Here is a 123,017-nt window from a genome sequence, read left to right on the forward strand (position 1 = left end):
ATGTCATTCCTGCATAATTAGCAGCATTCAGAGGCTGGCTGTCGGCTTTATGACTTAACAGTCAAATTAATGTTTTCTCTTTTGCTCGTATGTTATTGAGCGGTCATCCAAATGGAAAGTGGCATATTAACAAGAAATGCGTCTTAAAGCTTTAAAGGAGAATGGTCGCACATAGCAAAATAATGGAGTTAATTGGGCACAATTAGAGTGAAGTAAACAGATTTGCAGAACCATGATCCGACAGCCACGTTGGTGCTCCATGGTATCTGGACTAGGGCAGTGCAAAATTCCTTAGCTGGCAGTTGAATACCGGCATCCTGAGTAAAGGTACTGTCACACTAGACGATATCGCTAGCGATCCGTGACGTTGCAGCGTCCTCGCTAGCGATATCGTCCAGTGTGACAGGCAGCAGCGATCAGGCCCCTGCTGGGAGATCGCTGGTCGGGGAAGAAAGTCCAGAACTTTATTTCATCGCTGGACTCCCCGTAGACATCGCTGAATCGGCGTGTGTGACACCGATTCAGCGATGTCTTCACTGGTAACCAGGGTAAACATCGAGTAACTAAGCGCAGGGCCGCGCTTAGTAACCCGATGTTTACCCTGGTTACCAGCGTAAAAAAACAAACAGTACATACTTACATTCAGCTGTCTGTCCCTTGCCGTCTGGTTCCTGCACTGACTGCTGGCCGTAAAGTGAAAGCAGAGCACAGCCACAGCGGTGAGTCACCGCTGTGTGACTCACCGCTGTGCTGTGCTTTCACTTTCACTTTACGGCCAGCAGTCAGTGCAGGAACCAGACGGCAAGGGACAGACAGCTGAATGTAAGTATGTACTGTTTGTTTTTTTACGCTGGTAACCAGGGTAAACATCGGGTTACTAAGCGCGGCCCTGCGCTTAGTTACCCGATGTTTACCCTGGTTACCGGGGACCTCGGGATCGTTGGTCGCTGGAGAGCGGTCTGTGTGACAGCTCTCCAGCGACCAAACAGCGACGCTGCAGCGATCCGGATCGTTGTCGGTATCGCTGCAGCGTCGCTAAGTGTGACAGTACCTTAACTCTTGCTTTACGGAGGTCTAGTATTCACAAGAGGCACTCAGGTGTCACGCTGTGACTGTCTTCAGCAAGGAAGGGGGGCCTCAAACTGTCCCTGTAACTGAGACCCTAACTATTCCTGTCCCGGGGTACTCTTGAAGGTAGAGAGGCCTGAGTCTCTGACATTACTATGCTCCTGTTAAACCCTGATCTGTCCCCTCACCCAACCCATGAGACCAGGGACAGAAATAAAAGGTAAACAAGACACAGACAAAACAGGGATAACAGCAAGCAACAAACATGCAAACACTCATCAAAGGTAAAGAGGCATATAGGGAAGGATAGGAATGTACCAACTAAATGGGAATAGGACAATGAGGAAAGTATACACCCAAAAACAGCATGCAACAATCTCCAGCAGCAACAACAATCTACAACTCAGCGCAGCAACTCCAAAGAGCTAGGCAAGACAGAGAAGATGTGGCCAGATTTTATAGTGAGAGGTAATGACCAAATCAGAAGCAGCTGAATCTGGAGCTGCAAGTTTCTGACCGGCATAAAAGGAGTCACTAATCTCTTCAGCACCAAACGAAACAAAATCCATTTAATATGGGACACAAACGGAAGTGGAAGCTCTGCGATTCACAATACATAGTGATCTTCTAACCCCAGATCTCCCAGGAGGACGAGACACACCGTGACATCAGGATGCCAGCATCTGAGGGCCAACCAAAGAGGTTGACACTGCCCTTGTCCAGCTACCATGGAGCACCAACGTGGATGTTGTACCAAGGTCCTGCTAACTTGTTTACTCAGCTCTATGCCTCATTTGACATCCATAAGTTACTTGACATCTGTAAGTATATGCACGCCAGATGAGCACATGAGCTGATATGACGGGCTCCGGAGCTGAACCCGCTCCATGCAAGACGAGTACCGACACAGCTGCCTGTGCTAAAATGATAACACACTGCATCAATTCTATTTGCTTTTAAGTGATTTCAGGTTCAAGTCCCCTAGCGGGGCTTATATAAAACTCTAAATCACCCCTTTTTTCTATTCCTCAGGAAAATATAAACCATATAAAAAAACAGATTTGGTATTGCCACATTGATAAAAATCTGATCTTATTTAATATCATCTTATGTATCCTGCACGGTGAATTCTGAATTAAAAAAAAATCTGAATCCCTCCCCAAAGTATGAAATTAAAAGCAATAAAAAATGTATGCACCATAGCTTTTCCTACAAAACAAGCCCATACACAGCTTCACTGCAGAAAAAAAAATTTAAAGGGTTATTCTCAAAATAGCATGTCATCCCCTATTTGTTTGATTGCTAAGGAGCAGACTCCTGCAACAACCACTGTTCTCAAGAACAGGGCTCTGAAATCGGGGAACCAGGCTCTCCAGTCTTGAATGGAGATGCGGTGCACAACCTCTGCTCTATTCATTATCCATGGGACTGCCGGAGAATGCAGAGTACAACAGTCCGCTATTTCTGGCATGTTCGCAACACTGTTCCGTTGGTGGTATAGCGCAAGAGGCTGTGTGAGTGTGTGAGTGAGTATGAATGTGAGAGTGAGTGTGAGAGAGTGTGAATGTGAGTGTATAAGTGTGAGTGTGTGTGTGTCTGTGTGAATGTGAGTGTGTGAGTGTGAATGCGAGTGTAAGTGTGAATTCGAGTGTGTGTGAGGTTGAATGTGTCAGTGTGTGAGTGTGCGAGTATTTGAGTGTGTGTATGTGATGTGTACGGCGTATAGAGTGTGTGTTTCGACGGTATTCCGCTGGTGGTACCGCGCAATAGGTTGGTACCTGCAGCAGTTTCCATATTGAGACACCCATCACTTGGGTGTCCCAATATGGCGGTAGGTGAACTTTCTCCACTTGGAATTCTGGGATACGGTGACATCTGGACAGAACAGGAAATGAAAACATTACAATGCAATTATATAAATATCTAATATATAAAGCTGAATGTGTGTGTGTGTGTGTATGTATGTCCGGGATTGGCATCTGCACCGTCGCAGCTACAGCCACAAAATTTTGCACAATCACACGTCTGGACCCCGAGAGTGTCATAGGCTATGTTGTGAGGCGAAATTTTAACCCTGCGCATTCCAATTCACCAAACAATTTTGCCCCTATCTACATAATGGGGAAAAAAGTGAAAGGAAAAGTGTTGGAGGCGTCGCAGCTACAGCCACAAAATTTTGCACAGTCACACGTCTGGACCCCGAGAGCGTCATAGGCTATGTTGTGAGGTGAAATTTTAACCCTGCACTTTCCAATTCACCAAACAATTTTGCCCCTATCTACATAATGGGAAAAAATGAAAGGAAAAGTGTAGGAGGCAAATTGACAGCTGCCAGATGTGAACAAGGGGGACTTAAAGAATGAGAGCGATGGCGCCAAAGAGTATATACCGTACAGTTGCTAAGGTGGGGCCCCGACATGGGATACTCACCACACACGGGGATATGAACACACACACAAAATGCGCCACACACTACCACGTGCTTGAACACATAGACCACCCTCAGCACACATTTCACCACACATACACCAACCTCGCCACATAAAAGTTGAAACACAAATGTCGCCACTCAAAACTCGCCACGCGCAGAACTCGCCACATGCAAAAACTAGGCTCTTGCAAAACTCGCCACAAGTGCAAAACTCACCTCATGGAAAACTCGCGACACGCAAAACTTGCACACGCAGAAAAATTGCCACATGCACAAAAGTTGCAACACATGCAAAAGTTGCCTCACACAAAACTTGCACATACTCAAAAGGCACCACACATAAAACTCGCCACGCGCAAAACTCGCCATGCGCAAAACTTGCTGCACACAACTTGCTACACTAACCTGTCACATGCAACTCAACACACAAAAAGTTGCTACACGCATGTTGCCACACAAAACTCATCTCACAAAAGTCGCTACATGCATGTCGCCACACGCAACTCAACACACACAACTTGACAAACGAAACTCACCCTAAAACACACACAAGTCTGGTATTAGCCTTCAAAAATAAAAATCTGATTAATAAGCAGACAAACTACAACAAATGTACCATATAGGAAAGACGGCAGCTGTCAGTCACATGACCTGTCTATGTGTATGTGTGAGTTAATATATACTGCCGGGGGGAGGGCTTCCTGTTGGCTGGGGATTTATCAGGCTGCCAATTTAGCTTACAAATACTGAGGTAAAAATACTGAGCAAATAACGTGTGAACGAGGTCTAATACAGGAGGAGATGACACACAGGTATATACTATATACAGGGGAGATGACACACAGATATATACTATATACAGGAGAGATGACACACAGGTATATACTATATAGAGGAGGAGATGACATACAGGTACATATATATACAGGAGGAGATGACATACAGGTATATACTATATACAGGAGGAGATGACACACAGGTATATACTATATACAGGAGCAGATGACCTACAGGTATATACTATATACAGGAGGAGATGACATACAGGTATATGCTATATATAGAAGATGACATGCAGGTATATACTATATACAGGAGGAGATGACACACAGATATATACTATATACAGGGGAGATGACACACAGGTATATACAGGAGGAGATGACATACAGGTATATACTATATATAGAAGGAGATGACATTCAGGTATATACTATATATAGGGGAGATGACACACAGCAGGTATATACTATATACAGGGGAGATGACATACAGGTATATACTATATACAGAAGATGACATACAGATGTATACTATATATAAGGGAGATGACAAACATGTATATACTAAGGTGATGAGGTGAAAAAGAGAGGTGTGAGGTGAAAATGAAAAGGTGTGAGTGCAAAATGAGAGGAGGAAAAATAGTGATCAGAAAATGACAGATGTGAGGTTGAAATGACAAGTGTTAGGGGGGAATGAGAGGAGTGAGGGAGAAAATGAGAGATGTGTGGGGGAAAATGAAAGATGTGATTGGGAAAATGAGAGGCGTGATGGGAAAATAAGAGAAGTGAGGTGCTATAACTAACCACAGATATTTACTATGCCCAGGCAACGCCGGGCTCTTCAGCTAGTATATATATATATATATATATATATATATATATATCGACCAAACCGCTGCCTGACCATCTCTACCCTCACCTACTGTATTCTCACCCATCCCTTGTAGATTGTGAGCCTTCGCGGGCAGGGTCCTCATTCCTCCTGTACCAGTTATGACTTGTATTGTTTAAGATTATTGTACTTGTTTTTATGTATACCCCTCCTCACATGTAAAGCGCCATGGAATAAATGGCGCTATAACAATAAATAATAATAATATATATATATTTTTTTTAAAAAGACTGACAACAGGTTCTCTCCAATAACATGGACACATTCTTCTACGCTTCTGGTAGAAGAGCTTTGAGGCTCATGCACCTCATGTACACGATAGAGACGTTAGAGCCTTTACAGCAGCATTCAGAAGCCATACGCCTCATACTAAGGAGCTGTATGGCCTCTATCCACCACCATAAAGACTTTGTGCACACACTGAGTACCAGTGTAAATGCAACTGATAGAGTCATGTCCTCTTTCTGTTCTCCATGCTTAGCGTGGCACACACAGACACACAATGCAAAGACTGAGTAAATATTTCCTCTTTTTATCTGGTTCAGGTATGATTTTCATATTGCCCACACATTTTACCTGCCATAGGTGAGTTTGGACGAGCATCACATGCTTGGAACAAAGATGTTTACCTACAATTTTGGAAAGGTGCGAAGAATTTTGTCGAGACCATTTTTTTGGAGTTTTGTGTGAAACGATGTCCAATATACACAAAGGAAATAAACATGTGTATAACCTAAAAATGTAATTACAATAATTTTCTAGGAGAAATGCTTCCTTTTGTGGAACAATTTCAAGGGTCTCATCACTTTGGGCCATGAATATGTTTCAGCTTTTCTACTCCTGCTTTTAGTGCCTAATTTCTTAATGACCATTTCCTTGGCTGAGCTATTTGATTTACAGTATGTTACTATATGGTCTCTTTTCCACTTGAGAGAAAAAAAACGGTCCGAAATCTGGACCGAAAAAAAGGGATGAAAAGTATGCGTTTGTCATGCGAGTTCAATGCGATTTTTTAATTGTACCATCCGTTTTACATCCGTATGACATCCGTATGCAATCCGTTTTTTTTCTCTGCAACTATTTTTATACAGTCATTTACAGGACTATTTACAGTGTTCTATGGCACAGAATGGTAAGGTATCCGTAAAAGACGGATGGAATACGGATGGTCCGTATTCCATGCATTTTTTTGCTCGCACCCATTGACTTGCATTATCGACATGCTACGATTTTTTTCTCAGTCCGATTTCAGCTGAGAAACAAAATTGCAAATGGAATGTCACCTATTGAATAACATTGGTCCGAATGCAATCCGATTTTTTATCGGTTTGCACTCGTCCGTTTTTCTCGCAAGCGGAAAAGAGGCCTTAGGATGTGAGACAAGATCAGATTAATATAAACCTGACTGTAGTACAGCATGTTTACTGACTCCGATATCTCATTATTATGTATGTGCACGGAGTATAAAAGCCTGTAAGAGTGGGCCTTTCTGGTCAGACATGTGGCTACCCTCCAGCAGGCGTACACTGTCCCTTTCACAGCTGTAGGTCATGATACAGCAATCGAGCCTCTGTGTGAAAGGGCCGGGCCTGGCGCAGACCTGCTATCTGCAGCATCGCACCACACAGTAAGTTTTCTTCAGCACACAGACTCCTAACATCTTAAACACAGCAGTGTTGTCCTTGTCTTTGAGGAAAATAATAAAAATGCATTAGTTAGGCATTGTGTTACAGCCATCAGGTCTTGCGGAATACATGAAATAGGTATCTGCATTGTTACATGGATATTGCTCATCTGACCTAGCAATAAAAGGTATGGGGGGCGTTAGGAAATGGTAAACTGGTTAATTGCCCAAGACTGTTTTCTCCAGGGGGCACACAACAAGTTAAAAAAATGTATACCTTTCTCTTTGGACTGGTGCCGTCCCTTTGTTCTGGACCCTATGTACCCTGCTGTCACCGATAAGGGGACTACTACAGGTCTACATCAGTCAGTGGCTACTGATCAGCTGCAGCCTTCACTAATCCGTCAAAGTGGAAGAATCACCAAAGCAAAACATTAATCCGGCAGGTAGTCAAAGAAAATCTAGAATATAGAATACGCCGTATGAAAGGGCATAAAGTCCAAGGAACAAATCCCTGTAATTAAAGAAAAAAAACTCTGAGTGTATAACAATGGTCAACGGGACCATACAGGAGGCAGGTACAAAAGGTGGCAATCCCAGGATAGACAGGGACTATGACAAGACAAAGCACACAGACAAGAGAAAAACACAAAAGGGACTGTGGGAGGTAAGTGCCGACTAAAAGGAGACAAGCAAGATCTGCAAAACCAAGCAAAGCATGTGTAGACATATCTGAATGTAGACAATGCAATATATATATAAATATATATAACGTACATGTACCCTATATACACTCAACAACGAAACAGCAATGCCAAGAAGAAAAAGTCATGGAATTATGGAAATCATAGGTTCTATAGATATGTTACTGATGTGCAAATTATGAAAATTAAACAATGGAAATGGAATTTTCAAAACAACTTCATTTATTCAGTGTCGAATATGCCACACAGAAATCCCCGCACTTATAGCCTCAGCTGCTATCAATGAGGTTATTAATGGTTATCTGAGGAATGTTCTGCCGCGCTCACCATCTCATAAAATTAATCCTTTATTTCAGACAAAACTGGTTGCAGGAGGGTGTGGGTAACACTGTGAACAAATCCGCTGCTGGCAGCTCCTTTACAATTGTCAACCAACGATGTAGCAGGCTGCCACAAGAGGTGGTGAGTACTCCATCAATGGAAGTCTTCAAACTCAGGCTGGACAGACATCTGTCTGAGATGGTTTAGTGAATCCTGCATTGAGTAGGAGGTTGGACCCTCTACTCAATGCCGGAGGTCCCTTCCAACTCTAACATTCTATGATTCTATTTCCCAGATGTTCTTGATGGGAGACAAGTCCGGAGACGCTGCAGGCCATGGTAGCACACTTAAACCCCGCAGGCTGCTAACAGTAGCACCAGCAATATGTGGCCGGGAGTAGTCGTGTTGAAAAATGTCTCCTGTGAGACTTTGGAGAGATGGTAGTACTACTGGCGCCACAAATAAATCAATGTATCGTCAGGCTGCTAGGGTACCTGGAATGAGGAATATGGGGGTCCGGCTACAATAGATTATGCCACTCAGCACCATTCGCTCACGAAGGCCTCTTCATAGCATTACCAACGTAGACTCCAGGTGGAAAATGGAGGCTGGAAATGAGCACTGAAGACTGGAATGAAGATCTATCCTCTTCAGTGATGAGATTCGCTTTTGTCCTTGTCGCAATGATAGTCGGAGATTGGTCTGGAAACAACATGGACAACGCCATGAAAAGACCTTTACAAGGAAACGTCACAGTGGTCCTACTCCCGGGATTATGGGGTGCGGTTGCAAAATGTACAGTAGCCGGATCCCTCTAGTCTCCAGTCCAGGCACACTAACAGCTCGGCGTTACATTAATTTGTTGGTGGAACCAATGCTATAGACATTTCTCCAAAGTGATTATCTATGTAATGTAGTGCTACTGTATATGAAAACATCCTATGGCGGCACGTGTTCATGAGGTCTTCAGGAGGAATAGCTTTGTACTATGGCATTAAATGCAAAACACATATATTTTCTGTTCATATTAGATCCAAGATAAGCAAATATAAATCTTGTATGGAGACGAGCAATAATGGGGGAAAGGCATATTTTATATCATAAACTCGATGCAAACTATGCTTTAGAAATGCTCCTTGTAAACACAAGAAGAAATGCTTTTAAAGAGACTGATATACGGTATATTCAGGTGAAAGTGAAATCTGTAGATATATAATGTGAGTAGTCATGGAAGTGTGTAATATTTATGAGATTATTGTTATACAGGATGTGACTAATGCTGAGTGATTATCAGAAGGGTTGTTCCTGTGGCAGGAGCGAAATCAAAATTAGGAAACGTACAACATGGAGAAAGTTTAAGGTCATTGTAAGGACTGGCGGAACGCACCGAGTTAATTTAGATGTTATAATTGGTGTGTTCGCAGCCCGGGGTCCACCGTGCAGAAGAGAACCTGCTGCTAGAAAATGACGGCTCTATATGGCGGTATAAGTGAAGTCAGTTTCTTCACTGAGTCGCACTGAAAAGAACACGCTGTGCCCTGTTAGCCAAGGGAGCTACCGAAGTCGAGAAATGAGGAATGAACTGACGGTATTAATTAATGAACCCCATAAAACGCTGCACTGCTTTGAGAGAATGAGGTTCCTGCCAGTCCATCACAGCCTGTAGTTTGGCAGGATCCATAGCCAATCCCTGGGCGGAGATGATATAACCAAGGAAAGGCAAGGACTCCTGCTCAAACACACATTTCTCCAACTTGGCATAAAGAGAATTTGCCCGTAAGAGGTCGAAGACCTTGCGAACCTCTCTCCGGTGGGAGTCAATATCTGGAGAGTAGATGAGAATATCATCCAGATAGACTACGACCGAGGTGGAGAGCATATCCCGGAAGATGTCATTCACAAAGTCTTGGAAAATGGCTGGGGCATTACAGAGCCTGAAGGGCATCACCAGATATTCATAATGCCCATCCCTGGTATTAAAAGCCATCTTCCATTCGTCCCCCTCACGGATGCGAATCAGGTTATAAGCACCCCGCAGATCTAATTTGGTAAATACCCTTTCTCCCCATAGCCTATCGAAGAGCTCAGATATCAGGGGCTTATTCTTAACGGTGATGGCGTTAAGACCCCTGTAATCTATGCATGGACGTAGTTCTCCATTCTTCTTCTGCACAAAGAAGAACCCTGCCCCTGCAGGTGACACTGACTTCCTAATGAACCCTCTTGCCAAATTCTCCTGGATGTATTGGGACATAGCCTACGTCTCCGGGAGAGAGGGGATAGATAGACGCGTCCCCGAGGAGGTTCAGCTCCAGGCATCAGGTCAATAGGACAGTCATATGGGCGGTGAGGCGGAAGGGTCTCCGCAGCCTTCTTGGAGAACACGTCTGCATAGGACCAATAGCACTTGGGAAGGGAAGTAAGATCTGCGGGTATCTCTGTAGTGGAAACCTGAACAGACTCCCTCACACATCTGCCCTTACAAGATTCACTCCAACCCAATATCTTCCCTGTGGTCCACTCAATATGTGGGGAGTGGAAACGGAGCCAAGGTATTCCTAGCAGAATCTCGTCTATTCCCTCGGGAATGACAAGAAGGGAGATAATCTCCTGATGGGAAGGGGACATAGATAATGAGAAAGGGATGGTCTGATGTGTGATTTGTGAGGGCAGTGTCGACCCATTCACCACTCGAACAGTCACCGGTTAGGCGAGCATCACCAAGGGTATTGAGTGGCGCTGTGCGAAGGCAGAGGACATGAAATTCCACTCTGCTCCAGTGTCCACACAAAGCTCAACTGTTAGAGTGGACGAGCCTAAAGAGATTGTCCCTTTAAAGGACAACTTGGAGGAAAATGCCGCTGTGTTTAGTGAACCTCCTCCAATGGTTACTAGACGCGATCGTTTCCCGACCGCTGAGGACATTTATTGGCATAATGTCCTAACTGTTGCCAAATATTACAAACCATGGGTACTCGAGTGGCCCAGGACTTAAGCCCCGCTCGAGAAACCTCCATGGCCTCATGGGCGTCGGATGCCTGAACAGGAGATTCCAGAGGGCTGGCGAAGGTAGGAGCCAACAGGAACCTCTGCCTACACTGGGTCCGCTCTAACCTCTGCTCGTAAAAACAGAGGTCGATGTGGGTAGAGATTGTAATGAGCTCCTCCAGTGTGGCAGGAATCTCCCTGGTGGCCAACGCATCCTTCACATGGTCTGCCAGTCCTTTCCAGAACACCGGAATAAGGACTTTATCCGGCCACTCCAACTCTGATGCCAGAGTCCGGAATTGGACGGCAAACTGGCTGACAATGGACGAACCCTGTGTAATTGCCAACAGTTGGAGCGCCATATCGTGGGTGACACGAGGTCCTAAAAAGACCTGTTTCAAAGTGTCCAGGAAGCGAGGAGCACTCTGCACCACACGATCATCATGCTCCCACAGCGGCGTTGCCCACTCCAACGCCCTGCCCAACAAAAGGGATATGATAAATCCCACCTTAGCCCGTTCCGTAGGAAAACGTGCAGCCAGAAGCTCTACATGTATGGTGCACTGGCTCACGAATCCCTGACATAGCTTGCTGTCACCAGCAAACTTGTCTGGTAGCAGGAGATGGGATAAAGTCGGAGCAGGGGTGGCAGAGGACAAACTGGCTGCAGCTACACTAGCAGCCTGAACAGTGACTGCGGTAACATCCAAAGCTGAGGTTGTGCGCTCAAGAGCCGCCAACCTACCCTCCAGCTGCTGGATGTACCGCTGTAGACGCTGATCGTCCACCATTTTCTAGCCAGACCCTGGCGCTAGTATTATGTAAGGACTGACGGAACGCACCGAGTTAATACAGATGTTATAATTGGTGCATTCGCAGCCCGGGGTCCACCGTGCAGGAGAGAACCTGCTGCTAGAAGATGACGGCACTATATGAACTGAGTCGCACTGAAAAGAACACGCTGTGCCCTGTTAGCGTCACAGAGGAACACAGCTTACTGCTGAGCTAATGGCAGTCAGTGGTCACACACACAGAGAAACACACAAACACTCCTCTCCGGTGAAACTGGAATTCTAGTGGCTATTAGCCAGCCCTGAATACATACATACAAACTCCTCAACAGAGGTGTCGGTATTCTAGGGGCTTATTTCAGCCAAACCCTATCCACATACAGGCGCGACCACAAATAGCAAGCTCATAACATGAAGTGATACTAGCGCATGGCCCTGCGGCCATGCAAACCTTTTATAGCTGCAGCAGCTTCAGGACCTTCCTAGAGGACCAATGGAAGCTTCTACAATACCAGAGCAACTTGAGGACCTTCCTAGAGCACCAATGGGAGCTGCTGCAGTACCTGAGCATGTGACCCCTGACCTCCAATGAGAGGTCTTACCCCAGGCATGCTCAGAAGGGAAAAAGCAGGACTTCGTCCCAGAGGCTTCTGCTCGCCGCTGACCAGTACTGGCTACAATGGCTGAGCCTGGGAAAGCAGCAGAAACCATCCGCACAGTATCAGGCTGAGCCAGACGCTGGGACTGATGTCTCTGCTGAGCAGGCTCCACTGTGGCTGGAGAAGCATGGGAGACCGCAGCGGAGATGGTTTGAGATTCCCCCTGTGCAGAGTCGGGAACTCGACCCCTAAAGGTACCTTCACACATAACGATATCGTTGCTTTTTGTGACGTAGCAACGATATCGTTAATGAAATCGTTATGTGTGACAGCGACCAACGATCAGGCCCCTGCTGGGAGAGCGTTGGTCGCTGAATAAAGTCCAGAACTTTATTTCGTCGCTGGACTCCTGCTGACATCGCTGGATCGGCGTGTGTGACACCGATCCAGCGATGTCTTCACTGGTAACCAGGGTAAACATCGGGTAACTAAGCGCAGGGCCGCGCTTAGTAACCCGATGTTTACCCTGGTTACCATCCTAAAAGTAAAAAAAAACAAACACTACATACTTACCTACCGCCGTCTGTCCTCCAGCGCTGTGCTCTGCTCTCCTCCTGTACTGGCTGTGAGCGTCGGTCAGCCGGAAAGCAGAGCGGTGACGTCACCGCTCTGCTTTCCGGCCGCTGTGCTCACAGCCAGTACAGGAGGAGTGCAGAGCACAGCGCTGGAGGACAGACGGCTGTAGGTAAGTATGTAGCGTTTGTTTTTTTTTACTTTTAGGATGGTAACCAGGGTAAACATCGGGTTACTAAGCGCGGCCCTGCCTGTTTACCCTGGTTACCGGCATCGTTGGTCGCTGGGGAGCGGTCTGTGTGACAGCTCTCCAGCGACCAAACAGCGACGCTGCAGCGATCCGGATCGTTGTCGGTATCGCTGCAGCGTCGCTTAATGTGAAGGTACCTTAACAGTCATGACTTTGCTCTGCTGTGATAGAGATTTCTGAAATGTTTGATTTTCTTTTCTTTTTTTTTATCACTCATTATTATATTATTGTTTTTTTTATCAAAAGGAATCCAACCTGGTTCACATTTCTGATTAAAGGTAAGTTTGGTGCCTCGTTTGTAAATTTCCATAGCGATATTGTTTCCATCAAAACACTCTCATTGGAGCCTGGGTACAACATAAGGTAATGGGGTCCGATCAACACTATGGGGTTTGTGCGATTTCTTTAAAGGGAATCTGTCAGCAGGACTTCACCTCCCAAACTGTTTACATGTAGTTCTTTCAAAGATAAGTCCAGTGGCCAGTCCGTTTCTCTGTTCCTGAGAAATCAGTGTTTGAATGGATATGAAAACAGATCTGAAGCCTCTGTCACTCCAGCTCTATTCTCCGCCTAGCGCTGCCACCTCCTGCTCCTTTTCCTGAGGACACACAGTATAGAGACTGTCAGTCAAGCAGGAGGTGGTGCTGGGCAGGGAATAGAGCTGGAGTGACAGAGGCTTCATGTCTACAAATCGGTCTCATTTGTCTTTCAATTCAATCACTGATTTCTCAGTAACAGAGGAACGGACTGGTAATGAAAAGGTATTGCTGGACTTGTCTATGAAAGAGCTACATGAGCTATTTCAGCTGATATGGGGGCAATTCCCGATTAGTTTCAACAAATGAAAGGTAAAAAAGATGCCATAAACATCGGATAATCGCATAGGGGAACAATTATTTGTGGCTACAAAATGGTTTGTAGTTAGCAATGCTTATATAGGGTTTTACTTTTAGGGATCAGAACCAATTACGTACACCACTGAGAAGTATATATAGCTTTTACTTACTGTATATGGATTTATTTTGGGATAAAAATCATTTTTGCTATTAAGTTTTATTTAAAACAAATTCCGGTATTCGCATACTACAGGCTCGGTGTTGCATTTTCTATTGCCGCCTGCATAAGGACATTGCTGAGACTCTAGTGAGTTCGTTATACAAATATCTTATCTTCCTTCTTCTAAACGCTTCTTAGTTCATTTATGGCGACACAAACTTTCAGCTCAGCTCAACTTTACGGGTATAAATCAGCTGAGAGGAGTTCAATGGACTAAAGATAAGAGTTATAAACTCTCCCATCAAAGAGTTCCTTGCACAGTCTAGTGCTGTAGAATTAGTTAACTGAGAGTCCATCAGTGAACTTGTTCAAGAGTTTGTAACTCTGATCTTCCTTCTTCTGAGCTCCCCTCAAACGATTTATAACCACGCTCAACTTCAGGTGGTTATAAACTCTCAGAATGAGATCACTGAAGGATTCTCAGTTAATTCATTCTGGAGCCAGCAATACACAGTGCAACAAAGAGGCTAGGAATGGCAAAAGGTACCAAATGTTTAATGAAACCCAATTGCAAAAATACATGCATTTAATTTTTTTTTAAAAATGCCCCGAAAGGTGTCCATATTCTGAAAAGACAGTATTTAAGGACAGATGTCAGCACACCCAGTACCAGTAATCAGTGAATAATGAAATAATGGTTCTTAGATACATTTTTCTGCCTTTTTTTTTTCCCGAAGATATATTAACATACTTCTGATGGAGATATTAGAGCCTTATAATCCTGATGGTTCCCCATTAATTAATACTGACTAAGAAATGGAGATCTTAGCTTTCTACACTTGTATGAATTCCTCGTAGATGCCATTGGATGGAGAGGTGTGATGGTGTACCTGGTGTTAGAGAATCAGCACGTCATACTCCTCCGAGACGCATCCGTTAGTTCCTTAGCACTAGATCGGACTTCTGTTAACCCCTGACACGAATTATAATGCAGCTAATGATACAGCGGAGTAAATCATCTAATAATCGAGCAGCCAAGTCGCTGTATTAATTTATCACGGGATCCAGATGCTCCTAACCTTGGAATATCACAGAACAGTGAGAAGGACACTGAATATGAAGTTGATGTATCTCGCTCTAGGTAAATACACTATACAGACAAAACCATTGGGACATCTACACATTACACCTGCAGGAGCTTCCATGTCCCCCCATGCTGAATCCGAGTTTGCAGTTACAACAGGTTCCACTTTTCTGGGAAGGCTTTTTCGAGATTGTAGGAATTTTTTCCCATTAATGCAAAAAAAAATTGTGAGGTCAGATACAAATGTTGGAGGAGTTGCCAGGCTCACAATATCTCTTCTAGTTCATTACAAAGGTGTTGGATGGGGTTGAGATTGGCGCTCTGTGCAAGTCAAGTTCACCACAACAAACTCTCCCAAACTTGCATTGTGCTTGGTGATGTAAGGCTTGTGTGCTTGGTGATGTAAGGCTTGTACACAGCTGCTTGGCCACTTCGTGACTAAGTGACTGTGGCTCCTAAACACTTCCGCTTTTCAATAATGCCACTCACAGGTGATGGTGGAATTTTTTGGGTGTAATCAATGTAATGAACTGGCTTGTTGCACTATTGGCTCCCATTAAAGGACCACGCTGGAACCAGTGAGCTCTACAGCTCTTCCACAAATGTTAGTAAAGGCAAACGGCGGTTGCTGTATATTATAGACCTGTAGAGCTAGGACTGAATGAAAAACCTGAATTCAGTTATTAAGAGGTGTACCCCAATACTTTGTCCATATAGTGTATATCTTGACGCTCCTGGTACCTAGTGCAAAATCTGTAATAGAGAACTCCGTATAGCGAGTCCCATTTTTAATATTGGTCCCTTACTTGGCAGGGGAACCTTTGGGTGCCCATAGTCATCTGGGACTGAGCGTGACCACTTTTTCCACATCACCCTATAGCTATATCCTTACTATTATCAGATTCTAGATATTAAGCGAAAAACACAAGTGGGAACCAAGACTAATGAATGAGAGCGCAGTGTATAGAGCTAGTACTCGCCCTGATATAGAGCTGGATCTTCTCTCTACTCCTAAATCTCATCACCCAATACCAGCATTTTCAATAACAACCCTCGTTGTCGCTCTTCGGATTGGTCACAATGCCGTTATGTTTGCATCCTATGCCCCCCTGAGGTTTCCATACGAGTAAACTAGGAAAACTCACATGATTTCTTCCTGTAGTTTTGTTTTCAAAACTTGCATATTCTCAAAAGAAAGTTTCGTTCACTTTTATTTTGTTGTCCGCAATGACGTATTTTCTATAAAGCTGTTGGAAAAGATGAATGGTAACCTAAGTGACATAGCATTCCTAGGGTGGCGGACAATTATCTTTCTGGACTATCCCAAATGGCAGGCGTTATAAGGGTTAACTGTCAAATCAGATATTTACTGCCCCTTTTTGTAAAACTCGAAAGTGAACACATAATGGCTCCAAAACTTACTCACTTTTCTTCACAGTCCTGTATTTCCCCACAAGATTAACTTGTCACCCACATTAAAGGCTTATTTCCAAAATATGAAGTTACACTATATCCACAGGATAGGGGGATCCTTTACTGATCACTGAGAGGTAAAACAACAAGACCCCCAGTGACCCTGGGATCCAGGATCTGCAGAGCTGCATATTGAAAAGAGCAGACAAAGTGGCCAATTCATGAGAGCCCAACATCCAGCGACAAGGCGTACCCCTTTGTTGGGACCCTAACCTTTCTTGAGTCCAAACCTACGCTGATATTAACATCTGCACAAACACTGTGCACAGAGTGTGTCATGGTATGAGTTTCCATAGCTGAGCAGATGCATGCAGCCTTACATCACCAAGCACAATGCCAAGCATTGGGCAGAGTGGTATGAAGCTACCACCAACAGACTCTGGAGCAGTGCGAATGTGATCTGTGTTATGACAATTCTATCTGGAAGTGTTATGGACGAGTATAGGTTTGGTGAATGTTAGAAGAGCATTATCTGCATAACTGCATTGTGCTAATGAAGACAAATCTTAATGCTTCAGAATAGCAATATATTTTGGAAATTTGTAGCGTCCAACTTTGTGGGAACTGTTTGGGGAAAGGCCAAAATTCCCACAGACACCTCGAAAATCTTGTAAAAAGTCGTCCCAGATAACTGGAAGCTGTAATGGCTGCAAAAAGGTAACCATCATCATATCAGTGCCTATGGATTTAGAATGGGATGTCATAAAAACTGCAGGTGCAATGGGTAAGTGCGCCAACACTTTGTCAATATTGTGTGTTTAAAGATGTGACAAATTTATCCAGCTTCCCGCAGCATCGTGATCAATTTTTTTGAATATAATGGCAATTTTTTCCACTAGCAAAACTATATTCAGAAATGTTGCACACACTAAAATGGGAATAAAACTGTATCATAGTAAAGTGGTCATGATTGTGTCAGGAGAATATGATTTTACTGCAAATGGGGCAAAGTTTAAGAGGGTTCAGTGCGCACTGAAAGGCTAACAAAGAAAATAAAATTGGCCTAAGGGTTTATTCAGACGTCCGATTTTCACAAACGAAGGCTATTCGTGTTTTCACATATTTTTCGTTTTGCAAAAAATTGTGAAGACGTGTCTGATTTTGATCTGAGGGTTGCATTAAAATCGGCAAATTCAAGGCTACAGCTCCGTGACAAAAACTGTATCGCAGTTGGATGACAGCCGAGTATGATCCGATTTTCACGGATAGTCAGAATGGAGAGGGTGAAGAAATGTTTTTTTCTCCACGTATGAGAAAAACGGATGACAATCGGATCACACCCCAAGTGTTAGCGCAACGCTGGCGTCCTTGCACGTGTCTTCTTTCTTCCCCCTGCAAAGACGCTGGCGTGTTTACTTACCCGTCCGAGCTCCGTTGGCGCTTCCTCCCAAGAACATGCACAGCACTCTAGTCTCCTTAGAGTGCATGTGATCCTGGCCTCCTAAAAGGCCAGCGCGCTGCTAAAGATGTCCCCAACTAATCATTGGGAGACATCTGATATAGTGCCCATAGGTGAGTGAATGCCCAGTGCAGAGTGCCCATAGGTGAGTGAATGCCCAGTGCAGAATGCCCATAGGTGAGTGAATGCCCAGTGCAGAGTGCCCATAGGTGAGTGAATGCCCAGTGCAGAGTGCCCATAGGTGAGTGAATGCCCAGTGCAGAATGCCCATAGGTGAGTGAATGCCCAGTGCAGAGTGCACAGAGGTGAGTGAATTCCCAGTGCAGAGTGCCCAAAGATGAGTGAATGCCCAGTGCAGAGTGCCCATAGATGAGTGAATGCCCAGTGCAGAGTGCCCATAGATGAGTGAATGCCCAGTGCAGAGTGCCCATAGATGAGTGAATGCCCAGTGCAGAGTGCCCATAGATGAGTGAATGCCCAGTGCAGAATGCCCATAGGTGAGTGAATGCCCAGTGCTGAGTGCCCATAGGTGAGTGAATGCCCAGTGCAGAATGCCCATAGGTGAGTGAATGCCCAGTGCAGAGTGCCCATAGGTGAGTGAATGCCCAGTGCAGAGTGCCCATAGTTGAGTGAATGCCCAGTGCAGAGTGCCCATAGGTGAGTGAATGCCCAGTGCAGAGTGCCCATAGGTGAGTGAATGCCCAGTGCAGAGTGCCCATAGGTGAGTGAATGCCCAGTGCTGAGTGCCCATAGGTGAGTGAATGCCCAGTGCAGAGTGCCCATAGGTGAGTGAATGCTCAATGCAGAGTGCCCATAGGTGAGTGAATGCTCAATGCAGAGTGCCCATAGGTGAGTGAATGCCCAGTGCAGAGTGCCCATAGGTGAGTGAATGCCCAATGCAGAGTGCCCATAGGTGAGTGAATGCCCAGTGCAGAGTGCCCATAGATGAGTGAATGCCCAGTGCAGAGTGCCCATAGGTGAGTGAATGGCCAGTGCAGAGTGCCCATACGTGAGTGAATGGCCAGTGCAGAGTGCCCATAGGTGAGTGAATGCCCAGTGCAGAGTGCCCATACGTGAGTGAATGGCCAGTGCAGAGTGCCCATAGGTGAGTGAATGCCCAGTGCAGAATGCCCATGGGTGAGTGAATGCACAGTGCAGAGTGCCCATAGTTGAGTGAATGCCCAGTGAAGTGCCCATAGATGAGTGAATGCTCAGTGCAGAGTGCCCATAGATGAGTGAATGCCCAGTGCAGAATGCCCATAGGTGAGTGAATGCCCAGTGCAGAGTGCACAGAGGTGAGTGAATTCCCAGTGCAGAGTGCCCATAGATGAGTGAATGCCCAATGCAGAGTGCCCATAGATGAGTGAATGCCCAGTGCAGAGTGCCCAAAGATGAGTGAATGCCCAGTGCAGAGTGCCCATAGATGAGTGAATGCCCAGTGCAGAGTGCCCATAGATGAGTGAATGCCCAATGCAGAGTGCCCATAGATGAGTGAATGCCCAGTGCAGAGTGCCCATAGATGAGTGAATTCCCAGTGCAGAGTGCCCATAGATGAGTGAATGCCCAGTGCAGAGTGCCCATAGATGAGTGAATGCCCAGTGCAGAGTCCCCATAGATGAGTGAATGCCCAGTGCAGAGTGCCCATAGATGAGTGAATGCCCAATGCAGAGTGCCCATAGATGAGTGAATGCCCAGTGCAGAGTGCCCATAGATGAGTGAATGCCCATAGATGAGTGAATGCCCAGTGCAGCAGAGTGCCCATAGATGAGTGAATGCCCAGTGCAGAGTGCCCATAGTTGAGTGAATGCCCAGTGCAGAGTGCCCATAGGTGAGTGAATGCCCAGTGGAGAGTGCCCATAGGTGAGTGAATGCCCAATGCAGAGTGCTCATAGTGGAGATTGCCCATAGATGAGTGAATGCCCAGTGCAGAGTGCCCATAGATGAGTGAATGCCCAGTGCAGAGTGCCCATAGGTGAGTGAATGCCCAGTGCAGAGTGCCCATAGGTGAGTGAATGCCCAGTGCAGAGTGCCCATAGGTGAGTGAATGCTCAATGCAGAGTGCCCATAGGTGAGTGAATGCTCAATGCAGAGTGCCCATAGGTGAGTGAATGCCCAGTGCAGAGTGCCCATAGGTGAGTGAATGCCCAATGCAGAGTGCCCATAGGTGAGTGAATGCCCAGTGCAGAGTGCCCATAGATGAGTGAATGCCCAGTGCAGAGTGCCCATAGGTGAGTGAATGGCCAGTGCAGAGTGCCCATACGTGAGTGAATGGCCAGTGCAGAGTGCCCATAGGTGAGTGAATGCCCAGTGCAGAGTGCCCATACGTGAGTGAATGGCCAGTGCAGAGTGCCCATAGGTGAGTGAATGCCCAGTGCAGAATGCCCATGGGTGAGTGAATGCACAGTGCAGAGTGCCCATAGTTGAGTGAATGCCCAGTGAAGTGCCCATAGATGAGTGAATGCTCAGTGCAGAGTGCCCATAGATGAGTGAATGCCCAGTGCAGAATGCCCATAGGTGAGTGAATGCCCAGTGCAGAGTGCACAGAGGTGAGTGAATTCCCAGTGCAGAGTGCCCATAGATGAGTGAATGCCCAATGCAGAGTGCCCATAGATGAGTGAATGCCCAGTGCAGAGTGCCCAAAGATGAGTGAATGCCCAGTGCAGAGTGCCCATAGATGAGTGAATGCCCAGTGCAGAGTGCCCATAGATGAGTGAATGCCCAATGCAGAGTGCCCATAGATGAGTGAATGCCCAGTGCAGAGTGCCCATAGATGAGTGAATTCCCAGTGCAGAGTGCCCATAGATGAGTGAATGCCCAGTGCAGAGTGCCCATAGATGAGTGAATGCCCAGTGCAGTCCCCATAGATGAGTGAATGCCCAGTGCAGAGTGCCCATAGATGAGTGAATGCCCAATGCAGAGTGCCCATAGATGAGTGAATGCCCAGTGCAGAGTGCCCATAGATGAGTGAATGCCCATAGATGAGTGAATGCCCAGTGCAGCAGAGTGCCCATAGATGAGTGAATGCCCAGTGCAGAGTGCCCATAGTTGAGTGAATGCCCAGTGCAGAGTGCCCATAGGTGAGTGAATGCCCAGTGGAGAGTGCCCATAGGTGAGTGAATGCCCAATGCAGAGTGCTCATAGTGGAGATTGCCCATAGATGAGTGAATGCCCAGTGCAGAGTGCCCATAGGTGAGTGAATGCCCAGTGCAGAGTGCCCATAGGTGAGTGAATGCCCAATGCAGAGTGCCCATAGGTGAGTGAATGCCCAGTGCAGAGTGCCCATAGATGAGTGAATGCCCAGTGCAGAGTGCCCATAGGTGAGTGAATGGCCAGTGCAGAGTACCCATACGTGAGTGAATGGCCAGTGCAGAGTGCCCATAGGTGAGTGAATGCCCAGTGCAGAATGCCCATAGGTCAGTGAATGCCGAGTGCAGAATGCCCATGGGTGAGTGAATGCACAGTGCAGAGTGCCCATAGTTGAGTGAATGCCCAGTGAAGTGCCCATAGATGAGTGAATGCTCAGTGCAGAGTGCCCATAGATGAGTGAATGCCCAGTGCAGAATGCCCATAGGTGAGTGAATGCCCAGTGCAGAGTGCACAGAGGTGAGTGAATTCCCAGTGCAGAGTGCCCAAAGATGAGTGAATGCCCAGTGCAGAGTGCCCATAGATGAGTGAATGCCCAGTGCAGAGTGCCCATAGATGAGTGAATGCCCAGTGCAGAGTGCCCATAGATGAGTGAATGCCCAGTGCAGAGTGCCCATAGATGAGTGAATGCCCAGTGCAGAGTGCCCATAGATGAGTGAATGCCCAGTGCAGAGTGCCCATAGATGAGTGAATGCCCAGTGCAGAGTGCCCATAGATGAGTGAATGCCCAGTGCAGAGTGCCCATAGATGAGTGAATGCCCAATGCAGAGTGCCCATAGATGAGTGAATGCCCAGTGCAGAGTGCCCATAGATGATTGAATGCCCATAGATGAGTGAATGCCCAGTGCAGAGTGCCCATAGTTGAGTGAATGCCCAGTGCAGAGTGCCCATAGGTGAGTGAATGCCCAGTGGAAAGTGCCCATAGGTGAGTGAATGCCCAATGCAGAGTGCTCATAGTGGAGATTGCCCATAGATGAGTGAATGCCCAGTACAGAGTGCCCATAGGTGAGTGAATGCCCAGTGCAGAGTGCCCATAGGTGAGTGAATGCCCAATGCAGAGTGCCCATAGGTGAGTGAATGCCCAGTGGAGAGTGCCCATAGGTGAGTGAATGCCCAATGCAGAGTGCTCATAGTGGAGATTGCCCATAGATGAGTGAATGCCCAGTGCAGAGTGCCCATAGGTGAGTGAATGCCCAGTGCAGAGTGCCCATAGGTGAGTGAATGCCCAATGCAGAGTGCCCATAGGTGAGTGAATGCCCAGTGCAGAGTGCCCATAGATGAGTGAATGCCCAGTGCAGAGTGCCCATAGGTGAGTGAATGCCCAGTGCAGAGTGCCCATACGTGAGTGAATGCCCAGTGCAGAATGCCCATAGGTCAGTGAATGCCCAGTGCAGAGTGCCCATAGATGAGTGAATGCCCAGTGCAGAATGCCCATAGGTGAGTGAATGCCCAGTGCAGAGTGCACAGAGGTGAGTGAATTCCCAGTGCAGAGTGCCCAAAGATGAGTGAATGCCCAGTGCAGAGTGCCCATACGTGAGTTAATGGCCAGTGCAGAGTGCCCATAGGTGAGTGAATGCCCAGTGCAGAATGCCCATAGGTCAGTGAATGCCCAGTGCAGAATGCCCATGGGTGAGTGAATGCACAGTGCAGAGTGCCCATAGTTGAGTGAATGCCCAGTGAAGTGCCCATAGATGAGTGAATGCCCAGTGCAGAATGCCCATAGGTGAGTGAATGCCCAGTGCAGAGTGCACAGAGGTGAGTGAATTCCCAGTGCAGAGTCCCCATAGATGAGTGAATGCCCAGTGCAGAATGCCCATAGGTGAGTGAATGCCCAGTGCAGAGTGCACAGAGGTGAGTGAATTCCCAGTGCAGAGTCCCCATAGATGAGTGAATGCCCAGTGCAGAGTGCCCATAGATGAGTGAATGCCCAATGCAGAGTGCCCATAGATGAGTGAATGCCCAGTGCAGAGTGCCCATAGATGAGTGAATGCCCATAGATGAGTGAATGCCCAGTGCAGCAGAGTGCCCATAGATGAGTGAATGCCCAGTGCAGAGTGCCCATAGTTGAGTGAATGCCCAGTGCAGAGTGCCCATAGGTGAGTGAATGCCCAGTGGAGAGTGCCCATAGGTGAGTGAATGCCCAATGCAGAGTGCTCATAGTGGAGATTGCCCATAGGTGAGTAAATGCCCAGTGCAGAGTGCCCATAGATGAGTGAATGCCCAGTGCAGAGTGCCCATAGGTGAGTGAATGGCCAGTGCAGAGTGCCCATACGTGAGTGAATGGCCAGTGCAGAGTGCCCATAGGTGAGTGAATGCCCAGTGCAGAATGCCCATGGGTGAGTGAATGCACAGTGCAGAGTGCCCATAGTTGAGTGAATGCCCAGTGAAGTGCCCATAGATGAGTGAATGCTCAGTGCAGAGTGCCCATAGATGAGTGAATGCCCAGTGCAGAATGCCCATAGGTGAATGAATACCCAGTGCAGAGTGCACAGAGGTGAGTGAATTCCCAGTGCAGAGTGCCCAAAGATGAGTGAATGCCCAGTGCAGAGTGCCCATAGATGAGTGAATGCCCAGTGCAGAGTGCCCATAGATGAGTGAATGCCCAGTGCAGAGTGCCCATAGATGAGTGAATGCCCAGTGCAGAGTGCCCATAGATGAGTGAATGCCTAGTGCAGAGTGCCCATAGATGAGTGAATGCCCAGTGCAGAGTGCCCATAAATGAGTGAATGCCCAGTGCAGAGTGCCCATAGATGAGTGAATGCCCAATGCAGAGTGCCCATAGATGAGTGAATGCCCAGTGCAGAGTGCCCATAGATGAGTGAATGCCCATAGATGAGTGAATGCCCAGTGCAGCAGAGTGCCCATAGATGAGTGAATGCCCAGTGCAGAGTGCCCATAGTTGAGTGAATGCCCAGTGCAGAGTGCCCATAGGTGAGTGAATGCCCAGTGGAGAGTGCCCATAGGTGAGTGAATGCCCAATGCAGAGTGCTCATAGTGGAGATTGCCCATAGATGAGTGAATGCCCAGTGCAGAGTGCCCATAGGTGAGTGAATGCCCAGTGCAGAGTGCCCATAGGTGAGTGAATGCCCAATGCAGAGTGCCCATAGGTGAGTGAATGCCCAGTGCAGAGTGCCCATAGATGAGTGAATGCCCAGTGCAGAGTGCCCATAGGTGAGTGAATGGCCAGTGCAGAGTGCCCATACGTGAGTGAATGGCCAGTGCAGAGTGCCCATAGGTGAGTGAATGCCCAGTGCAGAGTGCCCATACGTGAGTGAATGCCCAGTGCAGAATGCCCATAGGTCAGTGAATGCCCAGTGCAGAATGCCCATGGGTGAGTGAATGCACAGTGCAGAGTGCCCATAGTTGAGTGAATGCCCAGTGAAGTGCCCATAGATGAGTGAATGCTCAGTGCAGAGTGCCCATAGATGAGTGAATGCCCAGTGCAGAATGCCCATAGGTGAGTGAATGCCCAGTGCAGAGTGCACAGAGGTGAGTGAATTCCCAGTGCAGAGTGCCCATAGATGAGTGAATGCCCAATGCAGAGTGCCCATAGATGAGTGAATGCCCAGTGCAGAGTGCCCATAGTTGAGTGAATGCCCAGTGCAGAGTGCCCAAAGATGAGTGAATGCCCAGTGCAGAGTGCCCATAGATGAGTGAATGCCCAGTGCAGAGTGCCCATAGATGAGTGAATGCCCAGTGCAGAGTGCCCATAGATGAGTGAATGCCCAATGCAGAGTGCCCATAGATGAGTGAATGCCCAGTGCAGAGTGCCCATAGATGAGTGAATGCCCATAGATGAGTGAATGCCCAGTGCAGCAGAGTGCCCATAGATGAGTGAATGCCCAGTGCAGAGTGCCCATAGTTGAGTGAATGCCCAGTGCAGAGTGCCCATAGGTGAGTGAATGCCCAGTGGAGAGTGCCCATAGGTGAGTGAATGCCCAATGCAGAGTGCTCATAGTGGAGATTGCCCATAGATGAGTGAATGCCCAGTGCAGAGTGCCCATAGGTGAGTGAATGCCCAGTGCAGAGTGCCCATAGGTGAGTGAATGCCCAATGCAGAGTGCCCATAGGTGAGTGAATGCCCAGTGCAGAGTGCCCATAGATGAGTGAATGCCCAGTGCAGAGTGCCCATAAGTGAGTGAATGGCCAGTGCAGAGTGCCCATAGGTGAGTGAATGCCCAGTGCAGAATGCCCATAGGTCAGTGAATGCCCAGTGCAGAATGCCCATGGGTGAGTGAATGCACAGTGCAGAGTGCCCATAGTTGAGTGAATGCCCAGTGAAGTGCCCATAGATGAGTGAATGCTCAGTGCAGAGTGCCCATAGATGAGTGAATGCCCAGTGCAGAGTGCACAGAGGTGAGTGAATTCCCAGTGCAGAGTGCCCATAGATGAGTGAATGCCCAATGCAGAGTGCCCATAGATGAGTGAATGCCCAGTGCAGAGTGCCCATAGTTGAGTGAATGCCCAGTGCAGAGTGCCCAAAGATGAGTGAATGCCCAGTGCAGAGTGTCCATAGATGAGTGAATGCCCAGTGCAGAGTGCCCATAGATGAGTGAATGCCCAGTGCAGAGTGCCCATAGATGAGTGAATGCCCAGTGCAGAGTGCCCATAGATGAGTGAATGCCCAGTGCAGAGTGCCCATAGATGAGTGAATGCCCAGTGCAGAGTGCCCATAGATGAGTGAATGCCCAATGCAGAGTGCCCATAGGTGAGTGAATGCCCAGTGCAGAGTGCCCATAGATGAGTGAATGCCCAGTGCAGAATGCCCATAGATGAGTGAATGCCCAATGCAGAGTGCCCATAGATGAGTGAATGCCCAGTGCAGAGTGCCCATAGATGAGTGAATGCCCAGTGCAGAGTGCCCATAGTTGAGTGAATGCCCAGTGCAGAGTGCCCATAGGTGAGTGAATGCCCAGTGGAGAGTGCCCATAGGTGAGTGAATGCCCAGTGGAGAGTGCCCATAGGTGAGTGAATGCCCAGTGCAGAGTGCACATAGTGGAGATTGCCCATAGGTGAGTGAATGCCCAGTGGAGAGTGCCCATAGGTGAGTGAATGCCCAGTGGAGAGTGCCCATAGGTGAGTGAATGCCCAGTGCAGAGTGCCCATAGATGAGTGAATGCCCAGTGCAGAATGCCCATAGATGAGTGAATGCCCAATGCAGAGTGCCCATAGATGAGTGAATGCCCAGTGCAGAGTGCCCATAGATGAGTGAATGCCCAGTGCAGAGTGCCCATAGTTGAGTGAATGCCCAGTGCAGAGTGCCCATAGGTGAGTGAATGCCCAGTGGAGAGTGCCCATAGGTGAGTGAATGCCCAGTGGAGAGTGCCCATAGGTGAGTGAATGCCCAGTGCAGAGTGCACATAGTGGAGATTGCCCATAGGTGAGTGAATGCCCAGTGCAGAGTGCCCATAGGTGAGTGAATGCCCAGTGGAGAGTGCCCATAGGTGAGTGAATGCCCAGTGCAGAGTGCACATAGTGGAGATTGCCCATAGGTGAGTGAATGCCCAGTGGAGAGTGCCCATAGGTGAGTGAATGCCCAATGCAGAGTGCACATAGTGGAGATTGCCCATAGGTGAGTGAATGCCCAGGGCAGAGTGCCCATAGGTGAGTGAATGCCCAATGCAGAGTGCCCATAGATGAGTGAATGCCCAGTGCAGAATGCCCATAGATGAGTGAATGCCCAATGCAGAGTGCCCATAGATGAGTGAATGCCCAGTGCAGAGTGCCCATAGATGAGTGAATGCCCAGTGCAGAATGCCCATAGGTGAGTGAATGCCCAGTGCTGAGTGCCCATAGGTGAGTGAATGCCCAGTGCAGAATGCCCATAGGTGAGTGAATGCCCAGTGCAGAGTGCCCATAGGTGAGTGAATGCCCAGTGCAGAGTGCCCATAGTTGAGTGAATGCCCAGTGCAGAGTGCCCATAGGTGAGTGAATGCCCAGTGCAGAGTGCCCATAGGTGAGTGAATGCCCAGTGCAGAGTGCCCATAGGTGAGTGAATGCCCAGTGCTGAGTGCCCATAGGTGAGTGAATGCCCAGTGCAGAGTGCCCATAGGTGAGTGAATGCTCAATGCAGAGTGCCCATAGGTGAGTGAATGCTCAATGCAGAGTGCCCATAGGTGAGTGAATGCCCAGTGCAGAGTGCCCATAGGTGAGTGAATGCCCAATGCAGAGTGCCCATAGGTGAGTGAATGCCCAGTGCAGAGTGCCCATAGATGAGTGAATGCCCAGTGCAGAGTGCCCATAGGTGAGTGAATGGCCAGTGCAGAGTGCCCATACGTGAGTGAATGGCCAGTGCAGAGTGCCCATAGGTGAGTGAATGCCCAGTGCAGAGTGCCCATACGTGAGTGAATGGCCAGTGCAGAGTGCCCATAGGTGAGTGAATGCCCAGTGCAGAATGCCCATGGGTGAGTGAATGCACAGTGCAGAGTGCCCATAGTTGAGTGAATGCCCAGTGAAGTGCCCATAGATGAGTGAATGCTCAGTGCAGAGTGCCCATAGATGAGTGAATGCCCAGTGCAGAATGCCCATAGGTGAGTGAATGCCCAGTGCAGAGTGCACAGAGGTGAGTGAATTCCCAGTGCAGAGTGCCCATAGATGAGTGAATGCCCAATGCAGAGTGCCCATAGATGAGTGAATGCCCAGTGCAGAGTGCCCAAAGATGAGTGAATGCCCAGTGCAGAGTGCCCATAGATGAGTGAATGCCCAGTGCAGAGTGCCCATAGATGAGTGAATGCCCAATGCAGAGTGCCCATAGATGAGTGAATGCCCAGTGCAGAGTGCCCATAGATGAGTGAATTCCCAGTGCAGAGTGCCCATAGATGAGTGAATGCCCAGTGCAGAGTGCCCATAGATGAGTGAATGCCCAGTGCAGAGTCCCCATAGATGAGTGAATGCCCAGTGCAGAGTGCCCATAGATGAGTGAATGCCCAATGCAGAGTGCCCATAGATGAGTGAATGCCCAGTGCAGAGTGCCCATAGATGAGTGAATGCCCATAGATGAGTGAATGCCCAGTGCAGCAGAGTGCCCATAGATGAGTGAATGCCCAGTGCAGAGTGCCCATAGTTGAGTGAATGCCCAGTGCAGAGTGCCCATAGGTGAGTGAATGCCCAGTGGAGAGTGCCCATAGGTGAGTGAATGCCCAATGCAGAGTGCTCATAGTGGAGATTGCCCATAGATGAGTGAATGCCCAGTGCAGAGTGCCCATAGATGAGTGAATGCCCAGTGCAGAGTGCCCATAGGTGAGTGAATGCCCAGTGCAGAGTGCCCATAGGTGAGTGAATGCCCAGTGCAGAGTGCCCATAGGTGAGTGAATGCTCAATGCAGAGTGCCCATAGGTGAGTGAATGCTCAATGCAGAGTGCCCATAGGTGAGTGAATGCCCAGTGCAGAGTGCCCATAGGTGAGTGAATGCCCAATGCAGAGTGCCCATAGGTGAGTGAATGCCCAGTGCAGAGTGCCCATAGATGAGTGAATGCCCAGTGCAGAGTGCCCATAGGTGAGTGAATGGCCAGTGCAGAGTGCCCATACGTGAGTGAATGGCCAGTGCAGAGTGCCCATAGGTGAGTGAATGCCCAGTGCAGAGTGCCCATACGTGAGTGAATGGCCAGTGCAGAGTGCCCATAGGTGAGTGAATGCCCAGTGCAGAATGCCCATGGGTGAGTGAATGCACAGTGCAGAGTGCCCATAGTTGAGTGAATGCCCAGTGAAGTGCCCATAGATGAGTGAATGCTCAGTGCAGAGTGCCCATAGATGAGTGAATGCCCAGTGCAGAATGCCCATAGGTGAGTGAATGCCCAGTGCAGAGTGCACAGAGGTGAGTGAATTCCCAGTGCAGAGTGCCCATAGATGAGTGAATGCCCAATGCAGAGTGCCCATAGATGAGTGAATGCCCAGTGCAGAGTGCCCAAAGATGAGTGAATGCCCAGTGCAGAGTGCCCATAGATGAGTGAATGCCCAGTGCAGAGTGCCCATAGATGAGTGAATGCCCAATGCAGAGTGCCCATAGATGAGTGAATGCCCAGTGCAGAGTGCCCATAGATGAGTGAATTCCCAGTGCAGAGTGCCCATAGATGAGTGAATGCCCAGTGCAGAGTGCCCATAGATGAGTGAATGCCCAGTGCAGTCCCCATAGATGAGTGAATGCCCAGTGCAGAGTGCCCATAGATGAGTGAATGCCCAATGCAGAGTGCCCATAGATGAGTGAATGCCCAGTGCAGAGTGCCCATAGATGAGTGAATGCCCATAGATGAGTGAATGCCCAGTGCAGCAGAGTGCCCATAGATGAGTGAATGCCCAGTGCAGAGTGCCCATAGTTGAGTGAATGCCCAGTGCAGAGTGCCCATAGGTGAGTGAATGCCCAGTGGAGAGTGCCCATAGGTGAGTGAATGCCCAATGCAGAGTGCTCATAGTGGAGATTGCCCATAGATGAGTGAATGCCCAGTGCAGAGTGCCCATAGGTGAGTGAATGCCCAGTGCAGAGTGCCCATAGGTGAGTGAATGCCCAATGCAGAGTGCCCATAGGTGAGTGAATGCCCAGTGCAGAGTGCCCATAGATGAGTGAATGCCCAGTGCAGAGTGCCCATAGGTGAGTGAATGGCCAGTGCAGAGTACCCATACGTGAGTGAATGGCCAGTGCAGAGTGCCCATAGGTGAGTGAATGCCCAGTGCAGAATGCCCATAGGTCAGTGAATGCCGAGTGCAGAATGCCCATGGGTGAGTGAATGCACAGTGCAGAGTGCCCATAGTTGAGTGAATGCCCAGTGAAGTGCCCATAGATGAGTGAATGCTCAGTGCAGAGTGCCCATAGATGAGTGAATGCCCAGTGCAGAATGCCCATAGGTGAGTGAATGCCCAGTGCAGAGTGCACAGAGGTGAGTGAATTCCCAGTGCAGAGTGCCCAAAGATGAGTGAATGCCCAGTGCAGAGTGCCCATAGATGAGTGAATGCCCAGTGCAGAGTGCCCATAGATGAGTGAATGCCCAGTGCAGAGTGCCCATAGATGAGTGAATGCCCAGTGCAGAGTGCCCATAGATGAGTGAATGCCCAGTGCAGAGTGCCCATAGATGAGTGAATGCCCAGTGCAGAGTGCCCATAGATGAGTGAATGCCCAGTGCAGAGTGCCCATAGATGAGTGAATGCCCAGTGCAGAGTGCCCATAGATGAGTGAATGCCCAATGCAGAGTGCCCATAGATGAGTGAATGCCCAGTGCAGAGTGCCCATAGATGATTGAATGCCCATAGATGAGTGAATGCCCAGTGCAGAGTGCCCATAGTTGAGTGAATGCCCAGTGCAGAGTGCCCATAGGTGAGTGAATGCCCAGTGGAAAGTGCCCATAGGTGAGTGAATGCCCAATGCAGAGTGCTCATAGTGGAGATTGCCCATAGATGAGTGAATGCCCAGTACAGAGTGCCCATAGGTGAGTGAATGCCCAGTGCAGAGTGCCCATAGGTGAGTGAATGCCCAATGCAGAGTGCCCATAGGTGAGTGAATGCCCAGTGGAGAGTGCCCATAGGTGAGTGAATGCCCAATGCAGAGTGCTCATAGTGGAGATTGCCCATAGATGAGTGAATGCCCAGTGCAGAGTGCCCATAGGTGAGTGAATGCCCAGTGCAGAGTGCCCATAGGTGAGTGAATGCCCAATGCAGAGTGCCCATAGGTGAGTGAATGCCCAGTGCAGAGTGCCCATAGATGAGTGAATGCCCAGTGCAGAGTGCCCATAGGTGAGTGAATGCCCAGTGCAGAGTGCCCATACGTGAGTGAATGCCCAGTGCAGAATGCCCATAGGTCAGTGAATGCCCAGTGCAGAGTGCCCATAGATGAGTGAATGCCCAGTGCAGAATGCCCATAGGTGAGTGAATGCCCAGTGCAGAGTGCACAGAGGTGAGTGAATTCCCAGTGCAGAGTGCCCAAAGATGAGTGAATGCCCAGTGCAGAGTGCCCATACGTGAGTTAATGGCCAGTGCAGAGTGCCCATAGGTGAGTGAATGCCCAGTGCAGAATGCCCATAGGTCAGTGAATGCCCAGTGCAGAATGCCCATGGGTGAGTGAATGCACAGTGCAGAGTGCCCATAGTTGAGTGAATGCCCAGTGAAGTGCCCATAGATGAGTGAATGCCCAGTGCAGAATGCCCATAGGTGAGTGAATGCCCAGTGCAGAGTGCACAGAGGTGAGTGAATTCCCAGTGCAGAGTCCCCATAGATGAGTGAATGCCCAGTGCAGAATGCCCATAGGTGAGTGAATGCCCAGTGCAGAGTGCACAGAGGTGAGTGAATTCCCAGTGCAGAGTCCCCATAGATGAGTGAATGCCCAGTGCAGAGTGCCCATAGATGAGTGAATGCCCAATGCAGAGTGCCCATAGATGAGTGAATGCCCAGTGCAGAGTGCCCATAGATGAGTGAATGCCCATAGATGAGTGAATGCCCAGTGCAGCAGAGTGCCCATAGATGAGTGAATGCCCAGTGCAGAGTGCCCATAGTTGAGTGAATGCCCAGTGCAGAGTGCCCATAGGTGAGTGAATGCCCAGTGGAGAGTGCCCATAGGTGAGTGAATGCCCAATGCAGAGTGCTCATAGTGGAGATTGCCCATAGGTGAGTAAATGCCCAGTGCAGAGTGCCCATAGATGAGTGAATGCCCAGTGCAGAGTGCCCATAGGTGAGTGAATGGCCAGTGCAGAGTGCCCATACGTGAGTGAATGGCCAGTGCAGAGTGCCCATAGGTGAGTGAATGCCCAGTGCAGAATGCCCATGGGTGAGTGAATGCACAGTGCAGAGTGCCCATAGTTGAGTGAATGCCCAGTGAAGTGCCCATAGATGAGTGAATGCTCAGTGCAGAGTGCCCATAGATGAGTGAATGCCCAGTGCAGAATGCCCATAGGTGAATGAATACCCAGTGCAGAGTGCACAGAGGTGAGTGAATTCCCAGTGCAGAGTGCCCAAAGATGAGTGAATGCCCAGTGCAGAGTGCCCATAGATGAGTGAATGCCCAGTGCAGAGTGCCCATAGATGAGTGAATGCCCAGTGCAGAGTGCCCATAGATGAGTGAATGCCCAGTGCAGAGTGCCCATAGATGAGTGAATGCCTAGTGCAGAGTGCCCATAGATGAGTGAATGCCCAGTGCAGAGTGCCCATAAATGAGTGAATGCCCAGTGCAGAGTGCCCATAGATGAGTGAATGCCCAATGCAGAGTGCCCATAGATGAGTGAATGCCCAGTGCAGAGTGCCCATAGATGAGTGAATGCCCATAGATGAGTGAATGCCCAGTGCAGCAGAGTGCCCATAGATGAGTGAATGCCCAGTGCAGAGTGCCCATAGTTGAGTGAATGCCCAGTGCAGAGTGCCCATAGGTGAGTGAATGCCCAGTGGAGAGTGCCCATAGGTGAGTGAATGCCCAATGCAGAGTGCTCATAGTGGAGATTGCCCATAGATGAGTGAATGCCCAGTGCAGAGTGCCCATAGGTGAGTGAATGCCCAGTGCAGAGTGCCCATAGGTGAGTGAATGCCCAATGCAGAGTGCCCATAGGTGAGTGAATGCCCAGTGCAGAGTGCCCATAGATGAGTGAATGCCCAGTGCAGAGTGCCCATAGGTGAGTGAATGGCCAGTGCAGAGTGCCCATACGTGAGTGAATGGCCAGTGCAGAGTGCCCATAGGTGAGTGAATGCCCAGTGCAGAGTGCCCATACGTGAGTGAATGCCCAGTGCAGAATGCCCATAGGTCAGTGAATGCCCAGTGCAGAATGCCCATGGGTGAGTGAATGCACAGTGCAGAGTGCCCATAGTTGAGTGAATGCCCAGTGAAGTGCCCATAGATGAGTGAATGCTCAGTGCAGAGTGCCCATAGATGAGTGAATGCCCAGTGCAGAATGCCCATAGGTGAGTGAATGCCCAGTGCAGAGTGCACAGAGGTGAGTGAATTCCCAGTGCAGAGTGCCCATAGATGAGTGAATGCCCAATGCAGAGTGCCCATAGATGAGTGAATGCCCAGTGCAGAGTGCCCATAGTTGAGTGAATGCCCAGTGCAGAGTGCCCAAAGATGAGTGAATGCCCAGTGCAGAGTGCCCATAGATGAGTGAATGCCCAGTGCAGAGTGCCCATAGATGAGTGAATGCCCAGTGCAGAGTGCCCATAGATGAGTGAATGCCCAATGCAGAGTGCCCATAGATGAGTGAATGCCCAGTGCAGAGTGCCCATAGATGAGTGAATGCCCATAGATGAGTGAATGCCCAGTGCAGCAGAGTGCCCATAGATGAGTGAATGCCCAGTGCAGAGTGCCCATAGTTGAGTGAATGCCCAGTGCAGAGTGCCCATAGGTGAGTGAATGCCCAGTGGAGAGTGCCCATAGGTGAGTGAATGCCCAATGCAGAGTGCTCATAGTGGAGATTGCCCATAGATGAGTGAATGCCCAGTGCAGAGTGCCCATAGGTGAGTGAATGCCCAGTGCAGAGTGCCCATAGGTGAGTGAATGCCCAATGCAGAGTGCCCATAGGTGAGTGAATGCCCAGTGCAGAGTGCCCATAGATGAGTGAATGCCCAGTGCAGAGTGCCCATAAGTGAGTGAATGGCCAGTGCAGAGTGCCCATAGGTGAGTGAATGCCCAGTGCAGAATGCCCATAGGTCAGTGAATGCCCAGTGCAGAATGCCCATGGGTGAGTGAATGCACAGTGCAGAGTGCCCATAGTTGAGTGAATGCCCAGTGAAGTGCCCATAGATGAGTGAATGCTCAGTGCAGAGTGCCCATAGATGAGTGAATGCCCAGTGCAGAGTGCACAGAGGTGAGTGAATTCCCAGTGCAGAGTGCCCATAGATGAGTGAATGCCCAATGCAGAGTGCCCATAGATGAGTGAATGCCCAGTGCAGAGTGCCCATAGTTGAGTGAATGCCCAGTGCAGAGTGCCCAAAGATGAGTGAATGCCCAGTGCAGAGTGTCCATAGATGAGTGAATGCCCAGTGCAGAGTGCCCATAGATGAGTGAATGCCCAGTGCAGAGTGCCCATAGATGAGTGAATGCCCAGTGCAGAGTGCCCATAGATGAGTGAATGCCCAGTGCAGAGTGCCCATAGATGAGTGAATGCCCAGTGCAGAGTGCCCATAGATGAGTGAATGCCCAATGCAGAGTGCCCATAGGTGAGTGAATGCCCAGTGCAGAGTGCCCATAGATGAGTGAATGCCCAGTGCAGAATGCCCATAGATGAGTGAATGCCCAATGCAGAGTGCCCATAGATGAGTGAATGCCCAGTGCAGAGTGCCCATAGATGAGTGAATGCCCAGTGCAGAGTGCCCATAGTTGAGTGAATGCCCAGTGCAGAGTGCCCATAGGTGAGTGAATGCCCAGTGGAGAGTGCCCATAGGTGAGTGAATGCCCAGTGGAGAGTGCCCATAGGTGAGTGAATGCCCAGTGCAGAGTGCACATAGTGGAGATTGCCCATAGGTGAGTGAATGCCCAGTGGAGAGTGCCCATAGGTGAGTGAATGCCCAGTGGAGAGTGCCCATAGGTGAGTGAATGCCCAGTGCAGAGTGCCCATAGATGAGTGAATGCCCAGTGCAGAATGCCCATAGATGAGTGAATGCCCAATGCAGAGTGCCCATAGATGAGTGAATGCCCAGTGCAGAGTGCCCATAGATGAGTGAATGCCCAGTGCAGAGTGCCCATAGTTGAGTGAATGCCCAGTGCAGAGTGCCCATAGGTGAGTGAATGCCCAGTGGAGAGTGCCCATAGGTGAGTGAATGCCCAGTGGAGAGTGCCCATAGGTGAGTGAATGCCCAGTGCAGAGTGCACATAGTGGAGATTGCCCATAGGTGAGTGAATGCCCAGTGCAGAGTGCCCATAGGTGAGTGAATGCCCAGTGGAGAGTGCCCATAGGTGAGTGAATGCCCAGTGCAGAGTGCACATAGTGGAGATTGCCCATAGGTGAGTGAATGCCCAGTGGAGAGTGCCCATAGGTGAGTGAATGCCCAATGCAGAGTGCACATAGTGGAGATTGCCCATAGGTGAGTGAATGCCCAGGGCAGAGTGCCCATAGGTGAGTGAATGCCCAATGCAGAGTGCCCATAGATGAGTGAATGCCCAGTGCAGAATGCCCATAGATGAGTGAATGCCCAATGCAGAGTGCCCATAGATGAGTGAATGCCCAGTGCAGAGTGCCCATAGATGAGTGAATGCCCAGTGCAGAGTGCCCATAGTTGAGTGAATGCCCAAGTGCAGAGTGCCCATAGGTGAGTGAATGCCCAGTGGAGAGTGTCCATAGGTGAGTGAATGCCCAGTGGAGAGTGCCCATAGGTGAGTGAATGCCCAGTGGAGAGTGCCCATAGGTGAGTGAATGCCCAATGCAGAGTGCCCATAGTGGAGAGTGCCCATAGGTGAGTGAATGCCCAATGCAGAGTGCCCATAGTGGAGAGTGCCCATAGGTGAGTGAATGCCCAATGCAGAGTGCCCATAGTGGAGAGTGCCCATAGGTGAGAGAATGCCCAATGCAGAGTGCCCATAGGTGAGTGAATGCCCAGTGCAGAGTGCCCATAGGTGAGTGAATGCCCAGTGCAGAGTGCCCATAGATGAGTGAATGCCCAATGCAGAGTGCCCATAGTGGAGATTGCCCATAGGTGAGTGAATGCCCAGTGCAGAGTGCCCATAGGTGAGTGAATGCCCAGTGCAGAGTGCCCATAGGTGAGTGAATGCCCAGTGCAGAGTGCCCATAGATGAGTGAATGCCCAATGCAGAGTGCCCATAGTGGAGATTGCCCATAGGTGAGTGAATGCCCAGTGCAGAGTGCCCATAGGTGAGTGAATGCCCAGTGCAGAGTGCCCATAGGTGAGTGAATGCCCAGTGCAGAGTGCCCATAGATGAGTGAATGCCCAATGCAGAGTGCCCATAGTGGAGATTGCCCATAGGTGAGTGAATGCCCAGTGCAGAGTGCCCATAGATGAGTGAATGCCCAGTGCAGAGTGCCCATAGATGAGTGAATGCCCAATGCAGAGTGCCCATAGTGGAGATTGCCCATAGGTGAGTGAATGCCCAGTGCAGAGTGCCCATAGGTGAGTGAATGCCCAGTGCAGAGTGCCCATAGGTGAGTGAATGCCCAATGCAGAGTGCCCATAGTGGAGATTGCCCATAGATGAGTGAATGCCCAGTGCAGAGTGCCCATAGGTGAGTGAATGCCCAGTGGAGAGTGCCCATAGGTGAGTGAATGCCCAGTGCAGAGTGCCCATAGATGAGTCAATGCCCAATGCAGAGTGCCCATAGTGGAGATTGCCCATAGATGAGTGAATGCCCAGTGCAGAGTGCCCATAGGTGAGTGAATGCCCAATGCAGAGTGCACATAGTGGAGATTGCCCATAGGTGAGTGAATGCCCAGTGCAGAGTGCCCATAGGTGAGTGAATGCCCAGTGCAGAGTGCCCATAGGTGAGTGAATGCCCAGTGCAGAGTGCCCATAGGTGAGTGAATGCCCAGTGCAGAGTGCCCACCTGGAGCACATAGGCTGCCTGCCACATCTGGCGGTGCGGTGCATTGTGTCTGGCCCTCCCTGCCCGGCACACTATCAGGCAGGGCTCCCAGTGAATGCACCTGCTGTAAAGCCCGGAAACTGGGGCGAGTGTGTGAGAAGTGGGCAGGGCAGAGCCTGCAGGAGAAGAAGAGCCCTCACCCGGGCGGCAGACAGGACGGGCGGGGTCTGCTCCTATAAGAGCCCATCTCTCCGGAGAACAACGGCAGCATTGAGCCGCAGAGTGGACGGGGAAAGGGCGCAGGGAGGGGGCAGGAATAGAAAGTCGCAGGGTGAGACATAGCAGAGGATGCTGGGCACACACATGGCGGCACACAGGAGGATGGCATGGCTGTGCCTGCTCTGCCCCGGGCTTCTGCTGCCCACTGTCATCAAAGCTTTCAACCTGGACACTGACAACGCCATCCTGAAGCAGGGCGAGCAGGGCAGTCTGTTCGGCTTCTCCCTGGCCATGCACCGGCAGCTGCACCCGGAGGACAAGAGGCTGTAAGTGCGACATTGTAGCAGATGGCATCGGCCGACAGGATCGGGCACCCTTTGTCTACTTTATCTGTAACGCCAGGGATGGAGGTCTCTCCTGGATGATGATATCCTGATCGCTGGTTCTGCCCCAATAGCCGCAGGAATCAGTATCATCTCCATATGGTGGTTGTTGAATTCAGTCTATTATTTTCTGTTGTCAGCCATTTCAGGCCAACGAGAGAATGATTGTAAGGGTATTCTATAAGATTGCTGAATTGAAGCCCCCCACGATCACTGAGTTCTGAGAACATGTCTGATATTGTTGGTGCTTTTAGCCCCCGTTCACACCTGTTGGATTTGTCACAGATTTCAATGTGTATTTTGCCCCCATGTTAATCCGCACCTCATTCATGTGAATGGGGTTTCCGCAAAATCGTTCACAAGATGCGGAAAACTTTAGAAAAGTTTTTTTGTTCTTCTTCCCATGGAGATAATTAGCGGAGTGACAGAGGGGCTAATCCTCATTGGGGTCTGCGGCAGAAATGGGAAGAAATATGTAATGCTGAGGAGGTGTGAACGGAGACTTATTAATGAGGGTCTTATAATGTGCGGGTACGATTGCCCACCAGACCAAGAGCCACTGTGGCCACTAACCAGGGTCCTAACCGAGCATATGGAAGCCTAGAGTGACACCCCTGAATCTTGGCCGGATCTTCTGTAATATCGCACCTTGTATGATCAGAGGGTCTGCACAGTCTATACAGTGACCCCCGGCAGATATGAGGACCTCCATGGCCTCACTGTATTGAAGGTATTGGTGTTCAAAAACCAATTAGTCATTTGTCGCCTTCGTCTTGGAACATCTGCCTAGGTAGGGTAGTGGACTTTGTAACTGCGGAGTAAATGATTAAACCGGTGAATAATATATGGAACGTTGCCCTTCATGAGTTCTTCACTTCCCTCTTCTTCATGTTCTTCCAAGGAAGACTGGAAAAATGTGGTAGAAGCAAAGTGTACAGAACTAAATGACTGCACAGTATGCGATGAATGGGGGCTGTCAGCAGGACCATAGGGGCTAAATTGTTCCCCTACTAGGTATTTCTGAGGACGACCAGTCTCATCATCTTGTTGCGTGATGCACAATATTCATTTTTCAAAAAATGTCGTCGTCCATTTCTTCTATGACTTTATTTCTAGTTCTATTTGTGGGTTGCTCACCTTTCCGGCTCCCTCGGGAGGTGTCACCCAGCTTTCTCCCACTTCCATACAGTAACCTTCCTACTTATGTAGCAATGCAGGAATGTATCACTAGACATTCATCAGTCAGCCAGAGAGAACTGTAACAGCAATTATATTGATTATCAATCAGTTTCCCAAGAAGCGCTTTAAACAGTGATGATATAAATATGATATTATATTCCGTGGGGGAAGGGTGGGGATTAAAAACTTTAAAAACTTTTTTAAACTTTTAGGAAATAGAGAAAGAAACTGGTCTGAAACTGCTAAATTCAACAATATCAGCTGACTAATGAGTAAGGAGACATTTCAGTTCCCCAATGGTACATTTTGGGGGGCAGAAGGTTCAAACATTGAATTTCAATATGTTCGGTACTTTGTTTCTAACAGACACAAACTCCTGAGGTTTCTGGCAGCACCTTATTCCTCTCTCCCCATTAAATGTATGCTTATGGGGAAGTCGTGAGAAATAACGAAGGAGCAAGTACTCGGCCAACAGGCATTTCAGTTGTATAATGGCTTTCTTAAGCCACTGTTTTTTATACTTAATGATACATATCTATTAATAAACGTAATGCTTTTTTTCATAACCTGATGTTGCGTTTTTCAAATATGGATGGAAAATTCACCTTCACAAAAAAGCCCAAAGTACCTGGTGTGAATCAAGTGCAATGGTGATTTTGTATTTAACTTAAAAAAAAAGGGAACAGCTTTATAAGAAAGGGTGACAGTGACAAGGTGAGTCACTAAAATTACCATCCAACCCTGATCCTGCACCATCTTGCTGCCCGAGTCTGAAATCTGTAGGAAAAGTGGTGGGAACACGACCTATATTTACAATTTTTAATATTAGTAGGACAAGTACTGTAGATTATCTTCCCAGTCACAGTAATTATAATCTCATATGAAGGGTTAATTGCTCCCCTACCCCCACTTTGTGCTTTGTTCCCCGTGGGAATTCTTCTGAGTCTCTCTCCCCCATCCACTAGTGTTTGCATTGTCCAATGTGCTTGCATTGGCTTTTCACACCCCAGTGACTCCTCTCTGTGTGCTGACTGTCAGCTCTCTAATAAAACATCATTGGAAGATTAGCATGGAAATCTGAGGACTGACCAGAAACCACAGAACATATTACTTTGTCTGCTGTGGCTTCAATAAACATGGCACGGGCTTTATTTTATTAGTAGTATTTTGGTAAATATTTATTTTCAACAGTAATATGTTTAACATTGGACATAATAAGTCATCGGTGAGGATCTGACCCCCACTGTCTGCAGTAATGTGAGGCTGTGGTGCTTGATGGTACACTGCGGACCCTTCATTCCCTCGGTAGGTGTATGGTGTTTAAATGTCCACCGATCGCACACTAATGGACCCCACAATGTTGTAAAGTCTAGAACAGTTGAATACCCTTACTGTTGTATTAGGGTACCGTCACACTATACGATTTACCAACGATCACGACCAACGTTACGACCTGGCCGTGATCGTTGGTAAGTCGTTGTGTGGTCGCTGGATGGGTACTTCCACCCAAATCATGCATCGGAATTGCACTATGTAGACTTAATAGCAATGATAATTTCCTATATAGACGCCGATCATGAGCCTCTTGGCTGCTTCTCTAATTAGTGCTCTTCTTGCTGGGATATCAGTTTAGGGTGAACGGACACGTCTTGGTAGGTTTGCAGTTGAGAGATACTCCTTCCCTTTTTTTTTTTCGAACGATGGCTTGAACTGTGCTCCGTGAGATGTCGACAACTTGGGCTAGTTTTTTTTTTTATAACCTAAACCTGCTTTACTCTTTTTCACAACCTTATTCCTGACCTGTCTGGTGTGCTCCTTATAGTGCCGTTTGATCCCTAATGTTCTCTAACAAATCTCTGAGGCCTTCATAGACCAGCGGTAGCTATACTGAGAATAATTACACCCAGGTGGACTCAGTTTACTATGTGACTATTATGAGACTTCTGGAGGAAATTCTTTACTCAGGATTTTATTTAATAATTTGTTTATTGTCAGATTTGAACCCAGGATCCCTCTCCTGCGAAGATAAGGCCCTGGTCACACCATGTTTAGCCCTATATTTTCTGTTTATGCCATGCTATATCCCAGTGTATATCCCAAATGGTTATGGTATAGCCTTCTTTGTGGTAGTAGACTAAACTGTTTTATACAAAGATGTTCAAGTAAAATACGTATGTAGATTTTTTTTCTATTAACGATGAATCCCACTATATACTTATACACTAGGATCAATTACATCCTTCTTTTGGAAGTATACGTCAGATTATCCTATTGAAATATAGCTCAAACAATTTTACCGTAACTGCAGCCCCAAGCACAATGACACTTCTGTACATGTAATCGTACCTGGTGCTGCAGCTCTTTGTTCTTAATACTGCAGATAAGTGGGAGCTCCAGGGGTTGGACCTCCACCGATTAGACATTAATGGCTTACAAATAGATTTCTTGGAAAACCACTTTACAAACTAGTCCCAGGGTGACTGTGTTTATTTACGTACACATCTGTATAATAGGGGTTGTTCCTAGTATAGAAGTTATCACCTATCAGTGAGTTAGGGGAAAACTTTTTGATTACTGGTGGTCCGATTGATAGAACTTCAATCAGTGTCGAGAACGGGTCTCTGTAGGGCCCTGTATGAATGAAGCGAAGGTTGTGCACGTGCGCCTTCGTTCCATTCATTGTCCATAGGACTGCCGGAGATAGCGGAGCTCTGTACTTTCCTTTCTCTGGAAGTTCCATAAACAATGAATTGGGCGGAGTTCCATCGGATTTGCCAGGCAGTATTGCTTAGCGTGCAGCACTGTCCTTTCACTTAAAGCACCACTCTGGTGTTTTTTTTATTTAATCACTGGAGTGGTGCCACTAATGTAAGGTCCCTGACCCTAATATTATACTCAGCAGTCTTCAGCTCTTCCCAGTGCCACTCTGGTGCCGACCCGCCATCTTGTAGCTGCATGTTCTGACTGATCAGAGGTATCCAGGTACGGACTGGGGCTGAAATTTAGTCCTGGCATTTGAAATCACACAGGCCCATGTTGTTCCCGTCCCCAAGCCCCAGATGAAATATATTATTAATATTACTCTGGATGGAGGAAAGGAAGATTTTCTACAACACCAATATTTCTAATGATACCCATGGCCTGCTGGGGAAAGTGACGGAGTCAGCGAATTTGTTCTCCATCACAACTCTTAACAGTATGGGTGTCTTGAGAACACAGATTCTGTTAACAATGTAGCAGACAAGGCAGCCCATGACCACAAAGGCCCTTCTGGCATTTGCCAGAATTGCCAGATGGCCAGTCCGGCCCTGGAGGTATCGGTCATAAGTTCTCAATGAAAGTCTATGAGAGCCTACTTCTGGCTTTCATAGACTTACATACTGTAGAGAAGTGTTTGTTGCTCACCCAGCAAACGCTGTAACGATCCGGCAGGTCACAATCTGCAGTAGACAACTGGAGTGGCGCTGGGAGCAGAAGAAGACGGCGGCTGGTAAATATAAGACATGGGGCAGTGACCTTAGATTAGAGGCACCACTCCAGCGCTAAAATAAAGAAAAAAAAATACTGGAGTGGTGCTTTACAGAGATGAACCCCAACAGACCCCATTATTAATCGGTGGGTCCGTGGTATCATGTCACAGGTCCAGCACTACGGTGTAGTTTCCCGCTGTAACATAAACCATGACCATAGTGTGGAGACAGTGTAGGGCATATAGATAGATCAATCTCTACATGTGTATCCACAAAACTTTACGAACACTAAGGGATCATATGCCTACATAGCAATCTGTGTTTTCATATTGTGTGTGGGGCATTTGCAGAGCATTGAGACTCGCTGGCGTGCTCGCTGCACAGTGCGGCGTCACTCTTACCGACGTGTGCATACAACTGGCTGCATGGGCTGGTAGAGAATTCCAGGACAACAAAAGGTCAGCGCTGTGAATGCTTCGGCCTAGTGTTCGGGCTGGCAGCCTTTTGTTATTCAACAGGCTTAAGTTGGAGGAGAAAATGCAAACTGTTAGACTGAAAAGTTTACTACTCCCCCCACCCCCATGAAAACACATAATAGACATGATTTTCTTATATAAGGGTTTATGTCGTTAGGAGCTGTGCCGGCGTCTGGCTTTCAATTAGAAGATCATTTGGAAACTATATCCGAAACAATATGCACAAAAAAAGCAAGATGCCCTGTTACTAGCTCTGAGAAACTGACCGTATACACTGTGACTCCATGGGCCGGATTGCGAGGATGAGAGCGAGGAGTTGTCAAGAAATACCCAGTCTCCTGTAATGAGAGGGTCCAACATGTTGGAAAATTCATAAAAAATTGTTCAATCCATCCAATTTTTGCAGGCGAGGGTAGGGTCTCCATTACACTGACTGCACAGCAGGGCAGAAAGTAAGGTTTAGCCTTACTGAAAACTGCAGTATATGCAGGAAAGTTTTTCCATTTTGCGATACATTTTACTGTTCATTCATTTTATTGTGAGATTATTAGAGAACTTCAGAAATATGATAATAATAAGAATATGATTTTTGGGGTTCCCTAATTCTGGAATACCGGAAATATCTGCTGACACACGAGGGAAGTTTAGTGATAGGAATAAATATTATAAGTATAGGAAAACTTGATGTCTGGTTCCTTTTAAAGGGGCGGCAAAATGGGAGGTTACTTAGGGCCTCTATTTCCATTGGATCCTCCAAGGATCAACTTGAGAATGGAGCAGAGAAACATTCCCATGCACTTGCACCTAATGGTGGTCACAAAATTGAAGTGGATGGTGCTGGCGTTATATTACAGCTGCTGTATAATGGAGAGCGGAGGAGGAGATGCTTTGTTTGTTACCCAAGACCCCTTTCTTTCTATAAAGGCATCGCTAAAGCCAAATTAAGAGACACGTCACTGATTAATCTAAGTGTTCATTCTTATTCCATCATACGGCTACCATAGATATATACAGCTACCATAGATATATACAGCTACTATAGATATATACGTTGTATCTACAGTATGTTAGGAACCCAAAGTTATTTTAACAAGTATTGATTGAGTCCTGCAGGAAAAATGCTGTGATGAATCTTTCCCCAGGCAGTGACAGGAGCCGCTCCCTGCTCAGAATTAACCTGTCGTAAATTTTCATGAATTTCAATCTCGCATTCCATCTGACACAGCTGAGTGACTTCTATGGGCTCTGGAGCTCTGACGGTGGGGAAATATTTCTGCATCCTGCAGAGTTTAGTGATTTATTAGTTACCAAGGCAAAACAGCCTTTATGGCTCTTGATTTATGCTGTATTGATCCAATATATCCGTTACGATTGGGTCATTGTATAGAGTGCAGTGTTAGGTGTAACCGGAAGACAGATACTTTGGCTCATCGTCTATGAAGAAAGTCCAAGCTGTCTATGCCTGATGAAGAGACCTGAGTAGTCTCGAAAGCTTGCAATTTGTTACCATCTTTTTAGTCAGGGCTGTGGAGTCGGTGGTTTTGCTTCACAGCCCTGCCGCAGGACCTTGGAGTCGGAGTTGTGGAGTTGGAGCCAATTTTGGTGAAGTCGGAATCATGGAAATTGAGGAGTCTGAATTGGAGGTTTGGCTTACCGAATCCATAGCCTTGGCAGGGCTGTGGAGTCGGAGCCCATTTTGGTGGCGTCGGAGTCGGGTTCATGGAAATTGAGGAGTCAGAGTTGGAGGTTTGGCTTACTGACTCCACAGGCCTGGCAGGACTGTGGAGTTGGGAGTCGGAGCCCATTTTGGTGGAGTCGGGTTGATGGAAATTGAGGAGTCAGAATTGGAGGTTTCACTTACCAACTCCTCAGCCCTGTTTTCAGTTAGCCATTAAAAGGTATCAACCACTGAGGACTCTCAATTCTAAATATTTTTCTTTCTACTAGCTACTGTAACACGGTACAAAGATATTTATCTTTCCTGTATCAAGGTTCTGCCCATAATAAACTTACAGTATATTATTTAAGCAAACCACATTTTTGAAATGTACTAGATAAGAACATGTGATGTCTGAATAAGGCCGGTTTCACATCCCGTTTGTACCACCCGTCACTAGATCCGTCTGAAGCCCTGAAAAATTAATATTGCATTTATGAGCATATATTGTGGGTGGTAACGGGCTATTGCAGAATAATGGAAAGTGACTGTTTTCGTGGCTGTCACACTGAATCTGGTAGGAAGTTTCATAACTTTGTTATCTTGTTTTGTGCCATTACGTCACTTTCATCAGACTGTTTTGATCGTAAATGGCAAGTTTTCTACCAAATCACTGGCACATTGAGGCTGATAAGGCTTGTCTTGTCTATGGTTAAAAAAACACAATAGCACCAATGAAGCTAATCTAGTCTGTACATGCCTGACACATTCCACTGAAGGTGATGTGCAGAAAAGTTTGCTCAGTTGTATGTGTGTATATATACATACATATATATAGATAGATATATAGATAGATAGATAGGTAGATATAGAGAGAGAGAAAAAAATGGAAACCCACGGGAGGAAACATTATATAGAAACAGAATATATCTTTGGTCAAGTGATATTAAACTCTCTCTTTACATCTGCGTTTTTCATGACAGTAAAAAGTGATGGCAGTGCCAGGTCCACCATATGAGGGACACCATTTCCAGCTGATGCTCTCTATTGACTATGGTGTCCTCCATTCCACCAGAGAAAATAATGCAGCATGCTGTTGTTGCGCCAGGTTGTCCTCTATTTACATGATCTTATTCTCCAACACCACATTTACACAGTGATTATTGCTACAATGTAAACGAACAGTATGGGATTGTGGCAATTGTCAATATCTGGTCTGAAAAGAATTGTTCTCAGAGAAGATGGCAATAGGTGTGTAAAGACCCCCCTTACACACAGGGGCGGACTGGGCCGGGTGGCAGGAATGCATATGCCCCCTGGGCCGGTGCCTGAGCAGCTGGACAGGACCGCTGGAGGACCGGCAGCGATTTTAATACATATCGCATTCCGCCAGCTGGCCCTTTAAATCTTGTAAGTCAGGTCCTGTGTGTGTGCATGCATTGCCGGCGCTGAGAAGCGCGAGCACGGCCGCGTTTCTAGTTCCTGCGCGTGCTCGTCTGCTGCCTGTGCCAGCGCCGATAACTCATATGACAAAGGTGGGAGTACGAGTGGTCGCTTATTGACCGTAATAGAGGCAATTGGGACCACATGGGTCACGGTTTCTTAGCTGATGAGGTGAAAAGTGCAGAAAATCTCCCAACATGGCTGATCGGTGTTTTAAACATTAATAGTCGTCCAGTCGTTTTGTATGGTATTAGGCTGCCCATTTTACCCGACTTTTCTTTGATGTGTATGGTTTCCTTAAAGAGATTCTCTGGTGAAAAACGTTATCAGTGATTTTTTTGCTTAAGAGGAATGTGACAACTAGCATACATTAGATGGAATGAGAAATACTCAGTCTACATAAAAAGGTGAAACAAGATGTGCAAAGTGGTGGTTAGCAGTTTTGGAGCGGGGTGCCAAGGGCCCACCAGTAACCAACTCCAGGGCCCCACTTTTCTGCTACATGTAAATGTGACATTATCCTCAATCACAAATCTATATAACAATGAACTGGGTAGATTGATAAATGAATAAGATGCCGCCTCTGTCTGTATATAGTGATTGAATTGTGTTGTGCTACGTACCGCTCATATTAGAGGGTGGTGGACCACTCTTGCATAGAGGCCCACCAGAGGATTCCCCTGTTATCCTGCCAGCCAGTCCAAGCCTGGTGGTTAGTGTGTCCATACAGTCAGTGTATTTTGTCTAAAAGTAGTAAATGAACGGGGATGAAATTGCCAGCAGTGGGGGATCCTGCGGGATCACTCCTTGCAAAGATTAAAGGTAGTGTTTACCAGATACTCCATTTGCCATGGGCTATGTCTGCTGTATGACAGTCACATAACAGATGGATGTCCCCGCCGTACAAAGATCGTTGATTTGAGACTTCTTTTCTTGAACTTGTAGTGTGAGATCACCTGAGCAGGCCGTATTATGCAGGTGTCAGCGAGGCGTCCCTGGCTTATAGGATAAGCAATAGCTATCAGATGACATAATGACTTGGATCTTTTTCAGCTTCAGACATGAGAACTCTTGACCTGCCTCATCAGGCACGTTCATGTCATATTTATTGGCACCTCAAGGTTTGCTGATAACAATGTTGTATTTACTCAAATAAATGTTAATGTCAGAAGGAGATTTCCTTCTTCTCATTTGTGCCATATATGTCTCCAATAAGGGAATCTCGCCACTTTCTGTAACTCCATAGAATTCAAGTGGAACTTTCAACTCTCCTGGTATGTCTTTTGTAGTAAATACATTCTCCCCCCAAAAATAACAATTATTTTTTTGTAACTCTTGTGTTCTTCCATTCCTTTTTTTTTCTACTAGAAATTCATGAATGAATTGACAACTGGACGTTGCTTTTCCACTTGTGAAAGAGAAGTATCTCTGCACAGTCAGCACTGATTGGATAGTGTGAGGAGCCATTTTATCTGGAACCGCACAATGTAGGTGTAGAAATCGCTGGAACGCGGGATGCAATGATGAGCAGGAGGTAGAACAAGAGTTAAGGGGTTTATGACCGGGGGTACTCCACGCAGGGAGAGTATTAGTGATAAAGGGGAGTGAAAGCGAAATGCATAAACAAGGGTAACGAAACAGTTGCCTAAACAAGAGGCAAACTTATCAGTCTGAAGTTTTCGGGGCGATAAAGGCTTGTACTCCCACGGCGCCGTAGAAAGCGCGTGAAGTCCCTGGCTTGGTCCTGAAGGAAACCGAGGCACTGTGTCCTGAAGGAAGCGGTGTGTCTGGGTTCTCTGCAGCGAGGTCCTGCGAGGACGGAACAACGTATGGGCCGTGACACGGTCTCTGGTTCCGCCGGAGTGCTGTAAAGTTCAGTCGCGGATGCGGGATGTATGCCAGACAACTCCGGCTGATCGTCCAGTTCAGCAGCGGGCCGAACACCCACATTAGACTGAGGAATGGCACGCGCGGTCAATTCAGTGTTACAGCTGGGTGAAGGCACGCAGTCAATTCTCTCACGATCAGCAGGGGAGCGAGGTAGCGTACGGCATTGAGGGTCGGCGCTGTGACATCGTCTCATGGAGGAAGAGTTAACTGTCTCCTGTTGGGTTCTCTGCCTTCCCGTCGAGTCTACCATTTTATGTCTGTCATGCCCCCTTCAGACAAGTGCAAAGGTCCGTCCAGGTCTAAATGCTTTCCCCCCCTGCAACAATGGTGACAGTCCCGATGGTTCCAGGACCGGCACAAGAGAGGCACCACTGGCCCACTCCATCTTCCTACATAGGGTTCAGAAAATGAATATCCAGCTTTGTAGTTATATTCAGATTGCAGTTACTAAAAATACAAGTCAGTAGAGATGTTAGGTCTTCTTTTAACTTCAGAGAGCCACAAGGCCACCTAACTAGGCAGAGCGGAAACTAGGCTACCTCATTAACCAGGGATGAGACCCCATTTTTCAGACACTTATTATATGTCCTATGGGTGGTCATACAGTCCATGCCTTCAGTTTCATATATCCATGAGGAAACTATTCCACAAACATAAATATTGATTTTTTTCTATGTTACAGCTTTTAGAACTCTGAGCTTTAACAATCCAGAGTGATTATCTCAGCTGATTTATTTCTTGCAAATATTGCCTGGTATTGTAAATGTCATATATGTCTCATAGGAGGCTATGCATAATACAGTTCCAGTAACTGGGGCTAGTAAAGTGTCAATGACGGCCTCCTACATAAATCTATTTAATTATTTAAAGCATGTTGTGGATTGTCCCTCATTATCGATGACATCTGCCATTGTGAACCCCCATTAAGGCATGAGTGATCAATTTGTCATTCTTTCAGTAGAGACTGTAAGCTGAGAAAACCCCAGACACACAAAGGTTGGAGAACTTACATTCACTTATTGCTCATTCCAACGCATTGGCACATGGTAATTGATATAATTGATAGTGGTGTAATGAAAATGAGTGTCTCTATCATTCCATTATTTTAGTGCTTTGGCCACAACTTTCTACTTGATAAAGTGTTTTTAATAGAAAGAACAATTCTATGAATGTCATAATTAATTAAGTCTTTAATTGCAACATTTCTAATATTCCCCTTCCCCCTGTACATGGCCGGATTAATGACCAGTCATTAGATTTGATCATCTATTTGGGCCACAATCAAAGAAACTGGGAAGTTTAATTTAACACTTTGGTTGTATTTTGCTTTTGTCAAAGAGGCCATGATCAAAGTCCGTAAAGGACCGAAACATAATTTCTTGGCCATTCTGCTATGTATGGAACAAGTTATGCTAACATCTGAATAAATCTTAATTTTCACTTTTTATTGTATCTTTGGGGGTCTTCATTCTTTCTTGGAATATAGATGGGACTTCTCTGTCTGTATTAACACTGTATTACCTCTAAACAAGAGTGACAACCATATCTACTGTTGCATACTCACTAGGTGAGCGTTGACTGAATGAACCTACTGATTTTGGCTCAGCCATTGACCATCTAATGTAATGGAGGTGTACTGACGGCTCCCAAAAGGCAGATGCCAGGGAAAACAAGGTCTGTGCTTGAAATTAATAATATACTGTGTGCCCTTTATGCTCCTTTTGCAGTCTAGCATGAGAGTGGCCTCATTAGCTGATGTAGAAGGGAAATCTCAGATTCAGATGAACAGTCTAGAAAATCAATACAACGTAAAGAACAATAGAAAATTAATCTGTTAAATACCTCCAAATAAAAGCTAATACTCAAAAGTCAAAGACTAAGTGGTCATGACAGATACAGCTTCCTCTGACCCCCGATGAAGCAGTTGCGAAACGTACATTGGGTCTTTTCTGGGTCTCTTTGTTTGTCATGGCTACTTAGTCTTTGAACTTCGAGTATTAACTTTTATTCGGAGGCATTTGACAGATTATTTTTTAGATTGTACTGTACCTTGTACTTACTTTCTTTATTACAAAATATAGAACTTTTAATTACATTTTAACAACAAATTGCATCTCTATCACTCATTTCTCTTTTGTGTCTAATGTGCCTCTGGACTTATTTGGTGTGTTATAATTTGCATTAGAATAAAATGTGGTTTTATTTTTTGATAAATATTGGTCTTGAATCTTTATATATATCAGGTATAATTGTATTGATAATGCATTCGGACTTGTTACTTTGTAGGATATACACTTTATATACTAAAGAAGCCTTTTTTTTTTTTAAATTTGGTACATTTCCCAACCCTTGAATTGTCTGTAACCATATGTCATTCTAGGATAATTGTTCTAATACAGACTGTTGAATTAAATTATTGTAAAGTGGCATTTTGCGTTATTAGCTGGCTGAACGCTAAAAATCCCACAGACCATGTGTGTGCTGGAAAATGCTGCAAATCTGTTTGTATAGAAGGAAATTGTGTTTTATCTATGAAGACAAGGCCTGGAATGTTTTCACAAGCGATGGCGTTATAGCATTATCTCCTATGTCAGGATCAGTTCTTTGTGTTGGTGGCTTTGTCTTTATATTTAGTGCATTCTCTCCGTCCTCCGCACTGACAATTCCCTTTTTCCATTTCTGTAATTGGTTTTAGTACAATGCCACCATTTATGGAATCCTATGTAAAAAATGCAAACAACTCGTGTTACTGCATACTTTGCTATTGTTTAATTATAGCTATAAATATTACTGTTAATTGATAAAACTCTACACCATATGTACAGCTTGCAGTGAGCACAGATTCACGGTGACTCACTATATGACAGTGATTCTATTCCTGACCATGGCAGCATTTCTGCATATTACCCTCTTGGTTTACTCCAGTTCTCTAGTACAGCATATAAAGTTTCCTCCCAAGGCCGGAGTCACACATGCGAGAAACACGTCCGTGTCTCGCATGTGAAATCCAAGCTCTGGCGTCGGCACTGTGGAGCGGAGCGTGCAGCCGCATAGCAACACATGGAGCCGCACGCTCCGCTTTGGAGTGCCAGCGCCAGAGCTTGGATTTCACATGCGAGACACGGACGTGTTTCACGCAAGTGTGATCCCGGCCTAAAGGGAATTTTGGTCCCTATTGTCCTAAAGAGCTCATCTTAGGAATGCCCATTTTTGAAGAACATACTGTATATAAATAGAGTAATTAGAGATACACTATTCAGTATTATCGCCAAATTTTCTCAGCCTATTCTATCAATTTGCTGTGAAACAAAAGAACTTGAAAGCTTCCAAGTTCCCTAAAAAGACATGTATGGCGCTGAGGTCTCCTACGACTGTATCCAAAAACATTCAAGCTCTGTAACACAGACTTGTCCTAGCTACCTCAACATACAGTTGTGTGAACAATTGTTTCCCCCTTCCTTATTTCTTATTCTTTTGCATGTTTGTCACACTTAAATGTTTCAGATCCCCAAACAGATTTAAATATTAGACAAAGATAACACAAGTAATCACAAAATGCAATTTTTAAATGAAGGTCTTTATTATTAAGGGAAAAAGAAATCCAAACCTACAGGGCCCAGTGTGAAAAACTGATTGCCCCCTAAACCTAATAACTGGTTGGGACGCCCTTAGCAGCAATAGCTGCAATCAAGCGTTTGCGATAACTGGCGATGAGTCTTGTACTGTACAACGCTCAGGAGGAACTCATCTTTGCAGAATTGTTGTAATTCAGCCACATTGGAGAGTTTTTCAGAGCATGAACCGCCTTTTTAACCCCATAACCCCGGAGGTATTTTCATTTTTGTGTTTTCGTTTTTTGCTCCCCTTTTACCCAGAGTCATAACTTGGGCATGTGAGGGCTTGTTTTTTTGCGGGACGAGTTGTGCTTTTGAACGACACCGTTGGTTTTGATATATCGTATACTGGAAAATGTGAAAAAAATTCCAGGTGCGATGAAATTGCAAAAAAAGTTCAATCCCACAGTTTGTTTTTTTTTTTTTGACCATGTTTGCTAAATGCTAAAACTGACATACCGTTATGATTCTCCAGGTCATCACTAGTTCATAGACACCAAACATGTCTAGGTTCTTTTTTTATCTAAGTGGGAAAAAAAATCCAAAGTTTGTAAAAAAAAAAAAATTGCACAATTTTCCAATACCTGTAGCGTCTCCATTTTTGAGATCTCAGGTTGGGTGAGGGCTTATTTTTTGTGCTGATGTTTTTATTGATACCATTTTGGTGCAGATATGGTGTTTTTATCACCCGTTATTGCATTTTAATACAGTGTAGCGGTGACCAAATAAACGTAATTCTGGCGTTGACTTTTTTTCTCGTTACGTCGTTGAGTGATCGGGTTAGTTCTTTTTCTATATTGATCAGGCGATTTTGAACGTGGCAATACCAAATATGTGTATTTTTAATTGTTTTATTTTGAATGGGGGGGGTGATTTGAACTTTTATATTTTTTTTAATATTTTTAAAAACTTTTTTAACTTTTTGCATGCTTTAATGGTCTCCATAGGAGACTAGAAGCTGCAGTTGTCTGATCGGCACTGCTACATACAGGCGATGATCATATCGCCCGCTTGTAGCAGAATTGCTGACTTGCTATGATTGCGGACCACAGGCCTGGGTGTGGCTGGGGAATTTAAACTCAGCATCCCAAAGATGTTATAAACCACAGTTAATTTATGTTTTAGGCCAGTCCCACACGTCCAGATAATTCCGGTACCGGAAAAATCGGTACCGGAGTTATCCGTGTCCGTGAGCTCACGTAGGCCATTCGTGTGGCACACGTGTGCCGCCCGTGTGCCAACTGGGTACCACACAGAGCGTGCAGGAGACAGCGCTAGAGATAAGCGCTGTCCCCTGCATCTGGTGCTGAAGCCGCCATTCATATCTTCTCTCCAGCAGCGTTCGCTGGAGAGAAGATATGAAAAATCCTTTTTTTTTTTTCGTGTTTAAAATAAAGATTCCTGTCCCCACCCCCCTCCCACCCCCAGTGCGCCCACGGTAAATGGTCAGTTAAACAATTAATTCATAGAAGCATGAGTTTTCCGTGTTACATTTCCAGCAGATCAGCCTGTGGTTGTATTTAGTTACATTGGTATGAGCCATTTCATCTATTAGTATTCCTAAATTGCCACGTGACTGTGGTCCTTGGCATGTTAGCCAGTGAGAACTATTTAGGAAACCCATTTAAAAATTGCTGGTGGTCATAAAGACCGTGTGCTTCAAAGATGCAATAGGACTGATACCAAAGCCATCTGTTTTTTGCTTCTGGAAGATGGAGACTTTTGCTTTTAAGATTAGAAGTGTTTGTAATGTGAGCTGATTTTTGGTTTTTCTTTTGTATGCTCGTGTGCTAACCTAGTGTCTTCAACAAGCTCGGAAAATATGTTCCCACTGCTGCATGTCTCGCGGCTGTTCGATAGGCAAACAACATGTTTGTTTGCCAATCCCTTGCATGTGTTGCGACTCTCAAACAGCCACGAGACATGCAGCCGCGGGGACTCAAACATATTTTTTGAGCAGGCCGAAGATGCTCATTTAGCACCCGAGCATGCTCAGATAACACCTAACACAAGCACGTCCGCTCATCACTAATTATAATCTACGTTTCCAACATTACTTTGATTTCATTTCTGCATTATCAGTTCTCGCTTTATGTGCCGGCATAATATCAGAAAATGACAACGTGTCAGATAATTCATGACGGACACCAACGGCGCTGGGTTCCATCGTGTCTTTATTTTACTCAAAAAAACTTTACAATGTAGGCAGAATGCAGGCTGCTATGATTCAATTTGCCTGAAGAAAATTTACTTCTGAAAGTCCTGACGCTTGTTATACAATTTTCCAAAAGTGGTTTATCTGAAAATAATACACATTATCAATGCTGTTCTGTAGTAACTATCATGTGGGTCTCATGTCTTCTGTTAGAGACTGTTGTGGATAACTTTACTATTGCTGCATAAAGTTATTATCATCTTATAGGGAATCTGCCACCAAATTTCTGCTACCCCATATGAGAGCAATGTATCACTTACTGAGCTGCTCTCTGCAGTTTTGATAACATTACCGTTTGCTCTGCTGCAGATTTACCCGTTCTCTGAATGCTGAGCTCCGTATAACCCCGCCCACACAACAGTTTTCTGATGTGCACAGGCAGAAAGCTGCCAATCAGTGGTGGGGGCGGGGTTGGACTACCTGGCAGCTGATTCACTAGTCCTCTGATAATCTCCTGCTGATAAAACAATGATTTTACCAAAACTACAACAAACAGCCCAGTACGTGACACATCGCTGGAATACGAGACTCTGGCCCTACACCATGCTGCTCTCAAATGAGGTGTTAAAAACCTAGTGACAGATTCCCTTTAAGGCTTTGATGAACAATAGACTAATCGGCTTGCAGTCTTATGTGTTTGGGGGTCTCCCAACTCTCTACTAACAAATGATGTCAGGTGAAAGAAGGAACCAGCATATTGGATTTGTTTGCTATAATCCGATGGAGAGCTCCTGTGTATGGGCGAGTCAGTGGAATATTTATCACCTGAACAGTTGGTTGGCCAATGGCTATCTAATGTGTATGGGGGGCTTTAGTCCCATTTGGAGTTATGTCTTGATGTGTAGAGTTGAAGCAGAGCTACAGATCTCTGCTATGTGAATCCTTTATTATTTAACTAATATGGAAGCCGGTGTAACAGGCCAGATTATACCCCCAGGCCAGACTATACCCGGGGTTAAAGTGGCCTAGGCTAGATTATACCCCGGGTATACTTTGGCCTAGGCCAAACTATACCCCGGGGTATAAAATAGCCTAGGCCAAAGTATACCCCTCCAGGCCAGATTATACCCCCCAGGGTAAGCTGAGGGAAAGCTGCTCATTATTCTAGGTAACAGCTCCCCCTCCCATCGGGCACTGCTCCTTTTCAAGCTCCTCCACCTCTGGTGACGCCAGGGATCTCCCTTTCTAAGCCCCACCCCCTCCCTATAGTCACATGTGACATGAAATCTTCAGCCCTGCTCGGGCCAGCTCGTTGTCTTGGCGCCTTGGATATGCTTGGAAAAGGGCTTTGTATACCTAGGGGGCACTGACGAGCACTGAGGGGTGGGTGGGGAACCCCTTTACTGGTTGCTATGGGATATAGCATGATCACTCTATCCTAGCAACACCTTGGATACGCTTGGAAAAGGGGTTTATCTATCTTGGGGGCACCATTGCAGCACTGCGGGTGGGTGGGGAAACCTTTTACTGGTTGCTATGGGATTTTACATGACCAATTTATCCTAGCAACGCCTTGTATACGCTTGGAAAAGGGGTTAATCTACCTTGGGGGCACTCTCGCAGCACTTAAGGATAGGTGGTTAACCCCTTAGGTGGTTGCTATGGGATTTTACATGACCACTTTATCCTAGCAACGGCTTGTATACGCTTGGAAAAGGGGTTTATCTACCTTGGGGGCACCCTTGCAGCACTGCGGGTGGGTGGGGAAACCTTTTACTGGTTGCTATGGGATTTTACATGATCACTCTATCCTAGCAACGCCTTGAATACGCTTGAAAAAGGGGTTAATCTACCTTGGGGGCACTCTCGCAGCACTTAAGGATAGGTGGTTAACCCCTTAGGTGGTTGCTATGGGATTTTACATGACCACTTTATCCTAGCAACGGCTTGTATACGCTTGGAAAAGGGGTTTATCTACCTTGGGGGCACCCTTGCAGCACTGCGGGTGGGTGGGGAAACCTTTTACTGGTTGCTATGGGATTTTACATGATCACTCTATCCTAGCAACGCCTTGAATACGCTTGAAAAAGGGGTTTATCTACCTTGGGGGCACTCTCGCAGCACTTAAGGATAGGTGGTTAACCCCTTAGGTGGTTGCTATGGGATTTTACATGACCACTTTATCCTAGCAACGGCTTGTATACGCTTGGAAAAGGGGTTTATCTACCTTGGGGGCACCCTTGCAGCACTGCGGGTGGGTGGGGAAACCTTTTACTGGTTGCTATGGGATTTTACATGATCACTCTATCCTAGCAACGCCTTGAATACGCTTGAAAAAGGGGTTTATCTACCTTGGGGGCACTCTCGCAGCACTTAAGGATAGGTGGTTAACCCCTTAGGTGGTTGCTATGGGATTTTACATGACCACTTTATCCTAGCAACGGCTTGTATACGCTTGGAAAAGGGGTTTATCTACCTTGGGGGCACCCTTGCAGCACTGTGGGGAAGCCGGGGAACCCTTTTACTGAGGAAGGAAACAGCACAAAAATTCAAAAGCTGACTTAGGCCATAGTATACCCCCGGGGGATAAACTTTATACCAGGGGGTATAAAATAGTTTTTATAGTATTTCTCTAGGCCATAATGTTATCACTTCACTGTTTTTCTCACCCTATTGCTTATTTGTTGAAAAGTGTGCAGATCTGAACTGACAGTAGATGGCGCTGTCCTGTCAGTGCATAGTTAATGATAACTTGTTTTGTATGTTCTCTATGACACCTCTCTGCTCTCTATGACACCAAATCTTTTCCAATTTTGACAACCATGGAAGATCAATTGTATGACCAGCTTTTGAGATTCTACACTGCAACAGAACAAAGGTACCCTCAGTATACCTACGATCTACCTCCTGAGAAACGTGCAAATGCCAAGTCCCAGTTTAGACAAACAGCAAAGCCATATCGAACCCAAGGAGGAATTGTTTATCATAGGGAAAAGGAGGTTCTTACTAAAAGTCGACTGCCAAATATCCTGAAGGCCTGTCATGACAACCCAATATCTGGGGGCCATTTTGGCAGAGATAAAACTTTAGCCAAAATCTCTGACCGGTTTTACTGGAAGGGAATGAAAAATGACGTTCACCAGTATGTGAAAGCCTGTCAAAAATGTTTTGTTATAAATCCCAAAATCACAAAGGAAGCTCCACCACTCAACAGTATATCAGTGCCTGGAAAAGTATGGAGCTTAGTTGGGATTGATATGATTGGCCCTCTTCAGGAAACATCAAATGGCAACAAATATATAGTTGCTGCCACTGATCATTTCTCCAAATGGACTGAAGCAACAGCTGTCCCAGATAAGAGTGCCAAGTCAGTGGCAAATTTTTTGTACTCCGTTATCTGTCGCCTTGGCTGTATGGAGACTCTGATTAGCGACCAGGGACGAGAGTTTGTAAACTCGATCATTGACAACCTGATGGAACATTTTCAAACAGATCACCGTATTTCATCTGCATACCACCCACAAACAAATGGCCAGCGGGAACGTGATAATCGGACACTTAAAGAAGCTCTTAGTAAGCTTGTCAATGACCAAGGAAACAACTGGGATCAATTCATCCCTGGTGTTCTGTTTGCCTATCACACATCTGTGCATGCTTCAACCAAGGTTACTCCATTTGAGGTCATGTATGGACGGAAGGCCAAGCTTCCCATGGACCTTAATCCCTCAAAAGATGATACGGTGGATCCCATGCCCATTTCAGATCATGCCACCCCTGATGTGCTAAATACACTGTCAAGCATTCTTAAAAAGCTGCACTCAGACGTCAGTACCAACATCCACTCTGCTCAAGAACACCAGAAGTGTGCCTTTGATCGCCGACACAAAAGTAACAAAGAAATCACTGCTGGTACCATAGTTTATATCAAGAATCAGCGCCGTATTCAACGCATAGGTTCAAAGATGGAACCACGCTGGATTGGACCTTATTTAGTTGTGGAATCCTTGACCAAGGGACGAGTAAAACTTAAGAACAACAAAACTGGCAAGATATTAAGCAACACATACCACACCAGCAACCTAAAGATTTACCAGGATAAAGAGGCTTCTCCACCATCCGATGATGATTATTCCAGTGACTCTGCCACACAGAAAAATAAGCAAACTAAGGCTTTCAACCTACTACCAAGTTCAAGAAGGAAGTATCTTAGCACCACTCTTGGCCTTACGTTTAGTAAGGTTGTATACTGTGGATGCAGACGAGACCTTGAACAACCACGGCGTACATATAAAACCAAAGGTGATGGAAACTGCTTCTTCCGGGCCATCAGCTACATCTTGACAGGAACAGAGGACAACCATTCCCTTCTCAGAGATAAAGTCATCCACCATATGAAAACTGACTTGACAAAAAAACTACAGGACTACTTGAACCAAAATGTGAATGAATATGTGAACATCTCTGGAATCTCTCGTGATGGAGTCTGGGCAACTGATGCAGAGATCATGACCACGGCGAATCTGTTGAGTTGCGACATAATAATCTACACAAACGTCGGTGACTCCATGGATTGGTTGACATATCCTGCAAGCTTCAATCTGCAGTCAACAACTGAACATGCACTGTATCTTGAAAATAAGCACGATCATTTCAATGTTGTTATCAGTGTTTAGCTTTAAACATTAATTTGGTAGCAAGGACATGCTAGACTAAATGTCATAATACACAGAATGACTGTTGGGCGATTTGTTGCCCCAGATAATTGCATTGCATGATAAGTGACTTATAGCTAATGAGAAATTATTGCCCCCCCTCCCAAAAGTTTTGTATAGTGGGAGGTACTCTTTAAGAATTGTCAGTTTGGTTTCTCAATAAAATGTTGAAGCATTAAGTAATTCTTGTGTATATCACTCAATGCAAATGATTTCATTGGGGTATAATATGAGCTGAGAGGTATAAATTGGGCTAGGCAACTTTAACCCCAGATTAGTTACATAATCTGGCCTGGAGGGGTATAGTTTTTTTTCCAAGCGTATACAAGGCGTTGCTAGGATAAATTGGTCATGTAAAATCCCATAGCAACCAGTAAAAGGGTTCCCCGGCTTCCCCACAGTGCTGCAAGGGTGCCCCCAAGGTAGATAAACCCCTTTTCCAAGCGTATACAAGCCGTTGCTAGGATAAAGTGGTCATGTAAAATCCCATAGCAACCACCTAAGGGGTTAACCACCTATCCTTAAGTGCTGCGAGAGTGCCCCCAAGGTAGATAAACCCCTTTTTCAAGCGTATTCAAGGCGTTGCTAGGATAGAGTGATCATGTAAAATCCCATAGCAACCAGTAAAAGGTTTCCCCACCCACCCGCAGTGCTGCAAGGGTGCCCCCAAGGTAGATAAACCCCTTTTCCAAGCGTATACAAGCCGTTGCTAGGATAAAGTGGTCATGTAAAATCCCATAGCAACCACCTAAGGGGTTAACCACCTATCCTTAAGTGCTGCGAGAGTGCCCCCAAGGTAGATTAACCCCTTTTTCAAGCGTATTCAAGGCGTTGCTAGGATAGAGTGATCATGTAAAATCCCATAGCAACCAGTAAAAGGTTTCCCCACCCACCCGCAGTGCTGCAAGGGTGCCCCCAAGGTAGATAAACCCCTTTTCCAAGCGTATACAAGCCGTTGCTAGGATAAAGTGGTCATGTAAAATCCCATAGCAACCACCTAAGGGGTTAACCACCTATCCTTAAGTGCTGCGAGAGTGCCCCCAAGGTAGATTAACCCCTTTTCCAAGCGTATACAAGGCGTTGCTAGGATAAATTGGTCATGTAAAATCCCATAGCAACCAGTAAAAGGTTTCCCCACCCACCCGCAGTGCTGCAATGGGGCCCCCAAGATAGATAAACCCCTTTTCCAAGCGTATCCAAGGTGTTGCTAGGATAGAGTGATCATGCTATATCCCATAGCAACCAGTAAAGGGGTTCCCCACCCACCCCTCAGTGCTCGTCAGTGCCCCCTAGGTATACAAAGCCCTTTTCCAAGCATATCCAAGGCGCCAAGACAACGAGCTGGCCCGAGCAGGGCTGAAGATTTCATGTCACATGTGACTATAGGGAGGGGGTGGGGCTTAGAAAGGGAGATCCCTGGCGTCACCAGAGGTGGAGGAGCTTGAAAAGGAGCAGTGCCCGATGGGAGGGGGAGCTGTGACCTAGAAGAATGAGCAGCTTTCCCTCAGCTTACCCTGGGGGGTATAATCTGGCCTGGAGGGGTATACTTTGGCCTAGGCTATTTTACACCCCGGGGTATAGTTTGGCCTAGGCCATTTTATGCCCGGGTATAGTTTGGCCTAGGCCAGTTTATACCCCGGGGTATACTCTGGCCTAGGCCAAATTATACCCGGGGTTAATCTGGGACGGGGTTACTTTGGCCTGTTACACCGGAATCTGGATAGGACAGTTCTAATTAATACATTGGCTGGCTATGCATTTGTCTGGGCTTATTTTGTGCCAGGGATGTACACATAAGAGTATTTGGGCGCAGTCAGGTTCCTCTCACCCTTGTTTGCTTATGTTGTGGTACCTGTGGTGAGAGACATTGAGGTTTCTGCAGCTCTTGCTGGAAGAAATATACAGACAGAGAGGATATGGAAGGAAGTAGAAAATTACCGTAGATCTTGGAGGTCAAAAGCGCAAACGTAATAAGTGAAAATTCACCATATTGTTCAACTACATTTCTCTAGATATTAATTAAAGGCCAGTTTTAGAAGATGTGATAGTTCTGATGTCTTACATTAAAGTGGGAGTCAGCATGACAATAGCCACTTTTAGTCCATGTAGAGTAAACGCTACATTTTTCTGCGCAGAAAATCCATTTATCAGTTCAAGCAAAGTGGATGTGATTTCGTGAAACTCATGTTTTCAACATGCTGCTGAACTTTTCATTTTTTGTTGCATTTTTTTCCCCAATAGACTTATATGGGATATGGGAGTCTGAAAAAAAAAAACGCATGCAAAAACACTGTTTGGTTTTTAAGGGCACAATTCTTTTTGGCAATAAAAGCGCCTAAAAAAAGGGAAAATCCATAAAAAAAGTGCAGCAAAAACGCAACAATCAGAGCAAATTGTTATTGCATATTTTAAGTGTCTTAGGGCATATTGATAGTATATAAAATAAAATTCTCTTCTTATGACCCTTTCTATTTGATAGCATGGGGAGGAACTACGAATAACAGATTTCATTCTGAATGGTTCAGTACGACTATAAATTACAGTTAAACCTATTGAGAATACTATTTTTTTTTTTTAAAGGAAACCACTCCCGTATCTGGACGATCTATTCTGTGAAGGATTTTAATTTCCATTGTACTATGATTTATATCATCTTCTAGCAGAACGTTTTGAATGATAATCTCAAAGAATTTTCACTGTACAGGGTAGGCAATTAATTTTCAAATTTTTTTTTTTAGTGTGCAGCATCGGCCATATCGTGCCCACAGAACGTGCCCACAGTGGGTCATTTGCCACAGTTAAAATAATCCAACTCTCTTTTGTAGAATGGAGTACAATGATGCATGTTGCATGTTTCTGCACGGACTGTGTATTCATGTGAACTGGGCCATTGACCTCCGTGGGTTCATAATTTGTGTGTCTAAACCACTATAGACTGAGACAGTTGACGGAAATGCAGTGTTGTGATAAAGGGCCTAGGGAGGGAGACACAAATTAGGCTGTTTTTTACAACTGCATTGGAGGATTTGTCACATTTTTGTCAGTTCTGTTCTTGCCTCCAAAATGCCAAGAGCCATGATTGAACCCTGATGGACCCAAATATGAGGTATAGCAGACCCTCAGGTGGCGTTGGTATCTGCTGTACCGCAGATGTGGCATTATGAATGCAATCCGTGCCACCAATGTGAGAATAGTTTACGGCCAGAGAGGAACCTGATAATTACGCTGTTTATGTAAATATAGAAGTGAGATTGTTAGAATGACTTTGTGATGGGATATTTTGAATTACCTTTTGAAGAAGAGACAATCCTTCTTGTTGCAGCATAGATCTTGGGCCGAGTAGTAGTCATTATGTCTTACTTTTGGTGGTTTACTAGGAGTCTTAAGGTACCGTCACACTCAGCGACGCTGCAGCGCTATAGACAACGAGCCGACCTAAACTAGATCGCTGGAGCGTCGCTGTTTAGGTCGCTGTAGAGACGTCAAACACAACAACTCCAGAACGATGCAGGAGCGATCCAGTGACGTAACGGTGACTCACTTCTCGTTCTCGCTGGTTGTTAGCTCCATGTCAAACAGCCGGAGTGTACCAATCCGACACACATCTAGGGGCCCTATGCTCGTTGCTGGCGTCGTTGCTTTTGATGTCAAACATGACGATACACGCCGACCTGGAGACGAAATAAAGTTCTGGACTTCTAGCTCCGACCAGCGATGGCACAGCGGGATCCAGATCGCTGCTGCGTGTCAAACACAACGAGATCGCTATCCAGGACGCTGCAACGTCACGGATTGCTGTCGTTCTCTTTGCAAAGTTGCTGAGTGTGACGGTACCTTTAGTGGCATGTAGCATTCTCAAAAAAGGACTAAAGGTACCTTCACACTAAACGACGCTGCAGCGATCCAGACAACGATCCGGATCGCTGCAGCGTCGCTGTTTGGTCGCTGGAGAGCTGTCACACAGACAGCTCTCCAGCGACCAACGATGCCGGTAACCAGGGTAAACATCGGGTTACTAAGCGCAGGGCCGCGCTTAGTAACCCGATGTTTACCCTGGATACCATCCTAAAAGTAAAAAAAAAACAAACACTACATACTTACCTTCTGCTGTCTGTCCCCGACGCTGTGCTTCTCTGTACTGGCTGTGAGCACAGCGGCCGGGAAGCACAGCGGTGACGTCGGGGACAGACAGCGGTAGGTAAGTATGAAGCGTTTGTTTTTTTTTACTTTTAGGATGGTATCCAGGGTAAACATCGGGTTACTAAGCGCGGCCCTGCGCTTAGTAACCCGATGTTTACCCTGGTTACCAGCAAAGACATCGCTGAATCGGTGTCACACACGCCGATTCAGCGATGTCAGCGGGAGAGCCAGCGACCAAAGAAAGTGCTGGCCCTCTAGCCCCGACCAACGACATCACAGCAGGATTCTGATCGCTGCTGCGTGTCAAACTGAACGATATCGCTAGCGAGGACGCTGCAACGTCACGGATCGCTAGCGATATCGTTTAGTGTGAAGGTACCTTAAGTGTTCTGGAGATTTTCAAGATGATTAAGGCTTCCACTATCTTTACCAAGATAGGAAGGAAATTTGGAGTGGTCAGTCCATGGCTGTTAACGGAAACCTGTCCACAAAATGAAGAGGGGCTGACAGCACTCGCTGTACTGGGGCACCCGTTCCATGTCCAGGGAACCTTCCTGGATATTCCAAGACCATCCAACATCAAATGAACAGCGCTCCACTCGGGTGTAGAAATCTTCAAAAAGTGCTTTATTTAGCCATGATACAACAGCAACGTTTCGACCAAAACTTGGTCTTTTTCATGCTTGAAAAAGACCAAGTTTTGGTCGAAACTTTGCTGTTGTGTCATGGCTAAATAAAGCACTTTTTGAAGATATCTACACCCGAGTGGAGCGCTGTTCGTTTGATGTTGGATGTGATGTTGGATGTTAACGGAAACCTGTCATGGTTAGACACCTGCAGGAAGCATGTTCAACATGACAGGTCCTCTTTAGCAGCCATAGTTTGGTCATTCTTAGTTTCTTGGTTAAGACATTAACTTGTAATCTATTCATTGAAATTCCCCAATGGATGGTCTTATTATTTATTTACATCCATTCCTGAGTAACCATGCATACAGATAAAGGATCAATCATTGGGTAAAACCACCCACTGTAATCCAAAGTCTAAAATGAAGAGGAATGTAATATGGTTATACCTTCTATTGAATGTTTCCCGTCAGAACTATGTATCAATGTGATCAGTAAATCCAGCTCTATAATACAATGCTGTGATATCTGGCCACACTTTCAGTGTTTCAGAAGTTTCCTTCAAAGTGTTGCCTATACAGGGGACAGATGTAGCCAAGTTTATCTTACAGATAACACAGCACTGGGACATCAGGCACAAAAAACTGTACTTTACATCTAATTTGACATCAGTCAATCACTTGTGCAATTTTAAGTTACAGTATCGTCAAGCTAAATGTGGCTACATCTGTACTTCAACAGGCATACATAGCACACTGAATATTATTTTTGTGGATCTAATTGGATTTGTGCCAATTTAAAGCAAAAGTTATCCTACCTAAAATTCTGTTTTTCCCGTCCACTTCTCGACTGGTGCTTGTGTAAGTAGATGGACGTACTGCCCACGTTCCCCCTTAAAGAAACAAGTTCAATGTTATGTGGTGCATTGTGAATTGTGATATGCGTTAAAGGTGTTAGTAATATTGATGTGTGTAGTTTGACAATATGGATAGTGGGGGTTAATGTTTACAACTATCCCAGAGTGGGAGGGGCCATGTTGAAAGGAAAGTGACAATTTCCTGTTTGTAAGTCAGATAGGGCCTGGAATGCATAGAAAGAGGATCTAAAATCCATTGTGAGTAGTGCCGCATTCTGGGGTGTCCCTAAGTGAGAAGAGACCAAAGGAAAGAGATAGCGAGATCTGGAGCATAAGTGACCTGGGAGAAGATGCCTAGCAGTAAAGTCCAGAGTTTATATCTCTGGAAGGTAACAGGCTTGGACAAGACTTAGTACAGGATACGAAGGTAAAGCGCTGCGGAATATGTTGGCGCTATATAAATATTATTATTATTATTGTCCTGGGTGGGAGTTCCAGAGCATCAGCATTAGAAAAGATAAGTACTGGCCACACTGGCACCATAGCTTCCCTAAGAAGAGAGAAGTTGCGGAACCGTGGGTTGAGTAAAGGACACTTGCTACACAGGACTGTAGACTGAGCTGGGTTGTGGGGAAGTAGTGAGGAACAGTGAATACAGAGGACAAACAAAGAGAGTGATGGACCTAGGTGTTTTTTCAACCTATGCAATTATCTAAAAAAAGGAAAGGTGAATATAGAGAAAAGAAGGAAGGAAACTGTCTGGATAATGCTTTAAGTTGTAAAGGAAATGTTCATAAGACCGCGTGCCATCTATCTCTTGAATATATTCCCTACCAATTCTTGTTCAGTAAAAACTTCATTTTGATTGATGGTCTCCCTTATTGAACTGTCCAACATCTGGTCCTGGCAAATCAGCAACATCGTTTACAGGTGGCCTTCACGGGCTTACACACATCCAGCCAGGATACCCACCTTCATATGTAGCGTGCAGAGGTTTAAGAGACGAGTACCTCGCCCACGGCTGCCGCCACATGCTACTTTACACTTGTACTATATAGTAGTTTTTTTTACGCACTAGGACCCGAGCTTGGGTTCAACCATTTCTGGTCTTGACCTTCAGCATTGCTGTTTGACACTGCATGATCTGGGCCTTCTTATAATGTTGATCCCTCAATTTAAAATTTAGCTTCAATAGAAATTTCTGCATCAGTATATTAGTGACTGATATGGTAATTACCAGATAACGATAATTACCAGGAGAGTGCAGGATCAGTGTTGGCACACCACCAATCATTAGAGACTGTGTTTTAATCGTGATCTCATTATTCAGGCGCTTGGCCCTCCCCCAGCTCTCCAGTACTAGGGAAGTAAATGAAAGTTTTATTCCGAATTCTTTTCTACCCTTGGCAAGTCTGGACTTTCCATCACTTATCTGTTACTTTTCCTGGGTTTGTAAATCACTCCTAGCAGTGAATGTGCAGTCAGTACCTTGTTTTGATGTAACTGGACACCTCTAATGCCAAGACGCCAACTGTGGTTTGTGCTCTTTGTAGAGTCTGTGCTCCTCAAATATGAGGCTTAATGAAATCTTATCTTCTCGCTCCACTGGTGACAGAAAATACAGCATTGTGTCTCACTGTTTTTCAGGTTTTCATTTCTTGTACGAGTTCTGTTCTTTTTGAACATTACACTTTATATAAGACAAGCACGTCATAGACGATGATTCATGTATGGAATCCAATTGTGCTACGATATTATACCGGTGTGAACAAGATTTAAAAAACATATCACAATAGCTGAGATACTAGTTACTGTGTATGTATCAATGGGTATATAGTGCCTAAATGCCACACAGCGGTGTAAAGAGATTGCACTCTGAATCTAACTTCTCCTACTTCAAGCTGCACATGTGAAGCCCCTCAAACACGTTGGCTGTTGGCAGCCCGATGGGTTGGGCAATTGTTCAGCTGGCAGGAATGTTGCTCATCTCTCACTTTATACAAGAACACTTGCTCAGGTGAAAGAGCGGCTGCCAGACAACTCTGGCATCAGCTTATCATAGAGAGAACAAAAGGATTGGCAGTCCGAAATCGGATATGCCGGATCCATAACTCCCCCAACAAGTAATTGTCTAGGGCTCCCATTCACATTAGTCTAATGTATTTGGGGTCTCTAGGGTCAATTTCATAGTAAGCAAACAAAAGGTGCGCTTTCCTTCATGATGGAGGCGTTAGACGGTCAGCGGAATGCTTGCCGGTCGGTGGTCATTTTAATAGCCTGTTTACACACTATCATTCTACATACATACGCGGTGGAGGCAGTTCTGTGGTGGACAACGGCCATTTTGCATACTCCTTACGTTTCTCCTTACGCTTCAACGGGTCCAGGTGTCACCGTTGTCCACCAGAGAATCACCTCCCCCCGCCTCCACAATTTTAACTTTGATGAATTAAAATGAACAAGATTTTTTTTTACTAGAAAGCAGAGAGCCACCTCTTCACTTCTTCATTCGGGTCCCCATACACATTAGACTGCCAGCCAATTAGTCTAATATATCAGCGCCTTAAGAAGATAATAACCGTATATAATAACTACTATCTGCCAGTTTGTAGTCAGGTACTACCTCTCAGCCCCAATTGATAACATCTTCCTGGCTTGGCTGCCAATGAGATTGTTGGTCCCTATACCTTCCTAGCTGGAGCCAAGTTGTGTGAAAAGACCTGGTCTTATGGTGCACTTAAAGAACCACTCCTCCGCCCATCAAAGTTTTTCTCCTCTTAATATATTGCAATCATCATATTTTATGGCACTTTGTACTTACAATTGCTCATTTCCCTTTCTACCCAGTTAATTTTCTTTTCTTTGCACATGTAAAAGCAGGTCTTTTTTTCCTGCATGAGTCATCACCCTTTTCAGCTCCTGCCTCTCCTTGCCAGGGACTTTTGCAGTGATGACTCATGCAGGGAAAATAGACTTCCTGTTTCTACATAGAGCTTAGAAGGGTTCGGCCAGTTAGTTTTTAATCACTTGTCATAGACATAATGGAAAAGAGAAGAATTATCTGGGTAGAAAGTAAAAATGAGCAATTGTAAGTACACAGTGCTATATAATATATGATGACTGCAATGTATTAAGAGGATAACAATGCTGATGGGAGGAGGAGAGCTTCTTTACTCTGCCACTAGCAACTAGCTAACTGTCACTATATCAGTGGTTGTAACCATGGATACCTAAGATCCTGCAATGCCTGCACATGAGGAAAGCAACATAGCGAATCAGAAGAACTATACTACATTTCTAATTGGAGATATTTGCTAATATTATTTTTATTACACCTACTACATATTGGGATAGAATTGTGGAGATGGGCATACCCCTTTAAGAACCTGCTTTAAAATACTGTATGTATAATGGAGTTGTGGAGAAATGCCAGTTTTTGGAAAAGCTGTGCTCCGTTTCATCAGACCTATGACAGAATTGCAGTCTTTGTTCTCCATGTGTTTATTAATTCCTTGTAGTTAATTGCATTTGCAAGGACAGAAGCATTTATGTGTGAAGGTCAGATTACCGGAGCAGATTACAATTATTATTAGTTCAGTGGTGAACATTTTTTTTCAGTTTTCGGATTTTTGATTATGGCTATACTGCAAGTTCGGGCAGAGCAACTGCAGCTCAGCCATAAAATGTACTGAAATATGATTTCACCACAAATAGGCATAAATTTAATATGAATGTATGGTTTTACAGCAGTTCGTTAGTGGCCTCTTGGTTTTGGAGGTAAAAATAATATTAACTGCAAAATCCTGCAGGACAAAATCAAAAACTAAACCCTGCAGAACAGAAGCCTTCACATTACTGGTGCCAAGTGCCCAGAAGTGGAGACTGGGAAAATGCCAGGTGACTGGTTTGCTGCACTTACTGATAAGTCAGGCTAAGCTTGAGTAGGGGACATGTAGGGACACTGGGCGCAGGTGAGGCTAAGTTTGCACTGCCTCCCCTTCCCCATATGCTCCTTACCCATGTGGTACCTTGATAGATATCATCTAGTGTTATGTAAATTGCAATGGTGCAGTTACTGAACGTTAGAGCATGTAATGGTTTGTTCAGATCCAGCAGAATCTTTTCTTCACTGCTTTTTCTAATTTTCCGCAAATACAAGGCAAAGAAAACAATAATAAAAAATATATAAAAATAATTTTTTGTACTGTATATACTTAAAATTAGCACCAATTTCTGTTTTCACCTTCAGGCACACAAGAGGGAGGATGTTGATTGATTGCTGATAGTAAATGCTTCAACCTGAGGGTCCACGTCCAAAATTTACTGTTCAGTGCCATCTGCCTTATGCAATAGTTATTCCAATACCACAAGTGTAGAAGGAACAGATCGGACTATAATCACGTTAGTCAACAGTAGACAATATCTAACCACGTCACCACCGGCTGGTCAGCTAGAGGGCTGAACTGTGGGTGTATGTTGGGGTGAATCTCTTACTCCTCTTTTATTCAATAGAGCATTAGAGCTGGGGGAGGACATTTCAATTCTAATAATAATAATAATTTTATTTATAAAGCGCCAACATATTCCGCAGCGCTTTACAAATTATAGAGGGGACTTGTACAGGCAATAGACATTACAGCATAACAGAAATCACAGTTCAAAACAGATACCAAGAGGAATGAGGGCCCTGCTCGCAAGCTTACAAACTATGGGGAAAAGGGGAGACACGAGAGGTGGATGGTAACAATTGCTTTAGTTATTCGGACCAGCGATAGTGTAAGGCTCAGGTGTTCATGTGAAGCTGCATGAACCAGTTAACTGCCTAAGTATGTAGCAATACAGACACAGAGGGCTAATAACTGCATAAAGTGTATGAGAACATGTTGCGAGGAACCTGATTTATGTTTTTTTTTTTTTTTTAATGGGCCACACAGGGATAGTTAGGTTAATGCGTTGAGGCGGTAGGCCAATCTGAACAAATGAGTTTTTAGGGCACGCTTAAAACTGTGGGGATTGGGGTTTAATCGTATTAACCTAGGTAGTGCATTCCAAAAAATCGGTGCAGCACGTGTAAAGTCTTGGAGACGGGAATGGGAGGTTCTGATTATTGAGGATGCTAACCTGAGGTCATTAGCGGAGCAGAGGGCACGGGTAAGGTGGTAGACTGAGACCAGAGAGGAGATGTAGGGTGGTGCTGAGCCATGGAGTGCTTTGTGGATGAGGGTAGTAGTTTTGTACTGGATTCTTGAGTGGATGGGTAACTAGTGTAATGACTGGCACAAGGTAGAGGCATCGGTGTAACGGTTGGTGAGGAATATGATCCTGGCTGCAGCATTCAGGACAGATTGGAGCGGGGAGAGTTTGGTAAGAGGGAGGCCGATTAGTAGAGAGTTACAATAGTCCAGACGAGAATGAATAAGTGAAACAGTAAGAGTTTTTGCAGAGTCGAAAGTAAGAAAAGGGCGAATTCTAGAAATGTTTTTGAGATGCAGATAAGAAGAGCGAGCCAGTGATTGGATGTGGGGGGTGAATGAAAGCTCGGAATCAAGGATGACCCCAAGGCAGCGGGCATGTTGCTTTGGAGTAATGGTGGAACCGCACACGGAGATGGCAATGTCAGGCAAAGGTAGGTTAATAGAGGGAGAAAACACTAGGAGTTCAGTTTTTGACAGGTTCAGTTTCAGATAGAGGGAGGACATGATGTTAGTGACAGCGGTAAGACAATCACTGGTGTTTACTAAAAAGGTCGGCATGATAACAGGAGAAGAGGTGTATAATTGGGTGTCATCAGCTTAGAAACCAAATCTACTGATTGTTTGTTCAATAGGGGCAGTATACAAAGAGAAAAGGAGGGGGCCTAGGACTGATCCTTGAGGAACCCCAACAGTAAGGGGAAGGTGAGAGGAGGAGGAACCAGCAAAAGATACAGTGAAGGAGCGGTCAGAGAGATAGGAGAACCAGGAGAGAACGGTGTCCTTGAGGCCGATGGAGCGGAGCATAGTGAGGAGGAGCTGATGATCCACAGTGTCGAATGCTGCGGAGAGAGCCAAGAGAATTAGCATGGAGTAGTGACCATTAGATTTAGCGGTTAGTAGGTCATTAGAGACTTTAGTGAGGGCAGTTTCAGTACAGTGTAAAGAGCGGAAACAAGATTGAAGAGGGTCGAGAAGAGAGTTATCTGAGAGATAGCGGGTAAGATGGGAGTGGACCAGGCGTTCGAGGAGTTTAGAGATGAAGGGAAGATTAGAGACAGGTCTATAATTAGCGGCACAGTTTTGATCGAGGGATTTTTTTTACGTAATGGATGTATCATGGCATGCTTAAATGAGGATGGAAAAATACCGGAAGTGAGAGAAAGGTTGAATATTTTTGTTAGGTGAGAGGTTATAGCCGGGGAAAGGGACTGGAGGAGATGTGACGGAATGGGGTCACTGGTGCAAGCGGTCGGGCGAGAAGATGCAAGGAGCCTGATTACTTCTTCTGTAACTGGTTCAAAATCAGAGAGTGAACTAGATGCAGTAGGGGAGGGAGGACAGTGCATGGTATGAAGAGATTGGGAGATGGTTTCCTGTCGAATGTGGTCAATTTTTTCTTTGAAGTAATTGGCCAGATCGTCAGCGCGGAGATCCGTGGTTGGGGCCTGCACTCTTGGGTTGAGTAGGGACTGGAAAGTGTCAAAGAGACGTTTAGGGTTATTGGACAGTGAGGTGATGAGGGTGTTGAAATAGGTTTGTTTGGAGAGGTGAAGGGCAGAGTTGTATGTTTTTAGCATGAACTTATAATGGATGAAATCTTCGGGTAGATTAGATTTTCTCCACAGACGTTCGGCGTACCTGGAGCACCGCTGCAGGAAACGTGTTTGCAGCGTGTGCCACGGTTGTTGCCGTCTGTGCTAAGTTGTTTTATGTATAGGAGGTGCAGCTTCATCCAGAGCACTTTGCAGGGTTTCATTGTAATGCTTCAGAGCAGAATCAGGACATGAGATGGAGGAGATTGGGGCCAATGAGTACTGCAAGTTCTTCATAAGTTTCTGGGTGTTAATGGCCTTTATGTTTATATAAGTGTGGAAAGTGGGGGTGACCTGAGTGGGATACATAGTATCCCAGCCTTACAAGGGCCCCACAGGTATGCTGGAATTATTTCCACCTCTAAAGCAGGTGGAATTGTGCATTATTATGAGCTACTGGACTGTAAATGACCCCTATATTGCTCTTGCACAGGGACCCTCTGCTGTTTGTGTCCGCCCCTGCATCAGAGTATTATTTCTTATAATCCCCTAGCCATGATAGGCTTAGTTTTGGAAGGAGAGTATGCCTTCTTATACATATGTACCCCAAGAAATGTTTAATTGCTGCAGTAAAGTGAAATCTTTTAGCACCAAAAGATGAGCATTTCTTGTTTTTTTAATATATGGAATAACGATCTTAGTAAAACTCATGATTAGGCATGAGTGGAACCATGGAAGTTCAGGTTCATATGGTTCGACTGGACTTTAGTCCAAGGGAATTCCATAAAAATGAATAAGACCTAGAAATTTGGAGCTGGAACATCTCTCTCTCTTCTCTCTTTTTCCCGAATTGTAAAATGGATTTCCAGGAGAAGTTTGGACTTCAGGGTACAAACCCCCGAACTTTACAGTTCAGGTTCGTTCATCTCTACTCATAATACATTACTTACATATACATAAATGAGTAGACACACATCCTAGCATGCAGACGTATTCATCTGTCTGTACATTAGCAAAACAAGTCCTGACAAAATTTACAAATGAAAACCTTCAGTTATGTATCATACTTTTATGAGGCATGCAATGATCACTCTCCGATTTGACTCAATACGATCAGTTTTTACATGGGTTTATAATTCTTTGCTCATATCTGTGTTTTGCAATTCAGAGCTTCTGTTCTGGAAATGGACTTAATACGGAAATTGGATTTGTTAGGTAATAGTTTAAACAACACTAGAAGGATCCAGTGCACTATAATGGGGTCAATCGGGGTTCCATTATGGTGCCTATTTTACCGAAGAAAAAAAAAATTTAAAATGCAGTACACTGCTGACTGAGTATCTTCCTCAGGAACAAAAAGATTGGCTATGTAAAAATCCAACAACTCTATTCACCTTTCCCCTGTACATTTGCTCTTGGGAGAAAGTCTCGCCTACCTAATATAGTAGACACTTAGCGGTAGATGTAGCTTTAGCTTTTCTCTGTGGATCCGAAACTACATGTTAGAGAGGAGAAGAATTGGAAGGTGGTGGCAAAAGACAAAAAATACCGCTTTTAATAAATAGACACAAGCCAAAGGGCTTGTTTTTCAAAGCACTATCTGAGAATGTCCGTTTGTGTGTGTGTGGGTCTGTGTGTACTTTTGTGTGTGCTCATACTTTATTTCAACTTAGCTTAATTTAATGATTGCGTTGCCGCTTAGATCTAAAAGTTTCAGCCCTTTCCAGCTGTAAATAAACCCTCATCATAGGTGTCATTGCCAAGTCTCAGCGACTGAGAGGCATATTGTATTAGTCTTGAATTACTCCAGATCCCCTGCACTGACCTTCTCATTAATAAACTTTGTACAGCCATAATGTAATCAGAATGAATATCTGTCGAAATCGTTCCGCGTTGTAACAATATTAAAGTTATTGTCCAAAATCAAAAGAAAACATGTCCTTTACTCGTATTAATTATACATATATAAAGGTAATGGCCGCCTCATGTTTATTTAAAGGGGTTGTCCGGTCTTAGAAGATAAGTTTAAACCCAAATACCAGGTATAGAAAATACCTTAACACACCACTCAGAGAGAAAAGGTAAAGAGATAACAAATGTTATTACATTATACATCTAGCAAATACTCTGGTTAAAATCACACAAGTATCCGAGGAAAGGTATTTACTCAAGCCAAATGCACAAACAGGACAGAGGAAAAATATATTCAGGTTTTAGAGTCATGTGTAGAGCGTATACCTATTAATAGGGACAGGAAGTACAACCAGCTATAATTAGCCCAAAAGGTGCAACGTGCAAAGTGCGTTTCGTGCAACGTGCATCAGCGTGCGTTTCGCTGATCGCTTTATCAAGGGGAGAGATGTGCCTCCTCCCCTTGATAAAGCGATCAGCGAAACGCGCGTCGGGTTTCAGTGACGGAGGGACGGGCAGACGATATGGGTATGTGTTCAGTGACCACCTGACCTATTTTTGCATGGACCTTTTGCACTTTGCACGTTGCACCTTTTGGGCTAAATATAGCTGGTTGTACTTCTTGTCCCTATTAATAGGTATACGCTCTACACATGACTCTAAAACCTGAATATATTTTTCCTCTGTCCTGTTTGTGCATTTGGCTTGAGTAAATACCTTTCCTCGGATACTTGTGTGATTTTAACCAGAGTATTTGCTAGATGTATAATGTAATAACATTTGTTATCTCTTTACCTTTTCTCTCTGAGTGGTGTGTTAAGGTATTTTCTATACCTGGTATTTGGGTTTAGTGTTTATGCACACACCCCCTTACGCTATTTGGGATCTCTCTTCATGGTGAAGGGACCCTATTACTAGCATAGATATGCTTTTGGATATCTGTTTGTTTAGAAGATAAGTTTGTAGTCAATCTATGTGACGGCAGACAGCATGTGATACGCATAATGTCACAATTTTGCTGTATTCCTCTTGCAGGTGGCCAGCACTTGACCGCATGTATGTGATTTGTATTTTATAGCTTCCCTCAATTCTCTCCTATTAGGAGAAGCCGGATGTGACTACTTGGTACATAAATGCAAGTTACAATTTACTTTCAACTCTATCGGTATTGAGGATGCCGATACTGTTAAACGTGCAGAGAAAGTCGGATGAGGGTGGAGGGGCGGTGAAAGTTCTCACGGGACCCATAGCAGCAGCGTGGCCTGCCGCCATTGGTGGTACACCACTGGCCAGTAGATAGGAAATAGCAGTGGCACTGGGAAAGATATGCTTCTTCAGAGTAAACAATGGTCGTCTACATAGCCTACTGGAAAACTCACCAAAGATGAAGCAGCCCAAATGTATCCTACTGCCCATTTTTAATTTGTGTATTTTGCTAGATCATTGAAACACCAAATGATAGTGATTTTACAGGGGTGTAATTGTTGGATGCAGAGGCTTCATTTGCACATGGGCCATGGAGCCTAAGTAGGCCTATAAGGTCCTTTTTTTCTATATCAGAAGACCAATTAGTGGTTAGCGTCTAGATGACTGTTTTACCCATGTAAGTAAGATGAATACAAATGAATGATCTAGTCCATATGTCAGTAATCCCCATTTTAACATACAGAAACCCCTAAAAAAAAATTCAACCTCCACTATCTTTTCCCCATTAATGAAGTTTGAGTTAGCTTTATATTCTGGACAGGATTTGTTGTCTGCTTTCCCTATGTCCATTCTGTACCTTGCCAATACCCATTGCTCGCTAAGTTTCCTATCTGTACTATAAAAGTGACAATGCTTGTTGCTACCGTGCTTTGTAGACCATCCAACTAGATTCCAAATATCACCATAATTCCAAGGAATCACCTTACACTGATGAGCAAAAGGGTAACAATGTTTTGATCTTTTGACTTTACAGTTGAAGAAAAAACTGCATACATACCCAAGTGAGTCGACCAGTATGCACCAATTTTGGGAACGTGTAGAAGAGACTAGAGATCAGATTTTGGTCGGGACATGCTTGAATCTGATCTGGTCCAGAAGGATTCAGGCAGTATTGAAAGTCAAAGGTGGATTTACAAAATAATAAAAAATAAAATTTTAGGAGTCAAACAGTAACAATGAAGAGAAATGACAAGAATCTGCATAACTAATCATTTTCAAAATAGTTTCAAGTCAAATTTATTTTAGACAGCCAAGATGATTGTCTTTATAATGATGGTAGTCTCACCTTAGTGGATGGTGAAATATGGAACCTGAAAGTCAAAAGTTCAAAACATTGTTACAATTTTGCTTATCGTTGTATGGGTTGTCAATCTTCAGGTACAGTTATATTTTTTTTATTACTTAGGCTACTTTCACACTTGCGTTTTTTTAATCCGTCGCAATGCGTCATTTTGGGGAAAAAACGGATCCTGCAAATGTGCCCGCAGGATGCGTTTTTTGCCCATAGACTTGTATTGCCGATGGATCTCGACGGATAGCCATCCGTCGCGTCCGTCGTGCACTGGATGCGTCGTGTTCAATGTAACGTTTTTTCGTACGTCGGATCCGCCATTTCCTACCGCGCATGCGCGGCCGGAACTCCGCCCCATCTTCTCCGGGACTTTACAATGGGCAGCGGATGCGTTGAAAAACTGCATCCGCTGCCCACATCGTGACAAATTTTCACAACGTGCGTCGGTACGTCGCGCCGACGCTTAGCGACGGACCCGTACCGACGCAAGTGTGAAAGAAGCCTTAAATGTATGTAATTGAGGCTAAAAAATAAATTTTGAAGTTGGGTTGTAATTTTGCACCCTTTGCCTTCTATAGCCTCTATGCTGCAATGGCCTATTACTCTATGCAGAATGACTTGAGAACTTTTTAACTCTTTCATTTCTCTTCATCTCCTGTCTGCTTGTTTATAAATACAGACCACATCAAAGTTGAATGTGGCGGGAAACAAAGAGCCTGTAGTTGACAAATTACACAAAATGTTTAATAAAACCCAATTGCAAAAGTTATTTTAAACTCTAAATACATACATTTAGGTGAAAAAAAGTCCCTAAAGGTAAACAACAACTTTAAGGTGAAAGGATTTAACAAGGGCATGTGTGAAGGGCGTGCAGAACAGTCTGAATCAGAATATTATGCTCTCTGTTGGAAAGGGTTCAGGTTTGTGTCTATCAGTTATATAACGTGTGGCTGACTGTAAGATATCCTTTGAGTACAATGATTATGATGGTTACTTTCTGTTGCTACCAGGTTTTCACATCTAGACTATAAATTTTATATTGCTAGGGACTCATCTGTGTATAGAAGTAGCAATAAATTTGGCACTCAGAAATGTATAAACGTGTAATAGTTTTATTGGCAATCCACAATATCACGTTTCAGTCTGTTTAGACCTTCATCAGAAGACTAAACAACAGCGAAACAGCAGCGCTGCTTCCACTCATCTCAAGTCTCCCCCAGACGGCAATCAGTTCTGATGAATATCTAAACAGACCGAAACGTTATATTGTGGATTGCCAATAAATCTGTTACACCTTTATAAATTTCTGAGTGCCAAATTTATTTATTGCTGCTACTGGATTACAGGTTAGAACGCTACTTGGGCACCTGGAGTGCCGTACATTCCAGCTACTTATATTTCAGGGCTATGGAGCCTTGAAACTAACAAGGATTTTCTTTTATTTGATAGATTGCTGGTTGGTGCACCTAGAACAAAGGCCTTTCCTGCACAGAAAGCTAATGTATCAGGCGGATTGTTTTCCTGCGATCTTACATCTACTGCTGCGTGCAAAAGGGTTGAATTTGACGATGCAGGTAAATTAATGGCAGCCATTTCCATTCAATCGTATGTTAAAGTATAGACGTCATTGTTCCTAATGGTAAATTACAATTACAGCATTTTAAATCTCAGACTGGTATTGACCTTATAAATGGACCAGGCTGATACTTTTAGGGGCACAGATAACACGACATAGATAAAGATCTTACAACTGCATCAGGCTCTTTCCAGTTAGTGGCCCTATTCCGGTTGGTCCCATCAACTACTGCACAAGAGGGTCCAAAGGAAATGCAAAAGGAGGGGATGAGAAATTTGCTCAATGTAAGATCATGGAACAAAAAAGGAGCCTCATAGCCTATCATTCTGAGTACCAAAATGTGCACCATAATAAGATCATATTTTGGCCTTTGCTATGAAGCACTGGCTCCACTGAAATATTTAAAGCTTTATTCCCAAGTTAGTAAGTTTTTTTCCCTATCCTATGGATAGGACATAAGTTAATGATCATCGGGGCTCCAGCTTCTAGGACTCCCTGTCATCCCAAGAAAGGAACTCTTGAACATGGGAACCAGGCTCTGTAGAGTTAAGTCTCGAATAGAGCGGAAGGTTCACATGCTCAACCTCCGCTCCAATACATTACATTCATTGTCTTAGGGACCTACTGGAAATAGCCGGGTTCTGTGTTTAGATCACATTTTGGTCTTGGCGATGGGGAACTCTCTCTTCATCATGTATGACATTGAAATACTTAATCCCTTAACCCCCGTGACATTTTTCCAGTTTAATGTTTTTGTTTTTTGCTGCCCTTCTTCCCAATGCCATAACTTTTTTTATTTTTCAATATGGCCATGTGAGGGCCTTTTTTTTTTTTTTTGCGGGACAAGTTGGACTTTTGAACGATACTATTGGTTTTAACACATCGTGTACTGCAAAACGGGAAAAAAAGTCGTTTTTTTTTCTTACCATATTCACTAAATGCTACAACTGACCTGCCATTATGATTCTCCAGGTCATTTCAAGTTCACAGACACCAAACATGTCTAGGTTCTTTTTTTTAAGTGGTGAAAAAAAATCCAAAATTTGTTAAGAAAAAAAAAATGCCGCCGTTTTCCGAGACCTGTAGCGTATCTATTTTTCGTGATCTGTGGCTGTGTGAGGGCTTATTTTTTGTGCGCCGAGCTGATGTTTTTATTGATACCATTTTGGTGCAGATACGATCTTTTGATCGCCCATTATTGCATTTTATTGCAATGTAGCGGCGACCAAAAAAAGTAATTCTGGTGTTTTTAGTTTTATTTCTCATAACGCCGTTTAGCGATCAGGTAAATTATTTTCTTATATTGATAAGTCGGGTGATTCTGAACATCGCAATACCAAATATGTGTATAGTTGATTTTTTTATTGTTTTATTTTGAATGGGGCGAAAGTGGGGTGATTTGAAATTTTATATATATATATTTTAAACATTTTGACAAGATTGACAGCAGCATTTAAGTAGTTAACAGCCGCGGGTGGATTGTGATTCCACCCGTGGCTGTTGTGGGCACATGTCAACTGTATACATCAGCGGTCATGTGCCCGGAAAGGTGTGGGCTCAGCGCCTGAGCTCGCACCAAATAGGGAAAGTCTGTTATGTGCGTACTATTACGCCACATGTCGGAAAGGGTTTAAAGGGTTATTTCCAAAATAGTTAGTTATCCCCTATTTATAGTGTAGGCGATACATTACTGATCACTAGGGGTCAAACCACAGAGACCCCTGGCAATCATAAGAACAGGGTTCTTGGACCTGGAGAAGGGACTCTGAAGAGCCCTATCTTGAATAGAGCAGAGATGCGCATGCTCAACCCATAGCACAAATTGACATATACAATACAAAATAATACAGATTTTACCAAAAATCCGTTGAGGGCTTTTTTCCCTATAATTGGTAATTGATGCAAAGGGGTTAATTAAGATGGGCCAGTTATATGTTTTTTTGTTTTGCTGTGATTTGCATAAAATTTGGGCCAAAAATGCAGTGTTTAAACAAAACCATTGCAGAAATGCAGCGTTTTTTTTTTTTTTTGTACAATGCCATAAATCTGACCCAAGATAATACACCCAAATAATAACCTGTAAAGAAATTAATACTTTATCGATTAAAAAATGAATACTTACCTCTACAGTGGACCTGTCATCCGAGAGTAAAGAAAACCAATGGATGGGTGTTAGTGTTCAAAGTCAAGGACCAGGAGGCAAAGTTGTGGTAAGTACTGTCAAAAATATTTCCCTTTTAATAAAAACTTATTGTAAGAAATTACTCTAATTTAGGAATATCCCATCATTATGCTTTAGTAATATCATTAGGACTGCTGATTATTTTGACACCATAGCCCATATTTACTAATGTATTTATCCACAAGGTATAAGAATGAGTGTCCATTGAAAGGGCGAAGCGAGGGGCGAGGTGGTGGTGGTGGTTGTGGGGTCCTGTGCAGAAACCTTCTCAAGTATTGCTCACTATGTAATATGTCGTGTGTAAACCCATAGACTTGTGCTCACCGATATGAAAGAAGGAGATTCGTGAATACGCCCCAAGAAACTCGTGATATCACCGGAAGGTGTTATGTGCTGAGCCAAGACCTCACTATCTCAGATGAAATGGATGGAGGAGACTGGAATTTTTGTGATGGACGACTCAGGGGTCATGAGAAATTTGGATCTTGTCAGCAAGGTGTTGCTGCAACCTTTACAAAGGATTATCACTATGTTGTGTTTGGCGCACCTGGGACCTACAACTGGAAAGGTATGCCGTCCCATCACTTGTTAAGCTCCTTTACGTGTGCAAGCTTGTGCTCTCTAAGAAGCTTCAGAAGATCATCTTCTCTACTTCTGAAAATTCTACGATCACATGGTGACATGTTGCAGTTGAGTTCTTACAAAATGATGATCCTTTTATACTCACAATTTTCTGAGATACAGTTGGTAAAATAAGTATTTGATGCACTGCTAAATTTTGCAAGTTTTCCCATCTACAAAGAACGGAGAGGGCTGTCATTTTTCTCTTAGGTACACTTCAACTGTGAGAGACAGAATCTAAAAATCAAAAAAACAGAAAATCACATTGTATGATTTTTACATACTTATGTCACGCAATAAAATGCAAACTAATTATTTGATGTAACCTCTCCATTCTTTGTAGGTGGTAAGACTTCCAAAATCGGCGGCAGTGTATCAAATACTTATTTTGCCCACTGTATAGAGAGAGATAGTTAGAGGGAGTATAATGGTAAAGGTCTAGATACCAAGAGATCGTGATAACTTAAAGGGAACCTCTCACCAGTTTATTCCGATATAACCCACGGCCACCACCTTTCAGCCCAAAGTGACAGCAATTCGCCCTGCAAGGCAAAAAAAAGGCCTTTTATTACACTCACCTATGGGCTGTCCAGACGGTTGGGGGTTGCTGGTCTTGGTCTGGTGCCTCCTCTCTTCTCCTGTGCTTCGTGTGGATGACGCGTCTTAAGTCAGCCACACAGCGTTCCCCTTTGCGTACTTCTCTCTGCCCTGTACTGTTCTGCGCATGCGCAGGGAAAGGCCAAAGAGTGTCGGTGCATGTGCACTGTGGTACTTTGCTCTCTGCAGGGCAAAGAGAAGTGCGCCTGTGCAGAAGACCGAAGGGGAGCACGGTGTGGATGACACAGGAAGCGTCATCCACACGATCGCAAGGAGAGAGGAGGCGCCGGACCGCTCTATTTGGATGAGTATAATAAAAGGTCGTTTTTTTGCCTTGCAAGATTAATTGGAGTATACATTATAGAATGCTGTCACATAGCGCTGAAAGGTGATGGCCTTAGGATATAGGGGATAAAATTGGTGACTGGTTCCCTTTAAAGGGGTTGGCCAGCCACAATAAAAACTTTACAGGCAGTATGGATGTCTTAAAAAACAAACAAAACCAAATCAGACACATTCTCCTGCTGTTATCCCCATGGATCCAGCACAGGATGCTCTGGTGGTACCGGTGCTGACCGGCACAGCATGTCAACTCTGATTTGCCATTGTAGGTCACCTGACCAGGTGTAGTGATTGAAGAACGTGCCTTTATGGCGTCTGCTCCCGCAGCAAACCACCTACACTGTATCCATGAGCGTAGCAGCAGGTGCGTACGCCTGATTTTGTTATATTCTTAAGCCCTCAATGCCATCTGTAAAGTTTTTGGTGAAGTTTAACAGCCCCTTTAAGGTTATAGTGCAATGTGAGGTCCTCAGGCTCTGTATCCCCCCAGTATTGTAGCTTCATATAATGCTAAATGTGACATACACTGACTGTACCTATGCAGAAACTGTACAGGGCAGTTTGTTACAAATATCTGTTTAGCATTATTAATTTATGGTGTTTTTACCCTGCCTTCCAGGAGCCATGACTAATCATTTTTCTCTAAAAAATAAACATTTGAAGGCTTGTTTTTTTTTGCAGGATGAGTTGTATTTTTTATTGCATTATTTAATGCATCATATAACGCATTGTAAAGCTTTTCAATTATTTTTATGACTTTTTATTCTATTTTTGGGGTAGGTGAGAAAAAAAATCATCCACTATTTTTTCATTTGATAAAGCACTCAGTCTTCTGGAGAATTAATGTGATATTTTAACAGTTTGGACCGTTATGGAAGTGGTCATATTGATTATGTTTTTTTTAATATAATAAATAGGAGCGTTTTTATATACTGTATACATAATTTATCTTTTGATGTTTGACTTTTTTAGAATGTTTAACCCTTTTTTCCAGTAACACTTTGAAGTTTTAAACGTTTAATTCCATGTTTTTTAATTATGCCTTGTCACTACCAGTGAGCATACTATGATGTTAGACCTGAGGTGACAGGTACCCAGCTTCTCAGGGTGACAGAGGGAGACCTCTTCCTCTGGATAAAAGCTTAGATGCCAGGAGTCGGAGCCTGTTTATTACAGCCGCCAACTTCCTTTGGGCATGGAGCAAGTTTGGCTCCTGAGCCCAGGCGATGCCCTCCTTGGCACCTTCCAACATTAATGTATACAGCAAGCAACATAGTGCCAACGGGTTAATCATCAAGCTTAGATAGCTTGGGTTGATCATAGAAGTAGATGTCATGGACATTAGCAGATGTCTGTCAATCCACAGAATGAATGGAAACAGAGGCCCTCCTGCCCCCAGGTTGGTGGGGTTTGGTAGGCTTTTACCATGTGTAAGGAAAAAAAATTGAGGTGTCTACTTCATTCTAGAGTCAGCGGAGGTTCACAACCAACAGATTCAGTGCAATGTCTTGATACATCGTTATGGTATATCATAGCAATATACCATAACGTTTGTTAGATCTACCGTCATGGCGAGGAAGATGCTCGTTGAGCATTAGAGGGGGGTCAACAAGTCTCCCTGAAAAGGTTTTTAGATACAGGATGCTAAACTAAATATTTGTCATGGATTAAATAAAGCAGGCATGTTGGCAGATATCGGACAACTACAATACTCAGTGCTCATTATATCCACATTACATTATCTTTAGTTTATGTATTCCATTACAAAACCATTTAAAGGGGTCTTCTTTGCCTGCAATAGCAGATTGGTAAGGGGCTGACTTTAAGCCGGGGGAAGGGCCGCAGCTCTCCATGCACAGCGCCGTACTCTTGGCAGTTCTGCAGCTCAGTACCATTCAAGTCAGCTGAAAGATGGCCCCCAAGCTGATCTCATATTGTAGTCCCAAAAAATACCCAAGAATAATTTTTGTTTGTGTATTTGAAACATATATTCTACTTGTTTTGTTATGTTCTTTTCCATATTTCTAGCCTATTTTAATTTGCCATTTCACTCACTTATTCAATCATTCATTCAGGTTTTGTTCGAGCCGAACACAAAAATAGTACATTTGATGACCTGTTCGTTTTTGAAGATGGTCCTTATGAGACTGGTGGGGAAACAAAACGAAATCCCGATTTAGTGCCTGTTCCAGCTAACAGTTACTTAGGTAACTATCCTTTGTATTGAGGGTGCACACACGAATACTGAGGAATCTATTAGGGAAAGGACACGTCATTTTCTTCTCTTGTCTTCGTAAACTGTTGGATTCAATGATGAAACGTTTCTTTCTTGTGTGTCACACTGAATGTTCTTCCTCTTCTGTCTTCTTGCTGTTGTGCATACACAGGTCTCCTTTTTATGACAACAATGTCCAATACTGATCCAGATCAATTTCTTTACAAATCTGAACCCCCAAATTCAAGGGGTCACAAATCGATTGATGTGTCGAGTAATAGCTACTTAGGTTTGTGGTTCACTGTGGAATGTGCTATGTTTTGTGAACTCACCCACCGTTCATTGTCATCACTATGTAGTAAATGTCAGCCCCATGATGAGTTCACCAACATGTGCATGAAATGGAACGTTCTCATTCCCATTCTTGGCTCTCAGTATCAGTTTCACTTTATGATTTTATGAAACTTTGGAAGAACCATACAGAACTATGTGAAAGAGAATCCGTCACCAGATTTTTACAACCTAATCTGAGAGCAGCCTCATGTAGGGGCACAGACCGTGTTTCCAGGGATGCAACGCTGATCTTATGAAGTTTTTATAAAATCATTGTTTTATCAGCAGAAGATTATCACTAGAGGACTATCAAGGTAGTCCAGCCACGCCCCCCCACCACTGATTGGCAGATTTTTTTTGCCTATCTACACTTTACATAGAAACCAGTGGTGTGGGCGGGGATACATTGGGCTCAGTATTCAGAGAACTGCTAGATCATAAGCAGATAAGATAGAGGTTTTAGCAAAACTGCAGAAAGCAGCCCAGTGAGTGATACATCACTGGAATCAGGGTCTCTGTCTCTACATCATGGAGTTCTCAGCTCTTGTAGCAACAACCTGGTGTCAGAATTCCTTGTGTGCATATAGTTTAGTTTTAAAGGTTTTCCTCCTGAACTTTCGATTCCAGCTTTCCTCACTGGAAGAGCATGTGACCAGATCCGTCCGTCACCTTCCTCCAATTGAAAAGCACTGCACGCGGGAGAGTTGTTTTTCTATTGGTGGAGTCAGATGGGCGGGTCTGGTCACATGTTCCTCCAGCAGCAGGCGTTCTAAGAGCAGGAAAGCTGTGCGGTATATGAGGAAGGCTACAATAACAAGAGTGAGTGGAGTAAATGTAATACTTTTATATTAGAATGTGCCACAAAATCATGCCCCCAATACATTTATTAAAATAAAGTGTACAGCCCCTTTAAAAATGCATTACATGTGCAACTATACCAATAGAGAAATAAAGAAGCACCAACACACAAGTATTTTACACCTGCTGCACATAGGACTGAAGATTCATTAAATATGGGCAGGTGTGAATGAGGTCTTACAGCAATGCAGTGGCTAATAATAATACTGAATATTACGTCAGTCCCAAGATGTGAGTAATATTTGCATTTACCCCTCTTATTCAGTTAGTTTTGTTAATTTAAGCTTGAATATTAGTATAAATATAGGAAGTGGCTAAGAACTGGGCTTTCACTCTCTGGCCGTCCCACGGACAATGAATGGAGCGAAGGCCGAGCATAAGCACCTCCACTCCATTCAATATACCAAACAATGGCGTATTTGCTTAATGTTTTCAATGAAATTATAGTTAACTGTTTGAGCCATATAACGTGTCACAGAATCAAGTAGAAGCGGTTCCCGGACTCCAAAGCCTGGTTCTCAGGACCGCTGATTGGGGCCCCAGCAATCAGTAGTTATCCTCTATCCATTGGATAGGAGGTGACTTACTATATGGAGCATAACCTATGAAATAAAATGGTTGCGAAAAACAACCTCTATCCAAAGGCATGTATCTATAGTAGTGATGGGCGAGCGTGCTCGGCTAAGGTGTTATCTGAGCATGCTCGTGTCCTAGTCGAGTATTTTCGGTGTTCTCAAAGAAAATGCTCGAGTCGCCACCGCTGTATTTCTCGCAGCTGTTTGACGGCCACAACGCATGTAGGCATTGCCTGTTTGTTAGGAAATCCCTGCATGTGTTGCAGCTGTCGAGCTCTGCATTGGGGAAAAAGTGCTTCAGGTTATGCCACTGTCTGCTTATATACCTGATTAAGGAATTTTTAGGTTACGAGGAGCAGCCCACTTGATTCCCCACTATATTAACTACAGCAGTGAGCCACTACAAACAGCAAATCTCACTTTTCCCCTGCATGTACTTAGCCACAGCTTTTCCAAGCACCTAGCTCATTGCAATATGGTGAAACCCTTTAAGAGTTTGCTCAAGTTATGATCAATTTTCTGGCCACACATCCACAATAAATTATATGGAGTCCTGTAAATGGAGAGATTTCATTATAGATCTCATTCATACAAGGTCATCTGTTCTGTCCAATATAGATGTTAATTATGTGAATCATGAAGGTGATTGAGAAGGTTTGTATTTCCTACCATCCTGCATGTCAGAATACCCTTTTACATTTTACCCACATTACATACAGTATGCACTATCACAGTCTTTTTACCCTTCTTAATTTTTTATTTTTTTGCTCCTGTTTGCAGGTTTTTCTTTGGATTCTAGTAAAGGAATTACGTCACAGGATGAAATGACATTTGTATCGGGTGCCCCAAGAGCCAATCACAGTGGAGCCGTGGTTCTTCTAAGGAAGTTTCCGCCCAATGAGAGAATGCTGTCTTCCGAGTTTGTCTTTGAAGGGGAGGGACTGGCTTCTTCATTTGGTTATGATGTAGCGGTAGCAGATCTCAACGGTGACAAGTAAGATCATTTGTCAATGGGATTCTGAATTAAGGCTCCTAAAAGTGCATCGTGTCCTGTTGATTTTGCTGTGTTGTTGGCTGCCAAAGGCTGAATGGGTCATAGACGCATCCTTCACCTCTATCAAACCTCAGATCCCTAATCTTTTCCTTGAAATTAATCTGAAATGAAAGAAGCTTGTCTAAGGGTATGTGCACATGTCAGAATTTTCTAGCAGAAATTTCCTGACAAAAAACGGACCTTTCTGCCAAAAATCTGCATGCGTTTTTTTGCGTTTTTTTTTTGCATTTTTTTGCGCGTTTTTTTCTCCAATGCATTATATAGCGGGAAAAACGCGAAAAATCCGCAAAATTAATGAACATGCTGCTTTTTTTTTTGCGGAAAAATACGCATCATGTGCACAAAAGTTGCAGAATGCATTCTAAATGATAGGATGCATATGTAGGCTTTTTAAATGTGTTTTTATAGCGTTTTTATCGCAAAAAAAACGCAAAAAAAACCTGAACGTGTGCACATACCCTAAATGAAAGTGCTGTCCAGTCATATTGTAGAACAGGAGACGTTTTGCAGATTTATATATAGTTTATGTATAAAAGATCCAGGATAACTTGTAACCTATAGATTGAAATGCCTGCTTATTCGGGACTTAGGAGTCCAGTGGGTGAGGTTACTGAATAATTGGCAGATTTGCCTTCTATGCACAAAATAGAAAGATAGTCGGCAGTCATTGATTGAGGACACCCATTGAACTTCCACAAAATATGTGCTCAATACCCCCCATAAAAATTATTAATAATAGAAAATATATTAATCTATTTAGTTTCTCCTGAACTATATCAAGCTGCTGGCATTTCAGACTGAATGTTTAACATGACAATTTCCCTTTAAATATCTTCTTCTGTCATTAAGAGAACCATTTAAAAGGGTTCTACAAGAATGTAGTAACATGGCCTCCATCACATAATTCAAATGGCAGCCTGTCCTCGTCACGTGTCAGGAATGGGCTGAGGTCTGAAGAAACACAGTTGCTAAGACCAGTGTCTCAAATGACAAGACTAGTAACTAGTAAGCACATGTACCTCAGTGAGACGAGGAGAAGGAATGTGACATCAGAGGACTTAAATCTTCTTGACTGACTGAGCACAGATTTTTAGATTTTTTTTCTCTATCCTCAGTCCTCCTTGCTAAGTCAGCTGAATACCAGATTTGTCTTAATCTGTCACACACTTTTATGGGAGTATATGATACAGCTCCTCTGTCAGTTGAGACACTGGTCTAGGGAGCTGTGTTTCTGCAGACTGCAGCCCTTCCTGACATGTGAGTAGGGTGGGCTACCATTTGAATTATGTGACACAGACCATTCTATTACATTATTGGAGAGCCCCTTTAATGTCTCTAGATCCATTGGTTTGTCTACCCCCCATGCATTATAATTTTTGTAGTCCTGTTTCTGTTCATTGGGTATTCTTCTCATGTCTGCTTTTGTGGGTTCTCCATTTCCTCAGTATGCTTGTCTTTTAATAAATGCAGAACCACATATCTTCTTAAATAACCTTCAAAATGTATGTTCTTTACCATAATACACCTATTTTCTACTCTCTTTTCATGAACTTGAAGACATTAGTCCAGCTCTAATTCCCCTCTTCACAATGTAAAGCCTTCCTTTCTCCCTAGCTAAAGGTACCTTCACACATAACGATATTGTTAACGATATCGTTGCTATTTGTGACGTAGCAACGATATCGTTAATGAAATCGTTATGTGTGACAGCGACCAACGATCAGGCCCCTGCTGGGAGATCGTTGGTCGCTGAATAAAGTCCAGAACTTTATTTCGTCGCTGGACTCCCTGGAGACATCGCTGGATCGGCGTGTGTGACACCGATCCAGCGATGTCTTCACTGGTAACCAGGGTAAACATCGGGTAACTAAGCGCAGGGCCGCGCTTAGTAACCCGATGTTTACCCTGGTTACCATCCTAAAAGTAAAAAAAAACAAACACTAGATACTTACCTACCGCTGTCTGTCCTCCAGCGCTGCGCTCTGCACTCCTCCTGTACTGTCTGTGAGCCAGAAAGCAGAGCGGTGACGTCACCGCTCTGCTTTCCGGCTCCCAGACAGTACAGGAGGAGAGCAGAGAAGCAGAGCGCAGCGCTGGAGGACAGACAGCGGTAGGTAAGTATCTAGTGTTTGTTTTTTTTTACTTTTAGGATGGTAACCAGGGTAAACCGGGTTACTAAGCGCGGCCCTGCGCTTAGTTACCCGATGTTTACCCTGGTTACCGGCATCGTTGGTCGCTGGAAAGCGGTCTGTGTGACAGCTCTCCAGCGACCAAACAGCGACGCTGCAGCGATCCGGATCGTTGTCGGTATCGCTGCAGCGTCGCTCAGTGTGAAGGGGCCTTAACTTAGACCCCTATTGTCTTCTTCCTAGAAGCTTATTTTCTTATCAACCCTCCCCCAACAACAAAAAAAAAACTTGTATACACTGGCACCTCCTAAAACTTTCGTTTGGATCTTAGCTATCTCATGATTGTGTATTTTTATTTTACACTGTTTTTCCCATTGCCAACTTGGTTGCTGTGGCCGATTTATCTGTCGTCAGCAGCTTCTTTTCTTCCTTTTCCTAGTTCCTGTTTTACTTACAAAAGCTCCATTAAAATTTCCGATAGCGTCAAGCTACTCTGATTTTTCACTAAAAATATTCAGGTAGACATGTCTATGTTATTGTAAAAATCTTCCAAATGCATCAAATGCTGCAGTAACTACTTATATGGTGAAGATCCTTTATGACTGATGATGTCTACCAGTGACAAAAACTTGCAGAAAAATTATCACTATATTGAAGGGTAAAATAAAAATAAGACTACTGAGTCTTCTTGGGTCCAACGCTGCCTCTTCTCTGTTGCTCCAGTGATTGTTTACAGGCTTCAGCATTGATAGAAAATTCAACATTCCGGGGCACCAGAGAAAATGGGGATAAAACATAACCTTTATTCCATTATTTCATCCTTAAAAATCACATGGTGAAGTACAGCCATTTTTATTGCACTTCTGGCCTGAAAAAGGCCTTTTCGGGCCAAAATAGGGATTTTTGTGTACTCACCGTAAAATCCTTTTCTCCGAGCCACTCATTGGGGGACACAGACCATGTATCCTGTTCTGCAGCCAGGCCTAATGCCGGACATTTTGCTTCACTTGTCTACCTCAATTGTACTTCGCCATGTGATTTGTAAGGATGGAATTATGGAAGAGAGAGAGAGAGAGAGGGAGGGAGGTAGGGAGAGAGGGAGGGAGAGAGAGAGAAAAAAACAAAACAAAAAAAAAACGCATTGTCTTTGCACTGGGTTTCGTGTTTCGGTCGATCCTCGACTTTTCGCCATAATCGGCCGATTTCACTCGACTCGACTTTTGAGATAGTCGGGTTTCGCGAAACCCGGCTCGACCCTAAAAAAGTCAAGGTCGCTCAACCCTAGCAGTGATATCAAGACTACTGTGCACATTACCATTGCAGCCAATCTAGATAGCATGAGCTGCCAAACTCAATGATCGGCAGCAGTGGTCATGTGCATTGTAGTCTTGACTATACCACTGCAGCCGGTAAAAAATCACCAGAGCAGTGGTGATCATGAGACAGTGGTGTACCCAGAAAGGGCTAAGAAAACCCATTTAATTATAAGACAAAGACAATTACTACCATGCAATGTCCTGTGATCTAGCAGTGTGTGGCAAGTTATACTAAAAGGGTTTTTACGAGACCATATAAAAAATTTGACTCAGCATTTATATGGCAAGACTGTCTGCAGCAGTGACATGCTGTCTACACATGTGCGCGTTGCAGCCAATCACTGGCCTTAGGAGTCTGGCAGTGGAGGGAGATATATTATTATTTTTATTATTATACATGTTTATAGCGTCATTTATTCCATGGCGTTTTACACGTGGAAGGGGCAAATATAGACAAGTACAATAAACATGAACAAAACAAGGCACACACAAGTACAGGAGGCGAGAGGACCCTGCCCGCGAGGGCTCACAGTCTGCAGGGGATGGGTGAGGATACACTAGGAGAGGGTACAGTAACAAGTGAATGTATGTTTGTTTTTTTAATTTTCTCACATTGCCTGAACTTGGCCACATTTTTTTTTACGATCTCAGAAAACCCCTTTATGGAATTTCCTCTGGTGGATTTGTGTTCTATTTTTAAAGGATGTGATTAAAACCTTGCCATTAGGGAGCCTGTGGCTAGTCTGTACTAATGAGAACGCACCACACACACCGATGACAGCAGCTGATAAGAACCTTGGCAGCCGATAACAGAGACCCTCTGTCTAACACAATGCTGGAGATATATTCCTATTAAAAGCTGCAGACATCACATCCTTCCTATTAGTCATAATCTAATTACTCTGCTGCGTAAATGAGCTTCATGTAAAGTAGAAGTTTCTACCAATGGGAAGCAGGTTTTTCTATACTGAACCAAAAATGAATCGCAAAAATTGTTGTAATACATTCCACGGAAATAAAATAATCGACAGTCCACCTGACAGTATAAGTTTTTTGCTTGAAAGCGTTGACTTTGTGCTTTATGGATTAGATTCTCCATTTTAGAGAGTTTTGTGAATGAACACACAAAATGGCAATAATAAACTTCCAATAATTTTAGATGATGCAGTGATGATCATGAACATTTTTTGATGGGAGACCATTTTATTGGGTTGTAGTAATGTTTAATAGTCCTCATGGTCATCAGTGATGCCTATATATTACATTCTATGGCCCCGATTCATCAAGACCGGCCTTGTGTACTTCAATCTTCATTAACAATGTGTTGGAGTAAGATGTGCCTCTTAATGATTTTGCACAACTTTCAGATGCTGTGCGCTATCTCAGTATTCCAGTTATGGATGAATTTTTTTGGTGGCGCTTTGTCACATCCCCTTTGCCCATATTTCAAAAAGTTAGTGCAGCTTGCCGGGGTTGATGTAAGAATGCCAAAAGTTTTCCAAAAAGTTTGCGACGTTTCAGACAGTTTTATGCCAGAATTCTGGCAAGAAAACTGTTTGACCAATCAGGGACTGTGAGCAAAGAAAAATCACTACAATGGAAATGAACTGTGATATCAGACACAGAACGTCAACAACTATGGCATTGTTTTTGGAAGAAATCAGCCGTGATAGAAAAGAACATCTACACAGACACATATTTTAACAAAAAATAGTCTTTGATAAGGAAAAAAGCATGACAACGTATTGCCTGCTACTGATGACTCAGGTTTGTCTTCTCCAGGTGGCAGGATATAGTTGTTGGCGCACCTCAATATTTTGACAAGGATAACAAAGACATAGGAGGAGCTATGTATGTGTACATAAATAAAGAAGGAAAATGGGAGGACGTTAAGCCAATCCGAATTACAGGCCCCAAGGATTCTATGTTTGGAGTTTCTGTGAAGAACGTGGGAGATGTAAATCAAGATGGATACCCTGGTAAGAAAATCTGTGATTTATGGTGTAAAATTTCTGAGCGTATCTCAAAACCAAATCATAATATTGGCTCCACAGTGGTGGATGTCTCTATAGGTAGGGGCTAACATACCATTGGTGCAGGAATTCGTATCCATTCTGTCCTGCAGAGATCTGCTTTCCCGGCCTATCATCTGCCCGCGGGTGATTACACCCTTCATTCCTGTCCTGAACTTAGGCTCCAGTAGCTCAGGGTGCTTTCACATTGTGTTCAGGTACCTGTTTGATGGTCCCTTCGGGGCTTACGTCCGAAACCCCCGTAAAATGGTATTCTAATGTTATGTGTCTGCGTGTCCACTTCCAGTAGACATCCAAAAATTATGCATTAGTCTACGGCTCTGTCAGTACATACGCTCGAATCCCATTTTGTGGGGGGTGTAGGGGTTCCACTCACTCAGCTGCGACGGCTGACACTCAGGAGGCAGGTTCCTTTAAAGTTCACTGGGTTTATTGCTCCATAAACCATATGACAAAACAACAGAAAGCAAATAGCCTTTGGTTCAGGCAAAGAAAAACAAGTGTCCAGTTCATCCGGCTCAGTCCTGAAGCCGTAACACACTCAGGAGGGTTTCACCTCCACACATATCTACCTGTGTTAAGCATTAGGCTTTCTTTTATATGTCTAACCACACCCAGAAGCCATCACATGACCAGACATGTGGTTGTGACATCACCACAGGTCCTGAAACACATATAGGTAGCTATGGTTACATCACAGCAGCAAGCCATCTATAAGACACATATCTCCCATCGATTAGACATCCTTTAGCTACGCTACATACCTCCCCCCTCTGCCTAAAGCCGTGGGGCTTGGCACTTTCTCCCACTAGACAAGGGATTCTTGACAGGGCATCAGCATTACCGTGCAGCTTTCTGGCCCTATGTTCCACATGGAAACAGAAGTCCTGCAGGGCTAAGAACCAACGGGTGACCCTAACATTTCTACCCTTCGTTTCCCTCATCCACCTAAGTGGGGCATGGTCGGATATCAGTCTAAATTTACGTCCCAGCAAATAGTACCGTAATGTGTCGACTGCCCATTTTATGGCCAAGCACTCCTTTTCAACGACTGAGTAGTTCTTTTCAGACGAGGACAGCTTCCTACTCAGATAGAGAACAGGATGCTCCTCTCCATGTAGTTCTTGGGAAAGGACTGCTCCCACCCCAACATCTGAGGCATCTGTTTGAAGAATAAACTCTTTCTTGAAGTTTGGGGCCATCAGAACGGGTTGCTTACATAAAGCCTCTTTCATTTCTTGGAAGGCTGAATCTGTTTCTTCGGACCACTTAACCATTACTGATTTTGTCCCTTTTAGCAGGTCAGTCAGAGGCGCCGCCATTGTGGCGAAGTTTGGGATGAACCTCCTGTAATATCCCACAATTCCCAGGAAGGCTTTAACTTGCTTCTTGGAAACTGGTTTTGGCCATGTTTGAATTGCCTCCACTTTACTGATTTGGGGTTTTATTTCTCCATGACCCACTATGTATCCAAGGTACTTAGCTTCTTCTTTACCCAATGCACACTTCTTCGGGTTTATTGTAAATCCGGCCTCTCTTATAGCATCAAACACCGCTTGGACTTTCTCCAGATGACTCTCCCAGTCCGGGCTAAAGATGACGATATCATCTAGGTACGCAGCAGCGTATGCCTTGTGGGGTGCAAGGACTCTATCCATAGCCCTTTGGAAGGTGGCCGGAGCTCCCTGTAGGCCAAATGGCATCCGGACATACTGGAAGCACCCATCTGGTGTAGAAAACGCCGTCTTCTCCTTGGCTTCGTGTGCCATGGGGATCTGCCAATACCCCTTCGTCAAATCCAAGGTGGTTATGTACCTGGCGGGCCCAAGCCTTTCGATGAGCTCATCAACGCGGGGCATGGGATATGCGTCGAACTTAGAGACCTCATTCAACTTCCTATAGTCGTTGCAAAATCTCCACTCCCCATCAGGTTTTGGGACCAGGACAATTGGGCTCGACCAACCGCTCTTGGATTCCTCAATGACTCCAAGCTTCAACATACGCTCCACTTCCTTGGAGACTATTTCTCGACGGGCCTCAGGAATTCTATAGGGCTTCACGTTCACGCGCACATGGGGCTCTGTCAGGACCTCATGCTCTATGACCTTCGTGTACCCAGGCAACTCGGAAAACAGGTCCCTGTTTTTCTGGAGTAACTCCCGGCATTGCTGTTTCTGGGACTCCGATAGCGTCTCCGCTATAGTAACCGCTCCAACCTCATCTTCTGGGTTGCTTAACAACGATGGAGTTACTGTCGGCTCTCTATCTTGCCACGGCTTGATAAAGTTGACATGGTATACTTGGAATGGTTTCCGTCTTCCTGGTTGGTGAATTTTATAGTTTACTTCACCAAGTTTCTCGACAACCTCATATGGCCCTTGCCATTTGGCCAAGAACTTGCTTTCCACTGTCGGAACTAACACAAGAACTCGGTCTCCCGGATTGAATTGCCTCACTCTTGCAGACCAGTTGTAGACCCTGGCCTGAGCTTCTTGTGCTTGGAGAAGGTGTTCTTTCACGATAGGCATCACCTTTGCAATCCTCTGCTGCATCAGGGCCACATGCTCAATGATGCTTCTGTGGGGCGTGACTTCGGCTTCCCAGGTTTCCTTGGCTATATCCAGGAGTCCTCGTGGATGTCGGCCATACAGAAGCTCAAACGGTGAGAAACCTGTGGAGGCCTGTGGAACTTCACGAATGGAAAACATCAAATAGGGTAAGAGACAATCCCAGTCTCTACCGTCTTTCTCTATAGCTTTTCTCAGCATGCTCTTCAGTGTCTTGTTAAATCTCTCAACAAGGCCATCTGACTGGGGATGGTACACCGAGGTCCTCAACTGGGAGATTTTCAGGGCTTTGCATAGTTCCCTCATCACCTTGCTCATGAAAGGTGTCCCCTGGTCAGTCAGGATCTCCTTCGGCAGACCTGTCCGGGAAAAGACATGGACCAACTCGCGAGCTATGCTCTTTGAAGAAGAATTTCTCAAGGGAATTGCCTCAGGATAGCGTGTGGCATAGTCCAGGATGACTAATATATACTGATGGCCCCGGGCTGATTTAACTAAGGGACCGACCAAGTCCATGGCAATTCTCTCGAATGGCACCTCAATAATGGGCAGTGACACAAGGGGGTTTCGGAAATGAGGAGTGGGAGCAGTTAGCTGACATGTAGGGCAGGACCTGCAATAGTTCACTATTTCCCGGTGGCACCCAGGCCAATAGAACCTCTGCACAACCCGTTCCTGCGTTTTTTCCACCCCTAGGTGTCCACCCAAGATGTGTGAATGGGCCACGTCCAACACCTTCCGTCTATATGGACCCGGCACTACCAACTGCTCTACCAACTCCTCCCTTATTTTCGTGACCCGGTACAACAACTCCCTGCTCATTAGAAAATGGGGAAATCTTGTGTCTGCCCCCGGCTCCTGTACCACCCCGTCAATAACTGTGACATTATTAAAGGCTTCCCTCAGAGTGGGGTCCCTATGTTGGGCAGTCCCAAAATTTTCACCGGATACCTCTAACTCCAGAATGTCAGATGCAGGGGACACTTCCTCCTCATCTCCAGCCAGGACACAAAAAGGAAACCTGTCTGACTCTGGGTGTGGCACCACCCTTCCAGGGTTCACTGGTTCCCTACTCTTGCTAGGGAGCTCAGAACCTTTCCCTCACAAATCCCAAAACAAACAGAAATCCCGGCCAATAATTATAGGGTGCAACAAGTCCTGAACGACGCCGACTATGTGGGACTCCGTGCCACATGTCGTTTCAATGTTCACACTGGCCACAGGGTAGTCCTTTGCATCACCATGTATGCACCGCACTCCGACCTTCTTTCCCGGGAGCAGGTGGAGAGGAAAAGTGGCCCTCACCAGGGTCACTAGGCTCCCCGAGTCTAACAGTGCCGTTACTGCTCGACCGTTCACCTTTACGGGACACGCTTGAGGTCCCTCGTTGGGCGGAGAGTTCACACTGCAGGCTGGATACGCATAGTATGAACAACGGCGTCCCATGCTGCAGTCCATCTGCTCAGTGGTCTGGGAACAACGGGCAGCTATATGTCCTGGCTTGTGGCACCTCCAACAAATAATATCACCCGTAGGGACCTTGGGCAGCACCTCCCCCGCCCTTGGTGACCTTGGACGCGCCACCCCTTTTTGGGGCTCAGCTCCCTTCTGGGACCCCCAGTATGGCATGGGCTGCCTCCTGAAGGAGCCTTCCAACCCTTGGTATCTCTCAACCAGTCCGATCAGCTCGTCGGCATTCTGGGGATCACCCTGGGCAACCCAAGTCTGTATAGGCCTCGGGAGGGAATGGACAAACCGATCCATCATCACCCGTTCTACCATTTGAGCAGGCGTAGATGACTCTGGCTGCAGCCATTTCTGGACCAGGTGCAACAGATCAAACATTTGGGAACGAGGTGGTTTGTCCCGGTGATAGCCCCAGGAGTGAACTCGCTGTGCCCTGACAGTCAGTGTCACCCCCAAACGTGCGAGAATCTCGGCTTTCAATTTGTGATACTCTTTGGCATCCTGCAAGGTCAAATCATAGTACGCCTTCTGGGGTTCTCCTGTCAGGTATGGCGCAAGTACCTCTGCCCACTGCTCTGGCGGAAGTTTTTCCCTCTCAGCGACCCTCTCAAACACCGTCAGGAAGGCCTCAACATCATCCCCGGGAGTCATTTTCTGCAATGCGCGTCTTACCATCTTCCGGACGTGGGTGTCATCAGCCAAACCTGGGGTTGGGGCGCTCGCCTTGCCCTGGATGGCGGTTGCCAGAAGCTGCATCTGCTGCTGATGCTCCTGCTGGCTCTGCTGCATCTGCTGCCGTTGCTCCTGCTGGTTTTGCTGCATCTGCTGCCGTTGCTCCTGCTGGCTCTGTTGTATCTGCTGCATCAACAGCCTGTTGGTCTCTTGCTGCCTTTGCTCCTGCTGGACCAAGTGTTTCAGCAAGTCCTCCATTTTCTCCGGCAATGCTTGCTGGCTTGCAACAGCCTTGACCCAGGACATTCAAAAATAAACTCACGTCTCCGCTGGGAACGCTGCTCGCATGTCTACCACCAATTGTAGGGGTTCCACTCACTCAGCTGCGACGGCTGACACTCAGGAGTCGTGTTCCTTTAAAGTTCACTGGGTTTATTGCTCCATAAACCATATGACAAAACAACAGAAAGCAAATAGCCTTTGGTTCAGGCAAAGAAAAACAAGTGTCCAGTTCATCCGGCTCAGTCCTGAAGCCGTAACACACTCAGGAGGGTTTCACCTCCACACATATCTACCTGTGTTAAGCATTAGGCTTTCTTTTATATGTCTAACCACACCCAGAAGCCATCACATGACCAGACATGTGGTTGTGACATCACCACAGGTCCTGAAACACATATAGGTAGCTATGGTTACATCACAGCAGCAAGCCATCTATAAGACACATATCTCCCATCGATTAGACATCCTTTAGCCACGCTACAGGGGGTTCAGACATAAGCCACGACGTGCCACCGAAAGAGTGACTGAATGCAACGTGAAGGCACCCTCAGTATCTAGCTTCCTCTATTGGCGTATTCCTTTTTTGTTTTGCCTGTTATTGACCCGGCTTGCCTTCTCGTATATCCTGATCTCTCCGCTCCTGACCTCAGCTATGAATTCTGAACCTGTGTTGCCTGCCTCGACCTCGGACCATCTCACTACGCTTCTGTGTCGCCCACCTGTAGCCCGTAGCCGAGTCTCTAACCCTCCAGTCAGCTGCTGCAGTCCCATGAACTGCCCTGGAGTGGTACCTGGTGTCTACCGGCGGCCCTGTCTATACTCGCCATCAGAGCCTCTAGTGACTACCCAGTAGACACTTAGTCACACCCCTCCAGGGTAAGCCTGGCCCATGGTGCAGTGGGACCACACCCACCAGCGTTATGATCTGTATTTTTAGTTTCCATTGGACACTGAGTAATAACAATGGATTTCAGGAACTAATTTATTTTGGGACCTTACAGATTGTATTTTGTTTGCATTAGACATTGCAGTTGGAGCGCCATACGCTGATGGTTATGGAAAAGTTTATATATATCATGGTTCCAAGGATGGCATCAACCTTGAACCAGCACAGGTAAATTAATCTTAATTTTACACCAATTGTTGTCATGATTCTAGTGCAGATTTATTCATCCTTCGTTATGGACATCGCTCATGCCTATTGAGACAAAATATATTTGGTTGTTTTCAATCGTGAATGTTTGCACATATACTGTAACAGTTAAAACAGTGTTTCCCAAACTCTAGTCCTCACGGCCCCCAACAGGTCATGTTGTCAGGATTTCTGTGGTATTGCACAGGTAAGAGAACCTGTGGCAATTTCTAATGCCTTGATGATAATTCTATCAAATGTGCAATACTAAGGAAATCATGAAAATATGAACTGTTTGGGGAAGGTCATGAAGACTAGAGTTTGGGAAACACTGGGTTAAAGGGTTATTCTCATCTTCATGAAGGGGTATTGTTGGACAGTGCTTGTAAATATGAGCAGTTTTTTCCTTTTATTTCTTGTTAAAAAAAATTCAGCCAGTCTTGAGATATTAACACTTTACTTTTCTTTAGAACTTGTTGCCTTGGAGACCGACCAATGCTGCAACACAGCAGAACATGTGCAGTGCTTACCAGCTGTTTTCTAATGAGCTTGTAAGCACTGTTTTGAAGCTAACCAGGATTGCTGTCGTGCACTGTTACATCCTAACCTGGCCAGCTTCAGTGCAGTGCTTACAAGCTACACAGAAGTGGTGGTCGGTATCTTAGGCTACGAGCTGTAAACAAGAGTAAAGTGTTAATATCTCAAGAGTGGCTGTAAGTTTTACTAAGTAGTAAATTACGAAAGTGCTTGTTTTCACAAGAACTATCTAACGATATCCATCTATGAAGGTGGAAATAACCATATAAAGCAGTTATCAGCTTTAGGAAAATGTCTTTAAAAGAAGGAATAACTTGAAGTTCCTGAGCACCAAAGCAAAATCTGTACAGGGCTCCCCACTGACTATGTACCACCACGTATAGCAGAGGACCCTTTCGTCCTTTTAGGGTTCAGGACGCTGGTAATGACTCCACCACAATAGCTACATCCCTTCTCCCAGCTGGCAGCACTGAGCCTCCAAGGTTCTTCAATCAGCTGATTGTTGCTACATGCCACTCCATGTCCCTCCTTGGAAAACTGATCTTCACCATGAACTGGACTGTTGTGAAATACATGGCTTGGGCTAGATGATGACTTTGCCTGTATAGTGTTATCTAAAGCTAAAAACGATCAGCATTGCTTTACACAATGGACAATATTTATTAAAACTGATCTAAAACTTTCTTACATGTAGATCATTGATGGTCGGAGCACAAGCACCAAATCCTTTGGTTACTCAGTTGCCGGAAATATGGATATAGATAAGAATTCATATCCAGATATTGCAGTGGGATCTTTGTCAGATTCTATAAGTGTATTCAGGTAAGGTAAATCTATCTTTCTGATCTGTACGAGTGCATCCTGCAGAATTATGAATTGCTTATTTTGTGGACCTTTTTCCTTCGTAGGTCGCGTCCAGTGGTCAGCATCCAGAAAACAATTGAAGTGACACCAGACAAGATAGATTATAATAAGAAAAATTGTGTGGTGCCCAGTGGAATCTGGTAGGCTATATATCAATGGCTTTGTAATAGGATTTTATAAGGAAATTGTACAAGACCTTATCTCAGACACTTTTCTATTTTCCAGTTTGACGGTAAAAGTCTGCTTATCATATACAGCGGTACCTAAAGACTACAATCCAAGATTAAGTAAGGACTTTTCAAGGATTTTGTATTTACATAATTCTTCAGAGCTGCTAGTTAAGTTCTCATATCTTGTCCAACTTTCCTTCTTAAGCTCTCGCTTACACACTCGAAGTTGAAAGTGTAAGACAAAGCCTGGGTCTGCCCTCCAGAATTGCCAATTTACCAGGGCCGGTGACAAACACAATGGATCTTAGAGTACAAAACCAAGTCAAATGTTCTGACACCATTCTCCATCTACAAGTAAGTGGAACTTGTGGGACCGGCTAATCTATCTAATGTGTATGGGACCTCTGACTCATTTGATACATGATGTCGGGGAACAAATTATCGACCATATTAAATCTTGTTAACTTGCAATGCTCCTCTGGGAAATTAAATATGCAAATTGCCTCTTCTGAGAAAAACTACTTCCAACAGGTGGCACTATAGAGTTAAGTCCTCTTTTTCTCAGAAGAGGCAATTTGCATATTTAATTTCCCAGAGGAGCATTTCAAGGCGAATAAGTCTCCTTACCTTGACAAGCCAGGTGGTATGTCACGCTCCATAAGGAGAAACGTTACCCCTTAGAGCACTGATAACAATATTTTTTGCAATATTATTAAAGGGCTTGTCCTATATTTTTTTCAGGAAAATAAAAGACAATGGTATTCGCACCTTCCAGCTTTCTGTGGATTCAGCAAAGGCCACTCTGGAAGTCTGTGTCAGTTCCGGAAGCGGTGCCTGTTCTATCCGGAAGTCAGAGGACCGCTGCAACCTCTGATGATGCGCTCCTCTTCTCACATGACCTCTGTAGCGGTCCTCTGACTTCGGAACTGAGCAGGTATCGCTTCTAAAATGGTCCCAGACCTCTGTATTGCCCTGTGCTGGATCTTTGAGGGAGCTAGAAGGTGAGTATGAAACAGTTTTTATTTTAATTAGTGATGAGCGAGTGTGCTCGTTAATCGAGATTTCCGAGCTTGCTAGGGTGTTCTCCGAGTATTTTGGGCGTGCTCGTAGATTATGTTTGTGTCTCCGCAGCTGAATGATTTGCAGCTGTTAGACAACCTGAATACATGTGGGGATTCCCTAACAAACAGGCAATCCCCACATGTATTCAGGTTGTCTAACAGCCACAAATCATTCAGCTGCGGGGACACAAACATAATCTACGAGCACGCCCAAAATACTCGGAGAACACCCTAGCACGCTCAGAAATCTCGATTAACGAGCACACTCGCTCATCACTAATTTTAATATCTGATTAATGCCTGAACACTTTTTTTTTCTGTATCGGACAACCCCTTTGACTGCAGGAGAGTCTCAGAACAGTGCATTAAAGGTGAAGTGGGAGGAACGTTAGGAGAGAGAAACTGTGGGCAGAGGTTTATCCATCTTGATATATTATAGAAGTCTCAGGGTGGTGCTTTTTTGGTGGAACGGAGGGCACTGATATTGGGAGTGTGTGAGTTGTGGGGTGGATACAGCTCTAGAAGAGAAGCCAGAGCCCCCCGAATCTGGGGGAAATAGAGAGGCACAGATGGAAAACTGGGAGGATATTCAAGGTGTAATCATGAAAGACCACAAGAATGGCTTCAGGGGGCAGTAGGGTAGCTAAATAAAAATATTAAAGTTAACGTTGTTTTCGGGACTAATTATAGGAATAGCAAGATTACTCTTTTTTTGCCTTCAAAACCCATTTAAATGCAGGGCTATGTTTGTGAATGATATACTGTAGAAGGTAAAGGAAAACCTTGGTAAGACGGTAGCCTCCTTATGTCATTACCTCATCTTGCACAAAACTACAAGATTTCTCCAGGGCAGTAATATTTAAAAGTGTAATTAATAATAATAATAGCAGCAGTTGTAATTGTAATGTATTATTAATATCCTTAATAGATTTTCAAACTCCTTTAATATTTAATCTCAATATTAATTGAATTTCCTATCGAGTGGGATTTTCTAAATATTGGATTTCTTTATGCTATTCCCATAGAACTGGTCATATCTAAATTTCCTTCTGACAGGAAACTATTAAGGACAGATTGCGACAGATTCCTGTGTCTCTTTCTGTAGACATTAAAAATGTTCGCCGGAAGAAGAGGCAGATTGACTCACTGCCAGAACTTATGCCAATCCAGAACGCAAATGAGCCCAAAAAAGTGACCGCAGAGGTATAGTATTTCCATACCGAAAATTGTTTGAGCGAGTATTATATTACCTGACAAGTGTAGAGACTTTTGCTTTTCAATCCTTTTCCAAAATGGAATGTCCATAAACAGCCTGTAGTTTATATTAATTTTAGGTATTTTTATTCTGCTTTGTATTTACTAAGTGAAGCACATTACCTGCCCTAGTTAGTCGTATAAAGTAAAGACCGTGCTCCAGAAATCTGCTATACTGGATTTTTATAGCGATTCTTCAAATATATAATTATTTAGATTTAGCATTTCTTATAGCTATTGTCGGGATTCTTTGCGGACATCTGGCGTTGGTTTCTTTTGCGCCACTGCACAGGGTAAATATAATGGAGCTGTCTGGTTTAGAAAAGTACTTTCAAATACCCTGTTAGGGAATTCTGTGTAGAGGAAGGGGGTTCCCATTAAAGACCCACATCATAAATGGAAACCTTTAGTGACCTGGCGAAGATATAGCATCCAAATATTACATTGATATAAACAAAAACTGGGTGAAGATTCATTATTTCTGTGGTGGCCATGAAGGAGAATTGGATAGGATTCCTCCACATGTCCAATAACGTGACATTAATAGAGTTGAAAAAAAGCAGGTATTGATCACAGACTACATCACAGTCATATAAAAATGAATTTGCCAAGAGTTGGTATACAAAAGGAATTTTATGTACGTCATCTGTCCGTACAGGCAGCTTTATAGAAGCAACTTGCCTATAAATCTCCATAGCGTCCAATAGAGACCAAGTATATGGACGAGTTGCGTGTAAGTGAGCGTTCCCAGAATGCTAACATAGTTCTTATCCGTAAGCAGAAACATACTGTAAAAAAAGTTTAGATTGCATGGTGTATAAAGGGGTTCTGTGCTATATTTTAAGACTGCACACTGGGAAGCCTCCCTGGTGGTTGTGATGTGATGATTCCTTGGCTGGTGGAGATTGTTGAAGCGGCATCGCTGGAGTGTGAAGCAGATTCGGGCCATAAGTTTGGCTTCTGTTTTTCCATAAAGTTCCACCTGTGAAGATTAAAAATATAGCGGAGAATCCCTTTAAGTATACTGTGCTATATAATTTTCTATAGAATTCCTTTGACTGGTACATTGGACTGCAATGATCGCCTGCCACGCTAACATTAAACTGAAAAAAGATTAACTGAAGTACAAGTTGGCATGCATGCAAAATAGGAGCACGTTCACACTGGTCATCAGACAAAACCCAAGACCGAAACAAAATGAACAAATACCCTGCTGTAAGTAAATAAATAAAAGCAATAGTGCATATAAATAAATGGGGTACTTAGTAAACATTGTTTTTGATTAAAAAAAAAAAGCGTAAAAGCCATCTCACCGAATGTACGTACACCTTGACGTTGGTGGGATGGCTTTTACACTTTTCTTTTAAAATAAAAACCCAGTGTTTACTAAGTAGCCAATTTATTTATATGCACTATTGCTTTTATTCATTTACGTACATCAGGGTATTTCTTCATTTTGTTTCTGTCTTGGGTTTTATCATACTAAAATGTGGACTTTTGTATTAGGTTTATGCGCATTAATGACCATCTTTAGTTTTAACTTTTCCAGGTTCAGTTTTTGAAAGAAGGATGTGGAGAAGACAACGTCTGTAATAGTAACATGCAAATCTCATACAAGTTTCTATCCAAGGAAGGACCAGACTCCTACAAAGAACTGAAGAGGTAAAATGTATCTAAAGCTAAAGGGGTTTTTCATGTTAATTTTACTTTTTATGCATCCTCTTGCTAAAAAACAAACACAAAATGATTAATTGATACATACCACACCGGTATTACCTTTCCGCCAATGCTCCCGGTCTTTGACACATCTTCAGCCGTTAGTGTGACCTCACAACTACTGCACGTGACCGCTGGGGCTAATCACTGTGCTCAGCATATAATGCTGCAACTGAAAAAATGTAAAGATTAGATACTATCAATGCACATCATGTATCACAAAGGTTCAAAAGTTAGTATATTGTACCCGTCAAAGTAAAATATCTAATCTATATTTTAATGTAGTGTTTCTACTTAACGTACATTAATAATCAGGGGATGCTCACGGAAGTGCATTACCCCCAAATTTTATATATATATATATATATATATATATATATATATGTATAACCATCAAGAGTTATTGACACTGTGCCCCTATAAAGCCACCCATACCAATGCCTATTTTAAAAAAACTGCCTGTAAAATCCCTTTACTATAATCTTAACTATGGGAAAGCGGTCCTACAATTTAATAAAATTGTAATTACGATAAATTAAGTTATTAGGACAGGATCCTATTGTAACCTATTCCCATTGATAAAGTACTGTGATCACAGCAGCTTGGGTGCCGAGTTAAGTAATATGTTAGTGTACCAACAGTGGAGGGGTGAAAGTGTCATAATGTGAAGCTGAGTGACTACTCATGGACAAGCCGTGAGACAGGGGTGGTCAGGAGGTCCGTGGTCAGATACCAGGAGGGCTCATAGTACAGAGGAACAAGACAAAGGTGTGGACAGGTAACAGTCCAGGATCAAATGCCAGGAGGGTACGTCAAGACAAGGAAATAAGACAAATGGATAGTCAGTGTCCAAGTCAGAAATCAGAGAGTGTCAATAGCACACAAATAGTCATGACAAATCCTAGGTCTGGCAACAAGATCAGAGAAGTGAGACACAGGGCTAAGCACATACACCTAATAAAGCTAAGCTACAACTGACACTGGACTGCTCACAGCTAGCCAGCTAAATAGCTTGTAAATCATTAAGGACCAGAGGCACCTGGCGAAGCATGATCAGATTGGATGACCAGACCGTCGCTCACAAAACTGACAGTCCAGCAAACTCCAGATCCCATATGGCGGCTGAGCTGTCACTCACAGCATCCTTAAACCACAATCAATGATGAAACTGTGACAGCTAACTTATATGTAGAAAGAGTGCTCAGGCTGGATCTCCACAGTATCTATAATGTGGCCAATAATTATAACAACTTTGTTAGGAACTTTGAAGTGAAAGGCTTCACCTAGATACAGTAATACTCATCAGGAGCTAAGAACATTGGGAATTTATATTTCTTTTTACTAAAGTAACCATTTAAGAGTCAGTGTAATGTACAAAACTCATACAGACAGCTGTTCAGTCACATGTCCAGGTAAATACTGAATATTTGCTCATAGTATAAAATAGTGTGATGGTAAAAATGATTATTAATCTATTGACAACCCAGTGAGAATGGTGTTCCAGTTCTGGCACTTCAAAATCAGAAAGCCATCGCCCTTGAAATTACAGTGGCAAATAAACCCTCGGATCCAAACAATCCCAAAAAAGATGGTGATGATGCCCATGAAGCGAGACTTATTGCAGATCTACCTAACACCCTATCATTCTCATCATTTAAGGATCAAACAAAAAGTCCTGTAAGTAATAGCCATTAATCTGCAGATAATAAATTGGAGCGTTTGGATTTGGAGTGATAATCTATTTTCTTATGAAAACACAGGAGCGAAATTTTTTCTGTTCATCCAACCAAAATGGATCCAAAGTGGAGTGTGAGCTTGGAAATCCTTTCAAGAGAGATTCCAATGTAAGTAATTCATCTTTTCATTAGACCTTTACTTGGATCACCGGTATTCACATTGCACATGTCCCCCGTTGAATTAGAAGCAGCTGCATTAGTAGAGGTCCCTTGTGTGCACATCTCCATGATATCCCAAAATCAACAGACAGGCCTGGCACACCAGCCTGACCAAAGAACTGAGGCGAGCTTCCAGGGCTGCAGAGCGGAGATGCAAAAGATCTCACTCCAACGAGCACTTTATCGCATTCAAACAGTCCCTCACTACTTTCAAGACCACACTCTCACATCCTCCCTGTCTCACAACCCTAAACAGTTATTCAACACCTTCAACTCTCTCCTCCGTCCCCCGACACCTCCTCCCTCCCCACTCATCTCAGCTGAAGACTTTGCCTCATTTTTCAAGCAGAAGATGGATAACATCAGAGACAGTTTTAGTCGACAACCCCCAGAGCCCTTCCTCCCGACTTCCCAGCCCTCCACCTCCAAAACCAACTTCTCCACTATTACAGAAGATCGACTCTCCACTCTACTCTCAAGATCGCATCTCACCACCTGTGCACTTGACCCGATCCCTTCCCACTTCATCCCAAACCTCACCACAATCTTCATCCCAACTCTAACCCATCTCTTCAACGTATCACTAACAACTGGTAAACCTATAGGGGGGGGGGGGGGCAAACGAAATCAATACTCCGCCATAATATATATATAAGAAAACCAATGAAAGATGGACACCCGAGCTAAAATAAACAATTTTTATTGAAGACAAAAATCTAAAAAAGTATATAAATACAACAATACAGACAACAATAGAACAGATGCAATGAAAAAAGAAAGGCAACACTAGTGCATAGGAGTAGCTACACCAACATTAAAAGGCTCCATGGTGTACCACATCAAAAAAGGGGGGGGGGGGGGTCTAGAGTATACACATACAAGCAATTACTTTCATATAAACCTAGCACCATCAGGAAACCCATATAGCCTATTGAAAACACTGAACCAACCTGTTACTTGTGCGTGGTAAGAGGGGCCCCAACGCGCGTTTCGCATACGTTGCTTCCTCGGGGGGCGCTCAGTGTTTTCAATCTTTTATTATTTCTTACTCTCCACCTCTATCCTTTGCTACCATCCGGGATCTAGCCTGGCTTTACCCACTGTGTATCTATGGGACGTCCCCGGTATAATATTGGTTCATACTATTTCCAATAGGCTATATGGGTTTCCTGATGGTGCTAGGTTTATATGAAAGTAATTGCTTGTATGTGTATACTCTGGACCCCCCCCCCCCTTTTTTTGATGTGGTACGCTATGGAGCCTTTTAATGTTGGTGTAGCTACTCCTATGCTCTATTAGCTATATGCACAATTATTATCTTGGATCTGTACGCATGTGGAGTAATCAGCTCACCTACTTTGATTATTTATAGGCATATATTTATATGTATCCTGTGTAAAGTTTACCTGATTATTTTTTCTTGTGCGTGACACTAGTGTTGCCTTTCTTTTTTCATTGCATCTGTTCTATTGTTGTCTGTATTGTTGTATTTATATACTTTTTTAGATTTTTGTCTTCAATAAAAATTGTTTATTTTAGCTCGGGTGTCCATCTTTCATTGGTTTTCTCACTAACAACTGGTGTTTTTCCCCTCAAGCTTTAAACATGCCTCAATCACACCTATCCTCAAAAAGCCCTCTCTTGACCCATCCTCTGTATCTAGCTAACGCCCTATATCACTTCTCCCCTATGCCTTAAAACTACTGGAACAACACGTCCATCTTGAACTGTCCTCCCATCTATCTTCCTGCTCCCTTTTCGACTGCTTACAATCAGTCTTCCGGTCACACCACTCCACTGAAACTGCCATAACTAAGGTCACCAATGACCTATTAACTGCCAAGAGCAAGCGACACTACTCTATCCTGCTCTTCCTGGACCTGTCCTCTGCCTTTGACACATTGGACCATTCCCTATTACTACAGACCCTCTCATCCCTTGGCATCACAGACTTGGCCCTATCCTGGATCTCGTCATACCTAACTGACTGAACATTCAGCGTCTCCCATTCACACACCACCTCCTGACCTCGCCCCCTATCTGTCGGAGTCCCGCAAGGTTCAGTTCTAGGGCCCCTGCTCTTCTCCATTTACACTTTTGGCCTGGGACAGCTCATAGAATATCACAGTTTTCAGTATCATCTCTATGCTGATGACACACAGATCTACATCTCTGGACCAGATATCACCTCCCTACTAACCAGAATCCCTCAATGTCTGTCCACTATTTCATCCTTCTTCTCCGCTAGATTTCTAAAACTTAACATGAGCAAAACAGAATTCATTGTCTTTCCCCCATCTCACGCGACCCCCCCAACGAACCTATCCATTACAGTAAATGGCTGCCCACTCTCCCCAGTCCCACAAGCTCGCTGTCTCGGGGTAATCCTTGACACTGATCTCTTTTTCAAACCGCATATCCAAGCCCTTTCCACTTCCTGCCACCTTCAACTCAAAAATATTTCACGTATCCGTACATTCCTAAACCAAGAATCTGCAAAAACCCTAGTCCATGCCCTCATCATCTCCCGCCTCGACTACTGTATCCTCCTGCTCTGTGGCCTCCCCTCGAACACTCTCGCACCCCTCCAATCTATTCTAAACTCAGCTGCCCGACTAATCAACCTGTCCCCCGCTATTCCCCGGCCTCTCCCCTCTGTCAATCCCTTCACTGGCTCCCCATTACCCAGAGACTCCAGTACAAAACCCTAACCATGGCATACAAAGCCATCCACAACCTGTCTCCTCCATACATCTGTGACCTCGTCTCCCGGTACTTACCTACACGCAACCTCCAATCCTCACAAGATCTCCTTCTCTACTCCCCTCTTATCTCCTCTTCCCACAATCGCATACAAGATTTCTCTCGCGCATCACAACTACTCTGGAACTCTCTACCACAACATATCAGACTCTCACCTACCATCGAAACCTTCAAAAAGAACCTGAAGACCCACCTCTTCTGACAAGCCTACAACCTGCAGTAACCACCGATCGACCAAACCGCTGCACGACCAGCTCTATCCTCACCTACTGTATTCTCACCCATCCCTTGTAGAATGTGAGCCCTCGCAGGCAGGGTCCTCTCTCCTCCTGTACCAGTTCTGACTTGTATTGTTCAAGATTATTGTACCTGTTTTTATTATGTATACCCCTCCTCACATGTAAAGCACCATGGAATAAATGGCGCTATAATAATAAATAATAATAATATCGACAGCACTGGAGAATTGTTTTTAGTTTTGCACGATAAATGGACTTTTGACTTATGGACTAATTTTGTATTTGTATGCGATGGTTGTCAATTAAAAATTTAGAATTAAATATACCGCAGTTTCAGATGTGCTACAAGGGAGTTTGGATGTTTGCGGTTTTTAACCCCCTTTAAGATCACCTGTTAAGATCTCATGATGACCCGATGAACCTTGAGGTCCTTTCCAACTCTAACATTCTACGATTCTATGATGTGAAAGGTTGAGGTCAAAAGTCATAAATTGTAGAATACTAGGAGTATTCAGGTGTGTACATGTGTAACGATACCTTACTTTCCACCAGGTGACATTCTTGCTGATTTTGAGTACGAGTGAAATAACAGTTGACACCAAGGAGCTGAAGATTCCCCTTAGTTTGGAAACGTATGTCATCTCAAAAACTTCTGTTTTTTCTTCTAAGACTATCATTGATATGTTTCAAAACTTTACTAACATGTTTTGGTCTGAAATAAACCAATGTTAATAAGGGACTGATAAAAATAAGGCAGAGATACATAATGGGCTCTTGTTTGCGCAAATTACAGTTCTTTATTAGGTAAGTTTTAGGCAATGTTTGACCTGTTGTCTGGCTTGGTATCGACAGTTTTGAAAAATGTTGTGCTTTTGATTATGGTAAAAATGAATAATGGATTGATAAACTATTATTACAGAAAATTATATATGCATCTCTATTATCCTTACAGGACCAGTTCTCAAGCGGATCTGAGACCTGTAGTGGCTGAGGCTCGAGTTGTGGTAGAACTTCTGCTTTCTTTATCGGGGTAAGTTTATATGTCACCAATTAAAAATCCAGTGTGAGAAATAGTAAGTGTCACCGGAAAAGACATGAAGATCCTGAAAAAAATGGGTAGTGCAAAATCGAACTGAAACCAGACTGTAAAACTGCAACCAGACATTTATGATTTGTATGGTTTAGTAGAGTAGTGATGAGGGAGTGTACTCATTGCTCGGGGTTTCTCGAGCACGCTCGGGTGGTCTCCGAGTATTTGTTAGTGTTCGGAGATTAAGTTTTCATTATGGCAGTTGAATGATTTACAGCTACTAGCAAGGCTGAGTACATGTGGGGGTTGCCTGGTTGCTAGGGAATCCCCACATGTAATCAAGCTGTCCATCAGCTGTAAATCATTCAGCTGCCGCGATGAAAACTAAATCTCCAAACACTAACAAATTCTCGGAGATCACCCGAGCAACGAGTATACTCCCTCATCACTAATGGTTAGTAATAAAGCAATTAGTCTAAGCATGGACTACCTCGTGCAGAAGTGTTGGTGCCAAAAGGCAATCTGTTTTTAAAGGGAACCCATCACATTGAACAGCATCATGTTACAGGAGGAGTTAAATTAATTTATATAGTGGTCAGGAAAAAATACAATATAACTTGTATTTTATTCATTTCAATCATTGCTTGTTTTGAGTCCAGTGGACGTTTCCTAACCAGAGATGCATGCTCATCCTACACTCCAGTCACTCCGCCCACTGGACTCCCAAGTCCTGATTGAGCATTGTTTGCAGTCAATAAGTTACAAGTTCTACTGAATCATTTCCCACAGCACTATTTATTAATCAGCTTCTTGTGGTCTGTAACGTACTGCTGGTAGATTGGATCACATTTTCATGATGACCGATTCCTTTGAAAGTTCTTATGCTCATCAGTCATAGAATCTGATCACACTTAGATCAACCTCTGATCAGAGATTGATAGGAGTGTCATTTGCAGAATTGGCTAAATTCTCTCAAAGGACCGTAGCCTAATATTGATAATGATTAGGTCATTTTTAGACAGATTTTAATGCATGGTTTTCCTTAATTAGGGTATGTGCACACGTTCAGGATTTCTTGCAGAAATTTCCTGACAAAAAACTGACATTTCTGCCAGAAATCCGCATGCGTTTTTTTTTTTCGCGTGTTTTTTTTTTTTTTTTTGCATATTTTTCCCAATGCATTAAATAGTGGGAAAAATGCGAAAAATCCGCAAAATTAATGAACATGCTGCTTTTTTTACCGCAATGCGTTTTTTTCGCGGAAAAAACGCATCATGTGCACAAGAATTGCGGAATGCTTTCTAAATCAGAGGTGTCAGACTGCAATCCTCAAGGGCTGCAAACAGGTCATGTTTTCAGGATTGCCTTGTACTGCACAGGTGATAATTTAATCACCTACACACAATGATCACAGCACCTTGTGCAAAGCTAAGGAAATCTTGAAAACACGCATGGTTTGCGGCCCTCGAGGAATGCAGTTTGACACCCCTGTTCTAAATGATAGGATGCATATGAATGCGTTTTTTATGCGTTTTTATCGCGAAAATTCCTGAACGTGTGCACACAGCCTTAGTGGGGTTTTCCAACCTCTTTTAAATATCTAATAAACATCACAGATGGTTTTTCATATAGTAAAATGATGTATACTCACTTGCTTTGACCACTGTAGATCCAGGGTTCATTGTTCCAGGGGTCTGTGCCAGTACAGAAAATGACATCTCTTCTTCAGTCAATGACTGCTGAGTCTTGTGATTGGCTGCAGTGGTCAGATGACTGAAAGGGAAGACATCCCAGGCACATCTGATAAAGGCTTTGGCAGTCAGGTGACCAAATAATGGAACTTTATCTCTTCCTGTCCCGACAAAGATCACTGGAGCAGCCATCACTGGATCCACAGTGGTTACAGCAGATGAGTACGATGTTTTATTTAATATTTTAAATCCATCCCTAACATTTTTGTAGAGGTCGGAGAACCCTCTTAAGCCCCTCAATATTGTTAAAGACGCTTCTTAAAATCTAAACATCTTAATAGGTCAGATGATTTCACAGAACTGCCATCTGTGATCTGCTTGTACAATGTACATTTTGTTTTATAGGATGGCAGATCCTTCTCAGGTGTACTTTGGAGGCAAAGTCGTTGGTGAAAGTGCAATGAAAACAGAAGACGAAGTTGGAAGTTTGGTTAATTTTGACTTTAGAGTGAGTATTTAGCTTGGTGTCAGAGATGTCTCCTTTCATTTGTTGAGGTTAGATCTCCCCCTGCAGCCGTAATAGGATAAAGCATGCAGTTTATGTCACAATTTACGTTGAAATAAAAAAATGACTGCTGTTTAAATGCTAAATAAATAAAAACACAAAGGACTATACTACTTTTTTTTATTTTGGCATCTTTTTTTTTTACTAAAAATCTCAGGAATGAATTTATCAATTGTTCTTAGAGAAATGGAAGTTGTTGTTTTTTTTTTGTCTAAAATTTGTGCCACATTTACTTAATATATATATATACATATATATATATATATATATATATATATATATATATATATATATATATATATATATATATATATATTAGTATGGGAGATCAACGTATTCAGTATTCTAGGGCAGTATCATGGCTTTCTGTATAAAATGATAGCCGTGAGGCTGTGCAGATCTCTCCTGTCTGAGATCATAGAGTAACCAATGGCTCCATTGACTTAAGATGTAGTCGATTTAGGTTTCCATCTTATTGGTGGCAATCACCAAGAGCCTACAATGACCGCTAAAAAAATGCAAAAATAAATACATGTGGTCCCAAATATTGGCATCAGATAGCCAGGTTAAAGGGAACCTGTCACCTGAATTTGGCGGGACCGGTTTTGGGTCATATGGGCGGAGTTATCGGGTGTTTGATTCACCCTTTCCTTACCCGCTGGCTGCATGCTGGCCGAATATTGGATTGAAGTTCATTCTCTGTCCTCCGTAGTACACGCCTGCGCAAGGAAAGATTGCCTTGCGCAGGCGTGTACAATGGAGGACAGAGAATGAACTTCAATCCAATATTGCGGCCAACATACAGCCAGCAGGTAAGGAAAGGGTGAATCAAACACCTGAAAACTCCGCCCATATGACCCAAAACCAGTCCCGCCAAATTCAGGTGACAGGTTCCCTTTAAAGAGGAAGGATCATAATGTGTATCCTAAGTATTGGCATAGAATGATAATGTACCAAACATTCCATGTAGTGGAGACACACTTATAAGGAAGTATCAAAGAACCCATGAAGTATTACCTTAGAGAAGGGTATGGCCGGGATCACACATGTGAGAAATACGTCCGAGTCTCGCATGGTAATCCTCGGCCCTGCACCCGACATTCAAGAGCGGAGCGTGTGGCTCCATGTATTGCTATGCGGCCGCACGCTCCGCTCCGGAGTGCAGGCGGCAGGGCCGGGGATTACCATGCGAGACTCGGCTGTATTTCTCGCATGTGTGATCCCGGCCTAAGTGCGAGATGATTGGAGTAGTCAGGGAGATCAGACGTGGTGTCCCCACACAAGGGATGTTAGGGCGCCAATGTTTTTTGTGATCGTTCTTTCCATATAAACACCTGGACAATATATTTTTAGCATTACCTGCTATTTTAACCCTTTTCATATGAATATTACATTTTAGGTGACTAATTTTGGACGGCCTCTGACTTCACTGGGCATGGCGTTTTTGGAAATTCAGTGGCCAAAAGAAATCGTCAACGGAAAATGGCTTCTTTACATTGTAAAAATAGACTCCAAGGGGCTGGACAAAGTCACATGTTCACCAGTCCGTGAAATTAACAAACTGAAATTGCTGGTATGTTACCACTGTCCTATCTGGTTGGCAGTTAGCGCACACAATTCACTCACTAACGCTGTGTTCACACTAGTGCTAATGGGTCCATCATAGAGTATGTTTCCATCCATGGTCAGACGCGACAGCATACAGTATACAGTACAGATTTTGCTATACGGAATGTTCAGAATTACACAAACTTTATATAAACTCTTTCCTTTTGTTCATTGTTTTGTGACAAGTTTATGTACTTTTTTCTTTCACAGGAGTCTGGTAAAAGTCGAAACAGACGAGAAATGGGGGAAAAGCAAAATGATCCGGATGGCAAATCCTATTCATTTTTCTCAGATAGGAAGTACATGACACTGGTAAGATTTACTCTTCTGTTCTCCAGTGTTTGGACTTTTGTACATATAGGTTTGTAAAAAATCCATGTTTTTTCTGTCTTTGGTTTAGCCTGTATATATGACATATTTTCAGCGTTAGGGCTTGTCCAGACGAACGTACTGTGTGGAAAATAAATAGGGTACAAACAGCACACGGACCAATGCAAGTCATTGATGTAGTTCACATAAACATTTTTACCTCTGGGATCGGTGGTCTGCTTATAAAAGATTGCAGCACACACTACTCTGAATTTTTTTTTTTTTTATCATATTCAATGGGTGTCATAAATAAAACGGATGTCCTATGAACGCAATCCTTTTTTTATTTAATTAAAGGATCTATTACAATTATCAACATAAAACTGGATTTGGCCTTTTATTATTTTTTTAATTGTGGATGTATATAAAAAATGACATACAAATGTCCTACAGATGTAAAAATGGGATATGCGGATGATATAAAATCATGTCTAAATATTTTTAAATTGAGGCGTTGTAGTAGCGGATAAGAGCACCTTCTCTGTCTGTCTGCAATCCATAGATGGCTCATAGAACTGCTATATTGCTGACTTTTTCCCACTGTGTCACCTACTTGACCATAGACATAAGCTGAAACCAGTAACTATTAAGTCTGCAGATAAGTTTACTTTGATACAGATTCTTACCGGTTCCTTTAGACTTTTATATCAGTATTGTTTCCACCTTGGAAAAAATGTCCTATTTTACAATTGTTATTTTTTTATGGGTTTTATTTGTCATATACGTGTATTTTTTTTTTGCGTGCAATTTTTATTACCCTGTGAAAAAGCCTATGAGACCATGCGTGAAGAAATAACCAGATGCTGCATTTTGAAAGAAGCTCCTACCAAAAGAGTGAAAAAAAAGTCTTGAATACATTGTGGTGTGTTTCATACTTTCCTATTGACTCACAGCCGAATTCTGGCACAATAATTTTTTCTTGAAAAAAAAATCCTTCAAATATATTTTATACACATGAACGACTGTTAATCCGTCTCTCATTGATTTCAGGATTGTAAGAGTCATGCAAAGTGTGTGACAATTAGATGTCCCCTTCAAGGTCTGGACAGTAATGCTGTCATTACCATTCGCTCCAGGTTATGGAACAGCACATTTATTGAGGTACTGTGGCAGCGATGTACTTGCGTAATCTATCTCTCTAGACTTATTAAATTCGACCTTTATATTTTCTCATTTATTTTCCGTTCGTTAACAGGAATATTCAAAAATGAGCTATTTGGACATCATAGTGAAAGCCTCGCTCAGTCTGGATGCAACCGCTGAAAACATCAAATGGACAAATGAAGGTTATCAGGTACAGAAGCAGATTGTATCCTATACCAGGGTGTGTGTATGTATGTATATATATATATATATATATATATATATACACACACACAGTACAGAGCAAAAGTTTGGACACACCTTCTCATTTAAAGATTTTTCTGTATTTTCATGACTATGATATTGTACATTCACACTGAAGGCATCAAAACTATGAATTAACACATGTGGAATTATATACTTAACAAAAAAGTGTGAAACAACTGAAATGATGCCTTATATTCTAGGTTCTTCAAAGTAGCCACCTTTAGCTTTGATGACTGCTTTGCACACTCTTGGCATTCTCTTGATGAGCTTCAGGAGCTTGTCACCGGGAATGGTCTTCCAACAATCTTGAAGGAGTTCCCCGAGATGCTTAGCACTTGTTGGCCCTTTTGCCTTCACTCTGCGGTCCAGCTCACCCCAAACCATCTCGATTGGGTTCAGGTCTGGAGACTGGAGGCCAGGTCATCTGGCGTAGCACCCCATCACTCTCCTTCTTGGTCAAATAGCCCTTACACAGCCTAGAGGTTTGTTTGGGGTCATTGTCCTGTGAAAAACATATGATGGTCCAACTAAACGCAAACCGGATGGAATAGCATGCCACTGCAAGATGCTGTGGTAGCCATGCTGGTTCAGTATGCCTTCAATTTTGAATAAATCCCCAACAGTGTCACCAGCAAAGCACCCCCACACCATCACACCTCCTCCTCCATGCTTCACGGTGGGAACCAGGCATGTAGAGTCCATCCGTTCACCTTTTCTGCGTCGCACAAAGACACAGTGGTTGGAACCAAATATCTCAAATTTGGACTCATCAGACCAAAGCACAGATTTCCACTGGTCTAATGTCCATTCCTTGTGTTCTTTAGCCCAAACAAGTCTCTTCTGCTTGTTGCGTGTCCTTAGCAGTGGTTTCCTAGCAGCTATTTTACCATGAAGGCCTGCTGCACAAAGTCTCCTCTTAACAGTTGTTGTAGAGATGTGTCTGCTGCTAGAACTCTGTGTGACATTGACCTGGTCTCTAATCTGAGCTGCTGTTAACCTGCGATTTCTGAGGCTGGTGACTCGGATAAACTTATCCTCAGAAGCAGAGGTGACTCTTGGTCTTCCTTTCCTGGGGCAGTCCTCATGTGAGCCAGTTTCTTTGTAGCGTTGTGCCACTGCACTTCGGGACACTTTTAAAGTTTTCCCAATTTTTCGGACTGACTGATCTTCATTTCTTAAAGTAATGATGGCCACTCGATTTTCTTTACTTAGCTGATTTTTTCTTGCCATAATACAAATTCTAACAGTCTATTCAGTGGGACTATCAGCTGTGTATCCACCAGACTTCTACACAACACAACTGATGGTCCCAACCCCATTTATAAGGCAAGAAATCCCACCTATTAAACCTGACAGGGCATACCTGTGAAGTGAAAACCATTTCCGGTGACTACCTCTTGAAGCTTATCAAGAGAATGCCAAGAGTGTGCAAAGCAGTCATCAAAGCAAAAGGTGGCTACTTTGAAGAATCTAGAATATAAGACATCTTCAGTTGTTTCACACTTTTTTGTTAAGTATATAATTCCACATGTGTTAATTCATAGTTTTGATGCCTTCAATGTGAATGTACAATTTTCATAGTCATGGAAATACAGAACAATCTTTAAATGAGAATTTATATGATACTTTTATTTTTGCCACGTAGGTTATGACCTAGCAAAGACTCTTTACAGCTGACTTGTCGCCAGATTTCAGAGACTGTATATATTATTGTATAAACTAAAATGAGGCTAGTGTACTTTCTATTACAAAAAAACTACAGTATTTAAAAATGACTCGATAGTCCTTATATTAAGATAAGTGTTTTATGAGTGCTCATTTTAATGCTCGGTTTAATATAGGGCAGGAAAACTTAAAAAAAACAACAACAATTATACAGCCATTCTGATATGGATTTTCAAAGTAAGTACACCTGCCTCATAAGGTCCAAGAGATCTCTTTGATCATTTATGCAGTCTGTAATGTGAAATTTAATCAGAGATTTAGGGGTTCAGGCTTTGATTCACAAGGTTGTTTTCTCTAGGAGAGCTATTTGCAGGATTAGCCGTGTAAGGTAAATGTTTTACTGTAAGATTTGTCTGATACATGGGATTCCCACTGATTATTCAAAAAAGGTGGTCCTCAGCCTCCAGTTCCTGCATCATGCAGTAAGGAAGGGGGACTTGAAAGGAGTTTTGATGGTTCATGCCCCCTGACGTTCTATTTTCTATGGGGCTTATGGAAACAAGTGAGGAATGAATGAGCAGCTCAGACTCACAATATTGGTAGAGGACAGAATCAGAATTAAAATATCATTTTTAGACACCGAAAGTAGATACGCTAGTGCCCGCCATGAGTGTTTCTTTACACATTAGTTGGTCAATGAATCCTTTTAAAAAGGCAGATTTGTTTGACAGTATGGCTGTGTGTATCTGGAACAGTTTATATGGATGACAAAAAGTTTATTATGAGGATACTGGTGAAACTAAAAGTGATTATTAGCAAATATGCTTGAAGGTGAAATCCATGCAATATTATGAATTGTCTCTTCAGAGAGGAAGAGGACTAGAACTCTAGTGCCACCTATTGGAAGGAGCAATCCTAACCGTCAATGTCGACCCTTTAACGAGCCTTGCCATATGTCTTAGGATAAAAGCCAAACCAGAATCTCAATTTGCAGAGCAATATTACTAAACACTATATTTATCTCCATATAGGTGCGTGTTACAGTTTTCCCAGAGAAGACGCCATTGCAATATAGTGGAGTACCATGGTGGATTGTCCTAGTTGCTATACTAGCAGGGATCTTAATGCTTGCGCTCTTAGTGTTTATATTATGGAAGGTGAGTATATTTATGAGTATTGACAATATGTATATATTATACACATGTGTCACTGGCACCTTAGAAATAAGTTGATAACACACATGGCCATACAGTTAAAAAGTAGGTTGGGTGGGCTACTGTCTCAAATAGTAGATCAATAGATAGTGCTACCTAACCTACATCATTATTACTAAAAGCCATTAGAAGCGCATTTACAATTTTATAATCCTATACATTTTATATTAGTCTCTGCTGTTTGATCATATTTCATCAAGCTGAGCAGTAAAAAGTAATTTCCAAGATAGCAAATTATTTCCTATCCATTTCTTAGGGTAAAAACGTACTGATTGCTTAGATTCCGACAAATGGGACCTCTAGTGATCCTGGGAAACAGCACTCTGGAACACAGAAATCGGGCAAAGTCTCATCTTGAATGGAGTAGAAGTGCATATTCTGGACCTCTACTCCATTTATTGTCTATGGAAGTACCAGAAATAGCCGACTGCAGAGTGTTCCAGATCCCTTTCCCAGAGATTTCCAGTCTTAGGGCTCATACTCACTTGCGTGAAATACGGCCAAGTCTCACATGGTAACACCCGGCTCTGCCGCCGGCACTTGGGAGTGGAGAGTGCAGCTCCATGTATTGCTCTGCGACCGCACGCTCCGCTCTGGAGTGCCGGCGGCAGAGCCGGGATTTAACATGCGAGACTCGGACGTATTTCACGCAAGTGAGTATGAGCCCTTATTCATAGGTGATAACTTGCTAATCAACTAGCTGTTATATTTGACAGGCCCATATTAAACGAGACCTACCAGACCAAAATTAGAAAGGCTAACAAATTATATTTATGCTGAGATTGAAACTTGCTCAGCCAATTTCATAACTTTCCTAGAAGTCGATGGAGAGAGCTGAGCATTCACAGCAATCTTTTAATTACCAGCAAGTGAACACAGTGAACTAAGAAATCCCATTATTTGGATAGCAGTGGGTCCCAGAGGTGAAGGGATATATACCTGCATCTATCAGATGTTTTTGGTTTATCCCGTCAATATTATCTGAAATGAGAATACCCCTTTAACAAATTGCACTAAATGCTAAGTACTTTTACCCTTCTTATTTGTATTGCAACTGGATATAGACATACAAATAATTTAAAGGGACACTGTCACCTGAATTTGGAGGGAACAATCTTCAGCCATGGAGGCGGGATTTTGGGGTTTTTGATTCACCCTTTCCTTACCCGCTAGCTGCATGCTGGCTGCAATATTGGATTGAAGTTCATTCTCTGTCCTCCGTAGTACATGCCTGCACAATGTAATCTTGCCTTGCGCAGGCGTGTACTATGGAGGACAGAGAATGAACTTCAATTTAATATTGCAGCCAGCATGCAGCCAGTGGGTAAGGAAAAGGTGAATCAAAAACCCCAAAACCCCGCCTCCATGGCTGAAGATTGTTCCCTCCAAACTCAGGTGACAGTGTCCCTTTAACTAGTATGGATCTTGACAGTAATTTATGCCTTACTTTGAAAAGTTTACATTGGTAGGGTCGAGAAGGTAAAACCCTAAATAAAACCCCAGAGTACCTTGACCATGCACAATTTAAAGATTGAGTGATTCCGAAATAAGGAATCCTATCTTCTCTCTCGGGAGATGCTGATATGAGACGTCGTTGCAGCAGACTGTCACCATTGCTTCTGATTTTTTGATTTGCCTTCCAAATGCTTCTTTGCAATCATCACAAATCATCCCATGTGTAACCTTCATTCTTTGTAGTGTGGTTTTTTCAAGAGAAGTAAACAAGATGAATATGATGCCGCTTATCACAAGGCTGAAATCCATACTCAGCCATCTGATAAAGAGAGGCTGACATCTGACGCATAGTATTGATCAGCGCTCTGTGATTGGTAATTCACTGTTTAAATCACTGCTTTCTGGGTGTTGGATTGGCTGCAGGATTTCCTTACAGCATAACGCATCGCTTTTGCTGCAGAAAACTTTCATTAATCATTGAATTGACTATCTTTCCTCTTGCTTTATCTGCTCTGGCAGCATAATTCTTAAAGCACCTGTATGTAACATATATGCATGGAAAACGTACTAAAAAAAATGACTGGATGCCGTTCTGTATCTGCCCAGTCACTGTTGATCAATTTTCATGATTTTATTTTTCTCCAGAAAGATGGATGGATACTTTGTAACAATTTAAAGGGGTTGTTAATTTTTTCGTAATTTTAACAAATGTGTTAAATGCCTAGTTCTTAATAATATAAAACTACAGTATAACCGTTTCTCCTCTTCCTCTCCTCCAAGGCTTGAGAAAGGTTCCCGTTTGGAACGGAAATGTCACCATTATGGGATATTAAATAGCACTTCTTTTCACTTTTTCAATTGGTTTGCTGCCTTTTTTCCAAATAGAGATAGATAGATCTCGAACACTAAATATATACATTTTGACCTTCATATAGACTATACTTATAGAATTAAGGTACTTGGTGCACAAATTAGCCAATTACTTGTGCCCATCTGCCACGACAAAGCACATTGTCACACGTAGATTGATCACATTTTTCGCTAAGTACCTTAATTCTATATTGTCTATATAGCAGTAATGCAGTTCAAAATGCATGTATTAATTGTTCTCATATAGCTTAGTGCATTTGTTTGAGTTTATATTATTGCTGTCACTTCCACTTGCAACTGTTCACATTTGAATCATTTTGCTGGAAATTGCTGATCTGTTATTTTTTTTTTTTTTTATCGATAGCTATTTGGGACATTGAGAGCTTGTATCAAAGGGACACCCTAGAAATAGAAAATATGGACATGTATAAGTGTCAATATTATTTTGACTATTGACACTTTATCATGCAGGACCCTTTTTTGCTTCTAAACGTATTCTACCACGAACATGTATCCAAAATTTTTCTCATTTCGCCTCATTGCTGACTTTTTCTAATAGCTTTTTGGGCTTGTTAAACTACCTTCATGTTGTTGTCTAAATTGTGAACCTGAACAAATCGTTCTTCATTTTCTTATAATGACCCAAATCTTGTCTCTCTTTCCAGTTTGGATTTTTTAAACGTTCCAGGTACGATGATAGTGTCCCGCGATACCACGCCATCCGAATCCCTAAAGAAGAACGCCAATTCAAAGAAGGAAAATTAAAACAAAGCAGTGAGAAAAAGCAATGGGTCACCAACTGGAATGAAAATGAAAGCTATTCCTAGAAATGTTATTTCATGTTTTGTATACTTCTGATAAAGATTACTTTAGTGAGCGGATGGCACCACATTGATTGGATCGGGTATGTGCCAAACGATAGACCTTTTTGCTGTCTGGATATTATTTCCAAGACAAATATGACTTGCTCTGTGAAATATATGTTTCCATGAATTGTGAGCTGCAAGTGAAATATAGAATTAAAGAGGTGTCATCCATTAGACTAACCCCCCTTTTATAAGCCCACCTCTATAAACCAGAGTTGAGAGCTCTTTTGGTGGACCTGACCTTTTCACATATGACGTTATTGGAGTGGGCAACATGCAATACTACATTTCACCTGCATTGGCCATTGCAGGGAAAATCTGACTGCCAGGCATGTTCATTACGAAAAAGGGAGTTGTCTTGGTAAGTCATCTCATTTGACAAAATAATCATTACCTGGTAGATTCCATTTCTACAGGTACAAAGTATTGGAAAGAAGGGGTGCTATGTTTTATTTAATGCTGACATAATGTTATTATGCAATAATGAGGAATCAGCCGCTGAATTACTTGCCCACCTTTGGGGCAATATATATACATATATATTTTTATTTAAATGAATGAATTTAGGACTAAAAATCACTTTTGCATTTAGGTTTTATTATTAATTTTGCACTGCTTGCAATCTATAGTCTTACAGATGTACTGTCTAATCCTGGATGAAAAATGAGTCAACTGAGAATCTGTCAGTCATCCCTCTATGACTATCTGATGGAGAGTATGTACCGAAATTCTTTTCATCACAGTTGAATCCAAAGAAAAACCTGTAAAAGCCAAACAGAGCAAAACTTTTAATGAAACCCAATTATGAAATTGATTTTTAGTCCCAAATACATGCGTTTAAGTAAAATAAAATGTCCCCAAAGGTGGACAACGCGTTAAGTGCTTTAATAATGCAAAGGAGATTTTATAGCTGCTATAAGACCTTCTTACACACTCTGATGAGATCTGTGATCTGTTTGCCTTAAAACACATGCATCTGTGCCATATACCATATGATACGTCTATTACCTATGCAAACTATACCGCCATTTTAATGGCATATAGCTTTGAAGGCATTTGAGTGCCTAACAAGATTGGTACCGTGTGCCTTTAAATCTTTAATTGCAAGGAAAACCTAATAAAGCCTAAAGAGGTTATCCACTACTGTAGCATTGACGACTAGTGATGAGCGAGTGTACTCGTTGCTCGGGTTTTCCCAAGCACGCTCGGGTGATCTCCGAGTATTTGTTAGTGTTCAGAGATTTAGTTTTTGTTACCTCAGCTGCATGATTTACGGCTGCTGGACAGCCTGAATACATGTGGGAATACCCTAACAAACAGGCAACCCCCACATGTACTCAGCCTGTCTAGTAGCTGTAAATCATGCAGCTGCTGCGACAAAAACTAAATCTCTGAGCACCAACAAATACTCAGAGACCACTTGAGCGTAGAGTTGAGCGACTTTTACTTTTTTAGGGTCGAGTCGGGTTTCGCGAAACCCGACTATCTCAAAAGTCGAGTCGAGTGAAATCGGCCGATTATGGCGAAAAGTCGGGGATCGACCGAAACACGAAACCCAATGCAAAGGGAATTTTTTCTCTCTCTCTCTCAAGCTGGTGTTACACATTGCAAATCGCTACAGCGCACAAGCGACAAGATGACGATAGGCGTCCACGCCCCTAAGACCTATGTCATCACTCTGCCCACGCTCCTTCATTGGCTGAAAAAATGGCGCCAAGTGCGTCATACGACATGCGACTTTGGCGCGAAAGTCGCGTACCGCATGGCCGACCCCACACAGGGATCGGGTCGGGTTTCATGAAACCCAAATTTGCCAAAAGTCGGTGACTTTTGAAAATGAACGATCCGTTTCGCTCAACCCTACTTGAGCGTACTCGGGAAAACCCAAGCAACGAGTACACTCGCTCATCACTATTGACGACCTATCCTTTGGATAGCTCATCACTATTGACGACCTATCCTTTGGATAGGTCATCAATGTCTGATCAGTCGGGGTCCGACACCCGGCACCGCCGGCAGGCAATTATCACTTGTGGATCTGGCCGTCTTCTGATTGTGGCTGCGGCTGGGTATTACACATATGCCTCCTATTGATTTAAATTGATTATTTTATATGTAAACTTAAGGACCGCCTGGTGTATGATTTTTTTTTTCGATGTGAATCTAGCGACCACACCGTACATGTTGCTTTTTTTTTTTTCAATGTGAACCTAGCCATTGTGAAATAATACATCACAGTTTTGCTTGTTTTCAGTACACATTCCTGATGGTTTAATGATGACCTGTCACTTGCTATAAATATGTCATTTTTTAACCTGAATCTGGAGTTGTTTTTCAGCGCAGAAATATGGCCCTCTCTTTCCAATCTAGCATTTATCCAAGTGGGCGTGATCATCAGATTTTCTTGCAATGAATAAGAGGATCACGCTCTGTTGGATAACAATACTAAGGTTATATAGAGGAAAGTGAGCACCATATCGCAGGAACAAAAAAAAAAATTCAGGAAACCAGCAGCATTTACACCAGATTAAAAAAATATGCATATTTATAGAAAATGACTGGTTCTCTTTAAAGGCTGCAAATCCTAAAATGTAAAAAGTAAAAATGTGCAATATGGTTCTCTGTCCACACGGTCACACTTGTCATTCAGATTCCAAATCTAGCAGCAACGCTTCAACGTCCTTTTTTTGTATATAGTAACCTGTGAGGTATTTATTGCTTCCTTTTGCCTTTAAATGTAAAGTAAGCATATCATGTGTGCACACTGAAGGCAGCAGCCATTTTGTGTCAGTGATATTCCATATGCCCATAAAAATGGCCGACTCCACTGTGTTCAGTTTAAAAATACACTTTAAGGCCAAAGATTTATTTTTTCCGTATTTTTTTTTCTTATTTTGGGTGTAACTAATGGTCAACACTATTCCAATGCATTTTTCTGTCGCTCTCTATTTTCTGTTATAATGCAGTACTACATCTTATGTTGTGTTCAGTGTGTGAATAGATCTTTCCGCATCATGCCTCGGAAATTTCCTAACTGCCAAAGGCATCGCTTTACTTTTTGGTAGCCTGACAATGTATGTATGTAAATAATGTAATGTGTACACATAAAAAATGATATTTCTAAAGGGGGATACACGCCTGACATGTTGCTGTTTACTGTCTTTAGGATGCCCGGTCTGTCATTTATAAAGATTCTCTAGTGCTGTTTTTTTTTTATACACGGCTTAGTTTTTCTGTGAGAAACACTAGGCCTCATTTATCAAAATGGTCTAAAAGAAAGACTGATGTTGATGCCCATAGCAACCAATCAGAGAGCCGCTTTCATTTTTAAAACAGCTTTTGTAAAATAACAGCTGCTCTGTGATTGGTTGCTATGGGCAACACAGTCTGTCTTTTAAACAATTTTGATAAATCTGCCCCAAAAATGTCTTATACTTATTTCTATCCCCTGAGAAACCAGCTAGATCCTATGAACATGGTCGCATTAGCTCTATACCACCTGTATGATATATCACCCATAGACTTCTATGGGGCCATACTGTTATGTTTTAGTTTTTCATCACATATTGTATGTATTGAATCTATGCGAAACTGTG

General features: G+C 44.1%; 1 protein-coding gene across 2 annotated transcripts; it reads left to right on the top strand.

Annotated features, from left to right (window-relative positions):
- Positions 1–36,703: 36,703 nt before the first annotated feature.
- ITGA6 (integrin subunit alpha 6) lies at positions 36,704–121,649 on the top strand. Of its 2 annotated transcripts, XM_069733148.1 has the most exons (26): positions 36,704–37,097; positions 75,738–75,862; positions 77,995–78,074; positions 78,359–78,614; positions 81,682–81,813; positions 84,368–84,581; positions 89,869–90,065; positions 96,130–96,221; positions 97,471–97,598; positions 97,685–97,780; positions 97,866–97,927; positions 98,016–98,164; positions 99,928–100,074; positions 101,675–101,787; positions 103,329–103,518; positions 103,602–103,685; positions 107,291–107,370; positions 107,691–107,768; positions 109,865–109,967; positions 111,424–111,597; positions 111,843–111,944; positions 112,992–113,102; positions 113,197–113,295; positions 116,048–116,173; positions 117,929–118,059; positions 119,221–121,649. In XM_069733148.1, the coding sequence occupies exons 1-25, from the start codon at positions 36,901–36,903 to the stop codon at positions 118,034–118,036; spliced, it is 3,243 nt and encodes a 1,080-aa protein (XP_069589249.1). In that variant the 5' UTR covers positions 36,704–36,900; the 3' UTR covers positions 118,037–118,059; positions 119,221–121,649. The 2 variants fall into 2 exon arrangements, with proteins under 2 accessions (XP_069589249.1, XP_069589248.1); XM_069733147.1 differs by lacking the exon at positions 117,929–118,059 and having other exon boundaries at positions 119,221–119,593.
- Positions 121,650–123,017: the final 1,368 nt, after the last annotated feature.

Source organism: Ranitomeya imitator, chromosome 7 (genome assembly GCF_032444005.1).
Source record: "Ranitomeya imitator isolate aRanImi1 chromosome 7, aRanImi1.pri, whole genome shotgun sequence".
NCBI lineage: Eukaryota > Metazoa > Chordata > Amphibia > Anura > Dendrobatidae > Ranitomeya > Ranitomeya imitator.

Excerpts from the sequence above, each read along its gene's own strand:
- ITGA6 (XM_069733147.1), top strand. The coding sequence starts at position 36,901 with ATGCTGGGCACACACATGGCGGCACACAGGAGGATGGCATGGCTGTGC. Across the intron at positions 37,098-75,737 it reads CACCCGGAGGACAAGAGGCT|ATTGCTGGTTGGTGCACCTA; the intron begins GTAAGTGCGACA and ends TTTATTTGATAG. Across the intron at positions 98,165-99,927 it reads ACACCATTCTCCATCTACAA|GAAACTATTAAGGACAGATT; the intron begins GTAAGTGGAACT and ends TCCTTCTGACAG.